The 144,179-nt window shown below is 46.4% G+C and overlaps 1 protein-coding gene across 1 annotated transcript in view; it reads left to right on the top strand.

Moving 5' to 3' along the window:
* Nucleotides 1-142,022: 142,022 nt before the first annotated feature.
* FNDC3A (fibronectin type III domain containing 3A) overlaps nt 142,023-144,179 on the top strand; it is a 1,040,529-nt gene continuing 1,038,372 nt past the window's right edge. The window contains 1 exon segment of the mRNA XM_029602861.1: nt 142,023-142,194. The gene's annotated coding sequence lies outside the window, so the exon portion shown is untranslated.

Below are 144,179 nucleotides of genomic sequence, written 5' to 3'. Positions count from 1 at the left end.
TAGCTTAGCCTCTGCATTGATGATCCTTAGCCAGAGATGGAGTGGCCATCTGCAGCAATGTCATAAGGAACAGTTTAATCCAGTCCTGGGGTTTCCCTATTGCATGCATGTTATTAAACATATCCAGTTAACTTAGCCTATGTATTCAGCAGCTATCTTAAACTTATCCGGCTAACTCAGCTCCTCCCAGTTATGCCCCCAGAACCCCCTAATATGGCCAAATTTTAGCCAGATAAAAGGTTATCCAGCTAGAATGTAGCCGGATAAGTGCCCAAATCTTCATTTAACTGGATAACTTCTGGATATGGTCCTGCTAGTCTATTAATTTTCAAAATAAAATTATGTGCAAATTTTCACTTTGAATATTACCTATTCGCACACACATGCATGTGCTAATTTATGTAGGTAGTTTTCCCAAATAAATTGAAAAGTATGCACATAAGTGCAAACTGCTTCCCAACTTTATCCCCGGGAATGCCTCCCCCCTACTACAGGAAAAGTTCTGCATGTAGCATCACTACAAGCTTAAGTTTACCTGCATACCGGGAGGGCAATTTCTTAAATGCCCTTTTTTGCGTGTAAAGCACAGTTTTACCCACAGACAGGGGTGTTGCTAGAGACTTCAAAGATCAGGACATGGGCCCATAAGTTTTTTCCTTCTTTCCTACCCCCACTCATAAGAACATAAGATTTGCCATACTGGGTCAGATCAACGATCCATGATGCCCAGTATCCTATTTCCAACAGTATCCAAACCAGGTCACAAGTACCTAGCAGGATTCCAAAAGGTCAATAGATTCCATGCTGCCTATCCCAGGGATAAGCAGTGGATTTCCCCAAGTCCACCTTTTTTTAAAATCCAGCTACACTAACAGCTTTCACCGCATCCTCTGGCAACGAATTCCAGAGTTTAATTATGCATTGTGTAAAAAAATATTTTCTTCTATTTATCCTAAATGTATCACCTAGTAACTTTATTTATATCCCCTAGTCTTTGTACTTTTTGAAAAAGTAAACAACCAATTCGCATTTACCCATTTCACTCCACTCATTATTTTATAGACCTCTATCATATCTCCCCTCAGCCATCTCTTCTTGAAGCTGAAGAGCCCTAATCTCTTTAAGCAACGTTGCCAACTTTTCCATAGACCAGCACTGGACTCTTGAGGACAGGGGAAGGAGAGACACCTGACCTTCACTTAATTTACATAAGTTTGCATAAATGTGCCTCCACTGCTCTTTCCTTCTCTCTTTCATCCCTCTGTACCTTCTAGTCTAGCATCCCCAGGTCACTGGCAATGGACAATTTATCAATAGGGCTCTCAGTGATGAATGATGCACTCATGTATCTCTTTGAAACATTATAAAAATGACAGAGCACAATCTGCATAGATGCATGTATTCCATTAATCATTTTCCCAATGTTATGGAAATATTATGAGTGCATCAATCATCCATATTTTCAAGGTTCATGGGGTTTAAACATACAACCCTGGGACTTTCAGGCCGTGAATCTACCATAAGTGTTATGATTCTGCTTGTAATGCAGCCTCCTATCCACCAGAGGTCCTCCAGGAGCTGTGCCTACCCTCTTTTCAGTTTTAATTTCAGTGACCTCATGACTCGGCAGATCCCTGCCTATTTAGCTTTGCCTCCGTCTACACTCAGCACCTTGTCATTCAGACTGCTCGGCTCCTTGCTTGGCCCAGTCTCTGTATACCTTGTGGCTCTCCGTAGCCTTCTGCCTTGTGGCTTTTCTAAGCCTTCTCATCTCTGTATACCTTGTGGCTCTCCACAGCCTTCTGCCTTATGGCTTCCCTAAGCCTTCCTGATTCCAAGCTTGCCTTGTGGCTTCCCTAAGCCTTCCTGTTTCCAAGCTTGCCTTGTGGATTCCCTAAACCATCCTATGTCTTAGCTTGCTTGGTGGATACCCTAAGCCTTCTTGTTTCCAAGCTTGCTCTGTGGCTTCCCTATCCCTTCCTGTCCCAAGTTTGCTCTGTGGCTCCCAAGCCTCCTGTCTCGAGCTTTCTCCCTGGCTCCCAAACCTCCTGTCTCAAGCTTCCTCCCTGGCTCCCAAACCTCCTGTCTCGAGCATCCTCCCTGGCTCCTAAGCCTCTGTCTCAAGCTTGCTCTCTGTCTTCTAAGTCTCTGTCTCAAGCTGGCTCTGTGGCTCTCTAGACTTCTGTCCCATATAGAAACATAGAAATGATGGCAGAAAAGGACCAAACAGTCCATCCAGTCTGCCCAGCAAGCTCATGGAAGCACCAAAAGAATCAGGCTTATTGGTCAAGGGCATCAACAGCCGCATCAGCAAGTTACCCCCACTCTTACTTGTTTTCCCCAACCCCCAAATCCAGTGTCCTCATTGGCTGCTGTCTAAGTCTGATTCCCCCCACCACTTTCCCCCCCCCTACTGTTAAAGCAAAGAGCAATATTGGAGCTGCACCAACAGCATGAAGGCGACCAAGGTGATAAATGGGATGGAGCGGCTCCCCTATGAGGAAAGGCTGAAGAGGTTAGGGCTGTTCAGCTTGGAGAAGAGACAGCTGAAGGGGGATATGATAGAGGTCTTTAAAATAATAAGAGGTCTTGAACGAGTAGATGTGAATCGTTTATTTACACTTTCTAAAAATAGAAGGACTAGGGGGCACTCCATGAAGTTAGCAAGTAGCACATTTAAGACTAATTGGAGAAAATTCTTTTTCACTCAACACACTATTAAGCTCTGGAATTTGTTGCCAGAGGATGTGGTTAGTGTAGCTGGGTTTAAAAAAGGTTTGGATAAGTTCTTGGAGGAGAAGTCCATTAACTGTTATAATCAATTTGATTTAGGTAATGGCCTCTACTATTACTGGCATCAGTTATATGGGATTTTCTTAATGTTTGGTTACTTGCCAGGTTCTTGTGGCCTGGTTTGGCCTCTGTTGGTAACAGGATGCTGGGCTTGATGGACCCTTGGTCTGACCCAGCATGGCAATTTCTTATGTTCTTATGTTCTAAGGGTAGCAACTGCCACACAGCAAGTTACCTCCATGAACTTTCCTCTTTATATCCATCCTTTTGTCCCTAGGGATCCACTGTGTTATCCCATGCCCCTTTGAAATCTTTCACTGTTTTTGTCTTCACCACCTCTTCTGGAAGGGCATTCCAGGCATCCACCACCCTCTCTGAGAAGGAATATTTCCTGATGTTGGTTCTGAGTCTTCCTCCCTGCAGTTTCATTTTGTGACCCCTAGTTCTACTAATTTCTTTCCAACGGAGAAGGTTTGTTGATTGTGCATCATTAAAACCTTTCAGGTATCTGAAGGTCTGTGGCATATCTCCCCTGCACCTCCTCTCCTCCATGGTATACATATTTAGGTCCTTCAATCTCTCCTCATAAGTTATTTGATGGAGGCCCCCCACCATTTTTGTAGCCCTTCTCTGGACAGCCTCCATCCTGTCTCTGTCCCTTTTGAGATATGGTCTACAGAACTGAACATAAAACTCCAGGTGAGGCCTCACCAAGGACTTACACAATGGCATTATCATCTCCTTTTTCTTACTGGTTATTCCTCTCTCTGTGCAGTCCAGCATTCTTCTGGCTTTAGCTATCGCCTAGTCACATTGCTTTGCCATCTTCAGATCACTAGACACTGTCACCCCAAGGTCCCTTTCTTGCTCCATGCACAAAAGCCTTTTACCCCCATCACATACATCTCTTTGGATTACCACACCCAGATGCATGACTCTGCACTTCGTGGCATTGAATCCCAGTTGCCATATCTTTGACCATCGTTCAAGCTTCCTTAAATCACATCTCATTCTCTCTACTCCTTCCAGCATGTCCACTCTGTTGCAGATCTTAGAATCATCTGCAAATAGACAAATTTTACCTTCTATGCCTTCCGCAATGTCGCTCACAAAAATATTGAACAGAACCAGTCCCAACACCAATATTTGTGGCCCTCCACTTAACACCATTCTCTCTTCAGAGTAGGTTCTACTTACCATCACACGCTGCCTTCTATCCATCGACCAGTTTATAATCCACTCCAACACCTTTGTGCTTACTCCCAAGCCTCTCATTTTATTCATAAGCCTCCTGTGCGGGACTGTATCAAAAGCTTTGTGGAAATCCAAGTAGATCACATCGAGCACTCTTCCTTGATCAATTCTTTAGTCACCCAATCAAAAACAATCAATCTGTATCGCTCCATGATGAGACCACACCTTGAGTACTGTGTATAATTCTGGTCGCTGCATCTCAAAAAAGGTATAGTAGTCCTGGAGAAGGTACAGAGAAGGGTGACCAAAATGATAAAGGGAATGGAATGACTCCCCTATAAGGAAAGGCTAAAGAGGTTAGGGTTGTTCAACTTGGAGAAGAAATGGCTGAGGTGAGATATGATAGAGGTCTTTAAAATCATGAGAGGTCTAGAACGGGTAAATGTGAATCGATTAATTACTCTTTTGGAAAATAGACATACTAGGGGGCACTCCTTGAAGTTAGCAAGTAGCACATTTAAAACTAATCAGAGGAAATTCTTTTTCACTCAACGCACAATTAAGCTCTGGAATTTGTTGCCAGAGGATGTGGTTAGTGCAGTTGATGTTGTTGGGTTTAAAAAAGGTTTCGATAATTTCTTGGAGGAGAAGTCCATTAACTGCTATTAATCAAGTTGACTTAGGGAATAGCCACTGCTATTACTGGCATCAGTAGCATGGGATCTACTTAGTTTTTGGGTAATTGCCAGGTACTTGTAGTCTGGATTGGACACTGTTTTAGACCTCTCACAGCAGGGGGGAATGAAGAAAAGGGGATCTATACAGACAACAACCAAGGACTGAATTACATATTCTGGGTAAACAAATAAGCATGGGTGTAGCTTGCTTATTGTGGCGGTTAATACCCCTAACTAATTAAGCTATTTCACTTAGATACAGTTCCAACACTGCTCTCTATATTAATGGCGGGGGTGGAAGGAAAATAGAACCAAAAGGTTACTAAGGGCCAAGAGTAACAGATAAGTATGAGAAGAGAAAAAAAAAGTGCGAAAGCTTGCTGGGCAGACTGGATGGGCCGTTTGGTCTTCTTCTGCCATCATTTCTATGTTTCTATGTTGGAAATGGGGTGCTGGTCTTGATGGACCCTTGGTCTGAACTAGTTTGGCAATTTTTTTTATGTTTTTATGTTCTTATTACCATTAATTAACTGTTGATTTATCTTTTATTTATGCAATTTATAGAACAAAGCATGTTAACAACTTTGTTATGGAAATAGATGGATATACATAAAAATAGGAAAAAAACCCCATATCTCCAAAGACAAATCCAGAGACATTTTACAATTACAAGCATATAAACATATCTTGGTAATTAGAATAATGTTAGCCACTTTATACTGAATACTGAAGAGAACAATAGAGATGGGGGATGAAATTTAAGGGACAAAAAAGGAAATGAACTAACATGGAAAATGCTGTAGCAGGGAGGACCCCGTACAATCTATATGCAGATCCATATTATAACACTAAAAGAATCCTTGGGAAGTGGATAGGATGTAATTATCTTTCTAGCGTTCAGGAAGGATTGTAACTGGTCTGGGGCAAAGAAGACAAAGGTCTCAGATCAAAATCTCACCAAGTATTTACAAGGATAGCATAATAAAAAAGAAGCACCCAACTCAAGACTATCCTTCCTGAGAGTAAAGAAGTCTTTACACCATTGCTGAGTTAACCTAGACATATCTGGAAAAATTCTAAGGTTCTGCCTGTGGAAAGGAGAATTCAATTTTTGGAAATATTATGACATCACTTTAGACAGATCTATATCAAACAAAAGAAATTAACAAAGTAACTCTATCTATGATTTCTGATCCTGATGATTCCAAAAAATCAGTGAGATTCAAAAGAGGAACCTGTCTAGAAAAAACACCATCAGGTAATTGAGAAGATGAAGATAAAGAAGTAATTTTACAAATTGAAGGAAGTGCACCTGGGGGTATCCCAAGAACTTGTAGGAAATAATTTTTGAAAATTATCTCAGGGCGTTCACCCAAAATTTTAGGAAAGTTTAAAATCTGAAAATTCAAACAGCGAGAAAAGTTTTACGATTCAAGCCTCCAAGAACGCACTCTGCAGTCTCGTGCAAACGTTGATTGAACCTCCTGAATTTTAACAATATCTTGGTGAATTGCAGATAACTGTCTTGAATGTTCAATTAAGGTATTTTCATGTTGTTCCACAAGAGGATTCAATTTTGAAACCACAACATCCACTTTGGAAACAGAAAGGGACAAAATCTTAGAAAAGTTTTCCATGAGTTCCCACAAAAATTCCAGAGTTATAATCACCAATTTCTTGGGTATCTCAAAGGAGTCTGACAAAATGGAAGCAGCCGAAGAAGCAATTTCTTGATTTAAAGTCCCCAACCCTCTTATCAAAGTACCTCTGTCAGAGGGAAGAGGAAAGGCAACAGCTCCCGAATCTTCAGACACTACCAAGGGTGTTAGAAGAGATGCTACATCTTCAGTGATTCCCGCTGGCATGGACACTAGCACCAGGGTTTCTGTCAGCATCCCTGCAACCGCACTGTGAGGAGGATGCCTTTCCTGCGGCAGAGTGATCGGAGCTCAAGGATTGAGGGAAGCCTTGTTGCCTGGAAGCCCCGATGCTCCCTCACCGGCAGCTCCAACAAAGAACTAACCCCCGAGGAGAACAGGGTTGACAGGAGCTGCATAGGAGATAATATTCTGCTGGCCAGGTAACATCGGGGGTTTGGCAGGGAACACTCTAGTTTTCTCTTTCCTTTTGGGAGCCATGATAGTAAGAGGAAAACCAAATAAGGAAATTTTTGGAGCCCAGCAGAAATGTGGCTACTGACTGGTGGCCATTTTGCCCCCATCCTCTTTTCCTAACTGTTGAATTTTATCTTCTATATTCAGCATATGCAATAAACCAAATATACTTATTCTTTTGTAGTGTCTTCTTCTTTAGGCACAGAAACAGGTCCTATGAAATGGCAGGAGCAATGCTTATGCCTCTGTGTTGTTCCAGCTATTTTTCCTTTTTTGTTTTCTTTTTCTCTTTTCTGCTGTTTCTTTCTCGCTGCTATTTTCTTTCTCAGCTGCTGCTTTGCTTCTGCCCAAAGCACATATAGCCAGACCCTTTTTTGTGACATGGGGTACTCATCCTTTGCTGGTAATGTCAGAGTAAATAGAGCCTCAGGGGTAACATTTACAATTAAATGATACTTTCCTTTTCCCCTTCTTACAGTAGCCAGCAGAAATAATAATTTTTTATACTGTCTAAATCATTGAAATAACTTTCACTAACCTTAATTAAACTGAAGCACTGCAGGAGCTAGTGCATTCTTCCACTGGCCTCTTTACTGCATTTTCTCAAGTGGAGAATACCTCATGGAATTTCTAATTACTGGCAAGTTGCCAAGCCAAAACTCAGGAGGGAAATCACAGTGAAATCCTGAACTGGATTCTTGCCATTCAGCAGCTCAGAGTCACAATATTCAGTAAAAGTACACATTAATACTAGTTTCCACCCAAATCACATTCAATACTTTATTTTAAGAGTCCCTTTGCCTGCTTTAGGTAGTTTTTCAGTTTTTAATCATTTTTAATGCACTTTATTTTTAATCATGGTGTTGTATCTGTGGACCCTTGGACCAAGGCAGGAATGGATCTACCTGCAGGGAGGAGCCCTGTCATCAGGTGTACCCACTGAGGCAGAGACCTGTCAGGACATTCACCTATACCAGTCCTTGTTCCCCTTGGGTTGAGCCTTTGGATGCCAGGTCCAGCAGGACTTAGGTGGGGGTCTCTGCTGGTTTCTGAAGTGGAGGTCCGTGGCTAGCTAGGATCATGGGCAGGTGGCAGTCAGGTGGGTGCAAGGTCTAGGCAGTGGTCAAAGGCATGCAGCAGTCAGAGGTATCCAAGGTCCAGGCAGTGGTCAAAGGCAGGCAGCGGTCAGGGGTATCCAAGGTCCAGGCAGAAGTCAGAAGTGGGCAGCAGTCAGTTGTATCCAATATCCAAGTTGAGGTCAATACCAGGTATCTGTCTGAAAAAGGAGACAAGAAATGGATAGGCAGGCAGGCAGGGAGGCAAGGATAAGAACAGTAAGAATAAGCTGGAGACAAATGATATATGAAGATTTTGGTTCAGGCCTTTGGCTCACTCAGCTTGTCCCAGAGTCCTTTACTGTCTGCCTTAACTGAACCTGCTGGTATACAGTGAACCTTTCACTGACCTCAGACTCAAGAATTTGGAAGATATCTGGAAGACCTGTAGGCTCTGCAAAGCCTATAATTAAAGGTCAGGAGGTTATCGATGGCAGATGGCTGAAACTGCATTCTTTTGCTTATCTGGCTCCAAGAGATTCCAACTGAAATCAGAGTTTCTCCCTGCCCCTTGGAGATGAAATGATTGATCTATCGACAGAATAAAGAAATTCAGAAGAAACAGAGCACATCAAAGCAATGCTAAACAAAGGAACTTTTAGGGTGGGAGGAGATTTCTCAGGCTAGAGAAGGTCAGCTTATTGCACTGTCATATTGCTTAAGTGATCCTCGTCACAAGCATTTAGCAGTTTGAATCTATATAATAACAGCTCTTACAAGATACTGAGAGACACAGGCTGTAGGGCTCCTGATTTGAAGGTTTTGCAGTCTGTATCTTCCAAGGATATGCAATAAAAAATTTATATTTGCCTCAATTAAATTCCTTGTGGTATCCTTGTATGTCCTGTAGCAGAGAAGCGCCATTTGCACAGTCAGGTAATATATATACACAAACTGACTAGGACAAGCTGGACCCGAACTGAAGACTGAACAAGTAAGTGAAGACAAGACTGGACGAGGAACTGAAGACAAGGCTGGAATGAAGGCAAGACCCTGAGAAGCAACACACACTACTAGGTAGTAGTTGGACCTGTTGCTGAGGCAAGTTGAGTCTGGAGCGTTGCCCTTTTATAGGGCTGAGGTGCTGACATCATCAGTAGGGACCGTGGGGATTTTCCTGTCATGGTCCCTTTAAATGCGGGGCAGTTTTGCCCGCGTGAGCCTAAGGAGAGGCACAGCGCATGTTTGCCAGCAGCATCCTGTCACATGGGTTCAGGAGCAGCACTAGTGGTGTCCTGCTACTGTTGAGGAGCAGCATGACTGGCCTAGAGTCCTGCCTTGTCGCAGGCACCAAACCAGGAGGGTGAGTGTGACGGCTCACAGGAGTAGCCTAGTGGTTAGAGCAGTGGGCTATGAACCACGAGACCAGGGTTCAAGTCCCACAGTTGCTCCTTGTGACCTTGGGCAAGTCACTTTACCCTCCATTGCCTCAGGTACAAAACTTAGATTGTAAGCCCTCTGGGGATAGGGAAATGCCTACAGTACCTGAATGTAAATCAATGTGATATCTCAGATCGAATATCGGTATATAAAAAATAATAAATAAACATCAATCGTAGCACATGGAAAAGCCTGCCTCCCAGGAAAGGATGTGACATCATCAGCCCTCTCTCTGCAGCAGGAGATTTTCCTGAACCAGTTGCTGGCTCTGTTGCGAAGGTAGACCCGAGATGGTATTGACGCTACCTGTGGAGGAGACCCTCACAGGTCCCCACCATTGGGAGGCGACACCAGACGGGAAGCGGAGGCCTGCTGGAGCTTCGCCAATACCAGCCCTCGTTCCCTGCAGGTTGAGCCCTTGGGGGCCAGGGCCAGCTGGATTTAGGTTGGCCTCTGCGTAGATGATCCCAAAGGGTTGGCCAGAGGGTGGTACCACAGAGGACAGCAGCTGTCAGAAAGTTCCAGCAAAGGTCTGAGGCAGGCGGCAAGGCTCGTAGTCAGGTCCAGGCAAACGGTCAGGGGCAGGTGGTCAGGACCAAGTCCAGGACAAAGCCAAGAAGATTTGTCCAAAAGGAAGAGGAAAGCTAGGTCAAAGGAGAAAGAGCAGGAACTGGAATGGGAATACAGGCAACACAGCAAGGCAGCATTGAGACCTGTTGCCAAGGCAGGTTCTGATTGCCAGAACCTGCCTTAAATAGCAGGGTTTGCCGATGTCATCAGCAGGGGCCGCGGGTGGTTTCCCGCTGCGGCCCCTTTAAGTCCTGCAAAGACGTGCGCACTCGCGCCTAGGGCCGTCGGGCCTGAAGGAAGGCGGTGATGGCGTCTCCCCATGCGGCAGAAGAGGAGGCATGGCTGAACCCAGGGGAACTACTTGCTGTGTTGGGAGGCCCGGAAGGCGTCGGAGCAGTGTGGGTGCGGAGACGGCTACCCACCGCCGCCAGAGAGGATGGACCCGCTCTAGCAGCCCAGCTTCGGGGGTGAGTGAACCTGGCTGCGGGCCTGCAGCGGCCGGGAAGTGCAACAGGAACTAGCCTCCTGAATGCAAACTCCAGTTCACAGAGCTGCTGCTGCCAAAGTGAAAGTAAACAGTACAGCTTCTGCTCAGTCCCTCAATCCTTCTACCTGTAATTGATTTCTGGCTCTCCAACTGCACTGGGTCTGCAAACTGCTGACAGCATAAAAACACATAGCATGCTGCCTTCCTCTGATCAGCTCAGAACTGCTTTCTTCAGCACAGCTACTGTGGTTACAGTCCAGCAAGGTAACTTATAATTTAATGTTCTCTTTTTATTTTTAACCCCCCTGGTTACTTTAGGTCAGAAATTATTGTAACTTCTGCTCAAGGCTGTGCCATGTGTCTTAATCAGAGACCCAGCTTCTAGCAGATTAGAAATGCAGTTAGGAAATACATTAGAATCTTTTTAATAGAGATGTAATCTGTATCTGATAAGGATCTTTAGCTGAAAAGAAATGGGCATAGATACGCCAAGCAATATATTCTTAGCTATAGGCAATTTGCAAGCTTTGGAAAGTCCCAGGTTGTCCAAAGCACTGAGGCTGTCAGAGACGGAGAAGTGTTGCCGATGTCATAAGCAATGGATAGAAGGTGCACCTAAACCTTTCCACTCCCATAGTCATCACCTATTTTTAGGGCTAGGGGTCACTTGCACCTGCAAAAGGGTGGAAAGTCCCCCTCTGCCTATGATGTCCTTCTGTGGGTTATGTACCACTCTGGGATTAGGGCCGACCTTTAATCATGTGCTTCCCGTTTCTGACTGCCTTGCTTCGCTAGGCACATACACCTGTAAATCCCCAAGAACCCATGTGAATCTCATGTTCCACCACTGTACTGTTTTCTAGAGAAACCCTGTACTAAGCGCTAAGCCTCAGATAACCTTTGGTCACCTCCACTTGCATAAGTGTCTGTGCTATTACAGCAATAAAAACCTTATTATAACTCCTGAGTGTGTGATCCTTTTCTCGCACCCAGGCTGGGGGAAAACCATCCAGTAGTCCCGGACCCTGAGGTAGGCCAGTTCACTACAACAACAGATAAAAGATTTGTTTGGCCAACCGGATGTCACTCAGTCTTGTAATACTGATCGCAAGTACAGTTCATTGTTCCTGAAGCCAGATCATTTATTCAATTCAGTCTTGCCTTTTCAAAAAAATCTGGAATCTTTACTTATCCAAATAGGAATAAATAGAACCAAAATCAACATGTTCCCCAGCAACAGACTGGCATAAAGAAGCTTCTCTTTTTGCAGCAGAAACAATTGGCTAATTGAAGAAACGGGGCTGACCCACTGCGGTGGCGTAGGGAATCTGGGTTCAGATCCTCCCTCTACTGGGGCTGACCAGGTCTGGACATGCTGTGGAATAGTTAAGCGCAGGTCCTAGGATGGAAATGTGGCAGATTATAAAGAAACATTTCACGTCTGTTTTCTGCTGAAATTTTCCTTATTTCTAATTGTGAGTGAATTCTCTTTGGGTGCACTTTCTGCAACCTGCAGAGGAGTAAGGGGTTTTATTTGCATGAACAGTCAGATGTCCTTAACTTCTTTTGTACAGTTCTATTTCAAAATATGAAAGTTATCATAATGTGAGCACCATATTATTTTGATGTTTTAAATCACTTTTGAGCATGAGTGATTTGGTGGGGAATATCCTTCTCCCCCCTCTGTGCTTGCCTCTTCTTTCTCATTCCCCTTCCTAAAGCTGCCTGTGTCAGAGGTCATTAAGTAAGCTTTTTCTAACTTCTGATCAGGTAAGATAAGAAAACAGAGAAATGAATTAACATAAGTATAAAGAACACTAGAAATGGAGTTTACTCCAGCTAGCCTGCTTGCATTTAGTTGGGGAGGTACTCAAGTTGCTCAGGATACAGTTGTCACAGAGTGTGAGCCCTTGCACTGAGATGAGATTGGCACTACCCAACTGGTAACCCAGCTGGGCTCCCACCATCAGTAGGCAGAAAAGCTGGAATAGGGACCAGGTAGGGGCTTCACCTATATCATCCTCCTCCACTGCAGGTTGAGCCCTTGGATCTGGAGGCCAGCAGGACTTAGGCCAGGGTCCCATGGATACCAGACAGACATAGTCAAGAAACAAGCCCAAGGTCAGGGCAGGTGGAAGATAGCAGTGTCGAGGTCCAGACAATGGTCGGGGCAGGCAGAGATCAGGTGGTGTCCGGTTCCAGGCAGTGGTCATGGCAAGCAGATAACAAGCAGCATCAGGTCCAAGCAAAGGTCGGGGCATGGGAGGTCATTCCAAAGAAGAGCAGGAGAGGACTGGGACAAGGTAAGTCTGAGGCAAAGCAAGGGCAGAGCAAAAAGAAGGAGGACAGGAATGAGGCAAAGCAGGAAGACAAGACTGGGCAGACTGGACAAGGCAGGGCAGACAGGCAAGGCAGGCTGGACAAGGCAGTAAAGAAGTGAGAACAGGGCAACATGCATTGCATAGCAAGGCAGAAGACCTGTTGCTGAGGCATTAACTTGTAGACAGATGAAAAAAAAAAGAATAAAAAAATTTAAATTATAAATTACCTGCCTGCTGGGAGGGACTGTGACGTTGTATCAGAGGTTCTAAGATATGTGATTCTGGTCGCCGCATCTCAAAAAAGGTATAGTTGCAATGGAGAAGGTACAGAGAAAAGCAACCAAAATGATAAAGGTGATGGAACAGCTCCCCTATGAGGAAAGGCTGAAGAGGTTAGGGCGGTTCAGCTTGGAGAAGAGATGGCTGAAGGGGGATATGATAGAGGTCTTCAAGATAATGAGAGATCTTGAACGAGAAGATGTGAATCGGTTATTTACACTTTCAGATAATAGAAGGACTAGGGGGAATTCCATGAAGTTAGCAAGTAGCACATTTAAAACTAATCGGAGAAAATTCTTTTTCACTCAACGTACAATTAAGCTCTAGAATTTGTTGCCAGAGGATGTGGTTAGTGCAGTTAGTGTAGCTGGGTTCAAAAAAGGTTTGGATAAGTTCTTGGAGGAGAAGTCCATTAACTGCTATTAATCAAGTTTACTTAGGGAATAGCCACTACTAATAATTGCATCAGTATCATGGGATCTTCTTGGTGTTTGGGTAATTGCCAGGTTCTTGTGGCCTGGTTTGGGCTCTGTTGGAAACAGGATGCTGGGCTTGATGGACCCTTGGTCTGATCCAGCATGGCAATTTCTTATGTTCTTGTGTTCTTATGTCATCGATGATGTCCATGGGTGGCTAGAAAAGTGCCTGTAGTAAAAAAAAAATAGAAATGGACAATTATTGGGGTAGATTTTATAAACGTACGCACGGGCGTACTTTTGTTCGTGCACCAGGCACGAACAAAAGTACGCTGGATTTTATAAGATACGCGCGTAGCCGCGCGTATCTTATAAAATCCGGGGTCGGCGCACGCAAGGGGGTGCACATTTGTGCAACCTGCGCGCGCCGAGCCCAGCGCGCGCTGCTGTTCCCTCCGAGGCCGCTCCGAAATCGGAGCGGCCTCGGAGGGAACTTTCCTTCCGCCTCCCCTCACCTTCCCCTCCCTTCCCCTACCTAACCCCCCCCCCCCCCCCGGCCCTATCTAAACCCCCCCCCCTACCTTTGTTGGCAGATTTACGCCTGCAGAAAGCAGGCGTAAATCTGCACGCGCGTACCCCTTTGAAAATCTACCCCTTTATGTTTATAAACATAGCTTTTTTGGTGGCAGGCACAAGGAGAGGCTGCCACATTAATTTTGTAGTTCAGCAAACACCCTAAAATCCCAGTTGCTCAGGACCTTAAAAAGCCTATACATTTCAATAAAAATGATATGTTTGTTGGTGGTAGTCATGAAATGGAGGACCAGTGTTTTTAAGCTGGATTTTTGTCTCAATATATTCAAAGCTCCTTCACCTCATTAGAATGGAATGGAATGTCTCAATAAAGTAAGGAAATCACCAAGGAAACCACAGAAGAAAATAAAGGAGCACCCTGAAGTTTATTTTTGACAAAATTATTATTAAAAAAAAATAGAATATTGACACAGGGAAACACGAGGGGATTTTTATTAACAGATGACCCTAGAGTATGTGTGAGTGAGAATAAATGGTTTCAGAGTGATTGTAATTATTTTGGGTAAGAAATATATATTTAAGGATTTTAGTTATATATTATTTTAAACTTCAAGGCTGGGACCAGTAAAAATGAGGTCCAACAGCTGATGAGGTATAGCAATGGATATCCAGGGAAGCCGTTTCCTGGGAATCATCCTAGCAATGGAACGCTGGTTACCTGCTCATCTTTGAAGAGGCTTAAGAGTAATTATACTTATTTTAGACAAAGCACAATTTTGTTTTGATAAACTTAAATATTTGAATAAAAATTTCAACTAATAATTCTTCCCTTCCCTAATTAACTGAGCCAAGGGATTTTTATTGGAATCCTTGAAACTGCATGAGTTGTCCCAGGTGGGACAGGTACTTTTCTATTTGATGAAATCAATGAAGCAGTAATATTCTAACCAGTGTTCCTGTCAGTGACAGTTAAGCAGAGAGAATTGCAGTGCTGGAAAAGGTGACAGAGAAGAACTGCACTGCTGAGCTCTGTTACCAGAGTGAAAAACACACTAGAAATAATTAGTAAACACTAAGGGCCGGATTTTAAAAGGGTTACGCGCGTAAGGTACACGCGTAACCCTTTTAAAACACCCCTGCTTGTGCTGAGCCTATTTTGCATAGGCTTCCGGTGCGCGCAAAGGCCCGGGACACGCGTAAGTCCCGGGGCTTTCCTGGAGGGGCGTGTCAGGGGGCGTGTCAGGATCCGTGCATCATTGGGGGCGTGTCGGGGGGAATGACGTGGCCACCGCGTACTCTGGGGGCGGTGCCGCAGGCGTGTTTTCGGCCCGGGGGCATTCTGGGGGCGTGGCTGCGGCCCCCGGACCAGAACATGGTGCGCGGCAGCCAGCCCGGCAGGCGTAACTTTCGCGACAGAGGTGGGGGGGGGTTTAGATAGGGCTGGGGGGGTGGGTTAGGTAGGGGAAGGGAGGGGAAGGTGTGGGGAGGTGGAGGGAATGGGCAGCGCTCACAGGGCTCGGCGCGTGCAAGTTGCATTAATGTGCACCCCCTTGCATGCGCCGACCCCAGATTTTATAAGATACGCGCGGTCTTATAAAATCCGGCGTACTTTTGTTCGTGCGCGCGCTGTGTTTTAAAATGTACCCCTAATTGAGAGTGAATGAAAATTGTTATTAATGCTTTAATACTGACAAAGATAAGGAAATTATTTTAGTCAGCTTAAATGTAAAGACCAGCTGAACCAGGGAAATTCTTCAGCTTTTGAAGTTAGCTGAATGTGATAAATTTGGTATGATGTTAAAAGATCTATACAAAAAAATAAAATTCAGTTACACCTAAGCTAAGAAAATTCTAATAGCCATTATACACCTGGGAAAGGTTTAAATACACAATCTATAGATAACGTTGCTGTTATTACCCCTAGAGTAAAGGATAATTGAATTTGATGTGTGAAAAACTGGCCTTTAAGACTTTCATTTCAAGGAAGTTTCATCTCATCTCACAGAATATAATTTCTCCGAAAGATATGAAATACTGTCTAATAAGTATCTGAGTTGTGTCAGTTAGAGAGAGCAGAAAGTGTTTGATTGGAAAGGTAATGTTTGCTTGCTCTCTGTTGTGCATCAAAGTAGGTTTGATTTGTATTCTCATTCCTATTCCCAATTAATTTTTTCCGAACTTAGTTAAGGAGAACATAATTATCCTATATTTTTTAAATTTATTAAGAAAACAAGTATACTAAGACGATGAAGAGATGACATGCAGGGCAACATATTAGTCTGTGGAAGCTTGGCAGTCTTAGGAAGCTAGTTTTTTTTTGATAATTTGTTTAAGATAACGTAGTAGGAAAAACAACTGTTCCCAGAGATGACAAAGTCAAGAAAAGAAATACAAACTTCCTTTTCAAGCCAACAAACAACGTACGCAAGCCTCGCTAGCCAGCAACCAAAGCAACCCATCATCATTGGGTACCGGTGCCACGCTCGCTATCGATACTCCAAGCTTCTACCTCTAGTAGCTTCATAGCTAAGTGCATCAACATCTTGTGTGAGGAATACAAAATACCTTTGTTAATTGCAAACACAATTTAATTCATTAAGACAAAGAAAACCAGACTCAGTAGTAAAGGGTTAGACAAGAAACATAAACCATATATACTTACCTAGAAAATATTGAAATTCTTGAAGTATCTTAGTGATGACCTGAAATAAGAAAAATTCACAAAGAATCAATTCTTATAATTTCAGTTTGAATAGTGTAACAATTTACGTTAAATATAGGGAAAAAAGACATTGGAATTGTACTTATCTGAAGTTAGTCTGTTAGAAACCAATTTGAAACCTGGTATCAGAGTTTACATTAGTATACTTGTGTTCTTAAAATCTTATTGATGAAATAAACAGATTATTTTTAGTAAACGAGAAACACGACTTCCCACCTGCCCGTTTAATAAACTTAATTTTACTGATACAGAAGTGTTTTCTTTTTTTTATGGTGAAACTTCTCTGAGAGAGCTTGTAAACTGTTACAATTTAACAACTTGTAAGAAAGGAAACCTCTGTAGCCTAAACCACCCAACTACCCAAATGACAGTGCAGAAAAAGTTTACACACCCTTAGGTGGTTTACAGACCTGTAGTGTGGCTAGGGCCTTCATAGGTTGGCATGCGGCATGTGCACCTAGGAGGAGCATCAATGGACTAACAGGAGGGAAGAAATGGTGGCATTTACCACTGCAGTTGTATCTGAGACATCTGGTGGTTAGTGCAGCTGGTCACGGGACCATCTCGCAGCCGGCCAAACATGACTGTATTCCTGTGAGGATGGCTGAGCAAAGCATCTGGCCTGGAGCAGTAAATCACATAAGAACATAAGAAATTGCCATGCTGGGTCAGACCAAGGGTCCATCAAGCCCAGCATCCTGTTTCCAATAGAGGCCAAACCAGGCCACAAAAACCTGGCAACTACCCAAACACTAAGAAGGTTCCATGCTACTGATGCAATTAATAGCAGTGGCTATCCCCTAAGTAAACTTGATTAATAGCCATTAATGGACTTCTCCTCCAAGAACTTATCCAAACCTTTTTTGAACCCAGCTATACTAACTGTACTAACCCCATCCTTTGGCAACAAATTCCAGAGCTTTATTGTGCGTGAGTGAAAAAGAATTTTCTCCAATTAGTCTTAAATGTGCTACTTGCTAACTTCATGAAATGCCCCCTAGTCCTTCTATTATTCGAAAGTGTAAATAACCGATTCACACTGACTCCAGCCTTTGTAATGCAATATTCACTTTTATTCAGATAATCATCAATATTACAGTGGACTGCCTGCCTTAGCAGTATTCAGCTTACACACAGGATTGTAGACTGTCTTCCCTCTGGACAGTGTACATTCCATCCTTTCTGGTTTGGTCACAACATTTTTACACGAGCTGCCTCTCCTAGTTATATAGGGGCCTCCTGATCCCAGCTGGGCTCACAAACGTATCCTGCCCTAGCTGGTCCTGACCTCAGGATTCTCCCTGCCCAGCAGAGTCCCGCCCACAGAGCTCTCTCCGTCTGTGGGCAAGAACCTGCCTGGTCCTGCATAGGTTTAAAGGGGAAATTAGGGGCACTCTGCACAACATCCCCTTCTAAGCCCCCTCCCAGGGCTCTGAGTTTGGGCTTATATGGGAAGAGATGATGGAACTCTCAGGTGAGATGAGGAGCCTGGATATTGGAAGCAGGTTCCTAAGTATTCTCTTCAGGACCAAATTCCTTCCATGATATGAAATAAAATAGCTTGCCTCTGATGATCTTAGAGTATACTTTGGATGAGAAACACCATTCTTTAGTTTGCATATACCGAGCCTCTGGTTGAGTACTCTGGTATGTTATAAAAAAAAAGATTAAAAAGAGAAAATAGGAGATGAGAAGGATGGAAAAACTACTCTCTCAAGGAACGAAAAAAGGACTCCTTTATGGTCCTTAAATGAGTAAAAGCTCTCTGCCTCCTCTTGAACCCAGGGAATTATTAGAAAGGGAATGGTGAATAAAACGGAAAATGTCATAATGCCTCTGTATCACTCCATGGTGAGACCGCACCTTGAATACTGTGTACAATTCTGGTCGCCGCATCTCAAAAAAGATATAATTGCGATGGAGAAGGTACAGAGAAGGGCTACCAAAATGATAAGGGGAATGGAACAGTTCCCCTATGAGGAAAGAGCAAAGAGGTTAGGACTTTTCAGCTTGGAGAAGAGACGGCTGAGGGGGGATATGATAGAGGTGTTTAAAATCATGAGAGGTCTAGAACGGGTAGATGTGAATCGGTTATTTACTCTTTCGGATAATAGAAAGACTAGTGGGCACTCCATGAAGTTAGCATGTGGCACATTTAAAACTAATTGGAGAAAGTTCTTTTGCACTCAATGCACAATTAAACTCTGGAATTTGTTGCCAGAGGATGTGGTTAGTGCAGTTAGTATAGCTGTGTTTAAAAAAGGATTGGATAACTTCTTGGAGGAGAAGTCCATTAACTGCTATTAATCAAGTTGACTTAGGGAATGGCCTCTGCTATTACTGGCATCAGTAGCATGGGATAGACTTAGTTTTTGGGTACTTGCCAGGTTCTTATGGCCTGGATTGGCCACTGTTGGAAACAAGTTGCTGGGCTTGATGGACCCTTGGTCTGACCCAGTATGGCATGTTCTTATGTTCTTATGTCACTCTTAGAATCCCAAGAGGCCTTCCTTCTTAACAATAAGCAAAAACCAGAGCACAGCCATGGACATCCTATCCCTGGAAGAGTCAACTTAAGATTTCACACCTTAAGATTTCACACCTTAAGATTTCACACCCTAACATGGAATGTCCAGGGCCAGGCAAGGTTCAGAGGCAGATGGCAAACAAAGAATGTCAAGGTCCAGGCAAGGGGTCTGAGGCAGGCGACAACAAGAATGGTTAGAATCCAGGCAAGCGTTCAGTGGCAGATGACAATCAAGAATGATCATTAGCCAAGCAAAGTGTAAGATTCAAGAGTCAGTCCGTAGTAAAGACGAGAGGTGAGAGAGACTGATACCAGAGGACAGGCTGGGATGCTGGATACAACAAAGCAGGGCAAGGCTGGTGAGTTGAACAGGAATGCAAGCAAGGCTGTGAGATCCAGAGAGCCCTTATATAGGGCAGGGTGGCTGATGTCATTTGGAGCACCATGGAGTTATTCCCACCATAAGCCCTTTAAGAGGCACCATGCACACACACTTTGGGGGAGACATTGGAGCAATGGTATGACACTGTTGTAAGGCTGGCATCTAGGCCATAAGAACTTACCAGCAGCATTGGAGTGAGTAAGGCAGCTCACAGGATCCTCCTATAAGTCACCAAATGGAACCCTTATGTTCAGTTCTGAAGTCAACAACTTAAACTTGACCTTCTGCTTTATCAGATTTTTATATTCCACTTTTTAGCACTTTAAAGTGTACATCAAAGCAGATTACATTCAAGTACTATAAGCATTTCCCTATCCCCACAGGGCTTATAACTTAATTTTGTACCTGAGGCAACAGAGGTTAAAGAAGCTATAGTGGGATTTGAACCCTGGTTTCTCTGAACATAGCTTGCTGCTCTAACCACTTGGCTACTCCTCCAATGCAGTTTTACTAAATGTTTTAGCTAATGATTTGTGTCATCTTATCGGGCCTGTGGGCCATCTCACTGGGACTTTGTTATGTTCTTAATACTTGGAACTTTGCTATTATTTCAAGCTTGTATAGCCTACATTTACAAGTGATGGTATTTTTATAAGCATAATATCAAAAAACATTTTAAAAAGTGTATAGGATGTTCGGTATGTGAAAACGTGCTTGTTTTATGTACATTTAGGGGTAGATTTTCAAACCGCACGAATTGGCGTACTTTTGCTGGCGCGTAGCCGCGCGTATCCGCTAAATCCTGGATCGGCGCGTGCAAGGCTATCGATTCTGTATAGCCGGCGCGCGCTGAGCCGCGCAGCCTACCCCCGTTCCCTCTGAGGCCGCTCCAAAATCGGAGCGGCCTCGGAGGGAACTTTCTTTTGCCCTCCCCTCACCTTCCCCTCCCTTCCCCTACCTAACCCACCCGCCCGGCCCTGTCTAAACCCCCCCCTTACTTTGTCGGGGGATTTACGCCTCCCAAAGGGAGACGTAAATCCCCGCGCGCCAGCGGGCCGCTAGCGCGCCGGGACGCAACCTGGGGGCGGGTACGGAGGGCGCGGCCACGCCCCCGGACCGCCCCGGGCCGTGGCCACGCCCCCGGACCCGCCCCCAAAATGCTGCCGACACGCCCCCAAAACGCCGCGCCGACCGGGCCCGCCCCCGACACGCCCCCCTTGCCAAACCCCGGGACTTACGCGAGTCCCGGGGTCTGCACGCGCCAGTAGGCCTATTGAACATAGGCGCAGGGCCCTGCTCGCCTAAATCCGCCCGGATTTAGGCGGATTTAGGCGAGCAGGGCTCTGAAAATCCGCCCCTTAGTCATCCTCAGGTAAAATATCCATTCAACTTATTTGGCCGATATACATGCCGATCAATTGGCTTTGTATATGCTATCGTATGTCCATGTAACTTGATTTATATAGGACATACAAAATGAGAGATCAGACTAAGGAATAATTGAACATAAGAACTCTCTGGGGCAGATTTTATAAAACTACGCGCGTGCATACTTTTGTTTGCGCACCAGGCACAAACAAAAGTATGCCGGATTTCAATAGATACGCGCATAGCCGCGCGTATCTGTTAAAATCCGGGGTTGGCTTGCGTGCCGAGCCGAGCCGAGCCGCACAGCCTGCCTCCATTCCCTCCGAGGCCACTTCGAAATCGAAGCGGCCTCGGAGGGAACTTTCCTTCCACCCCCCACACCTTCCCCTCCCTTCCCCTACCTAACCCACCTCCCCAGCCCTATCTAAACCCCCCTACCTTTGTTGCACAAGTTACGCCTGCCCAAGGCAGGCGTAACTTGCGCGCACCGGACCGGACGCCGGCGCGCCATGGTCCGGCCTGGGGGCTGGTTTATACATACATATATATATATATATATATATATATATATATATGTATAAACAAAAAATTAGGCAATATGTAGAGCTAACTAGTGCTTGTCATATATACCAAAAAAACTCCAATCTATAGCTAACCTGAGCTGGGCAAACTCGTTTGAAAAACATAAAGTCAAGTCAAATGAATACAGAATGAAAGATTACACTCAATAATAACATTCTAACAAAACATCTCATGTACTAATAAATGTAACCAAAAACGTGTTTGGATACTTAATTGTTGGATTATAGGGAGCTCTTAGAAGCATTATGGCTATGTAGTTTGTTTATGTTGTGCGAGGCATTCAACAATACATTAGCCACATGCAGTCTTTAATGTAGCCTGGAAGCAGGGATTATTGTGGTGTTCTTATGAGCAACCATTGGGTTGCTGATCATAAATTGGTTTATCTAGCTGTGCAGCAATTTCAAACCCAGTTACATTTCTATCTCCTCCCAAGGTGACAAGGTGGGAGTGAGATAAGTTATCCATTGCAGTAATCATTCTTGGGTGTTCAATTCGTTGCTGATTGTTTCCTCTGAGAGTTCCCCTGAGGAAGCCGGATTGGTGAAACAAGGGCCTTGTTGGGACATCATATCATCTGGGCATTACAGCTTAACATCCATAGGAATCCTGAGGGACTCTATAACATCAGGATATTACAGCTCAACACCCATAGGAATATCGATATTCAAATATTGTTTTTGGTTACATTTAATACATGAGATGTTTTGTTAGAATGTTATTATTGAGTGTGATCTTTCATTCTATATTCATTTGACTTGATTTTATGTTTTTCAAACGGGTTTGCCCAGTTCAGTTAAGCTATAGATTAGCAGCAGTTTAGATGTGAGGGTCTACTTTTGTTAGATCTGTATTCAATATAATTATGAATGGGAAATATGTGTCCAATGTGTTTTAAGGGATAAGTATTCTAGGGAAAATTCAATGATAAGTGTGTGTATTTTGTTCTAATGTGGTTATCTTTGAATAAAGGATTGTTTTAAAAGTGTACTTTTTGATTTTGTAGAATTGTTGATGTGCTTTTTTCCTTCTCCCATTGGAGTTTTTTTGGTATATATATATATATTCTTTTTTAATAAAGCTGCGGCCTTTTTTATTCAAGATCTGTGTTTGTTGTTATGCCATTGTATTAAAGAATGTATTCATGTATGGCTAGGGGTCAATTAAAGGCGATGGGGGAGGTAGGAATCTGGGAAGTGGAAGGGATGTAGATGGGACAACACTACAGTAATGTACATTGTAACAAATTATTTTCTGTTGATGATTCAGTAAAATTTTATGTTGGAACACCATCAAGGAGTCTTAACTATTTGGCACACAAAGAATAAAGACACATTTGGTATCTTAGCCTATAAACTCTTGAGGGACCCTGGTGAATGTCCTTATTCACTCTCAGGTATCTTTGTAATTTGGTAGAGGGCTGACCCTAGTGAACATCCCCACGTTATACCAAATACGACTTATACAAATACAACTAAAACCGCACTAACAGGCACAGAAAGATAAAGAATGCATCCAAGCATTATTATGGAAAACTTTCTCTCTATGCTTCCTGCTGGTTTAGAGCACAGCGGCAACTGTTTGAATCTTAATATAAAACTTGTCATACACAAAGATTACAATTTATAGTCTATTTTGTTTGCTTTAGTTTCTTTTAACTAACATTTACATACTGATCTGCAATAGGTACTTAGTTTATCGCATTTTCATCTTTTATCATTTATAATAATACATTGTTTTTTTTAACCATTCTCCTGTTTAATCATTCAGAAATAAACAAATGCATTTAGCAATCAGGAAGTCTATTCCAAGCATACAGTGCAGTAAGGTAGAAAGCTAAGTTAGGGCAGAGATAAGAGTGCCTTGCCTGATGAGCAGAGTTCACAAGGAGGGCTGTAGGGAGAGATAAAAGAGAAAAGGTAGAGAGAAACTGCAGATTGAAGGCTCTTGCAATAATAGGCATAGCCCAAGCGTTCATTTTGTTAACTACAAAATATTTTAGCACAATAGAGATGTAAAATATTGCAGAAAGCAATGTAAAATTTTTTGTTTTTTTCTTTTCATTTGGAAATCAGTACTGAGATGGTAACATATGAGATCATTATTCAAAACCCCAGTCAGGTTTTCTTATCAATGATTCCTGTTTGGAGAATAAGAGATACTAATAGTGCTGAGGCAGACTGAAAACCTGAGAAGAATACGTCTGTTGGAAACAGAGATTTCGTCTGCGTTAGCAGAGCATGACTCATTCAAACTCTCAAATAGCTGCAGTGAATTAATGACTCAGAGCTCCAGAAAGAGAATGAAAGAATACTCATTCCTCCTTTTCTGCAAACATATCTCATCCAAATGCTTGCTGCTCTAATTCAGGTTATTTCAGTGAAGAAAACAGTGTGCTTCAATAGCAAATCCAATCATCAACAGCAAAAATATAAGAAATAAAGGGTTCCATGACCTACTGTACAGAACAAAGCTTTAATTTGCAATGAGGGATTGTGTAAAAAAGATTATGAGACCAAGATCTGTGCAAGTTGTAAAGGGCTTCACTGAGGGTGATCTATGCAGCTAGGGGATGCTAAAAAATGTTATCTTCAGCTTCATACTTTCTCTGCTACACAATGGGCAGAGCCGGTGCTACCTGTTTGGCTGTCCTGTGTGAACCTATCCTGGGCTGCCTCCCTCTGATGGTAGTGGTGGCCAGCAGAAGCAGTCATGGAGCGAAGGCTCTGTGAGCCAGCGCGTGATCCCAGGGCACTTATACTGACCTTGTCGCCCCCATTGGGTTTCCTTAAAGAGCATGTGCTGGCTTACACTTCCCAGGTGCTAACGTCTGCCATCCTTTGCAGGTAAGGAGAAAAAGGAGTGGGATAAATTGATGGTGGCCTACTATGTGAAGGAAGAAAGAAAAAGGAGGGAAGAGTCTGAGAGTGAGGGATGGCCAACTATTCCCCACTGAAAAATAATTTTGAGCCTCCTGCTCAAATGAGAAAGGACAAAATACTTCTGTCTCCTCTCCCAGACTTAACCTATGTCTTCCTCTCCTCTCATCACATACTCTCCTCTCCTTTCATTTTCATTCACACCTTTACCACCTTTCCTCCCATCTCTCCTTACTTACCTTGTCCCTCTCCAAAGTCACCTTTTCTCCACTTACTTAAGGGCCACCACTGTACAGGCCATGGCTATTGTTCTCTCAGGATCTCATCAGACCACTTTCTGCTTCCCTTCACCCCATCAGGGACGGATCAGTCTGGCACCTTCTTATCTCCCTTCAAAAAGCCCTGATCCTGCCATTGTCTCCGATTTCCCCAAATCCCTGATTTGCAGCATCAGAGACATTGAAGCACATATTCAGCTGCCGCCCAGCTCTGCTGGTTAGCCGGTTAAGTACAAGTGAGTACAATCAATGCTGTATATTCAGCAGCGCAGCCACCGCTGAATTTACCCAGCTAACTTTAGGCAGCCCTTTGGCCAGACCAGAGTTAGCTGGATAAATCAGCCAGCTACCTCTGAATATCGAGTTAGCCAGTTGATGTATCCAACCAACTCGACTCCTCCCCAATCCACCCATTCCCCACCCCAGCAGGCTAAGTGGCTGTTACATAAGGCCTCGAAAGGCCTTGCATTCTGTTGTGTAATGGGGTGTTTTGGTGTGCCCTTGGGCCTCAGCCCGACCCCAGAGGATCCAGGACCGAACCGAGGGTTGACGGCGTGTTCCACCATGGCAGACAGTCTTACCCTCCGCCAGGCCTGCAAGCTCCCATAGCCAACAACAGGATGATGTTGGAATGTGAATGGTCCTCCGACCATTCCGAGCCCTTTTGGACCCGCTGCATGGAACAGCAAATAGGCATGGGGGCCTTTACAGTGAACAGTAATGTATGGAGATATAAATTAAAAAATAAACAAAAAGTATTAGGAGAATGGGGGGGTAAAAATCAAAATTGGGGGTAGAAAAAGGAGGAAGGGGGAGAAACGTTTAAATACCGAAATAAAGTAAAGCAGCAGGCTATGTACAAATTTATTTATTTTTTTTTTTTTTACAAGATAGTCGAAGTGGTTGATGTGGTTGTTAGGCTTTTAGGGTGGAAGAAGTGACATTGCATGGAAGGTCAGAAGTGCAGCTTATTGATTTAAGAAGAAGTGATATCAGGTTGGTTTCTGTACAAGAATGATGGGACAGTTAAAGGGAATGGTAAAAGTTTTAGGATTGCTAATTGATGCTTTTAAGAGACACAGTGGAGTGAGGGTTTTTAGCAATTGGTCGCAGGGGGTGTGGGAGAGGGGGAAGTGGATAGGGAGGGGTAGGCTTGTAGAAAGAGCCAGGTTTTAAGTTTCTTTTTAAATTTGGGCGTAGATGTTTCCGTGCGTATATCAGCGGGCATGGAGTTCCACAGGGAGGGGCCAGCAAGTGAGAAAGCTCTGTTTATTGTGGAGATGAGTCTGGTGGATTTGATGGTCGGAGTGGAGAGGGTTCCTTGGTGAGATGTGCGTGTTGGTCTGGTAGAGGTGCGAGGGAGGAATGGGGGATTTATCCAATGGTGTTGGTCATCCGAGGGACTACCGACCTACAGGACCAGAAGGCTCAGGAGCATTGACAAAACAGCAAAGGGCAGGACATCGAGGAACCAGGAACAACAGGAAGCGGAGAATCAAGATGAGACACCAGGACACCTGGACGAGGACCTCAGGCATGAAGACGTAACTTGACATGGCGTGACGTGACAACAAGAACTCCATGGAGAAGACGAAAAAGACCTGACGGAGCTCTGGTAGGCAGGAGCCTCCAGAGTGAAGCAACTCCGATGCAAGGCGAAGGCTGAATGACGGCGCAGCCCTTTTATAGGGCTGGGCAGGAAGTCCACTCCCTAGGTGGGGTCAGCCACACTTCCTGTGGCTGGCCCTTTAAATCTTGAAGAGAGGTGAGCGCCGGCGCCTAAGAGAGAGCAGGAAGCTGTGCAGGACCGCGGACAGCGGCCTGCCCCGATGCCCAACGTAGGAAGAGGCAGGGCTAGCCTAAGACGCAGGCCCGACATAGGCAGCGGCTCCAGCCACTGCAGGAGACCCCGGGGGTGGCTCCTGCAGCTAATACAGCCCGGGGATGCGGCCTCCTGGCCACGAAGATGTCATTAACGCTGGTGGCGGCTCTAGCCGCGAAGATGGAAGGAAGTCCGCGGCTCCAGCCACGGCGAAGAGGGATATCCAGGGCGGCCTCCGGGTCGCGTGGGAAAACACAAGTCCGCGGCTCCAGCTGCGCAGGCAGGACCGACGGCGGTGTCCTGCCGCGTCGGTGAAGCAGCGGCAGCATAGGGTGAGTGAAGCCTGCTCGCGGGGGGACCTGCGGGCAGATTCATAACAGTGGCACCTGCTGGCCTTAGCTGGATATTCAGCGGTGCCACTTAGCCGGCTAAGTGCTGTTTAGAATATCGAGCTCAGTATTTATGTCTGAATGTAACACACAGCCTCTTTCTGCCCCAACTCTCCTCTCTTATTTCACCTTGTCTTAATTTAATTGTATTCACCCCCTCACATTGTCTCATCCCTTCCAGTCTGACTCCTTCACCCCATTTTTCGAAGCCCCGGGACATACGCGGTCCCGGGGCTTGCGCACGCCGCCGAGCCTATGCAAGATAAGCTCGGCGTGTGCAGGGGGAGGCAGGGGTAGGTTTTCGGGGGTTGCGCAAACCTTTGAAAATCTACCCCTATAAATATAACCTCTTTCTCTTAAATTTAATTATTTAAATTATTGGTTTAAACTATTTGAATTGATTCTTTGTGTTAAATCTTTTTCAGATTCTTTTCATTCTTTGGAAACTATCTTCCTCAGGTAAGTATAACTTCACTAATTCTATTTTGCGTTGTGTATTTCTCACTTTCTTATGTCTGTCTTCTCTGTTCTATTCCTTGCTCTATATTTTCCTGTTTTTATATACTTCTAACTTTTTCTAGACTTTTTTCTTTTTCTCTCTCTGTGTATATTTGTCATGTTTCTTGGGATTTTAAATGTGTAGTTTGTTATTATTTGTCCATGTGCACAATAACGTACCTTTTTTACAGTGTTGACAGAGCTGTAATTGTATTTTTTTCTTGTAAGCTTAGCTGCTTTAGAGGCTAGCTTTCGAAGCTTGTGAGTGTTGTTGGCTAGCGATGGTAGGATCCTCTTGATCCCATAGACTTCTTTGCTTCTTCTTCCTACTAACCTAACTTTAAATTACAAAGGAAAGACTATCTCCTCATCCCCAACAAATCTTCCATCAGCTAATAAAAATCAAGTTGCCTAGTGAATGTCATGATATCTTGTTGTACTATGTCAGCTAAACTGGTAAAACAAAAGGTTAATTAATAACCCCTATCTTAATATATGTACTGGGATGAGACCATGGGATGTGATTTACAAAAAATTGAGATAATGAGAATAATAAAATTAGAGAGTGAAGAAATGAGAAAGAAACACTCTATCACTTACTTTCCACACTCAACCATTTATTTAGAATGAAGTTCTTTTTAGGTTCTTTACTAAGATTAATAGAACTTTGTCTTCAAAAGATAAACTACCCTGTTTCTAATATAATAGCTCCTATGCTGTTTTTAACTTCCATGACAGAGGTTCCAAAATATGTCCTGGAGGATCCCCATCCAGTCAGGTTTTCAGGCTATGACTATGACTGAGATAAAATGTACATGCTGGGGTTCTCCAGGACAGGTTTGGGAACCTCTGTTCTATGATAATACTTAAACTTTTCTCTTCAAATATTCTAAAGGATATTTAAGCTAAAAAAAATTATCCCACTTACCATAAACTACAGTTTGGGGTTTGTTATTCACTACTCCATATATAATTTTAATTCTCTGGCATAAGCTATTAAAGATTAGACTATTCTTGAAAAAAATGGAAGGTTACAATTAATACCTTTCTTGGAATGGATTATAAATAATTACTCTATTATTTATAAATGAGCACGAGACTATGGTTTTATTAAGCACAGAACCATCACTGTTAGGGTTTTAATAAACTAGTGTTTATTATGACTCTGAACTTACTTTTAATTTTGTCCATTGCACTTTCCTTTCTTTCAGACAAAAACTAAATAAACTGACTTAAAACACCATCAGGCCGATTCAACAATCCCACTGACATCGTTAGTGATGTCAGTGTCATAGCCTGCACACTACTATTGCACCGGGGGCTTTCCCAAGACCCCTGATACCTCGGCTTGCTTCCAAACTGCAGTGGCAGCTTTCCCAATGTTGCCACTGCCAAGTCCAGCCAAACCTGCAGCGGCACATAACTTTTAAATTCACCACCGCAACCGGGACCCATGCTATGAGCACAGCAGTAACCTAGTGCTGCTTTGCTTGCTCCAGCCCTGACCTTCTTGCTGTCCTCATAAGTGCTGTGAGGAAACCCAGCTCCTGCAGTTCCTCTTCAATGCGTCACACAGCTGTTGCACAATACAGCACAATCACTGCTTTTCCACCCAGGCTGCCTCCTATATGCCATGGGTAGTTTCTTATGCTTCTTTGGCTCATCAACCATCTAGGCCTCATTTGGGACAAACAAAACTCCATGGCTCTCTAGGCCTCACTAGACCCACCACAACAGGCTCTCTCTCCTAGCCTCCCAGGACAGAAAACACTGGGATCTCAACACCCCATAGAGCCCAGGGATGCCCAGGGACCAGGTAGGTAAATGTAATTAATTTTTTAATTTTTTTCACAACCATGCACATTACAAAAGCATTAACCAATAATTTTAAATCTTGTGTTTCTAATAAAGGGGGCAGTGGATGGATATAGTGCAAGACAAAGAAAAATGATTTTTAAACAATAGACAAAATATATGGAGCCTTAGTGAGTTTTAAATCAATCTGAACCCCAAGGGTTGTAACAGCTTCTTTGATTGGTATAATTGTATTGAGTATGACTGGTGAGACAGCTTGGATGGTGTCCCAATTGCTACTGATTTAGCAGGGTAGACCTTTAATTTGTGGTCAAATACCAACCTGCAATTTAGTCTAAACAGTTATTAAAGGCTGTAAGGGAAAATGAGGTCCTTAAATCTACAAAGGTGTTAATTTGAATGTCGTTTGCATAAAAAGACAGACAAAACTCACATCTCTGGATTAAGTTAGGAAGTGGGGAGAAAAAGATATTAAAGAAAAGCAGGTACAAATGGACCCCTGAGGGACACCTGTTATAATCTGCTATGCTGATGGGAGGAGCAAGCAAATGGGAGTTAGCAATCTGTTAGGTTTGGCTCCTCCAGAGGGGAGGAGTTAGCAATCTATTGTAATCTGCTGCTGGATACTCCTGTAGTGGGAGGAGTAGCAATCTGTTATGAGTCACCATGCAGAGTTGCAATCTGTTAGGGACTGGCTCCCGTGGAAGGAGGAGTTTAGCAATCTGATATGCTCCGTAGGCGGAACTAGCAATCTTGTTACAATATAGACTGCTGAGTTGGCAATCTGTACCAGTGGAGTGCTAGAGAGGGTACTCAGCTGGAAAGGAATGTAAATAGGTGAATCCTTGGGACGATGGCAGTTGACAGCGCCCCCAGGAGGATATCCTGAGAGGGACCACTGGCTAGGCTTCGGTATGGAGACAGACACAGATAGTTCATTTATTAGACAGGTTAGTAGAACCACCAGAGGTGGCAGTAGTGAGCTGATATGCCCGGCAGGGCTGAAGTCCCTCAGATACTGGAACTGCAATCCCAGGGTTGCTGAGCTGTAGAAAGACTATAGATAGTGAGTAGACAGGGTATGCTGTATACATAGCCAGTAGTAGATGACAATCTCACATATGTTCTTAAGGAGGCTCAGTAGCTGGAAAGAGTTAGGCCCTCGAGGAGTGAGTACCTGGTTCCAGGGAAAGCTCTGGGAGAGCGGTGGTAACTCATGAATGTCTGTATCTGCAATAGCTTCCAGGCAGTAGCGAATCTTCAGAGTATTCAGGAACCTGGGCCCTCGAGGAGCGAGTACCGGTTCCTATCTGCAATCTGAAACAGAGAAAAGAGAGCGAGGCCCCCGAGGAGTGGGTACCTCTGGTAAGTCTGATGAGGCAGAGTAGCTTGGACAAATCCGTAACCGAATCGTAGTCCGTCCGTCCATCCGTCCTTGCTAACTCAAATCGTAAGCGAAAGTGAAGACCTTTTATGTTGGAAGCGGATGACATCAATACAGGGGGACGCCCCTGAGGTTCGCGCCCTTGCTGGTACATACTTCGGAACGCACGTGCGCGCGCGCCCTACGTCATCAGGAACATGGCGGATCCGCAGCTTCGAGCCGGTCCGGATACGCCGGAGAGAGGCAGCATGGAGATGCCGCGGCAGGAAGCTGACCATCAGACCCGGAGGGAGTCGCCACAGAGGTAGAGAGGGTGGAGTGAGGGCATAGAGCAACCACAAACGCAACAGTACCCCCCTTCAAAGGGCGATCTCCTCTTCGGGTACCAGGTTTAGGTTTCAAAGGATGCGCGAGGTGGAACTGATGAAGCATCTCTTTATCCAAGATATTGGTCTGAGGCTCCCAAGTGATCAAATCAGGGTCGAAGCCTTCCCAAACCAGAAGGTATTCAAAATTCTTGCCTCTGTTACGAACATCCAGAATCTCTTTGATCTTGAGTTCAACTTCGTCTTCTGCAAAGATGACAGATGGATCTTGAGATTTGGAAGAATCTTGCAGAGTGTTATTGATGATATCAGCAGCAATGAATGGAGCTGCTGTGGACATCACTGAGGGACACAGTGGAAGTGGTGATGTTGAAGAATGTCCAAAATCCACGTCTACAAATGACTCTCCAGTAGATGATGCTGGATGAGAGATGGTAGTGTCACCAGCGGAAACGGATTGGCTGGTTGCTAGAGATATCTTCCTTGGATCTATTATGTGCTGTGGTTCATCAGGCACATCTTCTGAATGAAACGAACGAGACAGCGTGTCTGCTCTGGTGTTTCAATCTCCAGGTCGATACTTAAGCACAAAATCAAAACGGTTGAAGAATAAAGACCACCTGGCCTGTCTGTAATTCAAACGTTGTGCGTGACGGAGATACTCAAGGTTTTTGTGATCCGAGAAGATGGTTATTTGATGTTGAGCGCCTTCAAGCCATGGCCGCCACTCCTCAAATGCAAGCTTTATAGCTAGGAGCTCCTTGTCACCGATTCCGTAGTTCTTCTCGACTGGAGAAAATCTTCATGAAAAGAATGAACAAGGTCGTAAGGTCTTAGAGTCTCCCGCTTGGCTCAACACAGCCCCTACCCCCACATCTGAAGTGACAACTTCGACAATAAAGAGTCTGTTGGGGTCTAGATGCCGCAAGCATGGTTCAGTAGAGAAGGCAGTCTTCAATTTCTCGAACGCAGAAATGGCCTCCGTAGACCATTTTGAAGTGTTGGCACCCTTATGGGTCATCACAGTCAAGGGTACAGTCAAAAAAGAATATTCTTAATAAAGCTGCAATAATAATTAGTGAACCCCAAGAGTCTCCTCAAGGCTTTCAGGCTGGTGGGTTGAGACCAATTCTTGATACTTTCAAGTTTGTGAAGGTCCATTTGAAAACCTTCTTTCGATACTATGTAGCCTAGAAAAGGCACAGAGTCTTTGTGAAATTCACACTTGGAGAGTTTGGCGTACAGCCGGTGTTCGCAGAGATGGTGGAGTACTTGCTTGATATCTGCAATGTGGGTGTCCAAATCCTGGGAGAAGATTAATATGTCATCCAGGTAGACCACAACATTCTTGTATAGCAGGTCCCACAAGATGTCATTCATCATATTTAGGAATGTAGCGGGTGCATTGCACAACCCGAACGGCATTACAAGGTACTCGAAATGTCCGTCTCGCATATTGAAGGCTGTTTTCCACTCATCGCCACTTCGAATGCGGATGAGGTTGTAGCCCCCTTCAAGTCAAGTTTTGAAAATATCTTGGCCTCTTGCAGCCTAGCAAACAACGTCCTGGTGTTCCTGCCTTACATGATGTTCTTTCCTACGCCATGCCTCGTCTTCGCTCTCAAGTCTTCTGGTCCAGTAGGCTGGGGGTCCCTCAGATGCAGTACTCCTGGGTGGACTAGCCTGCCGGTGGACGGTCGTCCTGTGCTCCTGAGCCGTCATGTCCTGGATGTGTGTTCCTGTGCTGTCCCGCTTCCGTCGTGGTCCGTGACCAGCCTTTGGGGCTGTGTAGGGCGCGTAACAGACAGGGTGGTCCGCGACTCAGTCCCGCGGGTGGCCTGAGTAGGGTGCCCTGAGAGACAGTGCCAATGTCCATGCCTCGTGTTGCCTTGGTGGATGTCAAGAGTCTCGTCCCTGGATGCCGTTGCATCAGCCATGTGTCTTCGCCCCTGGATGCCGTTGCATCAGCCATGTGTCTTCGTCCCTGGATGCCGTTGCATCAGCCATGGATGCCGTTGCATCAGCCACGTGTCTTCGTCCCTGGATGCCATTGCATCAGCCATGTGTCTTCATCTGGATGCCATCGCATCACTCCATAGTCATGTCTTTATGTCAAGGCCCGTCTGCCCTCAACCTCAGACCAGGCCTGCTGCTCCATGCTGCTCGCAGCAGGTCCGAAAGGGCCTGGAATGGTCGGAGGACCATTCAACTTCCATCATCCTCGGATGTTGGCCATGGGAGCTTGCCGGCCTGGCCGAGGGCAGATTGTTCAGCCACACGGGGCCACCGTCAACCCTTGGCGCGGCCCTGAAGGTCTGGGTCGGGCTGAGGTCCATGGGCACACTAAACCACCTGAACACAACAACACTCCCATGCTAACTAGTCTAAAGTGATAGGAACAGTTAGCCTGGGGAATTTCATCACCTCTAATAAGATCAGCCCCAATCTCATACCCCATAACTTCAATATCCCCCACATTAAGCCCCAATCCGCTCACACATGAATCCCACACATGAGCCCCAGCTCTTCTTCAGAATTAATCTCTTACCATTCCAGAGGGTCCTGTTTTTCAGTGGCAGCAGGGACATAACAGCATGTCTGCTTCACAAAGTCCTAGATGTCAAGGAAGAAAGAATATAAATGGAGGAAGCCTCATTTTTCTTCTACATTGAATCAGCTGAAGGATCAGTGCATCCACAACACTGAACTATAGTGATTCTCAATGTCGTGTTGTGTGAAATGGAAGTAGACTTGGGTGTTGTTTTCATTATTATCACACAACATTGTTCAAAGTTACAACCATTAAATATGACTGTAGCAGCAGAAAAATGTAATATGCTTAACTGGATGTGCCAAATGTGGAATGCTATTGACGTACAGGATGTTGGTTATAGAAAGAAGGTTGGGGAGAAACTTTTGGATGGAGAGGGGAGGAAGAGGAGGGGCAAATGACTGCTTTTATTTTCTAAATTGGCTGATTTTTCTGTTTTTAAACATTGGCAACTATATGCATATTTGAGTTTGACCCTGGCATCTGTTAAACAACATCACTTGGTGAGGACAGGTGTTTGGTATTTTGCTTTAGTATGTAAATGTTCACCCCAGTGACTGGGAGGCAACCGAGTGCATTTTAAACAACAGAGCACTATTACATGTTTACACCTACTGCAGCAGCTCTGTATATCCCCTGTGTCTGTGTAAGCAACATGTGCAGGCCCTTGAGCTGCAGAATAAACCCTTTGCTGTATCAACTGCTGCCTCTCTCTACTCACTCTGAGCGAAGGCACAATCTGCCATTAAAAAGCACCTGTTTTAAGTTAAAGTGCTTTAGCCTGTGTGCAGGACAGCTACCTCCTTTAACCTGCAGTGCAGAATTCCAGCCTGAATACAGAACAGTGAGATGATAATTCAGGGCAGAGTTGGTATATCAGAGTCATTTAAAATTAGTGATGGCAACTGAAAATGAAGGTATTGCCTCTTTTTTAAAGATAACATTTTTCCATAACAGGTAAGCAATGAGATTAATAATGGAACAATTCTGAAGGGAAAGAGCAAAAGGTTGCTCGGAAAGATCCAGCAGGAATCTTATCCTGCGTGGGTGACAACCCTGTATGTAACAAGGCTGCAAAATTAGAGTGCACAGAAAACCAATTTACAGAACAAAAATAATCTGGTTACGTTACTTGATCATGGCAGACTTCAGAGGCAGCCAGCATGAATACTGAAAGTAAAGATCACCCACCGAATGTTGCATTTGTTTCAGTCTTTTCACAACTTAAAAATAGCTGCCTCAAAGCATGGTCCTGGAGCCTTGAGACTGGGCTGGCAAACTTCCAGATACAGTTTACCGTAAAATATCTTTCTCTAACCTGAAAAGATGGGAGCGTTCCAAAGCAGGTGTATGTGTTCATTTCACTCAAATTATTTTTGTCTAGAAGGGACAAAATAGTGGCAGACATTTGGAGTTTGCCAGGTATCAAATGTCATAATATTAGGTGTCTGAGGGTAAGAAAAAATATTTGTTACAGTAACATAGTAGATGACAGCAGATTCAGACTATTTGGCCCATCCAGCCTGCTCACTTATTCCAGCCTACACTGCAAGGATAAATCCCAGCTGCCAGACACAGAGTATGACTGCTTGTAACTTCTCACTCCTTATTCATCAGTTGGTTTGTTTCTCTCTTTGGTTCTCTATGATTTTGCATAGATGAGCGCACGAGTTTCCATCCTTAGTAGAAATCTGCTGCTATCGAAAACAAAATGTCCTATTTTGTTTTCTTTCATTTTTAAAATGAAGAGAAAGAAACATAAATCAAATGTTATTCATTTGCATTTCACTTTAAAATGTAAGCCCTGCGTTCGCTGTAGGCGCTGGGATTGAGCTCACTCCGACGCTACTGGACCTACATACCTCGTTGAGCCCCAGAGTGCCCATGACGCCTGAACTGCCTCATCTCGCGATATCCCTGGTTTCGGGAGAGGGAGTTTCCCCAGGAGAATCCGGGAGCACCGGAACCCATCGGGGTGAAAAACGGGGAAAGAGGAGCGAGACCGAAGGTTGATGGAGTAAAGGGAACAGCTGAGAGCCCGCTGGAAGGAGAAGGGGAAAGTAGAGCTCAAAATCAGGGTGCAAATATCTTTGACCACTCGCGCATACTCAGAAAAGGCATCAGCATCAGGGACTCCTCTAAACCTCAGATTCCCCCTTCTAGACCTGTTTTCCAGGTCCTCCAGCCATTCTTGGAACATTACATTATCAGCTTGCAATTTCTTCATCTCCTGTTGTGTGCTATGATCACTCTCCTTTTATAAAAATTGATGGGAGCTTTCAGATGATTCTCCTCTCACATAACCAAGCTTGTAATCCTCAGCTCATCTCTCCTTCCACCTCTGTTACTCTTCACACTCCCCTCACATCATCTGTAGCACCTCTGGATGAAGCACAAGCTGTTTCTCCAAACACGGTAATTGACATGGATCTTCCAGAGCCTCCTTCCTGACTCCTTCCTCAGATGACTAGCATTTTCACACAGGAAACACTCCTTTTTATACTACTGAAATACTCTCTGTCATTGGCTCACAGTCAAATTGCCGCTCAAACTACTGACACACTCTTATTTGGGCTGTGTTTAGTGTTGCAGGGTCAACTTAGAGATCATGTATCTCCACTGTTGAAAAAACTACACTGGTTACTAGTTGAACATAGGATTAAGTTTAAATTGTAGCTTTGATTTTAAAGTATATTAAGGAGAATGGTCCATCTTATTTATCTGGTTTATTGAAATTATATAAACTTTATCGATCATTACGTTCTCAAGATGACGTGCTCCTTGTCATCTCTCCTCCAAAGCCTACACATTATATTGACAGAGTATTTTCAGTTATTGGATCCCCAACTGTGGAGTACTCTTCTCCAGAATCTGAGATTGATCCCAGATACAGGGCTGATGCTTCCATAAGGCAAACTAGGCAATCACGTTAGAGCGCCAGCATTTTCAGGGGCAGCAAAATCCTGTGAGCAAGAGGTCCAGGGGGATGTTGTACCAGATTCAATACCACCAAAGTTAGGAGCACTGTGCTGGAGCTGCCACCAATAGGTAAGTTGAGAAGGGGGTGAGCACATGACCAATGATTTGCCTATGGTACCAAATATTCTTGCACCAGCCCTGCCCAGATTTAAAATGATTTCACAAGCAATTGAAAGCATTTTTATTCAACAAAGCTTTTATGACTATTTAACTTATGTTTATTTTTATTTGTTTATTTTTGCTTTGTTATATTCATTTGATGATTTATGATTTTGTTGTACACTCTAATTTATTTGTAATTTGTGGTTTACAAATTTTTTCAAATAAATAAATAAAATAAACTTTTTACCCCTTGAACAATTTGCACAAGAAATCCTCTTTATGGGAAGGGGCATCCTGATCCTCTATCTAATTAACCATCCCCTTCTTGTCCTTTTCTTGAACTTGCCCAGGCAACATGTATACAGTGACACATACAGCCACTGTGCCATCTAGTGACCCCTTTGGGTTACAGTGGTTTCTGCTGACAAGCAAACAAAATGCACAGTTTGCTTGTCAAGAGTCTGAGGCACCAAACAGTTCAGAAAAATAAAGTCCATAAGCACAAAAAAATTTCACTTTCTCACAGTAGCAAAGAACTGAACACACTTAGCAGGTAAGCTCTCGGAGGCAGTAACCCTCTTCCCTGGGATCTCCCCTGGCACCTATTCTGGTTGCAGCTTCCTTCTCTGTCACCATTTCTCTTATAATCTCTCATCAGATGAGTCTCTGGCTGGTTCCTTTTTTCAGTGAGCAACTTTTCAGTACCTTCCTCAGCTGGGCAGTTTTTTTCTCTGAACCCCCACTAAACACAATTCTCTTTTTTCCCCCAAACTTCTTCAAGTACTGTTTTTGGACAGATGAGGAATATTGTTTTAAACCTTTCTTCTTTAAGACTGCTTCTTAAACTCACATAACCTCTCAGGAATTCATCCTCTGGAACCCCAAAACGTCTTCCCACTCCTGGAGACCCTGGGCACTCCAATCTTGGAACCCAGCCACCTACTCAGGACTGGAACACTTCATCTTGGCACTCCTCTGTTGAGAGAGAGCCCACTCCTCAACCTCTCTAAACACACTTACTCTACACTGACATCATTCACAGGGGCAGGGTCTGTAGACACTCCTGACTTTGTACTAGCAGGGAGCAATTACTCTAATAAGGAGTAAATATGGGGGTCCCCTACATTTGCAATATAAATCTCCAGGCTTTTTTTTGCCACATTTGTATTTACATTCTAAAGTGCATATACCTTTCACATCCAGCTGCTCCCCTGCATATCCATATAGCTTGTGACTGGTGGCTTTCATTGGTACTGAAAACTCTGTCTGCTAAAACATGTTTAAAGGTATCACATTTACTTACGCCCTTTGTCCAGCTTAAATTTTATTTGCTTTAGGTTTTTCCCTACTGCTAGCTCCACAAAGACTTGGTCAGGTTGTTCCTTTTCAACAGTATTTACGAAGTTAGCATGCCTGCTGGTAATAACCATTTCTATTGATGTCACCTGAATTCTGTGAATCCACATCAATATCCTGCACACCTGTTGTTCTGTACATCTTAGCAAAATGATTGTTCCTTTTACATTTGTGACACATCTGTCCATTTGCAGGGCAGTTTTGTCATGCATGTTTGTTCCCACACCTGCCACATGTCTTTTGTGAGCTTTTTTATTTTGTCTGTGTCTTTGTGGTATGGTATTTGCCTTAGGGCTGTGTGCGCTTTACTTATTTAATGTGCATTATCTGATGCGGTCATTAACCTTAACTGTGCTTCTGCTGCTTCATGAATTCTTGCAATGTCAAATGCTTTGTTTAGATTGAGACCAGCACCTTGATGTCTTATTTTCTCTTGCAACTTTGGAGAATTTGTACTAAATACAGTTCTGACATGGATCTGTTGCATCCGTCGGGGTCAGACGGCTTCGTCCCTTATGCCTCACCTTTTTCTCAGCTCTCCCCGCTAGCCTTGGGAAGATGGCTACCGCCGCATCTGCAAGCCACACTCTCTGACGTCCCCGGAACAGCTATGGCATTGCCTTCCACCATGTTTCTTCCAAAAGCCTCCTAGGGTGCGCGCGTGCGCACTACCCACGTATTTATTCCAGCTATGGCGAGAACCTCGGGGGCGTCCCCCTCAAGTGACGTCACGCCATCCGGGTATTTAGCCTATGCTTGTTTGCTAGCTCATTGAGTTAGCAAGGATTGGACTCGTCTGGTCTAAGCTACTGTGCCGCTTCCGTGCTGCCGCTGGAAGCTCTCTCTCTGCCCTTTGGGGTATTGTCTAAACTGGGTACCCGCTCTTCAGGGCCCTCTGCTTTATTTCAGATGCCTTACTGGGATCAGGTACTCGCTCCTCGAGGGCCTGCTCTCCCTGCCTCGGTGCCTGTACCATCTACTTCAGCCTGGTGGAGTCACCAACCTACAGCTACCATCTAGTGAATAATCTAACTCTCAGTCTGCTCATCTGCAGCATTGCCTTGCCTGGGAAAGCTACACTGGAATCCCCTATACCAACGTGGTGAGACGGTTCCCTCTGCCGAGGGTCCCGGGCTACTACCTCTGGATCACCTCACTACTGCCACCTCTGGTGGTACACATCAAGCTGTACAATAAAAGAGCTAATTCTGTGTTTGTGTGTCCTGAGTCTAGCCCAGTACTGTGGCTCCCCATGGGGCTCCTCCCATTGGGACAATTCTTCAGAGTAAGGAGGATTTGTTCAGATGTATCATCTTTCAAAACACATGCAAAAGATTTGCGAGATAGATTTAGTGTACGGGGTTACCCTAAGCGTGTGGTTAATCAGGCTTATAAAAGAGCTCGGTATATCAATAGGGATCTTTTACTAAATCCGAAGAAAAAACAGGAATCACCATCATTGGTGTGTGTATTACCCTATTCAAATAGGGTAGGAGATTTAGTTCAAGTGATCAAGAATCATTGGCATCTTGTCAGTGGTTTTGAGGGTATGAAGGATCCCCCAATGTTTTCATTTAAAAGATCAAAGAATCTTAGGGATACTTTGGTGCACTCGGATTTAGGTGATAGAAAGAAGAAGGATGACAGAATTGGTGGACATTACCCTTGCACAAAATGCAGTGTGTGTAAATTTTGTTTGTCGGTTGAATATTTTACCCATCCAGTTTCTGGGAAAAAATTTTTTTTGAGAAATGTTACAACGTGTCAAACATATTCAGTAGTGTATATTGTGCAATGTCCATGTGGACTTTTCTATGTGGGGAAGACATCAAGGAAGATTAAAACCCGGATATTGGAACACTGTAGTAGACTCCGGAATGAGGTAGAAACTGCTCCACTTGTGAAGCACTGGCGTGAATATAAGCACACAGTGGAAGAACTCAGTTTTTTTGTGATACAGGAGGTACACAATAGACGTGGAGGGAATGTGAATAAAGCATTGCTGCGAATGGAGCAGAGATGGATTTTTTCATTGGGAACGCTGTGGCCCAGGGGGCTAAATGATAAAATTGATTGGGCAGCGTGTCTTTAAATTTTGTTTCTATGCGGTCCCTAGGAGTTTAAATGACTGAATAGATTGGTTCGTGATTCTCAGAAAGTTTTTTGAATTTTGTGCAAGGGTGTAACCATATGGAAGAATTGGTGGTGAAAGACAGCTCTCTAGATGAACGGGAGAATAAAAATAAGAAAGAAAGAAAGAACAGCTTGGTTTGAGGTGTTTTAGTGAAAAGTATGACTCAGTTAAAATTTTGGCAGGGAGTGGAAAAGGGGAGGAGATATTCTGAGTAAGCTTTTTTGATTGGTGTAGAGGAATTTAAAAGGACGGGGAGAAGTAGATGAGGCACTTCCGCTGATTTGCTCGATGGCGGCGGTTCTTTGAGCCGCGAAGGTGGCGTTTTTGCTGAAAAGTAAAAAAAGGTGAGGTTTCCTTTTGTTTATCACGCAGGTTAAAAGTTTTTTAACTAAATGAAGATGGAAGGTTTTCTAGTTGTTACCTTGATTCCATTTGCTTTAGGTATATAATGTATAAGATGAGGCGTTTTATATAATCGTGTGGGAAAGATGCTGTGAAGTAAGAGTTGGGGTTATACCTGGCTGTACGTCCGAAGAAAGTCTTTTGGGGACGTTCAGGTACAGAGAATGTGAATCATTTGAAAGTAAAAATTGAAGGGTGCTGGGGGGTTGATATATTTTGAAAAGCATTAATTTAAATTTATGAAATGTTGTAGATGAAAAACCCGTTGGATATATGTTGAGGATATATGAGCAGTAGGAGATTCCTTAGAAGTTCTCCTGAAGAAGCCTGTGGGAAGGCGAAACATGTCGAGAGAAGATGAAGAAAGATGAAAAGATTTTCGTTCCTTGAGCGAAGAAAAATTTGTGCAATAGAATTTTCTCTGCTTATAAAACAAATTGTATTTAAATTGTTTATATAGTAGGTGAAAAGGTTTACATTTGTGTCTAAATTGTGAAAGGATTTTAATATGAGTAGGATGTGTGAGTGGGTTGTAGAATGAATGTGATGCGAATGGGCATGATTAAAAGTGTGGGATATAGAAATGTGTGGGTTAGTGGGTATTTTTAAATGATTTTTCCTCGGGGTAATGTGGTAAAACTCTTTTGAGTTCTGTATTGTGGAATTATGCAATAAATAAATATTGATATGATATATATGTCACTATATGTTAATGAGTATTGATTAGGGTGTGATATATGATTAAATTGCCAGAAGAATTATTTCTTTTACTGGGACATTTCTTATTACTTAAAAGATAGTTAATTTTCTGCATTAACTGCAAACTATTGGATTACAAACCAAAGTTAGGGGGTCATTTATCAAAATGCGGTAAGGGTGTTTTTGCATGCGTTAAGGGCTTATCGCATGCGAAAAAGCCCTGTTTTCACATGTGATAGGCCTTTTAGACATGCGAAAACATGTTTACTGCATGCGATCACACCATAAGGCTGAGTTCAGACAATTGAAAGGTGAGTGAGTGAGTGAGTGAGAGAGAGAGAGAGAGAGAGAGAGAGAGACTGGCCATGATAGCATGTCCCATGCATAAGTTTTTATATCCCTAGGATAGGCCCACCTAGTAACTCGAGGTGGGGATTAGATAAGGGTGTAGGGGGTTAGGGGCCACTGTCACATTCTACATGAGACGTACGAACAGAACAGTGGTCTCTTGTGAAGATTAGCTGGCCTTCGGAGTGAGGAAACTCCCTCCAAGATGAGATTTGGCCAAGGGTCTCTCAGCCTAGCTTGATGTTACCCAGGTAGAGAGTCCATCAAGGTAGGTTGAGAGACCCTTGCCCAAATCCCATCTTGGAGGGAGTTTCCTCACTCCGAAGGCCAGCTAATCTTCACAAGAGACCACTGTTCTGTTCGTACGTCTCATGTAGAATGTGACAGTGGCCCCTAACCCCCTACACCCTTAAGTACTGCAGTGCATCTCTAGGGAAAGAAAGAGGGATAAATGGATTTGCTTATAGGTGACTAATACTTGGCCTGGTAAATGATAGTGATATACCCTCAAGGGATAAAATGAGCTCACTTATAATTGAAGGGTATACAAGGCCTTGGTACCAGTAAACATAAAAAAACACTATTCGTGAATAAGTATTCTAAGAATAAAAGGGGTTGTAGTATAACTTTTGTACTGCTTATGGAGATGGTCATGTTACCAGTAAACCCTGGGTAATTCATATGTTAGTTAGTGTCAGTGGGTAAGGGGAGGCACCATTTTCTACAGCCCCTCCCTTTGAGAGTGCTGGAATGGAATGGCCATCCCCTTTGAGAGGTTTTATAGCAGCTCTCCACTGTGAGCTCTGGGGACAGTGTGAGTTGATTCTGAGGAGAAAATGTGTGGACATTTTCCTGAGTTGATATTTTAGCCATCTTTGACTGACTCCATCAATCCTGCTGGAAGTCTGTGAGCTACATCGGGGTTCTGTCCTGCCTATGAAACCAGGCAAGACCCTGCACACTAGCTGGACTCAGGAAATAGGGAACCCAGTTTCTGGGCTGTGTATGTTAGGGAAGACCTTCTCCTCTGTGCTTTCAACGAGGACGGAGGAAGATGGTGACCCAGTGCCAGGACCTTCCGGTGTTTGCATCATTTTTGGGAAGAAGAATTTTGTTAAAAGATCTGGTGAAGGATATGGGGTGTGTGCGCCCTTAATGCTGTGGTGCAGTTTATGCAGCCTCGAGAGTGAGCCCTCAAGGCCTACACTGGCAGCTGATGAATGTGCCCTGGTTTGGGACAGCTAGAGCTTTACCTTTACCAGCCGCCTCCTCCACAGGTTGAGCCCTTAGATTCTGGCAGCCAGCAGGACTTGGTGAGTCCCTAGGGCAAGGGTGGTAGTTAGAGTCCAGAAATAACCCAGAAGCAGAGTGAACAGCAGGCTTACGGAAAAGCCAATGTAAGGGTGGGCAGCGAGCAAGGATAGTCAGATCCAGAAAAGGGGTCAGGTCTAGGTAGCAGGCAATCATAGTCGGGTTCAGGCAAGAGGTCAGGTCAAGGTGGCAGGCAATTCTAGTCGGGTCAAAGCAAGAGGTCAGATCCAGAGCAACATGCCAAGGGTGGACATGAACACACAGGAGGCATTGACGATGACACAAGAAAGACAGGCTGGACAGGCTGGGCTGGAAGACAAAGCAAGTCTGGACGAGGCTGGACTTGCAGGCATGGCAAGACTAGTCGAGGCTGGATTGGAAGGCAAGGCAAGGAGGGACAAGAAACAGGAAACAGAAACCAGGAGAGCAGAGAAGGAACACATACTGCACAGGATGCCTGAGACCTGTTGCTGAGGCATCTTCTGCTCCTTAGAGGGATCCTAATATAGGAAGCAGGCAATGATGTCATCAGGAGGCACCGAGGCAACTTTCTTGCCGTGGGCCCTATATCCTGTGGTAAGTCAGGCGTGCGCCTAGGAGGAGGAGGAGCCCGGAGCACTGGGACATGATGGCCTTCTGTGCCGCGCTCACAGGAGAGTGTTGGTGATGTAGGAATGAGTCTGGCAGCTCACAGAGCCTTCTCACAAGCCGCTGTTCTTAACAATCTGGGAGGAAGTTTTGGCTGCCCCTACCCATTAGCAGAACCATTGTAGCTATTTGATTCCAGCATGGATCACTCCCATCATTTCATTTCATTTATTAAAATGTATTTATCACTTAACACAAATGGCCTAAGCAATGTACAAAATAATAAAACATTCATAATAAAAACTTATAAAATATATTTAAAAAATGACATCATGAGATCTCAAGCAACCACAATACATGGGAAGGTCAATACCGAAGTTCTTAATCAAATGCCTGTTTTAACAAAAAACCTTTTCGAAGGAGTGAAAACTTTTTTATACATTCCAGCATTCTGAGTTCCAAGGTAAGGAGTTCTAGAATAGAGGCACTGTGACCGAAAAGGCAGGCTCCTTTGTTATCATAAGGTGAGAAAGTCTGACAGAAAGCACATCAAGCAGTCCTCGTTGAGAAGATCTCAGTTGATGAGATGGCTCATAAATTTTGTAGTAAAGCATTGGACCATGGATCCGAAGAGAAAGAAGAGTAGAGAATCAACTAACTGTGAGTAAAGAGACATTTAAGATCACTGAGGACACCCATCTGGAGTCTTCACCCTAGGGAGAGAGAGGTTTCTGCTCTCTGGGAAGAGACAGTGAATATCCAGTTTGCCATTTTGGAAGGGGTCTTCCTGCCCACCTGGGAACTCTATTTTTTCCAAGCCCGTTTGAGGAAGGAGACTGTAACAAAAAAGGAAAAATGTCGTGATGCTGAGGACTAAGTTAATTGTGCCACTTTCATCAGACTTTTCTATCAATAAAGCATTTAATTTTGTACAGAATTACTGGCTCCAGTGTGATTATTGGCACGTATGGCACACACAGGTAAGAGAAAGAAACCCCTCTCCCAAGGGAAGAAAATTAAAAGTAAAGTCACCCTTAGCACTCCGGGCCCAGAAAGTCAATCCCCGCCCCCCCCCCCCCCCCCCCCCCCCCCCCCCCCCCCCCCCACTACCACCAACAAAGGATCTCAACCCTGGGGGAAGCTAGCTGGAATGGTTCCAACCCCAAAGAAACTAACAAATTATTTTATGGCTCCAGCAGGTTGTAGTCTCCACTCGGGGACTGGGTTACACCTTGTTTTTGAATGTTAGTACTGCTTGAATGTTTACTTTTTTATGCACAATTTGATGCAGCTCTGCTACGTGTAATAATAAAAGCAGTGTTTTATTTCATTGCATGTTTGCTGGCTTACAGGGACATTCTCTCAGAAGTGTATTCAGTTCTGCTCAGGCCATATCCTTGGATGGGGCTACCTATAACTTATGTAAAGAACAAAACCAAATAATAAGATTCGAACTAGGGATTCCCACTCTAAATCTGCTTCCCTTGCAAACTTCTCTTACAAACAGTTCTTCTAACCTGGTAGGATTTCACCAGTGGTTCACTCCATATTGATGGGTGTTATATGTAAACATTTGGAAGCATATGCTTGATTATGGCAGTTTTCTTTTTAAGGTAGAATGCAAATATTTGTGTTCATTTGAATCAGTAAATATCTGTGAAGGAAGCTGGCGAACGTGCCCTTTAGCAGGACAGTCTTGGCTTCACCTATATCAGCCGCCTCCCCTGCAGGTTGAGCCCTTTTGTTCTGGCAGCCGGCAGGACTTAGGCAGGTCCCTAGGGTGGTGACAATAGCAAGAGTCCAATGGCACATCAGGGTCAGGGCAGGCAGTAGACTAACGGAGTTGGAGACAGGCCAAGGTTGGGGCAGGTGGCAGACAAGGGTGGTCAGGTCCAGGCAAGAGGTCAGGATCTGGAAAGTCAGGCCAAGGAGAGACGAAGACACACAGAAGAGGTTGGATGAGATGTCAAGACAAGGCAAGCTGGATAAGGAAGGCTGAACAAGTCGACAGGAAGAGACGAGCTGGGCAAGAAAGGCAGGACAGTGCTGGATGAGGCTGGCAGGATGAGGAAGGCAGGACAAGGCGAGACCCAAGAAACAGGAATGGAGAACAACGCTGAGGCAATATGCACTACAGGAGCATAGGGGACTCATTGCTGAAGCACCGAGGCTGGGCGCTGTATTGGGCGCAGGTGATGTCATTGGTAGGTGCTGGCTTCCCGTGTTGGGCCCTTTAAAGGTAGGTGCATGCTGTGCGTGTCCGCGCCTAGAGCAAGAGTTGGAGAAAGTGGGAGCTCGATGGGGCCTGGGACACCATGTTAGCATGCGAGCCAGGTAGACTGTGGAGGTGTTCCTGCCACACAAAGCTTGAGGCAGTACTAGGGCTAAAGAGAGATGGCTCACGGGACCTCCCCGAGAGCCGTACATCGTAACAATATCTTTCAGCTGGAAATTTTTACAAATACCTGTTTCTGGGTTAATGAAGACCTCAACAAGCAACTATGTAACTGTACAAACTGTAATTTACCATGTTTAGTGCTGTGCATACTGCAGAACTATGTAATTATTAGAATCACAGCCAAAATGCAGCCTTTGGCGAGTCAAACTACAACCTCAGTTTTACTGGGGGTGGGCATACTGTAATCCCTTATATCTTCATTCACTACTATTAATTATCATATACATATAGAATTATTATACAGAAATTGTCCAAATTGACACGAAAACCTAAAATTATTTCCTACTTTTGTTCCAATTACATTAGGCTACAACATGGATATTTAATCTTTTAATTGCATTGTCCGCTTGGGTGCATATTTAAAGATTGCATTTCTATGCAGAAATCTGAACCCCATTCATCACGTTTCACAGCCCCTTCCTGGCTCTGCATTAGCAAGTACTGAGTCATATTCCCATGTGCTGTTCCTCTGATTGTAATTACACAATGCATACTGAGTGAGTATTATTAGTAAATTGTATTTTTTTCTACAATCAGCAGGGGAATGAGCAATTAGTGAAACATTGTGGCTGTTGCCTATATAAAAAAAAAAAGTGATTATTCAATGTGAAGAAGAGAATGCTTCCAACACAATTCTGAAAAAATCTAATGGCAAATTTGATACTGCTCACGGTGCTTACTGACCTATGGGTCATATTTTCCCTTTGAAAAATATGGGTAGTACAGATACTGGAGGTAATTTTCAAAGGAGTTACATATGTAAAAGTAGCATATATTGTAGCAATTTTCAAAAGCCCATTTACATGCATAAAGTGCATTTACATGCAAAAAACATTTTGACAATTCAGCCCTATGAATTTTCAAAAGAGTTAGCATGCATAAAAATAGCAATTTTCAAAAGTGCATTTAGGCACATAAAACCTTTTGAAAATTACCTCTAGTGTGGATACTTTTGTACCCACGTATTTTGTATTTGCATTGAAGCAGGTGCAAATAATACCCAGTTGGTATGCACAGCGATTTGAAAATGAAATCTCTGCAGGTACTTTCCCTTCCTCAACCCAACCCTGCTCACTTTTGCAGATAAAAGTACACGTGCTTTGAAACATCACATGTGTATTTACCCAAATACAAGGTGAAATTTTCACAGCACATCTTTACCCCAAAACAAAGAATGAAAGATGTAAGAACAATTTTCATACTCCCTGCTGTGCTTGTAAGCCAATTTTCAAAGGAAAACTCCTTTTTCCTTTTGAAAGTCCTGCGGTGGGCTAGGGCCATGGGGATTTTTACCCTGAGCTTTTTGCACCTGTAAAGTTTGCAGGGTAAAGAACATGCTGCGGTATAATAGTTAAATCTATGTGTATTGTACTAGGCGTGCCCTAACCTTGGCATCACCCCTTTTATCTGCATAGAGAGGGGTGCATTTGTCAAAAGAATTATTTCTGTGGGTAAACACTCTTATACACATAGAAATTCCTTTGCAAATTGCCCTCTTAAGCACATAAAACCAGAGACAGAGAGTAAGAGAGAACCCTAGAGGTAGACTGCATGTGGAAAAAGGAGAGACAGAGAGATGAAAGGGTTGATATATATCCAAAGGATCCTAAGCCATAAAAAAAAAAAAAGACTATGGCACCCAGCACTATATTTAATTATGTGATTATAGAACAGTTCTGGCTCCCAAAATTGAATTGTTATCATTTGTATATGAATGTAGCATACATTTATAAGATTGTCTTTCCAAAATAATTAAAATACATAAAATACTGCTATCCACTGCTGCCATAAATTAAAGATTAAAGGTGTAGATTAGGACTATCGGCATCACAAATATATATAGTTCTCAGTTCCTAACGCTGGCCAAAAATATACAGCAGTCTGATAAGGAATGTCAGGATTAATTGAGGTTACCAGCACATAATGCAAATCTAGATCCCAATCAGCAATATTGGCTGAGCAAGAAACAATTTCTACTGCAGGGGAGGCCAACCGTTCATGAACCAAGAGTCAAGGGATCCGAATGCACAATATCAAAAGGTCTCACGTTTTCAAAAGAGGAGGGGAGCCCCTCTTTCCCAAAACATATCTCTCTCAATTCGCTCATGCTGTTCCCAGCAGTCTCTCTCAATCCCCTCATCAGTCTCTCTCACTCTTTCTCAGTTCAACAGCCCTGTCTTCACCAGTCTCTCTTTCTCTCAGTCCTATCCTGAACCAACCAGTCTCAATCCCTCCAGCCTGACTCCATCAGTCTCTCAATTCCCCCACCATGTCCCCACAAGTCTCTCTGTCTCCCATCTTGTTCATAAGAACATAAGAAATTGCCATGTTGGGTCAGACCAAGGGTCCATCAAGCCCAGCATCCTGTTTCCAACAGAGGCTAAACCAGGCCACAAGAACCTGGCAAGTACCCAAACACTAAGACAGTGATGGCCAACCTTTTGAGCTCAGTGTGTCAAAATTCATTAAAAAAACCGAGCATAACTTGGGTGGTGTGTCACTTCTAGAAAAATCCATAATTTTGTGATATTTGTAGCTCTAATTAATAACAAAAAGTTATAATTTTAATATATGTACTGTATTTATTAATAAAGCAAAAACAAATAATTCTTTACCTTACCTGCTTAGTGACTTTTTTGTTGCTGAATTTCATTGGCTAAATCTTCAATTGAAGGTTGGTATTTCGTACACTTCAAGCCCAAGCAAGCATTACAAACTTCATCTGTTAGTCGGTTTCTTTTATTGGCTCCTATTCATTTTCACACCACTTCCTCCCCATCCCCCAGGCATGCACGCATTCATTCTCACACACACACAGAGACCCCCAGGCAGGCACCCATGCATTCACACACATACACCCCCAGGCAGAGTCCCATTCATAGACATGCACACACTAAAGGCAGACCCTCCTCTCTTTTGCCAGCAACTTCGGAACCTCTCTCATTCCTCTGCTGCCACTGTCACTGCTGCCACATGGCTATTGGGGAGGTGCCGATTGCTGCTTCTGACACTGAAGCCCATTCTGCTGCCTCCTCTGTGCAGGCCCCGTGGGCTTCCACTTTCTCCATGCTGATCTCGTATATTGTGAGATCCATAGAGAAAGTGCTATTCTTGCACATTCCCAAAGATTACATGTGCCAATCACTAAAAAGTAATTTTTTTTGCCTTTGCTGTCTGATCTTAGTTTTCTAATTGGTTGGTCACAGGCTTTTTTTTTTCCACCTTCCCTTTCTTATTTTTTTTGCCAATTCCTTTTATATTGTCTTTTTTTCTGTTTCTTTTCGCTCCATCTTCTTCCCTCAAACACACAGTCAGGTTCTTATTCTCACATGCATTTCTCTCTCTCACACACACAGGCCCTCACTGTCACATGCTCTCTCATATAAAATCATTCATACACACAGTCTCTCATTGGCACATGCTGTCTGACTCTCATACACCCAGGCTCTCTCTCACTCCCACATGCTGTCTTGCTCAAGCACAGGCTCTCACTGTCACATGCTCTCTCTCATACAATCATTCATACACACACACACACACACACAGGCTCTCACTGTCACATGCTGTCTCTCTCACACACAAAGAGGCTCTCACATGCTATCTCTGCAAATATTCAGGTCTTCACTCTCACACACAATCTCTCAACTCATCTCATACACGCACACACTCACACCCTCTACAGACCCTCAGCCTCTCTCTCACCTCTGGGCCTCCTCTTCGCGGGTCACCACAGGATGGGCTCTGCAGCGGCCCTGATCTTCTCGGGCCACGGCGGCCCTGCTACCGGGCCTCTTCCTCTTCTCGAGCTGCTGCGACTTGGAATTCGCGGAGGCCCGTAAGCGCAAATGCTGCTTCTCTTCTGCACGCGCTGATGCTTCTCCTCCTTCCTGCCCACGCGGCTCCGGCAGCGTTTACTTTCGGGGCAGCACAGGCAGGAAGGAGGAGGAGCATCAGCGCATTTAAATGTGACCTTTTTCTTCAGGCCATGGTGATGTGAGCCTCACTATGGCCCTGCCTATCGCTGCGCCGCATGAGCCTCCCTGCGCCCAGGGGCATTGGGGGGTGGAGGGGTCCAGAGGGGTCTGGAGGGTGGGGGGATACTAAAAAACAAATTTTAAAGGGTCGGCGCAGCTGAAAAAAAAATGCTTGGCACAGCCAATAAAAAAAAAAAAATTCCCGATAGTCCATGAAACACTGCGCGTGTCAGCAAAAATATCTCGGCGTGTCACCTCTGACACGCGTGTCATAGGTTAGCCATCACTGCACTAAGAAGATCCCATGCCACTGATGCAATTAATAGCAGTGGCTATTCCCTAAGTAAATTTGATTAATAGCCATTAATGGACTTCTTCAAGAACCTATCCATACCTTTTTTGAACCCAGCTACACTAACTGCACAAACCACATCCTCTGGCAACAAATTCCAGAGCTTCATTGCGTGTCGAGTGAAAAAGAACTTTCTCCGATTAGTCTCAAATGTGCCACCTGCTAACCCCATGAAATGCCCCCTAATCCCGCTACTACTCGAAAGTGTAAATAACTGAGTCACATCTACTCGTTCAAGACATCTCATGATCTCAAAGACATCCATCATATCCCCCCTCAGCCGTCTCTTCTCCAAGCCGAACAGCCCTAACCTCTTCAGCCTTTCCTCATAGGGGAGCTTCTCCATCCCCTCAATCATTCTGGCTGCCCCTCTCTATAACCCCCCCCCCACACACACACACACACACACCACAACTACATCCCTCCTGAGATGCGGCGACCAGAACTGCACACAGCATTCCAGGTGCGGTCTCACCATGGAGCGACACAGAGGCACCACGACATTTTCCATTCTATTAACCATTCCCTTCCCAACAATTCCCAACATTCTGTTTGCCCTTTTGACTGCCGCAGCACACTGAGCCGACGATTTCAAAGTATTAACCACTATGATGCCTAGATCTTTTTCCTGGGAGGTAGCTCCTAATATGGAACCCAACATCGTCTAACTACAACAAGGGTTATTTTTCCCTATATGCAACACCTTGCACTTGTCCACATCAAATTTCATCTGCCATTTGGATGCTCAATCTTCCAGTGCCGCAAGGTCCCCCTGCAGTGTATCACAATCTGCCTGTGATTTAACTACTCTGATTTGACCGGACAAAAGGGAGGTTTGGATGAACAATGTGGTGTCTTTGGTTATATGAATTGGTTGTTATAATTTGAATAGTAGGAATTCTTGCAAGATATCATTGTACAAACTGACTTCCTTGTTATAGTGTACTGCTGTAAGGCTACATTATGTGGTTGTTAACTGAAAAATTGAATACATAAAAACAAAAAAAAAATAGCATTACAAGTTTCCATGTCACATTATTTTTTACCTGTAGTCAGCAGGTATGGACAAGCTTTCTTTTTGTCAAAATAAGGATTTCTTACAAGTCTGCAGCTGCACAGAAGCTTCTTGGTCACCCATTCACCAGTCTCTCTCTCAATTCTCACATCAGTCTCTCTTAATCCTCTCACCTGATCCCCACGAGCATCTGTGACCTCCCACCCTGTCCCCACCTGATTCTGACCAGCATCTCCCTCTCTCTTTCATCCCATGCTCTGCCCATTGTCTGTCTTTCTTTCTTTCTCTTGTCTCCATCAGTCTCTTTCTCAATCTCCCCCCCCCCTGTCACTACCAAGCTCTGCCTTGGCAGCCCCAGCATAATATTCCCCAGCCCCCATAAGAACGACAGGAGCTCAGTGACTTCAACATTAACACCTCCTGCCTTGTGCTACTTTGCCTCCCATCCATCCTCATCCCTTACCCAGAACAAGTATCTCCTTTGACCTCCACCCTCTAATCCCTCCACTCAAATGCCTTCTCTGGCTTCCTCACATACACCCTCTGCCATCGCCCCTTCTGGCTCTCACATCCCCACCCCCGCTCCACCAACATTCACATTTTTTCAGATCACTTCTCCCAGAAGCATTCACCCCCCCCTTGTCTCTTATGCACTCCCTCCTACTCACATACATGCTCTCTCTCAAGCACTAGCACCCTCTCTCTTCTACTCACAAATATGGCACTCTCTCATGCACTCCCTTCTCTCTTATACACACACACATGCTACCTCACACACACACACTCACTTCAGGGTCTCTCTCTCACCTTCCTTCTGCTACCAGCTGGATGAGCTATCAGTCCTCTCTTTCTCTCCCTCCTTCCTTACTTTCGCTGTAATAGTCCCTCCAGGCCTCTCCCTCTCTTCTATCACTGCTGCTGTGTGCCCCCAGTAATACCAGGCCTAATTCTGTCTTTCCTACTCACCTACACCCTCTTTCCCTTTCCTACCCCCCCCCCCCCCCCACTCATCCCATGTTTTTCCTCTTCCTAGGTTGTCTGTCTGCTGGGGAGAGGAGAGAGCCCCGCTGGCGCACGGATCTTCTTTATGTTCTCTCTCGCCACTCAACCCTCACAATCCCTCCCTCACATTCACTCCCTTCCTACCTTCCCTCTCATTTTCTCCCCTCCTTTCATTTAGGCCTCATATTCCATTCCTTCTGCCTTCTTTTCCCTTCCTCATTCACTCCACTCTTCAACATTCTCCCAACCTTCTCATTCACTCCCTTCATCTCACTTCCTTACTTTCTCTCTCATCTGGTCGTGGTTCTCTCCCTTGGGTCTTTTTTTTTGCTGGTGGGGCCTGGCCTTTCTGCCAACGGCTCTTCTCCGGGGCGAGCCTGGCCTGGCCTTCCCACTAGTGGCTCTTCTCCTGGCTGGGCCTAATGTTTTTCTTTCGCTGGTGGGGCCTAGCCTCCCTGTCAGCGGTTCTTCTTTGGAACACCCCAACACCAGAGGCACTCAGCACTGGTGGGGAGGCCAGGACCCACCAGACAAATGAGCATCGGGGCCGATTTTGGAGCACTGGCAGGACCTGGCCTCCCCACCAGCGCTGAGTACCTCTGGTGTGGGATACACTCTTTCTGCCCCAGTGGCATACCCATGAATTGTGCCTCATTTCTTGGGGGGGGGGGGGGGGGGGAGGGCATTGCTGCTGTATAGCTATCCTGCTCGAGCTGCAGGGTTTGTCACCACGACACAGTCATGCAGTGAACTCAATGTGAGCAGGAGCAGAGGAGATCATGTGATCAGCTAGACCAGCCCACCGGGGGAAGCCTGATCCCCCGATAGGCCAATTCGCCCCTGACCATGACGCTGGCATGCCTGCAGGAACTTGGAATGAAGATTTGGACTGGCACTCTAGAGATGAAGACTAGGATTCTGGAAACAAGGAACAGAACTCCAAAGACTTGGAAGACTTGGCTCCAGGACTTGGGCAGTGATGCAACCTACACAGCTCGCCATGGGCTGGTCAGGTGCAGGGCTCTGAGGGCTTGGAGTGCTTGGACACAGGAATATGGCAGAGACTCAGGAAACTTGGAAGACCAGGATCATCCAACGAAGAACAAGGAGACCAGGAACATCCAACGAAGAATAAGGAGACCAGGAACATGAAGTCCATCAAAACAGGAGCATGACCATGGCAGACCCTGAAGGATGAAGAGCAACATGGATAACCATGAAGGTCCTTGCAAAGGCCAGGCATGAAGACTGAAGAGCCCTTTTATAGGGCTGGCTGGACCTCGAGGCGAAGACATCATCAGAAAGGGCCAAGGGGCTTTTCCCGCCGCAGGCCCTTTAAATTGGGAACAAAGGCAAGCGCTCACATGCCTAGGGACACTGAAGCAAGAAAACACTAGTGGCGCTGCAGGCCACAATGAAGCAGAAGTGGCATCGGGTGAGAGGGACCGTAAAGGAAGCATGGCTCAGCAGAGCCAGACGCATCCAGGAAGGTAAGAGACAGGTGGATGCCATGTTCGGTCACATTGGCGGTGGCTGGGGAGAGTGGTGCTTCAAGCCGCGACAGCAACAAGCAGCATCGGGGAGTGAGCGAACCATTCTCGGGCCTTTCCCGTGAGTGGTAAATGCAACAGATGAGGCTGCAAAACTGTGTTCTCTGAACTGTCTAGTCTGATTGGCTTGTGCATCCTTTTTAGGGAGAGATGGTTTAAACTGGTGTAAGTGTGAGGAAAGGATGTGCTTGACCTGTAACCTTAGGGTGAGGATCAATACTTTTTGCTTTACTCTTTTCAGTTTTATTTATGGGAAGCTAAAACTTACCCAGATAAAAAAAAAAAAAAAAGGGAGACATTTTGGATGCAGAGCTTAAACTTAGCCAGGTAGCACCAAATATCAGGTTTAGTCATGTAAGTCTGGTTGTGGTCCAGTGCATGTCTAAAGTTATATGGGTATGTATACCTGCATAACTAGACCTAACCAACTATATTCAAATATAGCTGATTAAGTCCAAAAAAAAGCTGCTATCAGGCCTGATTACCTATACTCATAACCCCCAAAGTAATTAAAAAAAACCACAACATTTCAGCACCTGTTATTCATTCACTCACCTCAATCTCCAACATAATTAAAGCCTGTTGCAGGCTATAATGGCCCAAGACCACTCCACTTCATATTAAATTCAAAGTCCTGGCTCCGTTAAAGCATGATGCAGGCCATAACTGCTCTTGCACCCTACCCTGAAACCCTCCAGATCCCCAAGTCGGCATTCAGGGTTGCCTTGGCAGCAAAACTGGTAAAGTACGCTGCCAACTTTGCTCTGAGAATCTTACCTGATAGCACAGGTGATAGCGTGCACTATCAGCACTGCTATCAGAGCAGCTCTGGATGCAGTAAGATTCTACCACCTCCTGCCTTGGCCTTAGGGAGGGGCTCCAGATGGGGTGGGAGGATGGCAAGGGGACAGGAAGGGAGCCTAAACCCAGCCACTTGAATTTAATATTGCATGGGGGGTGGGGCTACTATTGCCTGCAGTGTGCTTTAATTATTTTGGGGGATGGAGGATTGGGTGCTAGGTGCGAACATGGCATTTTATTATTTTGAGGTGTATGGGTGGGGATGGGGAATTGGGCCTGCTTGACAAAGGGTTGTTTTTCTGTTTTTTTTTTTTTTACTTAATTGGCTATATTTGAATATAGGTTGTCAGGTTTAAAGTTATCTGGGTAAACTTACCTGGCTAGCTTTACCCATTCAGCAGGAAGCTCAAGTTATCCAGTGGAAGACTTGTCCTTGCTCAGTATTCAGCTAAGGTTATCTGAGTAACTTCACCCAGATAACTTTGCCACTCACTGGCTACTGAATATGGATCTTCTAGACTGCAGTTTCAGATTAAAGTTTCATTTTTCATTAATTTTACTGCGTTGTTTTCTTTGTTACTGAACATTTTCTTTCTTTTTTTATTTTTTGGGCCCAGCAGTTTTCTCCTGCTTCATTGGGCTTCCATCTCAATCAAATGAAATAGGAGAATCTGGTGCCAGGAGCTTTCATTCACCACTGCCTGAAGAACTTTTCCCTTATGTTCTATTCCCTCCCAACTTACTTTTGTCCAGTCATTGCAGCGTTATCAGAGGGCACCAAACATTAGGGCTCCTACTGGCCCCTAGATACCGCCATTGTATGATGGTATAACCCCTGGGGTTAAAAATTGAATGGGGTGGGGAGAGGTAAAGTTTTTATTTTAAAAGACAAGGACCTTGAGAGAGAGAGAGGATAAATAAAAATCTGAAATTACCTGACTGAGGAGGAGGAGGAGGAAGGAGGCTGACAGAGCTGAGAGGGATTGTGGAGCCAGCCTTGGAGGCTGTTATGGCCCAGCTTACAAGTGGCAGCTGCTTGCAGAGGCCCATGCTGTGGGGAAACAGTCATGGGGCATCACGGACTTTTGCTGCAGCTGTTGGTAAGACAAGGAAGGGCTGTCAGGACTGCTGGGGATAATCATGGGTATCTCCTGTGGTCCCAAGAGAAAGAGGCAGCCGTTATCTGTCTAGTGTAGCCGTGAGAGGTTTCCTACCCTGCGGCTGTAAAGCGAAGCCGGTCATCATCTGTTTGTGCCCAGCAGGGTGAGACTGTCCCGGGGAAGGAGGCAACAGCTGTCGAGGACAGCTTCAAGGGTTCTCTGCCTTGTGGCTCCAGAAGAAGACAAACCGGCAGCATTTGCTTTTCCCCAAGCTGCAAGTGATTGATAGGAGGGGCGGGGCATGAATCACGATCAACGCAGTCATGCCAGGCTGCCTGAGGCCCTGTCAGTACCGCAAGGGCAGCAGCATTGGGAATGTTCACACTGCCTCCAGCAGGCAGATTTCAGCATCAGGGACGCCTAGGAAAGTGCTTGGCGCCAGTGCACATGCAGGCCACACCAGAAGTGACTGGTGAAGCTACTTCCAGTTTGTGGTTGGCATGGGGCAAATTTCAAATTAAAATAAAAATAAAACAAAGCAGCAAAAATTTAAAACAAATTGCAATTCTGGGTGGGGGGACATTACCCCCCCCCTCATAATTGTGGGAGCTCTGGGTGAAAGTCACCTGACCTGACCCAAAAAGTGCCCAAAATTCTTTTAAAAATTAAAAATATGGCAAACCAAAAGTTGTGTACAGGTCAGGGTAATTCCTGAGGTGGACTCTATGCTTTTTAGGGCCCTGAATTAACTTTGAGGATCCAAAGGAAAAATGGGTGTCCTATCACTTTAAATTTCCAAAATTAGTATCAATGGATGGTAGTGGTCAAGTGAGGACAAGCTGTTTACTCCCAAGGTCACCTTGGATGAGATTTAAAAGGGCTTAAATAGGCTCAAATTATAGTTGTTAAAACAAGGGGGAAAAGAGTGCTCCAAAACTGTTTGGACAAGGAAAAATTCTCTGAGGATCACCTGAGAAAGGTTAAGAGACCCTTAAATAATTATTTATTTCAGAAAAAAACATATGGGGAAAAGTTTAATTTTATTGTATTGTCCGTTAATTTCCATTTTGCCTGTGATTGGAATCTGTGGATCTAGGAAAGGTTGTGAATCACTTTAAATAAACAAAAAGGACCAACTGAGAAAAGAAAATTGATATGAGTCAGAATTTTTGAGGAATAATTGGACCCCAGTCAAGTAAAACCTCTACGACAGTTCAGAGTTTTGACGAAGCGGACTCCATTTCATGACAGGGCTGTTGAAAATCCCGTCAGTGTATATGCAAATTAGCTAGGCCACACCATTTCGCAAGAAGCTGATGAGGGAGAACAGTGAAGCGGTCTCTGCGACAGTTCAGACTACCCAGTTAATTAATTAATCTGCCTGTCTACATATTAATACATATGCCCAAATCTTTCTAACAGAGTCCAACAAAATATCAATAAAGAAAGGGGGGTGTCCATAAAAAAAGATGTATTAAAACTCTCTACAAAGCATAGCTACAGGCTATCTGTGCTGACGTCTTCATTAGTGTACTGATCTTGTTGAAGTCTGACAGTTGAGAAGTCAGTCAGTCTGGTGATTGAACAAGTGAGAGACAAAAGGTGTCAGACCTTATCTCCTCAGAGACTGCTCTAAAGTACCAGAAAACATAAAAATAAGCACAGAGAGGACAGTGAGAGATAGTGTGAATATGAGTGGGTTTAGAAAAAGTGTTTTAGTGATTTGAACCAAAGGTAAGGAACAGGTTCAGGATAGTTCGGTTAATTTTTAAATTGTGGTTGATACTTGGGATTTGAAGAGAGTGTTGTGTAGACGTGGACCCTTTGACGAGGTGGAGTTGGCACAACCTGCAGAGAGGAGCCCTGCAGGTCCCCACTGTCACTTGTTGGAGCTGGCTGTGACAGAGGCCCAACTGGAGCTTCACCTATACCAGCCCATGTTCCCCTTAGGCTGAGCCCTCTGGTGCCAGTGCCGGCAGGACTTAGGTGCAAGCCTCTGATGATGAGGTGATGGTCGTTAGTCGAGTCACAAGCCAGGCTCCGGGGCAAATTGAATGCGGGCGGAATCAGAGGCATGCAGCGGTCAGGGCAGGCGGTGTTCAGGCTGGTCAGAGTCAGGCAGTTGTCAAGGCAGGCGGTGTTCAATCATAGTCAATACAGGCAGTGGTCAGTGGCCAGCGGAGTTCTATCATAGACAAGAAACAGGCAGTGGTTATTAGCAGAGTCATAATCAGGCAAGCTGAAGACTGACCACAGGACTAAATGATAGAACTAGGGAATGAGGACCAGAGCTGACAAGATGAAGACCAGGAACCAGGGCAGCAGGAGCACACAGAGGCAACTTGCCAAGGCCTCAAGTGCTGGGAGCAAGGTTCTCCTAAGGGCTGAAGATTAGAGACATCATAGATGGGCGCCGCGGGGATTTCCCGCCACAGGCCCTTTAAATTTAGACAAACAGCATGCATGCTCGTCTAAAGAGGACGTGCCTCAGCGGAGTGTCAGCAGCGTTGCAGCCACATAGGGTAGTAGTGTGCGGCTGCAAGGCAAGATGGCCTCCTCGTTGGACCGGAGGGAAGGTGAGAGTGGTGGTCTGTGGAGCTAGCCTCAGACCGCCAATCGTAACATCATCCAACAATATTATTGCATATAAACTTTGAAGACCATATACGTACAGCACATCTAAAGGAAGGAAAGCTAATTTGCATCACTATCTTTGGATAATTCTTAAGCTGTTTCAAAAGGTATTAAATCCTGTAAAGAATCCACTCTTTTTTTTTTTAATATTTGCTAACTGCCTCCCATGTGTTGTAGATAATAAAATACTCCAGAAATCATCAGAAGAAAATATATCTTAAATTGAGCTGAAAGTATATAGAGGTTTGGCAAGATGAAATATATGTCACTTCTGTTCTTGCCTGAATGTATTAACCTATGATACTTTTGGGAAAACACTATTGGCTTTACAGGAATAATTAAACATGAACAGCAATTCAAACTTGAGTAGAATCATCTCCAGCAGTTTGAGCCTCCACTTCTTGAATGGCAGTAGATTTTGATGTTTTGCTGGAATAAATGGGTTTATTTAGGGGATATGACAGTTAATATGATAACAAAAGGCAAGTGTTCAATACGAATTGGACCACCAACATAGTGACACAGGTGGTAATGGTTTGAGTGCCCTGAAGTCAAAGTGTGTTAGTATATTTGCAGCCACCATCACCAGTGCTCTCTTCTTCTGCTCCCATCCCGATCCCTAGTCTTTTCCCTGTCTCCCTGTCCCCCTCAGTCTCTGGTACTTCTCCTCCAGTCAGCAGGAGGCAGTTACCTCTGGAATCCAGGATCTCTTCTCAGCAGCATCCCAATCACTCATGAACCTATCAGGGAGCTGCATGCTCCCAATGGAGATCTCCAATACAGTCAGGTAAAAGTTAGAGAATGACCAAGAAAGCCCCAAATCATGTACAAAAATATCTTTTGAGATATACATCTCAAAGAGAAAATAAAAAACATTACTGCCATACAGTACTTGGACATTTGATCAAACTGAAATGCTTCTTTAAAATCTTTTTGAAATGTTTAAATCAAATTTATAAATCTTGTAGCTATGGTTGGCTCAATAGCTCAGTGGCAATAGCTCAGACAGCCTTATCCTTTTCCCAGGCCAGCTAGGGTAGCATTCACAGCACTTGGTGCAGGGAAAAGAAATCTCAGGCATTGCTTAATAATGACAGCTATTGGCCCATCTTAACATGTAGGTGTATTGGGCTCAGGAAGGAACCATGATCCATGGCCTCTGGCAAAGGCCCATCATTGAAATGGCAGGGGAGATTTATAACAATAAGGGAAAACATCCAGGGAGATGCAAATGATAGCTCACCGTACCATAGCCCAGTAGAGTTTGATTCTATTTCAGCTGGAAGTCCAAAGGAGTAGGAGGAAACTACTGGACCAAAATAAAAAACAAATAATTTACACTATTTAATTGTAAGTTAAAAATCTAAAGCTCAATACCAAACTTCCATGCAGAAGAGCCTAACAGCATTATTTTGACATTTGACTGATGTGCAGGAAGGCTCCATCCCTCCCTTTTGTGTGGGAATGTTTACGGCAATCAGTGAAATATAATTGGGTATTGTAATAATATGAGGATCACATCATACTGTGGTGTCACATCTTCTACATTTATTAAGGCACTAATCTCATAATCAAAAATCAGTGATGATGGGAAATGACTTTCTGAGCCAACTTGATCACACCAGGAAACATCTTCCGCCAATTCCCTTATTGTACCTGAATTCTAATAATGCCGTAATCTGCTTTGAGCATCATTTGGAAAGGTGGGATAAAAATTCAGATCTACTATATATAAAGAGGAAAGCTGCCCTGCACCCACATCAGAAGTATGCAAATGAGCCCCAATGCCCTCTGCCCCCTGAAACGGTTCCCACCCCTGTGTCACCGTGATTGGCAGCAGGAGGGAGGAGAGCAGCCCCTGCAGCAGTTGGACCTGTGGCAGTTCAGTGTAGGATGTGCCAGAGTGTTGCAGAGAAGAGAGAGGCTGGCGGTTGTGCTGGAGAGGCCTAGGTGCCAGTGGGGCCCTGTCTCCCTCCGCTGGCAGAGAACGACAGACCCGTGGTGGCGCTGGAGAGGCTGGAATGCCAGTGGGGTCCCCCACCCCAGACCGGCAGGGGAGTCAGAAAGACCTGCAGCGGCGCTGGAGAGGTCAGAGTCCCGAGGGGGGGGGGGGAATCCATTTTCCCACAGGTGGAAGGGAGCGAGATCAGCGGATGATCAAGAGAGAACTGCCAGGTATGGGGAGGAAAGAGGAGGGAGATGAGAGGACACAATAGGAAAGTGGATGTGAAAGAAGGGAGGGTGAGATAAACCAGAAGGGAAGCATAGAGGCAAGGGGATTTTTATTTTATTTTATTTTTTTATTTTGTTCTGGTCAATTTACAGCATATTCACAATAAATATCATACACATAAAATGGTAAACTATAAAAATATCTACAATTCACACAGTGTGATGGTAAATGGAACCTTCTCTGAAGAGAGAGCGGTTTTAAGTGGTGTACCACAAGGATCGGTGTTGGGACCGGTCCTGTTCAATATCTTTGTGAGCGACATTGCGGACGGGATAGAAGGTAAGGTTTGTCTTTTTGCGGATGACACTAAGATCTGCAACAGAGTGGACACGCCGGAAGGAGTGGAGAGAATGAGACGAGATCTAAGGAAACTGGAAGAGTGGTCGAAGATATGGCAGCTGAGATTCAATGCCAAGAAGTGCAAAGTCATGCATATGGGGGGTGGAAATCCGAATGAACTGTATTCGATGGGGGGGGGAAAGACTGATGTGCACGGAGCAGGAGAGGGACCTTGGGGTGATAGTGTCTAATGATCTGAAGTCGGCGAAACAATGTGACAAGGCGATAGCTAAAGCCAGAAGAATGCTGGGCTGCATAGAGAGAGGAATATCGAGTAAGAAAAGGGAAGTGATTATTCCCTTGTACAGGTCCTTGGTGAGGCCTCACCTGGAGTACTGTGTTCAGTTCTGGAGACCGTATCTTCAAAAGACAAAGACAAGATGGAGGCGGTACAGAGAAGGGCGACCAGGAAGGTGGAGGATCTTCATCGGATGACGTACGAGGAGAGATTGAAGAATCTAAATATGTACACCCTGGAAGAAAGGAGGAGCAGAGGTGATATGATACAGACTTTCAGATACTTGAAAGGTGTTAATGATCCAAAGACAACGACAAACCTTTTCCATAGGAAAAAAATCAGCAGAACCAGGGGTCACGATTTGAAGCTCCAGGGAGGAAGATTCAGAACCAATGTCAGGAAGTATTTCTTCACGGAGAGGGTGGTGGATGCCTGGAATGCCCTTCCGGAGGATGTGGTGAAGACCAGAACTGTGAAGGACTTCAAAGGGGCGTGGGATAAACACTGTGGATCCATAAAGTCAAGAGGCCGCCAATGAAGAGTGGGTGACTCGCCAGAATGATAGCTACTGCCTGGAGACAATACCCTTATTAAATAAACATACACATGCTTACTGTGACTCCAACATCGCTCTAAGCTTCAGCAGGAAGAGGAAATGTGGAAAAAAGGATTCACACTCACAAAGAGGGTAGTAGCTGGCTTGTTACGGCGGTTACTACCCCAAATCAAATAAGCCTGATACTTCACTTTCAATGCATATACAGCATAGTTCTCTGCTTCAACGGCAGGGGAGAAGAAAAGAGGGTTCGCACTCACAAAGCGGGGAGTAGCTGGCTTGTTACGGCGGTTACTACCCGAAACCAAAAGTGCCTGATACTTCACTTTCGATGCATATCCAGCATGGCTCTCTGCTTCAACAGCATGGGAGAAGACTGATACTTCACGCATATCCAGCATAGCTCTCTGCTTCAACGGCAGGGGAGAAAAAAAGAAAACGGATACTTCACGCATATCCAGCATAGCTCCCTGCTTCAACGGCAGGGGAGAAGAAAAACAACCAATAAGGGCTGTATAACATAGTCTGGGTAAAACAAATAAGCATGGGTGTAGCTTGCTTATTGGCAGGGGAGAAGCTTGCTTATTGGCAGGGGAGAAGAAAAACAACCGATAAGGGCTGTACAACATAGTCTGGGTAAAACAAATAAGCATGGGTGTAGCTTGCTTATTGCGGCGGCTACTACCCCTAACTAATCAAGCTAGATATTTCACTTGGATGCAGCTCCATCACTGCTCTCTACATTAAAGGTGGGGGTGGAAGGGAAATAGAACCAAGAGCTAAGAGAAACAGATAAGTATGAGAGAAAAAATGTGTGAAGCTTGCTGGGCAGACTGGATGGGCCATTTGGTCTTCTTCTGCCGTCATTTCTGTTTCTATATATATTAAAAGTTATAAAAGCCATACAGGGATGACCCCTATATTATATTCAATCACTCCCTGCCCCCCAAAAATCTGGTAGCTACTGGTTTGTCCTTGGATGGGTTTAAGTACTAGTTATTAATATAATTATTTTTCCACTTCTGTAAGGCAAAAAAAAAAAAAATCTGTGAAATGTCTTCTAGTTTATTCTAAGATATAAGCCTCAAATTTCCAGCCTAAACATGACATTTTCAGTTTCTTCTACTTGACATTTATTCATATATATTCTGTCTCCATCTCAGCAAATGTTTTCTCCAATAAAACAGAAATAGGTAGAAAAAAAGAGCAGCGAACAGGTTAATAATGGTACTTTTTATGCTTTCCAACTTAAGGAATGTTGGAAAGAATTATGTAAAATGGATCAACATATATTTCTCTGTCTGCAGGCACAATAATTCAAGGGATGGAAATTCACTAAATTTGGCATGCAGAAAGAAAATATGAATATCTTGGACAAATTAAAAAACAGAAATATCAGCTCGGTATTTTCAGAGAATCAATCCTCAAAAAAGATCCCCAATGCTTTTTATGGGAAACTGTTAGAATGCTGACCTGCGTTCCATTCCAACGGACTCCCCTCCATTGCACACACACATGCACACACCCCTCACACTCACACCAGCTCTTTGTCATAGTACACATACACACACCACCCCCACACTAACTCTGCACACACACATCTCTAGAGCCACTACCACACACTCCCCACTCCTATACCCCAACACACACACACCCTCACATGCACCCACAAACACACAATTCCCCACACTCCCACTCATACTGATATCACCCACACACACATCCCACATATTTCTACACACTCACAGGCACCCATCTCACATACAAACACACAACCCCCCCCACACATACACACACACACGCCACCCCACACTCCCATACCCTTTACACAACCCACAGACACATCCTGCACATTCCTACACTCCCACATAATGCACACACACACTTGTCCCAACCAAACCCCAGCCTACACATGCACAGCCATACCCCCAAATAAACATACCCCTCAATTCACCATGCACACACAGCCCTGCCAAGATTACCCCTGCATACACACAAACCTACCCAAACACCTCCAACCCCAACACCTATACATATCTTCTTACACCCCACATGCATATACATACACCTCTATACTCACTAGACAAACTGATGCACATAACCCCTCTACACACACCTGACTTACACACAGCCTCCACATACATTCCCTCACTGTTATATCTGCTACTTACAAACACACAGCCAAACCACAAAAAACACACTCCACAATCTCATGCACATGCAACCCCCTAGCCAAACAAAAAAAAAGCACACATCCCACACTTTCAAGCCCCATATGCCCTGCACTCTAATCATGACCCTATACTCCCCTTCACACACACCTGCGTTACCTTCACCCACTCATCTGCCCACACACATTCCTACCCAACCCCCCCACACACACACTCCCCTTACACACCCACACCTTATTTCTCCTCCAAATATGCCACCACCACACATCCACACACACCCCCCTTCTACAAATCTGTGTTGCAAAGAATTCCCAAAACATGCCTCTGCCTGCTTTTCCTTCTTGTTCACTGAACAATTGGAGGTCAATATTTAGTGGGCTGGTGAGGCAAAAAATGATACAAGAAATGTAACCTGATAACTTTACCTGGATTTTTAACAGAATAAACCCAGATAAAGTTATCCAGTCACTTTAGGACAGGTATTTCTCTAACCAACTGTACCTGGCTAACTTTATCCAGGTAGCACTGACTAAAAGCTCTGACCAGCTAAAATTTAACCACTCTCCTGGAATGCCAGTGTAGATAGTGAGATTCCCAGACAAAATTTAGCTGGAGAGCAGGGGAAAATATTCATACCTAGGGTTTTGTCCCGTAACTAAAAAAGTTACTAGGGCAAACCCTTTGAATATCGACCTCTTGACTTTTATTTCCAGCTTTTTAAATGGACTAACATGGTAACCATATTACTGTTCCTAGTAAGAGTAAATTCTCAACTTAGTTCACTAATATAATTAAGAAAATATTGAGCAAAGATCATTATGCTAATGTCCAAAAATGAATTGTATAGAAATATAAAAACATGACAGCAGAAAGACCATATGGCTTATTTATTCTGCCCATCTACACCAATTGCTCAGCTCTACAGTTCCTACTGCTCCCTTAAATATCCCCTGTCTCATGCTTTCTTGAACTGGGATACTGTCCTTTGCTCCATCACCTCCACTAGGAGGCTGTTCCAAGCATCTACCACCCTTTCTGTAGAGAAATCTTTTCTTAGATTATTCCTGAGTCCATCCCTTTTACCCTCATCCCATGACCCCTCATTCCTTTCTGTTGAAAGAGGCCTATCCCCTGTACATTAATTAATATCTTGGAGGTATTTAAATATCTCTGTCTCTCCTATACCACCTTTCCTCTAGGGCAGGGGTGGGCAATTCTGGTCCTCGAGGGCTGCAAACCAGTCGGGTTTTCAGGATATCTTTAATGAATATGCATAAGAGAGACCTGCATACACACTGCCTCAGTTGTATGCAAATCTATTTCATGCATATTCATTAGGGGTATCCTGAAAACCCAACTGGTTTGCAGCCCTCGAGGACCGGACTTGCTCACCCCTGCTCTAGGGTATACATATTTAAGTCTTTCCCCATATGCTTTATAACAGTGGTTCTCAACCCTGTCCTGGGGACCCCCCCAGCCAGTCGGGTTTTCAGGATATCCACAATGAATATGCATGAGAGAAAATTTGCATGTCATGGAGGCAGTGTATGCAAATTTTCTCTCATGCATATTCATTGTGGATATCCTGAAAACCCAACTGGCTGGGGGGGTCCCCACGACAGGGTTGAGAACCACTGCTTTATAATGAAGACCACTGATCATTTTAGTAGCCACCCTCTAGACCAGTGATGGCAAACTCCAGTCCTCATGTGTCACAAACAAGTCAAGTTTTCAGGGTGTCCACAATGAATATGCATGAGATAGATTTGCATACAATGGAGACAGTGCATGCAAATCTCTCTCATGCATATTCATACTAGATATCCTGAAAACCTGGCCTGTTTGTGGCACCCAAGGACTTGAGTTTGCCATCACTGCTCTAGAGTAACTCCATCTGTTTTATATCCTTTTGAAAGTGCAGTCTCTAGAATTGTGCAAAGTATTCCATGAGGTCTCACAAGTCATCGCTGCAAAGAGCAGGGAGGCAATAGAGGAGCAGCTTTGCTTTGGGCAGGAGAGGGGGCAGAGGACAGTGTCAGCCTGATGGGAGCTGGAAGAGGTATCCTAAAGCAAACTGGGTATTAAGCTGAAGGAGGGAGGAAGGGGGCAGGGAGCAAACTGGGCAGAGCATTGAGCTTGGAGAGGGAATGGGCATGGGGCAGAGAGAAAACTGGGCAAAACATTAAGGGAGGGAGGGAACAGAGCAAACAGGGCAGAGCATTGAGCAGAGGGATGAGGCATGGGGCAGGGCATTTTGCAGAGAGGGAGGGGGCAGGGAGCAAGGCAAACTGGGAAGGTCATTGAGCAGAGGGAGAGGGCACGGGGCAGAAAACAAACTGGGCAAGATATTAAGGGAGGAAGACAGCAAAGCAAACTGGGCAGAGCATTGAGCAGAGGGATGAGGCTTGGGGCAGGGCATTTTGCAGAGGGAGGGAGGTGGCAGGGAGCAAACTGAGCAGGCCATTGAGCTAAGGGATGGAGGAGCACAGGACAGGGACCAAACTGAGCAGGCCATAGAGCTAAAGGATGGAAGGACACAGGGTAGGGAGCAAATTGGGCAGGGCATTGAGCGGAGGGAAGGAGAGAGGGGGCAGGGAACAAACTGGGCAGGGCATTTTGCAGAAGTAGGGAGGGGGCAGGGTATTGAGCAGAAGGAGAGGGTATGGGGCAGGGAACAAACTGGGCAGGGCATTAAGGGAGGGAGGAAGCAAAGCAAACTGAGCAGGGCATTGAGCGGAGTGAAGCAGCATTGGGAAGGGAGCAAACTGGGCAGGGCATTGAGTGGAGGGAGGGGGCATGGGGTAGGGAACAAATTGGGCATTGAGCCAAGAGAGGGGTTGAGCCTGGGAATGGGGGGGGGGGGGGAGGGGAGTAAGCTGGGAGTCAGGGCATGGGAGGAAGAGTAACCTGGGTTTGATTCTGGGGAGAAGAAATGTTGGGAGGGTTGTTGGGTTTTTCAAACAGGTCCAAATTTAAAATTATGGCGCCCATAGCTGGAGAACCAGGGGTGGGAGACTTTTTCCCAGAAATCAGACAGCAGCAGGGGGAGTCCCAGTTTGTAGGTATCTTCAGAATTTGGTGCGCAAGGCGAGTGCCTATGTTACTGTGCCTAAATCCAGCCCTGGCTTCAAGCCTGATATCATTTTACAGTGCTCATGAAGGCTTTCTGCATCTTTGAGTAGTAATTCAAATGTAATACAAAGCATGAATTATTACTCAGAGGGAATGATTGTATCATGCTTTGATTTTAAAATATTGATTGTGCACTGAATGTGCTGGAAGCTAGCTGTTTGGCTGTGAGGAGGTAACAATTTTAATTTGTGGTCAGCTATTCTGTATTCGGTGATGGTCTCTCTGTGTTCTGCAAGCATGATCGAGGCAAGTTGATGTCTGTAGCAGTCTTGTTCGTTGTGTTTTCCCAACAGGAGGTGTATTTTTGTTGTACAACCTGATGTAATCTTTGCAGTGCTGTCTTTTCACAGGTAGGGTTGATTTTATGTATACCCTGGAAGAAAGGAGGAGCAGGGGTGATATGACTCAGACTTTCAGATACTTGAAAGGTTTTAATGATCCAAAGTCAACGACAAATCTTTTCCATTGGAAAAATATCAACAGAACCAGGGGTCACGATTTAAAACTCCAGGGAAGAAGACTCAGAACCAATGTCAGGAAGTATTTCTTCACGGAGAGGGTGGTAGATGCCTGGAACACCCTTCCAGAGGAAGTGGTGAGGACCAAAACTGTGAAGATTTCAAAGGGGCATGGGATAAACACTGTGGATCCATAAAGTCTTCAGGATGTGAATGAAGAATAGAGGCATGGGGGTGGCTTGCGGGAATGACGGCTACTACCTGATGATTAATAACCTTATTCAATAAACATACACACGGTTAACACAACTCCAACATTGCTCTATGCTTCAACGGCAAGAGGAAATGTGGGACAAAGGATTTGCATTCAAAATAAGCGTGGGAGTAGCTTGCTTGTTGCGGTGGTTACTACCCCAAACCAAATTAGCCTGCTACTTCACTTTCAATGCATTTCCAAGTAGCTCTCTGCTTCAATGACAAGGGGGGAAATGAAGAAAAGAGGATTTATATTCAGACAACAATCAACAAGGCGAAATTGCCCAGGCTGGGTAAACAAATAAGCATGGGAGTAGCTTGCTTGTTATGGCGGTTACTACCCTGAACCAATCAAGCCTGATACTTAACTTTGAATACATATACAGCGCAGCCCACTGCTTCAACGGCAGGGGGGAATGAAGAAAGGATTTATATTCAGACAACAACCAACAAGGATTAAGTTGCACAGGCTAGGAAAACAAATAAGCATGGGAGTAGCTTGCTTATTGCGGCGATTACTACCCCTAACCAATTAGGCTTGATACTTCACTTTGATGCAGCTCTAGCACTGCTCTCTACAACAAAGGCGGGGGCGGAAGAAAATTAGAACCAAAAAGTTACCAATAAGGACCCTGACCTCAGTGGTCAGAGTAACAGATAAGTATGAGAAAAATAAATGTGAAAGCTTGCTGGGCAGACTGGATGGGCCACTTGGTCTTCTTCTGCCGTCATTTCTATGTTTCTGTGTGAATCCTGAAAGTTAGTATTGCTATGGTATGACAGGTTTGAGGTTTGCTACCTATGTCATCCTGAGTGTGTTTCTTCTTTTTGCAGGATTTTATATTATTTCACAATGTGCCTGGTAGTTACTGTTACTTAGATGACACCAGAATTTGAATACTTTCTTCGTATGGTGAGGTGTATGGGGAAATATCCTGCACTGCCCCCTGCTGGAGGTGTGGAGAGGGGGAGGAGGGGTCTGCGTATCTATTTACTGAACTGGAGGTGCAGGATTTATATTGGGTTTGTCTTGCCCATACATTGACAAGAAGGAACCTCACACATAAGCCAGGGTACAGTATGGTGGGTTATGATCTTAATCACTCATATTTACTGCTAGTGCTTTTATTAATTCTTGCATTGTGCTTTTTCCGATTTGTATTAAATCTGCTCCTTGTTAGGTTCATGGAGTTTCTCCTAGTCTTAGTTCTGTTTGAAAGAGTAAATGGATATTCCTTGTTTACCTGTTCCACCCCACTCATGATTTTATGTAAACAAGAGAAGGAGAGAGAGAGGGGAGTTGTTGGGGGGTGGGGGAGTTGGGGGATGGGAGGACGCCTCTGGAGTTTTCCAGTTGTAATGTCTGTTATATCTTACAGCATGGTATGTAACAGGAAAAATTATGTAATATCCTATTGCAGTTTGATTCTAAGTTCTTTCTATAAAACAGATTTTTCTTAAAAAAATGTGATGATCTCTTGTTTATTATTTTTTGTTTCTACAGTATGTTGGATGGGAGGGGGGCAGCACAAATGTTTGCACAGCGTAACAAAAAGCCTAGCACTGGTCCTACCTGCAGCACTGCAGCTGAGCTACAGGCCCAGCACAAAATTTAATATCTTTTATCTCAAGGATGAATAAAACTAGCCTAGCTAAACTAAATATCAAAATTTAAATCTATTTATTGAATAAAGATGATGACAAATTGAGAGCTTCAGATACTTTAGACAATAGATTTTTCTGTTGCCAACTGAATGTGATATTATTAAGGCATGCTCAGGCCCAGCCCTTCCATTAAGTGAACTGGTGGTAACCTAGATCACAAATCATGAGCGGGTAGCAAAGAGCAGCCACTTTGGGCCATGAGTGGAACACCATCCAATTTGCGCGTACCGCGGCACACGCTCCATTCGCGGTGAAGAGGAAGGCCCGGCACGCCGTTCGCAGTGAAAAGGGAAGGCCCCCATGTGCTGCGATTGACGTACCTGGGCCTTCCTCTTTGCCGCGAACGGAGCGTGTGCCACGGGACACGCTCCGTTCGCGGCATGCCAGGGTCTCCGCTGCTACTTTCTGCTCAAGGCGAAAATGGAAGGCCCCCGTGTGCCGCATACAGCGTGCCAGGCCTTCATCTTCGCCGTGAACAGCGTGCCGGGCCTTTATCGTCGCTGCGAATGGCGCGGGTCCCGCGGCATGCCGGTGAGAGACAATGTGTGACGGGGAGGGGAGTGTTACGAGCACGCGCGGGCGCGGTCGTCTCGGGCGGATGGTGAGCCCTTGGGCCACGGCAGGACCCCAGGAGGAGCCCAAGGCCACACCGTGGGAGGTGAGCTGAGCAGGCATGGTGAGCCAGGCAGGCAGGAACAGAAGCAGGGAGTCCGACCCTCAGCCGGACCTGCATGCCCATGGTAGCCAACACGGGGAAGTTGACTAATGAACGGTCCTCCGACTGTTCCCGGCCCTTTCGGACCTGCCGCAGGGAACGGCAATGGGCAGCAGGCCGGACAGAGGCGAGGGCAGACAGAGTCCTTAAACAGAAGACATCAAACGGGGCAGAAGCAGGCTGAAGCAAGACGGAGACATCAGGACAAGGGCTGCAGCGAGACACAGGGAGGATCCAGGCGAGCAGGAACTCCGATGCTGGGATACTCACATCCGAAGCCCCCTCGGCTGGCAGAAGCTCAAGAGCCCATGGGACGAATCCCTCCTGTTGGCCACTCCAGGGCCCAACAGGACAGAAGGCTCAGGAACCAGGTCAAGGCAGAGACAGGAAGACATCCGGGCAAGGGCTGAAGCAGACACTGAAGACAAGGCTGGACGGGAACATTGCACTGTCCATCAGGGCGCCCTACTCAGCCCACCCGTGGGACTGAGTCGCGGACCACCCTGTCCCAGACGCGCCCTACACAGCCTAGGAAGGCTGGTCGCGGACCACGCTGAGAAGGAGGGTGCAGGGAAACTCCAGGCAAACAGGAACTCCGATGCTGGGATACTCACATCCGAAGTCCTTACGGCTGGCAGGCACAGGAACAAACATCAGGCAGAGACACTGGGCAGGGATCCATCAAAGCATAAGTGATCACGGAAGACCTGGATCAGCAAGGATACAGACGACTGTAGGACCTGATCCGAAGGCCGAAGACAAGCAGGAGTCGGAGTCACGGACCGGAGTCAAGGCAGGCTGAAGACAAGCAGGAGTCGGAGTCACGGACCGGAGTCAAGGCAGGCTGAAGCCAAGCAGGAGTCGGAGTCACGGACCGGAGTCAAGGCAGGCTGAAGACAAGCAGGAGTCGGAGTCACGGACCGGAGTCAAGGCAGGCTGAAGACAAGCAGGAGTCGGAGTCACGGACCGGAGTCAAGGCAGGCTGACGACAAGCAGGAGTCGTAGTCACGGAGGACCTGGATCGGGAGAGGCCACAGGCAACTGTGTAACCCAATCCGAAGGCCGAAGACAAGCAGGAGTCGGAGTCACGGACCGGAGTCAAGGCAGGCTAAAGACAAGCAGGAGTCGGAGTCACGGACCGGAGTCAAGGCAGGCTGAAGACAAGCAGGAGTCGGAGTCACGGACCGGAGTCAAGGCAGGCTGAAGACAAGCAGGAGTCGGAGTCACGGACCGGAGTCAAGGCAGGCTGAAGACAAGCAGGAGTCGGAGTCACGGACCGGAGTCAAGGCAGGCTGAAGACAAGCAGGAGTCGGAGTCACGGACCGGAATCAAGGCAGGCTGAAGACAAGCAGGAGTCGGAGTCACGGACCGGAGTCAAGGCAGGCTGACGACAAGCAGGAGTCGTAGTCACGGAGGACCTGGATCAGGAGAGGCCACAGGCAACTGTGTAACCCAATCCGAAGGCACGGTGCAAGTGAACAGACAGTCCTTAAGTACTGGAGGTAGAAGGCAACTCCCTGGGAGGAGCTTGCCAGGACCGCCCACCGCTGGTCCTATAACTAGGGTAGAGAGCTGCGGGCCAGCCCCTAGGGAAGGGCGTCGCCCAACAGGAAGTCCAAACACTGAGGCTGCAAGCCACCGGCATGCCTCAGGAGCAGCTAGGCCTCTCAGGCCCTGGAGCAAGTCCTGGATGATGCGCAGGCGAGGCCCTGGCTTCAGAGCGGCCTCTGGAGGAAGGTAAGAGACCTCCTGCAGCGCAGCAGCAGGGGGGATCGCAACAGGGAGGGTGGGAGAGAGCAGGAGGGTGTGAGAGAGAGCATTGGGGGGGGGGGATGCCGGTGAGAGAGAATGTGTGTGAGAGAGGTGGGGTGACAGAGAGCATGGTTGGTAAGAGGGGGCTGGGGAGGGTGTGAGAGAGAGCATGGGAGGTAAGAGAGGGTGGGTGGGGGGATGCTTGAGTGTGGGTTTCAGAGAGAGGGAGCCTATATGAGGGGAGGGGGATGCTGGTGAGAGAGAATGTGTGTGTGAGAGAGGAGAAGGGGTGTAGGGGAGTGCGAGAGACAGCTTGGTTGGTAAGAGGGGGAGTGCGGGGGGTGCTCGAGTGTGGGTTTCAGAGAGGGAGCCTATATGAGGAGATGTGTGTGTGTGTGAGAGAGTGAGTGTTATAATTAGTGAGGTTTGGGTGGACCCTTGGACACTGTGGCAGCTGACCACGCCCATGGGGGGAAGTCCCGTGAGGGGCCACAGGTCAGGCTCAACTTAGGACACACAAACGCAGTGATTGATCTTTTATTAGACAATGTGGTGGAGCCACCAGAGGTGGCAGTAGTGAGCAGCAGAAGTAGCCCGGCTGGGCTAGTATCCCTCAGGCACTGGAACAGCGACTCCTCCGGTAGCAGTGCTGTAGTGGAAAGAACTGAGAATAATGAGTACAGTGGAATATGCACAAAGCCCCAGTATGGAGAACCACAGGATAGGGAGAGCAGGCCCTTGAGGAGCGAGTACCTGATCCCTGAGAGCTGAGAGGCTTGAAGGTAATGTACGCACACAACGGTTCCACGTAGAAGATGGCACTAGGGCTGGAATGGAGGCAGGCTCTCGAGGAGCGAGTACCTGGTTCCAGGGAACAGCTCTGAGGTGAAGATGGTAGCACTCACTGGTGTTGAAGATAGCGAATCCTTCCAGGCAGAAGAGAAGGTAGGAGCAGGCAGCGAGTCAGGGAACATGGGCCCTCAAGGAGCGAGTACCGGTTTCCTGATAGCGACCTGAAAAGCAAGTGAGGCCTCCGAGGAGCGGGTACCCCGTTAGCGTTAAGAGTCCAATGGAAGATTGGAGAGGCAAAGTAGCTGGGTACGGAGAGCGAATCCCATCCATAGAATACCCCTTGCTAACTCAAAGGCTAGCAAACATCGTAGGCTTTAAATATCCAGGCAGTGTGACATCATCACAGGGGGACGCCCCTGAGGTTCACGCCAAGTAGGAAATAGGAGTGAGGGCCGCATGGCGTGCGTGCCCTAAGGTACCAGCCCTAAGGTACCAGCATCCCTCGACCCAAACCGGTCGAGGGATGCTGGAGAGGACGGCAGGCAGATGCCGCGGCAGCCAGGCGTCCATCTATAGCGAGAGGAGGTGCAAAGAAAGAAAGGTAGGCGGAGTGAAGCTGTCAGGGACTGTTGCAACAGTGAGGGAGCCTGTATGAGGGTGTGTGTATGTGGAAGGGACACTCTTACAGTGAATTTCTAGGGAAATTCTGCTCAAAATATTTTAAATTCTGCAACTTTAAGTAATAACTTTTTTCTTTAATAATTTAAAATTCAATTACTTAAGAGCATATGTGCCAATAAAAAGGCTCGCCGCCCAGGCATAGAACAAGTACAGTTATAAATACAAAATTTGAACTTGTGTGGATGGGCCGGGGATGGGGGGAGGAGGTTAGGGCTGGGGTTGGGGCTGTGGATGGAGCCAGTAAACGCAAGGCAGAAGGTTCGCCTAGAGTGCCTGGTACCTTCCACTGGCCCTGTGCATGCTAGACTAGAAGTATATCCTGATTTAAGAGCATTCTATCTATTACTGAGCTGTCCCTTTAAACAAGATTCCATGTATGCACTGTTGGACATGTTTCTGGATTGATGATCTGTTTTCTGTGACTACCAGCTGTTAGCCTCCCTTATCTCATAAGCTTTCCATCAACATGCATGATAACTGGAAATGAACTTCTGAACAGGAAAGTCTTATCAGTGGGTCTTGTTTGCACTCTATCCAGCTGTTTCAATAGAAGTTTGGGTTGAACATGCCACTGAGCACTTGCAAAGCAATCTCATTATTGGTTAAGTGTGTATACAGTAGGTGTTGTGGTTACATTATCTAACATTACAGTTTAGTGATCAGTCTAGTTAAATATATACACTGTAAGGAATAGCACCACTCTACTTTAAATGAAGCTAAATGTAAGATGAAAAGCTTTGAGAGAAAGAGAACAACAGCAGGGAAAGCTAGAAAAAGGGAATCTAAAGCAGCAATCCTTGCAAACATCTTCTGTATTTTTTGTGCTTAGCATGGTGCTTTAAATAACATTTTAAGAACTGAATTCAAACAACATGAAAGCCAGTATTCAAAGGCATTTAGCCAGATAACTTGTAAGTTAAATGTTGACTTTTCATTATTGCAGGCACTGGCTAAATTTTTAGTTGGATAAATTAGGAGAATTTCGGGGGAATTCCAGGACAGGGATGAATTAGCTGGGAAACCTATTTGGCTAATTCCTAATACTGGAGTTAGCCAGATACGTTTTTCAGCTAACTAGCCAGTGTCATGGAGGTTTCCCTCCAGGGAGAGAAAGGAATGAGTCTAGAGGAGGTCAGGTGCCTTAGTAAGCAGTGGTTAGGAACAGAAGCCCTATCATTGAAGGTGGCCCGCTAGGCAAGGCACCCGGGCACGATCTTAATCTGACTCCATGGCCATTCCCTGTGGGTTGATCCTAATAGATGCAGGCCATAGCCGGGAGTTGGTGATCCAAGAGAATACCTGAAAAGTCAGGCAGGCCAAGGGCTTTGGGGCCTTAACAAGAATCAGGAATCAGGGTTAGTCGAGCAGCATTTCCACAGGTAAAGACCTCAGGAGACTGTTTTGACCAGCAAAGGGGTGTCAGGCAAGAGTTCCTTACATCCAGCCTTCTATGTGGGGACACACCCAAGATTGGTCCAATCAGGAGCTTCCAAGGGTGTGGGCCTTCCCTGCCAAGTAGACTAGATAGTTGCTACTGAGATGTGCTGAGATCAGCCAGTTGTGACTAATCCTGAAGGTCTGTTCAAGGTCCAGCATTACCAACAGCTGGCCCCAGGAGCAAGTCTAAAGTTATCCAGGAGCATGTTCCTGGATAACTTTAAGCTTAATTAGCTATATTCAAAAGAATATAGCCGGTTAAGTGTCAATCTTTTCTAAAACAGAAAAAATCAGATTCTGTGACTCTCACCCAATGCAGTGGCGTGGCGAGGGGTGGGCGGGGTGGACGGCCGCCCCGGGCGCCGGGTCTAAGGGGGCGCCAAAAAGCTATTTAAATAAAAAAAGAAATTAGTATTTTAAGCCCAGATGTAAGTGTTGTTGAATACTGGCAGATTGTCTTTTTTTTTGTTTTGTTTTGTTATGAGAGATTTATAGTAATGGTCAGGGGCGGATTGACCTATCGGGGGATCGGGCATCCCCCGGTGGGCCGGTCTACCTGGTCACGTGGTCTCGACCGCGTGGCTCTTCTTCAGCCCAGCCTCAACGCCTTCGCCAAGCCGGCAGGGGCCGAAGAAATACAAATCGAGGCCGGCGGGGGCCGAAGAAAAGGAGATCAGCCAGGTGAGCCAGCGGCGCGCGGGCCGAAGAAATGAAGATGGGAACCTCCCAGCCAGCCCCCGCTGGAGAAATTAAAATCGAGGCCGGCGGCGGCCGAAGAAAAGAAGATGGGCGCCTCCCAGCCAGCCTCAAGCGGGGGCTGGCTGGGAGGCACCCATCTTCTTTTCTTCGGCCTCCGCCGGCTTTGATTTTAATTTCTTCGGCCTCCGCCGGCCTTCGGGGGCCGGCTGTCTTCGGCGGAGGCCGAATAAATTAAAATCGAGGCCGGCGGCGGCGGAGGCCGAAGCAAAGAAGATGGGCGCCTCCCAGGCAGCCTCAAGTGGGGGCCGACTGGGCGGCGCCCATCTTCTTTTCTTCGGCCCCCGCCGGCCTCGATTTTAATGTCTTCGGCCCCCGCCGGAGACCAAGAGAGCCGAAGACATTAAAATCGAGGCTGGCGGGGGCCGAAGAAGTGAACACCGGTCTTCTAACCGCCGCCGGAGACCAGCTGTTCAACCTTGGATCAGAAGGGTGCTTCTGTGTGTATGTGAGAAAGGAGCGGTGTGTGTGTATGAGAAAGGAATGGTGCTTCTGTATATGTATATACGGTATGTATGTGAGAGAGGAATCTGCCAGTTTAAAAAAAAAAATTTGTGCTGGTAGTGCAACTTTTGAAAAGTTGGATGAAAGATTAAATTACTGAATGTTAAGCATCCCTCTTCTAGAAAATAAAATTTAGCAAAGTGGGTAGAGACAAATACTAAAGCAAAAAAAATTAAACTATTTAAAATGTTCATCTCAGCAAAATCACAAATTTAAGATACTGATGCCAGGTTTTGGTTTTTTTTAGCATAATTTAAGCATGAAGACTACAATAGTTCCAATCTGAAATGGTTTTGCTATTTTTTTTAAGCCTTTAGAAAATGTATATTTTTAAATGACTAAGACTGGAATCTTGATGGAGGGAGGGGGCGCCGAAGAAGTCTCTTGCCCCGGGCGCCAAATTGTCTAGCTACGCCACTGACCCAATGTCAGAAAAATGGCCCGTTTGGCCTGAGCCTCCCAACCCCTACAGATAAACTTTACAATTGGAAAAGGACTGGGTCCGATTGCCTGCTCCCTTCTCTGGTTTGACAAATTTATAGTGCAGAGGTTCCCTCTTCTTCCTTCTGGCATCTTACCAAACCCCTTTTCGCTACCAGGATCTCAGTATATTCTATTGTTCCTGGTAGCTTCCAGCAAGGCAACAGATAGGCTCTGTGTTATGGATGTGAGTCCTTGGGCTGTGGCATGGTTGACGCAGCCTAGCAGATGAACCTGCTAGGCACATGACGACAGCTGGTGGACTTGCTATACTGGGAGTGGAGCTAGAACTTCACCAATACCAGCTCCGTTTCCCGCAGGTTGAGCCCTTGGGTTCCATGGGTCGGCAGGCCTTAGATGAAAGTCCATAAGGAGCGGTCAAATGAAGTCAAAATTTGGGCAGTGGTCAGGACTGGCGGGGAACAGACAATATTTGGGTCCATGCCTAGGTCAGGGCAGGCAGCAAGCAGACTGAGTCCGGGTACAAGCTGGAGTCAGGGCAGGTGGCAATCCCGAAGCATAGTCAATATCCGAAGCAGTGATCAAAACCAGGAATCAGGCCAAGATAGATGGGATGAGGCAAGACAAGACACTGAGGACCAAGACAAAGGAGAAACCAGTGGGGTAAGGCACGGCAGGGACAAGGAAGGCACAGGCAAGGTCAGGATACCCATGAGCAGGACAGGCACAAGAACAAGGCAAGGCAGACAAGGAAACAGGGCACGGCAGACAATGCAACAAGGCAAAGGTGATTAGGAAAAGCAACACACACTGCAAGGCTGCAGGAGGAACTATTGCTGAGCATGGGACAGCTGGGCTTAAGTGGAAAGCCTCCCATGATATCATCAGGCAGCACCATAGGGCTTTTCCTGCTGCAGGGCCTATTTCAGTGGAGAGAGTACGTGTGCCTGCACCTATGGGCATTCGCAGTAGCGGCAGCAACCAAGCCGCAAAGATGAGGGCTTGGCCTCAGGTGGGTCAGTGGCTTTGTGGAGTAAGTGCAGCCAATCATGAGGTCATCCTGTGACTGGTCAAACATTACACTCTGTGTGGGTTTTTATACAGCCCACACTTTCCAGCACAGAATACATTTTGTCTTCATTACAATAGGCATGAGACATTATCCATTTCCAGACCTGCAAAGTCACCATCCTTATGTCACCAACATCTGGAATAGGAAGTGTAGTGGAAGTATGCTCAAGGTGTGATGTCAGTAGAATCTAAGAGCAAGAAGACAAAAATACTTTCATACACTTCAGGTACCATGTTGTCTCATTTAAATATCTTCTAAAATACTTGTGGCCCCTACTGTTCAGGAAACAATGGAAAAAAAACAAACTGCTGAATGAAAACAAGCAGAAAACTTGCAAGCTCGCTTCAGAAAATGAGCTCCTATGTCTTAGGAAGTTACTCTGCATGAAAAACTGCAATATGGAACACTAATGTATCAACCACAATAACAAATGGTATAGCACTAACAGTTAGCGGATCCTTATACTGGACTAATCAAAAAATGAAGCAAAAAAGATGTTAGATTTAATGTTTCCACCTTTATTCATGAATAGTTGAGAGAAGGTTTCGTTCCCCCAACACGGACCGTGTTTCGCCAGATGGGCTGCGTCGGGAGGGACAGAGGCCCAAGAAATCAGCTTATAATGACAGCAATGAGTATCCAATACATGAAACAGAAATAAAATCCATATACAGTCGGAGGAAACGTCTGTTTCAAGCAGGGCCTCCTAGAGCATGGAAATTAAGAAACAGACTAACCTGTGTTAACTTTAGGTGTAAACAACCACAGTTTCTCACTAACAAACTTTTATTGTCATAAGTTTTCAAATGTCAATGAAGACCATCATACTAGGCACTCTTGGTTATAAACCTTCATTTACCTTTTCAATAATCATATGGTCATAGGTTTGGATAAGTTCTTGGAGAAGAAGTCCATTAACGGCTATTAATCAAGTTTACTTAAGGAATATCCGCTGCTATTAATTGCATCAGTAGCATGGGATCTTCTTAGTGTTTGGATAATTGCCAGGTTCTTGTGGCTTGGTTTGGCCTCTGTTGTAGACAGGATGCTGGGCTTGATGGACCCTTGGTCTGACCCAGCATGGCAATTTCTTCTTATGTTTCTTAATGATTCCTTAGCTCAAACCCTGGGTGCTATCACATCTTTGAAATACCATCAAAAGAAGGTCACAGTAGTCCAGAAATGGATGTTTCCTAAAGTAAGGAAACATAGGTAAGCTTTAAGGAAAGCTAAGCATACCTGGAGAAAAGTCAGATCGTCTGAATTACTGACTTCCTAAAAGATACTACTAAATCAATATAAAAACCAGATTGAAAAAGTGAAGCATCAGGTTTTAATTCCTTGACTGAAGATTGTGGAAAAAATGTTTCAGTACTTTTTGGGATCATTCACAATGTGACTGCTAATAATAACGGAAGACCTGCTAAAGAATCTGACTGTCCCAAATCATTTACGAGTAATGATTTTATGCATTACTTGGATTCTAAAATGAAGACTCTAGCTGACGCTTTTGAAAACAACCCACAATGGTAGGAGCCAATACCTAATGATTTTGAGGTTAAATGGGATTCATTCCAAAAAGTCTATACCCTTGATATCACAATGATTATTCATAAAATGAATCTGACATTTTGCCCATTAAATTTATGTAGTGTTGCTTTGTTAAAAACAATAAGGTATCAGTCCATATTTAGCCTCATTAGCAAATTGTTTTCTTACAGAAGGCCATTTTCCAGATGAGCTAAAAAGGGCTTCCTTGCGACCGCTGTTAAAAAATCCAAATCTGGACATATGCTCTCTGGCAAACTATAAATCTATTTCATTGATTGGTTTTTATTACCAAACTAATCAAAGCCATGGTCCTGAAACAACTATCTGAATTTACAGAGGGACATAATATACTTGATCAATTCCAGTCTGGATTCCAGTGCTCAGTGAGCACCAAGATTTTGTTACTCTCTCTCTCTTTGATGCAATAAAGAGAGAACTGGAATCTGATTCAGGGCATGTCCTCGTGATGCTGGACATCTCATCGGCATTCAATGCTGTAGATCACAAGATACTGCTATACAGGCTAAGGGAGATTGAGGTATCTGGATCTGTATGGAATTGGTTTAAATCTTATCTAACAAATAGGCAACAGCAAGCAACATTAATGATGCTGCTTCGGACTGGTTACCAGGGCGAGTGGGAGCATTAGGCGGACTAGGCAGCCGCCTAGGGTGTTGGAAGTGTGCGGGGTGCCGAGGTGAGATGTGAGGGTGGCATTTTTGAAAGCAGTGAATGAGGGTGGAGAGGCATGGAGCTGGGATAGGTTGCGGTGTGTGAACGGAGCTTGGGAGGATCATGGTGTGCAATCTGTGGGGTTCAAGTTAGTGCGGGAGGAGAGAGAAAGAGAGATAGAGATATCACGTGATACCATTTCGTTATCGCTGCCTAGGTCGGCTGCAGACCCTTGCTGTTTTGTCCGTCGGTCGCAGATGGCTGCGACTGCTCTGCCTTACCTCTTTTTCTCCCCTTTCCCTCTCTTTGGGCAAGACAGCTGTCTCCGGTGCCAAGTGCCGCGGGCCTCAGCGTTCTCAGACCAGCATGGGCATCCCCATCCGCCATGCTCACTCCCCTGGCCTTCTAGGGCGCAAGCGCTCACATCTCATGGCGGGAACCTTGGGGGCGGCACCACCACATGACATCAGTACCTCCGGGTATAACTAGCCTCTGCTTCCGCTACCAAATTGAGTTAGCAAAGACTTTGCTTCGCTACTCTGCCTGCTCTAAGCTGCTAGCTTAGACGCCTCCTTTCGCAAAGGGCCTTGTTCCAGCAGAAGCTCTAGACACCCGTTCCTCGGGGGTCTCTCACTTCCAACTTCCCTTCAGGGTCCTCACTAACCTAGACAACCGCTCATCGGGGTCTTTTCTCTTATTCATTTCCAGGATATTGGACTATTGGGTACTCGCTTCTCGAGGGCCTATTCTCTTCATATCCTGCACCCCGGACCTTCGGTCCCACCATTCTACCATCGGGAAGACGCCTTCACTCTGTGAGTACCTCTATGAACTGGCACTCCAACTCTACCCACCAGCCGCGGCGTTACCCGCACGGCGAGCTCCTGCCTATCGTGAATATCTGGGTGAGACTACACTTCTGAGCCTGTTGAGCGTATTGGCACCTTGTGGATCAGTGCCTTACCTTCCTGCTTTACCATCTATTTACAACAGTACAATAAAGACTCTATCCATTCTGTGTCTGCTAACTGTCGGGCCGCAGGAGAGCGGGCAATACAGTAAAAAAAGGTATTTAAAATAGGCCCGGCGGTAAAAAGAGGCGCTAGGGACACTGTTAGCGCATTGTTAGCCTGCTCTTGGACGCGTGTTTATTCAGTAAGGGGAGGAAAACGCGCGTCCAACCCGCGGCACCTAATAGCGCCCTCAACATGCAAATTAGGTATGCGCGCGGGATACAGTAAGTAAAATGTGCAGCCAAGCCGCACATTTTACTCTAAGAAATTAGCGCCTACCCAAACGTAGTGCTAGTTTCTGCCGGCACAGGGAAAGTGCACAGAAAAGCAGTAAAAGCTTTTCTGTGCACCCTCCGACTTAATATCATAGTGATATTAAGTCGGAGGTCCCAAAGGGTAAAAAAAAGTAAAAAAAAAAAAAAGAAGAAAAAATTTTAAATTGGCCGGCTCAATTTTGCCGGCGTCCGGTTTCCGAGCCCGTGGCCACTACCGTGCTCAGTCCAGCTACCCTTCTACACTCCGGAGTAAGTACCATCACCTACTTCGCTCTTCTGACCTTCTGCACCTCTCTGGACTTCTACCTGCTGATCCTCGGCATACCCCGCACTGCGGGTCACTACCAGATCCCTCCAGAGAGTTACCATCAGGAGAAGATTTCCCTGGCATACCCCGCTCTGCGGGCCACTACCGGGGATATCTGCATTGAGCTGCTTTACTACTTTGGACAGTGTCATCTCTCCATGCTGTGGGTATTTCCCACGATTCCAGTACAATAAAGTCTGTCTCATCTGTGTCCGTCTCTACTGAGGCCACACCTACCACAGTGAGTCCCCACAGGGCTCCTCCCTGTGGGTGGAACCAACTCTCACTACGGTACAGGGTCCACAACCACACCAGATTATAACACTTTCTTTCATGTCCAAATGTTTGTTCTCCTTCTGTACTATCTTCCCACAGCTTGTAGGAAGACATTGATCATCTCTTATCAATGTCTGCACTTTCCTTTGTAGTTGGTTTCCACACAGACCACACATATATTGTATGTGAGCCACCCCCATGTCCTTCTCTTCTCGTTGACTTAGGCCCATATCCTGCATCTGCTTTCCTTACAACACGTATTTGACATATGCTAGCACAAACTTAGTAGGACCTAGCTCAGCAGTTCAGCAGTCAGAATTATACAAAGGTTAAAGAAATTAGGGCTGTTCAAGAAGAGACAGCTGAGAAGGGATCTGATAGAGGTCTATGAAATCATGAGAGGACTAGAATGGGTAAATGTCTTATTTATTCTGTCAGATAATACAAAGGCTAAGGTGCACTCCATGAAGTTAGCTAGTAGCACATTTAAAATAAATCAGAGAAAATTCTTTTTCACTCAATGCACAATTAAGCTCTGGAATTCACTGCCAGACAATGTGGTTAAGGCAGTTAATGTAACTGGGTTTAAAAAGGTTTGACAATTTCCTGGAGGAGAAGTTCATAAACTTCTATTAATCGAGTTGACTTAGGGAATAGCCACTACTTACTACTAATACTTAACATTTCTGTAGTGCTACACGACATATGCAATGTTATCCAAACATACAAAAGGCAGGCCCTACTCAATATAGCTTGCAATCTAATAAGACAAACATACGAGTCTTGGGGTATTTCATAAAGCAAGACAATGGTTAAAAAGAAAAAAAAAGAAAGTTAGTTAACAAGACTAAAAGCAGACAATCAGACATAAGATTTAAAAGTGGTTTAAAAAAGGTGGGTCTTTAGATGGGATTTAAATAGGCAAAGAGAGGGAGCATAATGCACCAGTTCAGGAAGACTATTCCATGCACACGGCACAGCCAGAAAGAAAGCACAGAGTTGGGAATTGGCGGTAGAGGAGAAGGGTACAGATAGGAATGACTTGTCGAGCAGTGTGCACGAAATGGGGTATAGAGAGAGGTAAGAAAGGAAAGGTAATGAGGTACTGCAGTGTGAAGGCATTTATAGGTGAGAATGAGGAGCTTGAACTGTATACGGGAATACATAAGGATCCAATGCAGTGACTTCAGAAGAGGGGTTATGTGAGCATAGCAACTTTGGTGAAAGATAAGTCATGCAGCTGAAATTAGGACAGACTGCAGTGGAGAGAGATGGCTTGCCAGGAGACCTATGAAGAGCAGGTTGCAATAGTCTAAGTGGGAGGAGATGAAAGAGTGGATAAGAGTTCTGGTAGTATGTTCAGAAAGGAAAGGATGGAATTTGGTAATGTTATAATGAAAGAAACGGTATGTTTTAGAAAAGTTTGGGATATGCATAGAGAAGGAGAGAGAGGAGTCAAAGAGAACTCCAAGTTTACTGGCTGATGGGACCAGGATGATGACTATGCTATCCACAGATAAAAGAATGGAGCAAGAGGGGAAGTGGGCTTGGGGGAAAAGATGAGGAGCTCTGTCTTGGCCATGTTGAGTTTAAGCTGACAGCAAGACATCCAGCCAGCAATGTCAGTCAAGCAGGCTGAGATCCTGGACTGGATTTCTGGTAAAATTTCTGGTGTAGTAAGATAGATCTAGAGTCATCAGCATACAAATGGTATTGAAAACTATGAGGAAGTCAGAGCACCAAGGGAATTAGTATTTAGTGAGAAGAGGAGAGGGTCCAGAACAGAACCCTGAGGCACACCAATTGATAATGGAATGGCAGTAGAGGAGGAACCACCAGAGGAAAAAGTGCAATGGGAAAGGTAAGATGAGAACTAAGACAGGGCAGAGTTCTGAAATACAAGTGAGGACAGAGTATCAAGGAATAGGTGGTGATCAACAGTGTCAAAAGCAGCAGATAGATCAAGGAAAATAAGGACAGAGGAAAGACCTTTGGCTTTAGCCATAAACAGGTCACTGGAAATGTGTCTAAGGACTATTTCAATTGAATGTAGAGGGCGAAAACCAGACTGGAGTGAATCAAGAATAGACTGAGATGTAAAAAGTTAAGACAGTGGCATTGAACAGCACATTCAAGTAGTTTTGAAGCAAAAGGGAGAAGGGAGATGGGACGATCGTTGGCCGGACAGGTAGGATCCAATGAGGATTTTTTAAGGAGTGGTATGATTACAGCACATTTGAAGGCAGTAGGAACAATAGCAGTGGAGAGTGATAGATTGAGATTATGACAGATGGAAGGGATGACTGCAATAGAGATAGAGCTGAGGAATTGAGTGGGGACAAAGTCAGAGGAACAAGTAGTGAGTTTGGAGAAAAAGAGAAATGAGCATTTTTCTCCACTGTGACTTCAGGAAAAGAGGAGAGAGTGGCAGAAGCTAGGGGAAGGATAGAGGAAAGAAGTGTTATGGTTATTGATGTTTGGGTGGATCCTTGGACACTGTGGCAGCTGACCACGCCCATGGGGACAGTCCCATGAGGGACCACAGTGTCAAGCTAGACTCTGGACACACAAACACAGATTGAATCTTTATTTAAACAGTTTTGGAAACCACCAGAGTTGGCAGTAGTGAGTAGTAGATGTTGAGCATGGCTGGGCGAGTATCCCACAGGACGCTGGAACAGCGAATCCTCTGCTTGGCTGTGCTGTAATGGAAAGAGACTGAGAGTTATGAGTACACAGTGAGAAACATACAGAGTCCCATGTAGAAAAGGAGAAGCTCCGAGACAGGGAGAGCAGGCCCTCGAGGAGCGAGTACCTGATCCCTTAGAGCAGAGAGACTCAGTGGTATTGTACTCGCACAGCGATTCCACTAGACGAGAGGTCTGGCACTGGAACAGAGGGCAGGCCCTCAAGGAGCGAGTACCTGGTTCCAGGGAAGCAGTACTGTGGAATAGATGGTAGTTGTACTCACAGATGGAAACTGTTAGTGAAGTCTTCCAAGTAGAAAGGGTGGTAGATGCAGGCAGCGAGTAAGGGAACATGGACACTTGAGGAGCGAGTACAGGTTTCCTGATAGCACCCTGACAACCTGAAAGAAGCAGAAGAGGCCCCCGAGGAGCGGGTACCCCATTAGCAATAAGAGTTCATGATAATGCTGGAGTGGCAGAGTAGCTTAGGTATAGAGAGCGAATCCCATCCATAGTATTCCGGGTGCTAACTCGATTAGCTAGCAAAAGTTGTAGGCTTAAATATCCGGGCAGCATGACGTCATCTCAGGGGGACGCCCCTGAGGTTCACGCCAACGAGGAAATAAAGATGAGGGCGGCGTACACGCGCGCGCCCTATGGTACCTTGGAGGAGCGTGGTGGGAAGCAGCACCAAAGCAGGTCCAGGGACGCTGGAGAGGACGGCAGACAGATGCCTCGGCAGCCAGTAGTCCAAGGTGAGCGGGAGGAGCCGCAAGAAGAGTAAGGTAGGCGGGGAGAAGCCGTCGCAGACCAATGGTCACAACAGTACCCCCCTTCAAAGGGCGGACTCCAACTCTTGTACCAGGTCTTGGTTTCCGAGGATGCATCTGGTGAAACTGATGAAGCATCTCTTTATCTAGGATACTAGCCATCGGCTCCCAAGAATTTTCTTCGGGGCCGTAATCTTCCCAAGACAGAAGGTATTCCCAAGTCTTGCCACGTCTTCTTACATCTAGAATGACTTCAACCTTGTATTCTAGGTCTTCTTCTGCATTGATAGAAGAAGGCTCAGGAGACTTGGATGAGAACTCACTGAGAATGAGTGGTTTCAGAAGTGAAACGTGGAATGCGTTGTGGATTTTCAATCCAGGCAGTAGCTTCAGACTGTATGTAATGTTGCCAAGATGTCGGAGGATTGGAAACGGTCCAATGTAGCGAGGAGCAAATCAAGTGGAGGGTAACTTTAGTTTCAGATGCTTAGTGGATAGCCAGACTTTGTCACCAAGTTGAAACACAGGCGCTTTAGAATGGTGAACGTTGTAGGACTTCTTAGCTCGATCACCCGCTTTAATTAGCATTTCTTTAGTCTGAGTCCATAGTTGATGGATATCATCAGCAATGGATTGAGCTGCTGGGGATGACACTGAGAGCTTCAGTGGAAGTGGCGGGGAAGGTAAATGTCCATATACCACTTCAAATGGTGTTGATCCAGTGGATGATGCTGGATGTGAATTAATGGCGAATTCAGCCCATGGTAACAGCTCGGCCCAGTTATTCTGACGGCAACTCACATAGGCCCGAATGAACTGTTTCAGGGTCCTATTCATCCTTTCAGTTTGGGCATTAGATTGTGGATGATAGGCAGATATATAATCCAGAGAGATGTCAAATAGCTTGCACAAAGCCTTCCAGAATCTTGCTGTGAATTGAGATCCTCTATCCGAGACTATGTGCTTCGGTAGGCCGTGAAGGCGAAAGATATGTGCGATGAAGAGCTTCGCAAGCTCCAAGGCTGAGGGTAAGCCAGGCAGCGCCACGGAATGAACCATCTTGCTGAAACGGTCAACTATAACCCAGATGGTATTCATTCCTCCAGAAAGAGGTAGATCAACTACAAAGTCAGTAGTGATGTGAGTCCATGGCTGTTCCGGAGCTGGCAGCGGTTGTAGCAATCCCCAAGGCTGACCAGAAGTAGGCTTATGTTTGGCACAGTTGGAGCATGACGCTACATAGGAGTATGTGTCTTCCTTGATAGTAGGCCACCACTAGTACTTCTGTAATTTCAACAGGGTATGGAGTTGACCAGGATGGCCAGCCAGCTTGGAATCATGAGCCCAGTATAGAAGTTTCTTTCTGAGGTGCTTTGGCACAATTGTTTTACCGGCAGGCACAGAATGGGTAGCCGCCAAGATGACTTTCTTCGGGTCAATGATGTGCTGAGGCTCTTCAGGAACATCCTCAGAGAGGAAAGAGCGTGACAGGGCATCAGCTCTGGTATTCTTGTCTCCGGGGCAATATTTGAGCACGAAGTCAAAACGATTAAAAAACAAGGACCATCTGGCTTGTCTGTGGTTAAGACGTTGCGCATGATGGAGATACTCTAGATTCTTGTGGTCCGTGAATACGGTAATTTGATGTTGGGCGCCTTCGAGCCAAGGCAACCATTCCTCGAATGCCAGTTTAATAGCCAGGAGCTCTTTATCTCTGATCCCATAGTTATTCTCTGCAGGAGAAAAGCGTCTCGAGAAGAAAGGGCAGGGATGTAAGGCCTTAGAATCTCCGGTTTGGCATAACACGGCCCCTACTCCAACATCTGAAGCGTCAACCTCCATGATGAAGGGTTTATTGGGGTCCGGATGACGTAGACATGGCTCAGTGGAAAAGGCAGTCTTTAATTCCTCGAACGCAGAAATGGCCTCTGCAGACCATTTAGAAGCATTGGCCCCTTTCCGTGTCATTGCAGTTAAGGGCACAGTTAAAGAAGAGTAGTTCTTTATAAAGCTTCTATAGTAATTTGTGAACCCCAAAAATTGTCTCAGGGCCTTCAGACTGGTAGGTTGAGACCAGTTCTTGATACTATCTAATTTTTGGGGATCCATCCAGAAGCCTTGTTTAGATACGATATAACCAAGGAAAGGCACAGAATCTTTATGAAATTCACACTTTGTTTTCATCCAAACTATCTCTTTTCGCTGATGATATTTTGTTTTTGGTTACTGAGCCTACCTCTTCTTTGCCAGAGATTGTGGTGGAAATCTCCAGATTTAGCTCAGTATCTGGCTTCAAAATCAATTGGGACAAATCTGAGATCCTAAATATTACTGTTCCCACATCTCAGGCGAATGACTTACGGGCGGCTTATAAGTTTAAGTGGCCCTCTCAGAAGATAAAATATTTAGGGGTTTATTTGTGTAAGGTAGATGCTTTATTTCATTTGAATTATGTCCCCCTCTTAACAAAAATTTACAAAGAATTGGAGGAGTGGGATCGGTACCACAACTCATGGTTGGGCAAAATAGCTGTATTAAAGATGAATACTGCCGCGTCTACTATATCTCTTTCAAACATTGCCTATTGCCCTTCCTAGGGTAGTACTTGACAAATGGCAACGCTGTTTACTGAGGTTTTTTTGGAGGGGCAAACCTCCCCGGGTTGCGAAGAAAATCTTGTTTCTCTTTAAAGGACAGGGGGGTTTAGGGGTACCCAATTTACATTGGTACCATGCAGCGGCTCACTTACGGGCTATTCTAGACTGGCACAAGACCCTGGTGGTTAAAATATGGATACAAATGGAACAGGCAATGGTGGGGTCTATGCCCTTACAAGGGTTGCTTTGGCAGCCTGAATGGCTTTGGCCTCAGTTGCAGAGCGTCTCTTCTCCACTTCAAGCAACTCTGTGGGTTTGGGAACAATGGCGAACACGATTGCTGGGCAATAAATTATACTCCCCATTAACTTACCTTTTTCATAATACAGCATTTGCACCTGGCAGGCCTCCTAATGCCTTCCTTGAGTGGAAGAAGAGGGGCATAATACAGGTAGAACATCTTTGGGGTTTACAGGGGATTTTGGCCTATGACGAGCTCTGTGCCAAATTCCAGTCTCCTACTCTTCCTTTTTACCAGTACATACAACTTAGACATTATCTTACCACGCACCCGGTATCGGACGACCTACAGTTAGGAGTGACATTTTTTGAAGGGCTCTGCAGGGGGACCAATAAAGTTGCAAAAGTTATTTCTAAACCATATGGTGTTTTGAATGCTGACATTCCTGATAAACCACACTTTGTTGCAGCCTGGGAGGGTGACTTGAGCGTGGAGCTCGATATTGCGGATTGGAAAGCAGTGTATCAAGCTATTGGTAGAGGTCTTATAGCATCCTCTCTTATCGAAAATAGCTATAAATTGCTCTACTGTTGGCATTATTGCCTGGAATGCTTAAGTAAAATTTACCCGCTGTCTTCCGGTGTCTGCTGGAAGGGCTGTCAACAGAAAGGTACTTATTTTCATGCTTGGTGGGCCTGCCCTTATATCCAAACATACTGGCAACAGGTTCTCACCTGGGTGGCACTTTTATATAAAACAGGATCTGAGTACACTGCTGCTCAGGTACTATTAAATGTAACCAGACCTTTGGAGGCTTTGCAGGTATCCAAACTAGCATACTATATTTTCATGGCTGCGAGATGTGTTCTTGCGAAGTACTGGCGGTCTTCCACAATTGCTTGAAGTACAGCGGAAGGTCTCTACCATCTATTGGATGGGGAAGATCACTGCATGCAAAAATAAGACTCTCCCTATGTTTCAGAAGATGTGGGCATCGTATGATTTATGGCTATTATCCGAGTGAGGGGAGGTCACCCCTATCTGTACCACATTATGTGTACGGAGGAACACGGTTGTGTAGAGACACTGATTTCAGCTGAAATGATTCATGACTAACTATGACTTTAGATTTTATAGCGAGAGGGAGTGGGGAGAGGCGGGGTGGGTTAAACTGTGGGAGTTACTGATGTAAACCATCGCTGCCCGACGTCTCCACCCCACCCACCTTACCTCTTTGGCGACTTCCTCTTTGGTTGATGGAGGTTTGGCTGCCGTGGCGTCATTTTGCCGACCTCCTCCGGCGTTCCCGGACCGGCTGGACGCTACCTTCCGCCATGTTCTCCTGAGGCCTAAGGGCGCGCGCGCATCGCAGCCCCGACTCAAGTACTAGCTGTGGCGCGAACCTTAGGGGCGTCCCCCTGAGATGACGTCATCATTGCCAGATATTTAAGGTCTCTTGTTTTGCTAGCTAATCAAGTTAGCAAAGGGTTTCCTACCTAGCTGCATCCAGGTATCGCTGCGGATGGGATTCGCTCTCCGCTTACCTTGCTATTCTGCCTCCTTGGACTTTACCAGAGGTACCCGCTCCTCGGGGGCCTCATTCTCTCTCTTGCTTTTCAGGTCGCAGTCTGGAACCGGTACTTGCTCCTCAAGGGCTCACGTTCCCGGACCTGCTACTGAATATACCTTCTGCCAGGAAGTCACCGCTACCTACAACACCAGTGAGTTACCATCTCTCTCTCAGAACTTTCCCTAGAACCAGGTACTCGCTCCTCAAGGGCCTACTTCATTCCAGCTCCTGGGCTGTTCCAAGAGACTATTGTGTGAGTGTTACCATCAAGGTTCTGTTCCTGAACTCTGCATACTCTGCCTACTCACTAACTCAGTTTCTCTACAGCTCAGCCATCCTGGGATCGCTGTTCCAGTGCTTGAGGGACTACAGCCCAGCCGGGCTCTTCCAGCTCACTACTGCCACCTCTGGTGGTTCTCTAAAACAGTTTAATAAAAGAACTAAGTGTGTGTCTGTTTCCCAACTCTGAGCCTGACCGGTGGTCCCTCTCGGGATCTTCCCCCGTGGGCGTGGTCATCTGCCACCGGCCCAAGGATCCACCCACATCACAAATAATAACAGTTACTGATCATTGAGAGTCGACTCCAACCTGGGATAAGTTCAATGTTTTCTTTAAATGTTTATTAAGCTGGTTACTTGCTTGTATCCAGCTTTGCACCTTACTATGGTTGGCCATGATTTTTCACTTATTTACTGATTGGAATTTGATTTAGTTGTATATTTGACTATGCTATTGTTTATTCTGATTACTCTACTCCTAATAAACAGTCAAATGGAAAAAAAAAAAGAAATTCGCACTTTGACAGCTTGGCGTAGAGGCGGTGTTCTCGAAGTCTCAGTAATACTTGCTTGACATCTGCTAGATGAGTAGGCATATCCTGTGAGAATATCAGGATGTCATCTAGGTAAACAACGACACTTTTATACAACAGGTCCCACAGAATGTCGTTCATCATGTTCTGAAACACAGCGGGAGCGTTGCACAGGCCGAAGGCCATTACCAAATATTCCAAATGGCCATCTTGAGTGTTGAAGGCTGTTTTCCACTCGTCACCGTTGTGGATGTGAACCAAGTTATAGGCTCCCTTTAGGTCAAGTTTCGAGAATATCTTGTCTCCTTGAAGTCGATCAAACAGCTCTGAGATCAGAGGTAAGGGGTATCGGTCTTTAATCGTGATCTCGTTCAGACCTCGATAGTCGATACAAGGACGCAGAGTACTGTCCTTCTTCCCCACGAAGAAGAAGCCTGGGCCCACAGGAGACTTAGACGGTCTAATGAAACCTTTTTGCAAGTTTTCCTCAATGTACTCGGACATGGCCTTGTTCTCTACCACTGACAGTGGGTAGACACGTCCCTTAGGAGGTTCAGCATTAGGTTTCAGTCTTATGGCACAGTCATAAGATCTATGTGGCGGAAGGATGTCAGCAGCTTCTTTGGAGAAAACATCATGGAATGATGCGTACTGAGGCGACAGCCCTGGCATCACTGGAGTTGTAGGCATGCATAGAATAGGAGAGACCTCCTTTAGGCATTTGCCATGGCATTCTGGGCCCCAACGGGAGAGTTCCAATGTAGCCCAGTTGAATTGTGGCATGTGCAGCTGCAACCAGGGTAACCCCAGAACAATAGGGTGCATGGCCTTCTCTAACACAAAGAAGGAAATTGACTCAGTATGGAGGGCTTCGGTGCGGAGGACTACCAGTTCGGTACAACTGGTAACATCACCTGGTAACGGCTCTCTGTGAATAGATGATAAGAGTAGTGGAATCTTCAAAGTGATGAGGGGGATCCTCAAATGTTCCACAAGTCGTCATAGAATAAAATTACCTCCTGCCCCTGAGTCCACCAGAGCAAGGGTTTGGAATTCCAACGGTCCGCAGATCAGAGAGACAGGGAGAGAGAGCGGAGGAGAGGGCGTAGTAAGGCCTAAGAAAAGTCCTTCCGCAGGACTTAGGCCCGTCCGTTTCTCGGACAGATGGGGCATGTTTAGACTGCATGACCAGCTTGTCCACAATACATGCACAAGCCATTCCTCTTCCGAAGTCTTCTCTCTTTGGATGTCAGGTGACTGCGACCAAGTTGCATCGGCTCTTCACCACTGGCAACAGGCATTATAGGAACCATCCTGAGTTCAAGCTTAGCACAAACTTCTTTATGTATAGGTCCTTTACCAGGCTTGAGTTCTTGCATCTTATCATGAAGCCGGTGATCAATTCTAGTAGCTAAGGCCACCAGCTCATCCAGCGAGTCAGGTGTCTCACGAGCGGCAGTTAGCATACAAACATTTCAAAGTTTGTTTTTAGTTTGTATTTTCATTCTGCTTTTTAATTGATAGGGATAATTTAGAATTTTTTTAGCTCAGGTGAGTTTTTAGTTACAGGCACTTGGACTACTTTTCTTATTATTGGAACCTCACTGTCGGGATGCCCTAATTCTAATGCATCATTAGTATCCTTTGAAGATACCTCTCTCCGAACCATGCACTGCTGAGTGACTGTCGGCTCTACCCTTTGTTCTAGTTTAAAAGCTGCTCTATCTCCTTTTTAAAGGTTAGAGCCAGCAGTCTGGTTCCACCCTGGTTAAGGTATAGCCCATCCCTTTGGAAAAGACTCCCCCTTCCCCAAAAGGTTCCCCAATTCCTGTTATATCTACTGTTATCTGGACTGCGGAGTTAGCAATCTTGTTAGAATCGGTGTTGCTGGCTCCCGAAGGAGGGAGGAGCTAGCAATCTGTTAGTGTCTCAGATATCATCTTGCTAAGGAATAGCAATCTGTAATGAATCTGACATAGTAGTAAGTGGATCCCTGGGCTGGTGGCAGATGACCACGCCTCTGGGAGGATATCCCGAGAGGGACCACCGGCTAGGCTTGAATATAGAGACAGACACACATTAGTTCTTTTATTAAACAGTTTTTGAAACCACCAGAGGTGGCAGTAGTGAGCTGCTATGCCCGGCAGGGCTGTAGTCCCTCAGGTACTGGAACAGCGATCCAGGATGACTGAGCTGTTGAGAAAACTGTAGAAAGTGAGTAGGCAGAGTAGGCAGAGTTCATGAACAGAACTAGATGACAACAACTCACATAAGGTCTCAAGGAGCTGGAAAGGTTTAGGCCCTTGAGGAGCGAGTACCTGGTTCCAGAGAAGGCTCTGAGAGAGCTATGGTAACTCACGATTGTTTATAGCAGCGATAGCTTCCAGGCAGAAGAGAATCTAAAGAGTGTCCAGGAACATGGGTCCTCGAGGAGCGAGTACCGGTTCCTATCTGTAATTAGAAATAAAGAAAGAGAGCGAGGCCCCCGAGGAGCGGGTACCTCTGGTAAGTCCGAGGAGGCAGAGTAGCTTGGATAGCCTTTGGACCCTCTACCTGGGTAACATCAAACTAGGTGGAGAGAACATTGCCCAAATCTCATCCTGGAGTGAGTTTCCTCACTCCGAAGGCCATCAAATCTCACAAGAAACCACTGTTCTGTTCGTATGTCTCACTTTGAATGTCAAAGTAGCCCCTAACCCCCTACTCTAATACCTAAACCTCACCTCAAGTTACTAGGTGGGTCTACCATAAGGATACAAATACCTATCTAGGGAGATGACTTTATGGCCAGTCTCTCTCTCTCTCTCTCCCCTCCCAGTGGTTGTATGCAGGAAATGCAACAGGTCTGGCACCTATCACAAGGTCTGATAATGTTATTGCAATTTGAACTAACTTAGCTCTTCGCATAGGTAATTAGCGCAAATTGCAATAAACTGAATATTTGCATAAACCATGCCCCTTTTGCTATCGCATGCGGTACTTACCGCATTTTTTATAAATCTAGGCCTCAGTTTGTTAGCGATAACAGAGACCTTTAAATATTGGAAGCAGATGACGTCATCTCAGGGGAACGCCCCTGAGGTTCGCGCCCTTGCTGGTACATCAATCAGAGCGCGCGCGCGCCCTAGGTCTTCAGGCAACATGGCAGATCTGGAACATCGAGCCGGTCCAGGGACGCCGGAGGGAGATGGCATGGAGACGCCACGGCAGCCAGCCGTCCATCAGACCTGGAGGGAGTCGCCACAGAGGTAAAGAGGGCAGAGTGAGGGCGTCGAGCAGCGATGGTCGCAACAGTGATGGTCTGAGATTGGAAGAAACAAGGTGGAGAAGTCTGAGAGACAGCAGTTGGAAGCAAAGACTAGGTCAAGGCCTGGTGAGTACAGGTGGTAGAGTTGGAGATCAAACGACAATGTTAAAGAAAGGAGTTTTGAGACATAAGAGTTGGAGGGGTCATCAACATGGAGGTTAAAGTTACCAAGGTAAGGGAAGAGGAAGATGGGTCAATGAAGAAGGAAAGCCAGGAATCAAAGTCAGAGAAAAAGGAGGAGGGAGATTTTTCAGGGTGTCCATAGATGACAGAGATGTTTAAAATTATGAGAGGTCTAGAACGGGTAGATGTGAATCGGTTATTTACTCTTTCAGATAGTAGAAAGACTAGGGGGCACTCCATGAAGTTAGCATGGGGCACATTTAAAACTAATCGGAGAAAGTTCTTTTTTACTCAACGCACAATTAAACTCTGGAATTTGTTGCCAGAGGATGTGGTTAGTGCAGTTAGTATAGCGGTGTTTAAAAAAGGATTGGATAAGTTCTTGGAGGAGAAGTCCATTACCTGCTATTAAGTTCACTTAAGGGTAGATTTTAAAAAATTGCGCGATCGCGTACTTTTGTTTGCGCACCAGGCGCAAACAAAAGTACGCTGGATTTTATAAGATAAGCGCGTAGCCGCGCTTATCTTATAAAATCCGGGGTCGGCGCGCACAAGGGGGTGCACATTTGTGCAACCTGCGTGCGCCGAGCCCAGCGCGCGCTGCCTGTTCCCTCCGAGGCCGCTCCGATTTTGGAGCGACCTCGGAAGGAACTTTCCTTCGCCCTCCCCCCATCTTCCCCTCCCTTCCCCTACCTAACCCACCCCCCGACCCTATCTAAACCCCCCCTTACCTTTTTTCCACGATTTACGCCTGCGAAAAGCAGACGTAAATCTGCGCGCATTGGCCGGCTGCCCCGCTCCTTGTTCCGGTCCCGGGGGCTGGTCCGAAGGCTGCGGCTACGCCCCCGGAACGCCCCCGGGCCGAAACCACGCCCGCGTCGCCGTCCCCAAAATGCCGCGTCACGCCCCGAAACACCGCGTCATTCGGCCACGCCCCCGCCACGCCCCCTCCCGCCCCTTTAAAAAAACCCCGGGACTTACTCGCGTCCCGGGGCTCTGCGCGCGCCGGCGGCCTATGCAAAATAGGTGCGCCGGCGCGCGAGGGCCCTGTGCGCGTAAACCCGCCCGGATTTACGCGCGCAGGGCATTTAAAATCCGCCCCTTAGAGAATAGCCACTGCCATTAGCAATGTTAACATGGAATAGACTTAGTTTTTGGGTACTTGCCAGGTTCTTATGGCCTGGATTGGCCACTGTTGGAAACAGGATGCTGGGCTTGATGGACCCTTGGTCTGACCCAGTATGGCATTTTCTTATGTTCTTATGTTCTTACAGTTACTTGGAGAGGTATGAAGGGAATACACAGATGGAATCGGCTTCAAAGGAAGAAAGAGTGGGATTGAGGTGGGAGAAGTGATTGAAATCTACAGAAGAGGGAGAGTAATAGTTCAACACCACTGCCTCCGTGGCCTACTGGACGAGGTGTATGGGAGAAAAGATAACCTCCAAGACAGAGAGCAGCAACTGAAGCAGTATCCTAAGGGGGAAAACCAGGTCTCCGTTAAGGCAAGGAAATGAAGAGAATGAGAGGTAAAAAGGTCATGAATAAAGGCAAGTTTCTGGAGATAGAGTTTACATTCCACGGGGAGCACAAGAAAGGAAGAGAAGAGGGGGGGAGAAGGGGAATAGTGGTAAGATTGGAGGGGTGATGGCTTGATATGGGACAATGGAGTGAAAATTGCCCTGAAGGGACAGGATTGGGATTGATATTCTCAGTTGAAAGTAAAAGGAGGAGCAGAAGAATATGAAGAAGATAGGCAGAGGTGTACTGATATCGACAACAATGAAATGGTGTTAGGGAAAATGGAAATGGCAGGATGAGGGGAAGAAATCTTTGAAGTCGAAGAGCATTGGACAGTGTAGATGACAGAATGGCAGGCGAGATAGAGAATGTAGGGATAGGGGAGGGTGGACTTGATAGTGGTTGTGGTTTGTAGCAGGGAAAAAGATTAGAGAGGATTAGAATCAGGAATAGAAAATATATTGGAGACATGGAGAATAAGAAGAGGACTGCAATCACTTCAGAACCTGAGGGTGGTGTTCTAACTGGAAAATGTCAATTATAGTTGATGAATCTAATTTAGATTAATTATATGATTATTATATGTTAGCAATTAAAGAAAGTAAACCCAGGGGTGGGAAGGACTAAAGACCCAGAGACAGCAGGAGTATAAGGGCTGGATTGCCTCATTTTATTTGCTCACTCCTGTTAAAAGACAGAGCACATAGCTGCACTCCCACGCCCACAGAGACTCCCACAGTTCAGCTGCCTTTCAGAAAGACTATTGAGCAGTGTTATAAGCCTGCTTATTTTCAAAATTTGGTCCTGCCCTGGTAAAAGGCCAACCAATAGCTCACCCTGTTTGGACTGTTCAGCTTGGAGTGCTTCTATTCAGCTGTGCAGAGACTAAAGACTCAGAGACAGCATGAGTAAAAGATAAACAAGGGCCGGATTGCTCTTTTTCTTTGCTCACTCCTGTTAAAAGACAGAGTACACAGCTGCACTCCCGCTCCCACAGAGACTCCCACTACTTATTATCGTCATTAGTAGCATGGGATTTATTTGCTGTTTGGGTACTTGCTAGGGATGTGAATCGTGTCCTCGATCGTCTTAACGATCGATTTCGGCTGGGAGGGGGAGGGAATCGTATTGTTGCCGTTTGGGGGGGTAAAATATCGTGAAAAATCGTGAAAATCGTTAAAAAATCGAAAAATCGAAAAATCGGCACATTAAAACCCCCTAAAACCCACCCCCGACCCTTTAAATTAAATCCCCCACCCCCAAATAACTTAAATAACCTGCGGGTCCAGCGGCGGTCCGGAACGGCAGCGGTCCGGAACGGGCTCCTGCTCCTGCATCTTGTCGTCTTCGGCCGGCGCCATTTTCCAAAATGGCGCCGAAAAATGGCGGCGGCCATAGACGAAAAAGATTGGACGGCAGGAGGTCCTTCCGGACCCCCGCTGGACTTTTGGCAAGTCTCGTGGGGGTCAGGAGGCCCCCCACAAGCTGGCCAAAAGTTCCTGGAGGTCCAGCGGGGGTCAGGGAGCGATTTCCCGCCGCGAATCGTTTTCGTACGGAAAATGGCGCCGGCAGGAGATCGACTGCAGGAGGTCGTTCAGCGAGGGTTCCGGCGCCTCGCTGAACGACCTCCTGCAGTCGATCTCCTGCCGGCGCCATTTTCCGTACGAAAACGATTCGCGGCGGGAAATCGCTCCCTGACCCCCGCTGGACCTCCAGGAACTTTTGGCCAGCTTGTGGGGGGCCTCCTGACCCCCACGAGACTTGCCAAAAGTCCAGCGGGGGTCCGGAAGGACCTCCTGCCGTCCAATCTTTTTCGTCTATGGCCGCCGCCATTTTTCGGCGCCATTTTGGAAAATGGCGCCGGCCGAAGACGACAAGATGCAGGAGCAGGAGCCCGTTCCGGACCGCTGCCGTTCCGGACCGCCGCTGGACCCGCAGGTTATTTAAGTTATTTGGGGGGGGTTCGGGAGGGTGGGGGATTTAATTTAAAGGGTCGGGGGTGGGTTTTAGGGGGTTTTAGTGTGCCGGCTCACGATTCTAACGATTTATAACGATAAATCGTTAGAATCTGTATTGTATTGTGTTCCATAACGGTTTAAGACGATATTAAAATTATCGGACGATAATTTTAATCGTCCTAAAACGATTCACATCCCTAGTACTTGCCAGCTAATTGTGGCCTGGATTGGCCACTGTTGGAACCGTGATGCTAGACTTGATGGACCCTCGTTCTGACCCAGTATGGCAATTTATTATGTTCATACGTTCAGTTTGCTCAGTCAATCTCTAGGTCATCAAGACCCCCTCTGGTTCTTCAGCCTGCAATCTCCCCAGTTTACCCAGACCCCTGCTCAGTCAGTTCTTAGCTATATAGAATTCTATTCTAGCAGACAGATGGAGGAATGGAATCAACAGTCGGTGCAGCAACAGATAGCAACAATCACCTACAAACACATCATGAAATCAAATAGTAACTTTACTTTCCTCTAACATTACGCATAATACGCAATGACTTCATTTCTGCCACACCTAACACACATGCAGTTATACAGGGTGCTCTGTTTTAATAGATGGGCATTATGGCAGGACCCCGAAAGCTTGCCTATAACATCAGTTACCTGCAAATTCAGACTGTAATAGTGGTTATGGTTCTGACAGATGGTTTTCTGGTCTCTTAGAGGACCCAAACCTATGTGAATATAATTGTTAGCTCACTTTCACAATTTGTTTAGGTCTATCTCATAAAGGGATGAATTCTCAAAGACTTATATGGGATTTGTGCACTGTGGCACTGTGAGTAGTCTTAGAGTAGGCAGAAGTCAGATTTAGGCTGGGCTCTGGCAGAAATCTTGCATAAACTTCTTTATTAGTGACAAGAAAAAACAAACAAAAGCAGCTCTACTAGTCTTTGCAGTTCAACAACAGAAATGTAATAGCATAACTCACATTAAGCAGTATTTCTCTTTCTCTAGGCCTCCTCCTTTCCCCTTCGCCTCTGCAAGGACCAGGATTTCCTACTGTCTTAGGCTTAAGGTGAACCTCTGGATCTCTGAATCCAGTCCTTTAAAGTGTTTTGGAATTTTCTGCTGTATAGTTCTTCACATGCACATAAAATTGGCATATATTTGTGCAAGCAGCTTTTGTGCTGGTCAAGCAAATTCTCAGATGGTCGCAAGTATGTGGGTACTTGGCGTTGCCGCCCAGGAAAAGCATACGCAGAGAAATAGCATGTGGCAACAGTATTCCAAGCAGGGTTAGAAAGTATACTCACCTTCACATATTTTGTAAGCAGAGTACACATATATGTCATCAAATGTGCACACGTACTTTTACATCTGCTAATCAAGTCATGGAAATTAAATCAGAATTTTCTTTTGTCTGCAATTTATGGGTGGGAGGCCTGGGTGAAGTGAAGGAGGTCTCAGCGAACTGATGCTTTGGAGTACATGTACAAGTACTTTCATAAGCAAGATATGCACATACATCAGCCACTTTTATAAAATATCTGCCTCTGCACATAAATTGAGGGTTATTAAGTACACATGCTACAATTATTTTGCATACTGTTATAAAAAAAAGTATGGAAACTATATGGATCCCTGGCTAAAAAAAACCATGCACATATTGAAACATACATGCAGACTTTTGGGGCAGAGATATGTGGCATTTTATGAACTGTATGGCATCTGTTGCTTAAAATATAAAATACAGGCATAACTGTATTTATTTATTTAGATTTTTTTATATTCCGCTTTTCTGCACTTCAAAGTGTACATCAAAGCGGATTACATTCAGGTACTATAGGTATTTCCCTATCCCCACAGGTCTTACAATCCAATTTTGTACCTGAGGCAACGGAGGGTAAAGTGACTTTAAAGGTCCCTTTGGGCCTATCCCCTGCCTGCTTGAATTTTGTCACTTTAGATACACCTGCTTAGGAATGTATGTGCTGAGTTATGCACACTATGGAAAATTACCCTCAAAAGGATAATTGAGTATGAAGTATAACAAAGAATAAATTCTGCTTGTCTTTTCTGGTTCAGTACCTTACTTACAAACGATGTAGCAGGGACTAGCTTCTTAGACTTCCAGCACATTTACAAGCATGTACATAGGCACAGTCCCTGTTGCTTTGTGTTATGGCTCTGGTTCAGGTGGAGCATAGGGAACATCACATCCGAAGTGGCGCAGGATGACAAGGCGAAACTGGAGCAAAGCTTGGACAGTCTGGCAAGGCTGGAGCAAAGCTTGGACAGTCTGGCAAGGCTGGAGCAAAGCTTGGACGGTTTGGTACAGAGTGTAGAGTACAAGACAGTCCCCCAGAACAAGGCAGAGAGAGGCCACAGAAGGAAGCAAGGCCTGGATAGGCCAAAGGTAAGGAATAGGCCTAGAAGGCAGTAGAGCAAGGAAGGCTTAGATAGGCCAGAGCGCAAGAAGGCCGGATGGGCCACAAGACAAGGCAAGGCATGGCAAAGCTAAGAGCGGAAGGCTCAAGGGCCACAACACAAGGCAAGGCAATACTTAGGTCAGAAGGCCTGAAGGCCATGAGGAAAGCCTGGGTAGGCCACAAGGCAAAGGTAGTTAAGGCAGGGAGCCAAGAGAGACTCAATGCAAGGCATCAAAGCAAGGAACAGATATGGTTAAATAGAGCTGGAGTCTGGGTGTGGTGCAGGAGAAAGGAGGAGCTTGGCCAGCCTGTCGTGTATGTTCACTGGGATCCCCTGTTGGAGGGGAGGCTGCACAGCAGCCAAAACCGTAACAGTTTTAGCAGTTTTATCCCTGGCTTTAGGGCCCAGTGTTCCCTCTCCCTTTTTGTAGGGGTATGCAGGTGTGCATTACTGTAGCTTTACAAGTGTGTGGGTGGATGGTATCTTATGTTGTTTCTAGCAAAGCACCATTACCTACTGCTATCACCAGGGTCCCAAATTCCCTGTCTTTCTCTTCCTTTCTCCCTTATTCTTTGACTCATCTCACTTCTGTCCATTTTTCTCTTCTCATTGTCCATCTTGCTTCTCTTCATTGCCATTTCTTCTCATCTCACTTCTCTGTAGCTTTTCTCAAATCTTTCAGTTCCCTCACTTACCTCTCCACTCCATTTTCCTTTATTCTATTTCTTTGCATTGTCTCCCATTGCTTCCATCTTCTTCTCTTGTTCCTTCTTCGCCGCATCATTCCTCATTCCTATTATTCCCCCTTTCTCGTTCATCTACATTTCTTATTTCTTACCTTCACCAACACTCTCCATGTGCTCCCTGATTTGTCCTCCTTCCCCTGCATCTGCTCCCCAGGCTGCTCAGAGCTGGTGAAGCTATAGAGATAGTGCTCACAGCATCCAGGAGAAGGGAGACCCAGCCATTCTAACCCCCCACATCTGGTGTTGATTGACTCTCCTGCTTTCGGTGGCTAAGATGGGCAATTACTTGTAATGGGATTTCCGATGTTAGTTGGTTGAGTTACCAATACACTTCAAAGGAAAGAGCAGAAGAAATAAAACTCTCCTTTCAGCTGGGTCTCCTTTTAGGGGCTCTGAACCCACCCAGACAGTCATCTAGTGATAGAGAGGAAAGGCAGAATTACACATTTCAGATAAAGTCAAAATGTGATCAATACTTTGGCAAAAACAAAACTTTATTTAACACCACAGTTGTGCTTCATTGGCAAGTAGGAGAATAACCCACACAGTTTGAGTAAACAGCAATTACAATCTTTTCATGTATTTCTTATAGATTTTCCCTAAATTATACCCAGACATGGCTCTCAGAAGACCCCAATCAGATAAGTATCTATAACGATATAATAAGTTACAGTATATTATGCCGATTTTTTAATTTTGCTAGATACTAGCAATAAACTGTATTATTAAAGAATTTGATTCTTTGTGGGTTTATTTCTTTTCCAGCAATCCCCAGCTGATGAAAGAAAACTAAGGAAATAAGTATGAGTTTTCTTGTTTATGTTTCTTGGCTCTATAAACTCTTTTTCTCCTTTCTCTCCTTTTGGATTTACTCTTTGTATTTCTGTCCTCTTTAAATGCTGCGTCCTCTTTATTATAAAAAGACGTCTCTTAAATGTATGAACAATGTTTCTGTGTTCTCTCTCTTTGTTACTTGTTTTTTCAGTTACTATATGTTTGTGCAATTACTGTTAGAGGTGTCTAACGCTGACTTGATGTTCATTGTGTTGGTGCATGCACTTAGCTATTTCCTGTGATGTTTGCTCTCTGTTGCTATCTTCACCCCTCTGGCGTATCTGGCATGGCTGGAGATCGCAGCCTGAGTGGCCAGAAGGACTTTGACTATCAGTTACTATGGAACTGTATCTGGACTGGATTGAGAGTGTCGTTTTCTGGTGCAGACTGAATTACCTCACTATACTTTAATTAAAATAATAGAATGTCGTCTCTTGGCGCAGAGTTTGAAGGCAGTTAGAGCACAGACCCTAGTAGCTAAGATTAAGGACTCACAGGATTCTGTGGAAACTTCCTCAGAGGGTATTCGCAAATGCTTTTCTGCATTTTATGCTAGCCTGTACTCCCCAGATACGTCAATCTTAGATTCCACGATTCATGCCTATTTAGATTCCATGGTGTTACTGGAACTCTCTCCGGCACAACAGCTCTATCTTGATGTTCCAATTACTGTTGGGGAAGTCCACCTGGCCATAAAGAACCTAAAACCAAATAAGGCCCCCGGGCTAGATGGATTTAGTGGGGATTATTATCAGAAATTTGTATCCGTTATTAGGGATGTGAATAGTGTGATCGATCGTCTTAACGATCGATTTTGGCTGGGGGAGGAGGGAAATCTGATCGTCATGGTTTTTTTTGTTAAACAATCGTCAGATCGTAAATCGGCGGGAAAACCGGCACACCAAAACAACCCTAAAACCCACCCCGACCCGTATGACATAGTGAGGGCAAAAGTAGCGCCGGCACCATTTTGAATATTGGCAATACGGCCCGAGTGCAGGAGGTCACTGCCGGACCCCCACTGGACTTTTGGCAAGTCTTGTGGGGGTCAGGAGGCCCCCCCAAGCTGGCCAAAAGTCCCTGGGGGTCCAGTGGGGGTCCGGGAGCAATCTCCTGCGCCGGCGCTACTTTTGCCCTGTCATATGGTAAGGGCAAAGGGCCACCGGCGCCATTTCTATTAACGCAGCCGTGGCCCGAGAGCAGGAGATCGCGCCGGCCCCCCCCCCACTGGACCTCAGGTAATTTAAAACATTTTGGGGGGGTTCGGGAGGGTGGGGGATTTGTTTTAAAGGGTCGGGGTGGGTTTTAGGGTTGTTTTGGTGTGCCGGTTTTCCCACCCTCCCCCTCCCCCGATTTACGATTTTTTGACGATAAATCGGGGGAATTGCTATTGTATCGTGGCTCTAACGATTTTTGACAATTTAAAATATATCTGACGATTGTTTTAAATCGTCAAAAAACGATTCACATCCCTATCCGTTATTACAGAGCCACTCATGGCTATGTTTAATGCTTTGAGGGAGTCTGAGGTAATCTCCGACGAAACCAATACTGCAGGAATTTCTGTTATTGCAAAATCTGGTAGGGACCCAACGCAGTGTGGTTCCTACAGGTCTATTTCGTTAATCAATCTGGACCTAAAGATTTTAGCTAGAATTTTAGCGGCAAGACTGAATAGGGTTTTACCTAATTTAGTCCACCCAGATCAAGTAGGCTTTGTCCCAGGCCGGCTAGCAGCAGATAATGTCCGTAGAATAGTAGATATCTTGGGCCTGGTACAACATTATCATATTCCCTCAGTCCTGTTATCATTAGATGCTGAGAAAGCCTTTGACCTCGTTCACTGGCCCTTTTTCTTCTAGACTTTAGCCCATATGGGATTTGGTACTTTTTTTGTAACATAGCTTAAGACGTTATATGCTCAGCCACTGGCCAGGGTAAAAATAAATGGTAGTTATGGGGGTCGTTCCCCATAGGTCGTGACACTCGTCAGGGTTGCCCTCTTTCACCCCTGTTATTTGCCTTATTCCTTGAACCTTTCACGACGCGTATAAGAGCAGCTCCCTCTATTGTGGGTATCTGAAGAGGGCCACACCATTTTAAAATCTCATTTGCAGATAGAAACATAGAAACATAGAAATGACGGCAGAAGAAGACCAAACGGCCCATCCAGTCTGCCCAGCAAGCTTCACACATTTTTCTCATATTTATCTGTTTCTCTTAGCTCTTTGGTTCTATTTCCCTTCCACCCCCACCATTAATGTAGAGAGCAGTGATGGAGCTGCATTCAAGTGAAATATCTAGCTTGATTAGTTAGGGGTAGTAACCGCCGCAATAAGCAAGCTACACCCATGCTTATTTGTTTTACCCAGAATATGTTATTCAGCCCTTGATATTATGCTCACCGTATCCAACCCACTCTGTTCCCTGTGGGGGGTAATGACTGAATTAAACTCTTTCAGTGCTGTTTCGGGGTTAAAAGTCAATTTTGATAAATCTGAAATTTTGAATCTCAATCTTTTTCAGATGGCATTGGCAGCTTTACAGGCAAGTCTCCCTTTCAAAACAGCCAAAACAGCATTGAAATATTTGGGGGTGCGTCTTGGATCTAAAGTTAGTCAGTTGTTCACCTTGAATTATACAAACCATTTTAGGGCACACGCCTATCTCCGCTCTCCCTTGGCAGCCTAGGGCTACGTGGGAAGTGATTCCCTATATGCCCTTTGCATTAGACACCACACTATGGATTTGGTACAAATGGAAGCCCTTTCTGACAGGACGGGACACATACACTCCATTGACGCATCTATTTGAAAATGCCATTTTTCCTCGTTCCACAAATTCTAGTGCATCCCGTCACTGGCTCAATGCTGGCATTAAATACATTGATCATATCCACATCCAGGGTACTCTAATGACACTAGAGGAGATTAGCTCCTCTTACAATTTGGCAACGGTGGATTTCCTATTATATGCAAAACTTTGCCACTTCTTTAGAGGGGCCATAAGAAATGGTTCAATGCGCCTGACTATGACTTTATTTGAGCATTATTGTTTAAATGTCCAGAAGAAGAAGGGTCTTATTTCCAAAATATATACCCTATTACTGGGGGATAAGGCAGGACAGACTAAACAGCAGAAGGCTTGGTTGGTGGATTTTGGACACGAGTTGGCGGAGGAAGACTGGGCACAAATATATATATCAGCTTATAAATGCTCCATCTCAGCGAATCTTCAGGGAAATTGCTATAAGATGTTGTATTGTTGGCACTACACTCCTTCCCTATTACATTGCTGTATACCCTCTATCTCTGAGGCCTGTTGGAGGAAGTGCGGGGAGATTGGATCTTATTATCACATTTGGTGGCAATGTGGGAAAATCAGCAGTTTTTGGGCAGAAATAAATAAGTGGTTATCCACTATCACTCAGTCACATCTCGTGGTAGAACCATGGCATGCATTACTAACTTTACCTATAACCTCACTCAATAAACACATGCAGCGATTCACACAACAGGTATTTATTGTCACCAGAATAGAGATTGCAGTTCATTGGAAACAGAGTAATGTACCTAGTATTGCTAAAGTTTTACAGAGGATACACAGTATTTACCAGTTGGAACGCTTAACTGCAGTTCATCATGAGTGCCTGAAACCATTTCAAGCAATTTGGGGTCCTTATACCAATGGATTGAGGCACAAGCTTAGGAGATTCAGCAGGTTCGTAGTTGTAGTCTTACCAGAGGATATGATTGGTGTTCTTATTCCCTTGTTTATGTTTTACTTATTTATCAGTATCTTCATTATGCTTCCCTTTGTAACACTAAGCAGCTGATCATAGGTACTCACTTTTCTTAACATGCTCTGCCTTATTTAGGTGTTTGACTGAAAGCCATTTGCCCTATAGTTGTATACACGTTGTTGCCGGGGAGGGGTGGTGGGTGGTTGGGGAGATTCAGTTATTTAATGTATGGAAAATCTGTTGTGATTTGCTGATTTATCTCTCAACAGTTCCGTTTTTTTTACTTTGTTTAATGTACTGTGGGTGACTGTTGTACATGTTTCTGTTATTGAAATCACTTAATAAAAATGTTTAAATACAAAAAAAAAAATAATAGTGTTCCTCCAATACTCTATCCCCTCTTCTCTTCTGAGAGTGTACTAAATAGATTCCCCTAATTGTTTGTCCATGAGGTCTTGTTGAAACTTTACTAGCTATTGGTATAAAAGAAATAATAATTAGATGTTCCTACCCTAGCTAGAGCACAGGGGAATTAAATGAATTGATGTGAGAGGAAAAAAAAATCTCTCTTACACATACTTTCCTTTCTGGTCTGGGCCAAGGGTCCATAATCTCTAACATGGTCACAATGTCTGACACATTCACTCACTTCGCCTTAACTGCTGAAGTAGATGATTATATGAAGACATAGACCCCTAGATTCATCAAAATGTGTTATTAACACTTGCAATGAGAAAGAAAGAGACTATCTACAAGACCCTCATAGTAGTGAAGTATTTGTATCCCTATAGGAAGGCCATCTAATAGGTCGAGTGAGGGGTTGGTGGTGGTTTAGGATTTAGGGGTCAGTTTCTCATGTAGAGTAAGATGGACGAACAGCACAGTGCACCTTGGTGAAGATTTGACATCATTGGAGTGAGGAAAGTCTCACAACAATGCCATTTCTACTTTGTTTTCTCATCCTAGCTTTATGGACTCTATAACGGGATACTTTCCTCATTCCAAATGATATAAATAGTTGCACACTGTGAAGGCCTCCCCAGAGGCTCTCTCTCTCTCCCCCCCCCCCCCCCCCCCCCCAAGCCCAGAAATGGCCAAAATGCAATTCTAAAAATTTATCGCAAATTGCATTATGGCCATTTCTGACATATCGCACATCCTAATGCCATAGAAAGGTGTAGTTATTGCCGGCGTTAAAAGCATTTGATAGCATGCATTATGCTATTGCACGGTGCGATATTGCCCCTCATTTTCCTAAATCTCGCCCAAATTCCTCCCTGATCCCACCCCTTCCAAAAGTTTGCATTCGCACCACGCGCTAGCATTATTATCACATGCATTATGATGTTAACGCATGCGTTAACGCGTTATTGCGTGTGTTAAAGCCATAACACATTTTAATGAATGACCCAGAGAGTTTGTAAGTGTTCTGTTTGGATACTCTGTTAGTAACAGAACTCTGCTGCCAGCTTTCTTATGCTGAATTTGCTCTCACTTTAATGCAACAGTATGTAAGAATTGTAAGCACAGTCAGAATTCTATTCTTTTTTCTACCAGCTGTGTCTTCTATTTTCTTTTGCTAAGGATTATTCTCAGGTAAAGGATTATTCTCAGATTCACCCTATAACTTATTACCAGATATACTCTAAATCGGGTAATTCTGTAAGATGGTACCATCCGATATCAGCTCAAATTGAAAAAATTATGCAGGATACTTCTGAGGTAAATCAGATTCTAGGTTTGAATTCTAGTTATTATACCTTATCAGATATCTTGTTCTTACACTGGGTATTGTGATATCAGTTCCCAATTACCATTAGGTATTAACCTGATTTTCTAATCATCTGTGTTACAGAATCAATTCTTTGAAAACTGTGATTACCTTCACAGAATTGTTCCCTTTATTATTTTTCTTTTTCAGGGAAAATGTTTAATTTGACGCTTGCAAGCTGTTAGGTATTTAAACAAGGTTTACAACTCAGTTCCACTATAGATGATTCTGACGGTTGTTCAGTAAGGAGGACAATTATCAAAGCAATTCATGAAGATAAAACGTGTTTTACTCCTATTAATCTGCTGTCTGAAAACTGTCCTACCCCAATGTAGCTAAAAGTTTGCGTGTTCTTCTACAACATGTGCACTTTTAACAGTACTGAGAGAAGGCGTTCCCAGAGATGTGTTTAGGTTGGCAGAGAAAAAGTACACGCATAGAGGAAAACTTTGAAGCAACTTTGCGAGGTCCCAAATACATTAATATATGGGTCCGCGCAGATTTAATATATGATTTTAGAATCTGCACAGATGCATCTGTACAACTTCTAAAATATGTGTATTTGTGGCTCCAAAAATTCATGCGTATGCTTTATATTTGTGCACAAATACACGTGTATGGTGAAACTTGTATGAATGTGTTTTAATACGCACACAAATGCATTTCCTGTTTTGCTGGGGCATGTTCATTCCAGGATGCTCCCCCCCTCGGCAAGGCAGACAAATTTCACCCCCAGGGTCATGTCAAAGCAAGCATCCCTGGTGTGGAGGAATGAGTACTTGCTCTTCCCAATCGGGGGGGGGGGGGGGGGGGGGGGGAGGGCGAAGTAATAATAAAAACCTTTGCCAGGCCTGCAGGAGTTTTTAAATCATGGAGCTTTCTACTCCCAGAAAGCAAGAAAATTGTGGGAACTAAGGGCTGTGAGGAGTGAGGGGGGATAGGTTTGTCATGGTCTGGAATCAGGGAACAGACCCAGAGAAGTGATACAGGACAACAAGGCAGGATTAGGGCTGGTCTTCTGCCTAACCACTAGGGATGTGAATCGGTACCGGACTCGTTTCCAGTATCGATTTCGGGTAAAAACCGCGGGAAATCTTCGTTCCCGCGATTCTTAGCGTTTTAATCGGTAGGAGCACTGGATGGCGGGTTCGGGGGCCCCCCGAATTCTGTCGAGTTTGATGGCGTGGGCCATCCAGTGCTCCTACCATGTGACAGGGACCGGCCAATGGCACGGATTCCCTGTCACATGCTAAGGGCAAAAGGCCATTGACGCCATTTTGATTAGTGGCAGCCGACGGCCCAAGCACGGGAGATTGCTTCCGGGACCCCCTCTGGACTACCAGGTACTTAAAAAATTTGGGGGGTGGGGGATGCGAAAGGATTAAATTAAGAGTCGGGGTTGGTTTGGGGTTTATTTTTAAGTGCCCTTTCTTCCCACCCCCCCAAAATGATAAGAGAACACCACAAAAAATTTCATGGGGTTTTCCTATCGGGTTTGGGGGCCCCCGAATTCTGACGAGTTTGAAAATATCTTCCGATTATTTTTAATCGTCAGAAAAATGATTCACATCCCTACTAACCAGCCCTCTCTCCCACAGGTTATTGGGGACTCGTAGGACTTGCCTTCTGCAGGACATCATAGCTGGTGCTAGTACAGGCTGGGATCTGGATACAGGCGCAGGCTAGGAGCTAGATACAGGCACCAGCTAGGGACTAGGCAAAAGCTGGAGGTCGGATACAGGCATAGGCTGGGAGCTGGGTACAGATACAGGCTGGGGCTAGAACTAGGTAGAGGCTGGGAGCTGGAAGTAGGTACAGACTGGGAGCTGGAGACAAGACTGGAAATAAGGGTAGGCTTGGACCAGAGGCAAGGCCTGGGATAGTATACATGGGACTGGGCAGGGCAGAGCAAGACAAGGACAGGACTATACAAAGACTGGACAAGGATAGGAATAAACAAGAATAGGACAAGGACAAGACAAGGATATGTAACAATAAACCAGAAAGCTCAACAGGGCATGAGACAGGGCTAGTAGGCTTGAAAGCAGCAAGGCAGGACAGATAGGCCCAGAAGGCTACTGAGCAATGTAGGAGAGCCTAGAAGGACCCAGGTCAAGGCAGGAAGCCAAGGTAGGCTACAGAACAAAGCAGGAGGCCAAGGTAGGCCAGAAGGCAAGGCAGGAGGCATGGGTAGGCCAGAAGGCAAGGCAGAAGGCCTGAGTGGGCCTCAAGGCAAGGCAGAATAACAAGGCAAAGCTGGCCAGGTCAGAGAGCAAAGGTGACTTAATGAAGAGGCATTGAGGAACTGGACACACTGGGTTAAGTATGGCTGTGGCTGAGGGATCAAGTAACCAGCGAGGAGGTAACTTGCGGAACTGTGAGCAAGGCTCACTGAGGAGCCTTGCCCCCTTTAAGAGCCCCTCCTCCTGGGTTCTATTTGCCATGGGGGCTGTGGCCAGTAAGTTGGTTTTTTAAGGCGGAGGCAGAGGTTTTAAATGTCTGGTCATCAGGTACTGGGTCAGAGCTCTTCAAAGCTGAGGTACTGGGATAGAGTCTCTCCAAAGCTGAGGTTGGGACAGAGTCTTTCTGAGGCTGGACTACTGGATCAGAGTACTTCTGAAGCTGTGCGCCTGGATCAGAGTCCCTCTGAGGCAGTGATTGCAGGTATGGAAGTGCAGAGTCACAGTATCTCTGGCACTGGGTGGCTGGGACTGCATCTCTCTGGTGCTGGGCGGCTAGGACCGCATCTCTTTGGTGTTGGATGGCTGTGCCGGTGTCTTTTTGAGACTGGGTTGCTGGATTAGAATCTCTCCGAGACTGGGCTGCTACTCTGAAGCAGAGCTGTGGCAGGGAGCTCCTCATGGAATGGAGCGGATTTACTTGCCAAGACTGCTCCTCGTGGAGCGGATCAACTGGCTTGGATTACTCCTCCTAGAGCAGATTGGCTGGCCTGGACTGCTCCTCCTGGAATGGATCAGCTGGCCCAGACAGCTCCTCCTGGAGCGAAGTGGGTGGAATGGACTTCTCCTGGAGGTGAGGTACAGAAGAGACCAGCAGAGCTTGTAATGCGGTTATTACTGACACAGTTCCCTCAGGACGGAGAGACAACATAGCATGATCAGAGAGCACCACACGTGTTTTCACATTGCTTAATGGTTGAACCAAGGTCCTGGGTTTCTCAGGAGACAGAACTGCAGATGCTGTAAGAACAGCAGTCTGCAATGGACTCAGTGTAGCTCTACTGGAACTAATTTCTGAGCTTTGTTCAATCAGGTGGGATCCAGAAAAGACAGGTATGGGGAAGGTGCACACTACCTTCCTAGGAATCTGAGCTGACCTTGTTAAAGGTTTGCTACCAGCAGCTGATTGCAGCTGTATCCCAGAATTAACTAGCTCCTTTTGTCTCAAAAAATCCTGCTGTCTGACATAGGGGCAGGAGAACAGAAGGAGTGCTGCAGAGTGAAACAGTATTTGCCCTTGCAGATAAGGAATTTAACATAATTTGGCAAGTTGTGGTTGTATCAACTGTGCTTTTTAAGGAGGCTGTGCTGGTTATTTTACCAGAGGTAAATCTCCTATTATCAGAGTCTAGAATTTATAGCCTGAATCTCAATTTGTGTGTATTGCACCTAAGACAATCCTCTACATACACTGGGTTCACCACTTTGCACTCTCCACTTGGTGCATTCAAGGAATGGTAGTGAGTTCCAGCAGTGACACAATTTACAAAAATAGCCAGAGGAAACAAACTTTTGTGTTTCTCACCATGCTGGCAGGGAGTCCTGTACCCTCTCTTGTGGAGGTTGTTTGGCTTCTTCATTCTATCATGGTCTGGCAAGCTGGAATTAGGATGATCCCCGCAGATGTGGCCCAGGACTGCAAGCCTGGACTAAGACTGGTCTTCTGCCTAACCAGCCCCCTCCCCCACAGGTTGAACCCTTAGGTTCTGGGGAATAGTAGTACTTACCTTCTGCAGAACATCATGGCTGGTGCTGGTATAGGCTGGGAGCTGGATACAGGCACAAGCTGGGGGCTGGAAACAGGCACAGGTTGGGAGCTGGGTACAGGCACAGGCAGAGGCTAGAACAAAGTACAGGCTGGGAAATGCTACTAGGTATAGGCTGGGAGCTGGAGACAAGACTGGAAATAAGGGCCAGCTTGGACCAGAGGCAAGAGCAAGGCCTGGGATATTATATGAGGGACTTGACTGGACAGGGCAAGAGAAATTCAGGACTATACAAGGACAGAACTGGACAAGAACACGTAACAGTAAACCAGAAAGCCCAACGGGGCACGAGACAGGGCTAGGTAACCCTAGTAGGCTCTAAGGATGCAAGATAGAATAGGTAGTCTCATAAGGTCATTGACTAATGCAAGAGGCCAGAATAGGCCATAGAGCAAGGCAAAAGGCCAGGATAGGCCATGAAGCAAGGCAGGAAATCAAAGTAGGATGCAGAGCAAAGCACAAGACCTGGGAAGGCCAGAAGGCAAGGCAGAAAGCCTGGGCATGCCACAAGGCAAGGCAGGGCTGGCCAGGTCAGAGAGCTGAGGTGACTCAATGAAGAGACACTGAGGAAATGGATAGGCTGGGTTAAGCAGGGCTGGGGCTGAGGCGTCAGGTGACTAGCAAGGGGGTAACTTGTGGGAACTGGGCTCATGGGAACCTCTGGTGAAGGGGAGGCTTGGGGGATTTTTAGGTCATTTGGGGGATGGGCTTGCAGCTTTTGGAGGATGGGAGTGGGGGCCAGAGGCAATAGGCATACATTGATGTGGAAACTGATTCATATTATGTAATTGACATGACCAATGTAAATGTGTTACTAAAGTGTTATACTGAAAGGATTAAATAAAAGAGTAGGGTAAAAAGGGACAAATTTAGAAAAAGGTTATAAGTAAAAGTCCAGGTAAGGGAAAGAACATCCTCAGGGACATGTTTCTGGTTTTGTTGCTGGCCCCTACTTAGAGCTGGCCAGGGTCCCAGGTCTAGGAGGGAGAAAACTGAGCCAGTCTTACTTATAAATTTATCCCCCAAAACTATGTTGTATCTGATTCTTCCCTTTGAAATCAGTGTGTAATGGAGATGGGGACTGTGAGCTCTTAGTGTTGTGGCATAGTTGATGCAACCTTGAGGACAAGCCTCTGAGCCTTACACTGGCAGCTGGTGAACATGCCCTGAAATGGGACAGTCTGGAGCTTCCCCTTTACCAGTTGCCTCCTCTACAGGTTGAGCCTTTGGATTCTGATGGCCGGCAGGACTTAGGTGAATCCCTAGGGTAGAGGTGGTAGTTAAGAGTCCAGAGATGCACCAGAGGCAAGGTAGACAGCAGGCTTATAGAAGTCAGAGGAGAGCCAAGGTTGGGGTAGGCAGTGAGCAAGAATAGTCAGGGGTAGGCAGTGAGCAATAGGGGTCAGGTCCAGGCAGCAGGCAATCGTAGTCAGGTTCAGACAATAGTCCATATCCGGAGGAGCAAGCCGAGGGAGACATGGATACATAAGAGACATTGACGATGAGAACAAGGAAGGTAAGCCAGACAGGCTGGGCCGGAGGATAAGACTGGATGAGGCTGGAACTGGAAGATGAGGCAAGGCTGGACTGGAAGATGAGGCAAGGTTGGGCTGGAAACATTGGCAACACACACTGCAAGGAAAGCAGGAAACCCCTTGCTGAGGTAAGGAGAGGAAGTCCAGAGAGCCCTTAATTAGGGCTAAGGTCTCTGACATCATCCATGAGTGCTGCAGCCTTTTTCCCACCGCAGGCCCTTTAAAGAAGATGCTGTCGGGCACATGTGCACCTATGGAGATCAGATGGAGATAGCAGTCCTGGTGGCATCCTGCTGTGTGTGTGAGGCTTGGTGGCATCCCTCAATGGGAGGAAACTCAGCTGCTATGGTGTCATGGATGAGTGTGGCGGCCTGCGGTGATGGCCCTCAGGCTTCCAAACATAACATTACCCCCTCCAAAGTCCCCTCCCCAGTCTTCTAGGCTTGGGTTTTTTAGGAAATCTTCTGTGGAAGTCCTGGACTAGTTGGGGAGTCTGAATATTAGAAGCTGGCTCTCATGAGTTTTCTTCAGGGCCGTAATTTTTCCAGGTAATAAGATACTGCAACTGGTTATGAACTCTTCGAGAAGCTAAGATTTCCTGGACTTTGAATTGAGTGTCTTCCTCTGCCTCAACATCAGTGGTCTGGAGGGGCAGTTTGCCTGGCCAAAAGAGAATAGCAGGTTTTAACAATGAGATGTGGAATACTTTGTGGACCCTTAAGGATGGTAGGAGTTTGAGTTTGTATGCTATGGGACCCAGTTGATGATCAATAACAAAAGGTCTGATAAACCATGAAGCAAATCTCATAGAGGGCATCTTGAATCACAGGCTCCTGGTACTAAGCCAGACTAAATTTTCTGGGTGCAGCCGAGGTGTCGGATGGCATTTTTTGTCGGCTTGCTTCTTAGAACGTTCGGCCGCCTTGACCAGCAGAAGGTGAATGTTAGTCTAAAGTTCTTGAAGCTCTTGTCCCATCAGGGTGGCTGCTGGTCAGTTGTCTAAGATAAGAAGCAATCTGGGTACTCGAGGGTGGCATCCAAAGACTACATAAAATGGTGAGGATCCTGTGGAACTACTTACAAGATTGTTATGAGCAAACTTGATCCATTGGAGGAGAGAGGCCCAGTTATCTTGATGTAGATTCACGTAAGCCCGCTAGAAGGCCTTAAGACTTTGATTTGCCTGTTTGGTTTCGCTGTTGCTCTGAGGGTGGTACATGGAAGTAAAGACCAATGTGATTCCAAATTTTTGGCAGAGGCCTTTCCAGTATTGGGCGGTGAACTGAACTCCTTGATTTGAGAAAATGTGAAGTAGTATCTCATGCAGGCGGAAGATGTGTTGCACAAAGAGTAGCTAATTCAGGTGCAGATGAGAGTCCAGGATGGGGAATGAAATGTGCCATTTTAGAGAATCTGCCCATAATTACCCATATGGTGGTACTGCCACTAGAAAGGAGAAAGTCACAAAGTCTGTGGAATCATGGGTCCAGGGTTCCGTGGGGGCCGGCGATGGCTGTAACAAGCCCCATGATCGTGGTCTGACACTTTTATGCATGGTGCATGTAGGGCAGGATCCTACATAATACTGAACTTAAGTCTTCATCTTCGGCCACCAATAGTGTCACATGATTAGGTTCCAATGTCCTAGTAATGCCAGGATGACCAGATAGCCAAGAGTCATGCGACCACTCGTGAACCTTCTGATGCAGGTGTCAGGGTACCACAGTTTTTCGGGAAAAACTGTGAATGTGGTGGCAACCACAATTTTGGTTGGGTCAGTAATGTGCTGGGGGGTGGGTTGGATTTCCAGGTTCACCTCTGTATCAAATGAGCAAGAGAGAAAATCTGCTAGACAGTTCTTGTCTGCTGGTCAGTACTGCAATTCAAAGTCAAATCGATTGAAGAATAAAGACCAGCGAGCTTGCCTGGGATTCAGCCTTTGAGCCTGTGCCAAATGTTCAGGTTCTTGTGATCCATATAAATGGTTATTTGGTGCTGTTATGACCGTTGGCCGCGGGCAGCCGTGACCAATCCAACTCACACCATGTATTGCCCTGTTCTCCTCTCCGGGTGAACTCACGGCTGTGGCTAGCCGCTACCACTGCATATCTCCGGGCTCTCAAGACTCCTCCTGGCGGCTGGGATGCCGCCGACCCTCACGCCAACTCCGGGCCTTCCTAGGCACGTGCATGAGCCACCGGGCCTCCCTTTAAAGGATCAATGGCGGGAACCTCAGGGGCGTCCCTGACTGACATCACAAAGTTGGGATTTATAAGCACCTCCCTTAGCCTACACTAACCGAATTGGCAACAAGTTCCTTCGTCTCACTGGTGCTTGTTCCTGTCTCCTCGGGGAAGACTACGTCACTACATCAGAGACTTGACTCTGCACTTCCCCGCTCCTCGGGGCAGCCCCTACATCATCCCACCAGAGACTCTGTTGCTATGCCCTCTCGCCCCTCGGGACAGTCTCTGCATCACTCCTCCAGAAGTTCCTGTCTTCACGCTCCCTGCTCCTCGGGGCCTGCCTAGCACTCCTCTGTCTTGGAGGTTCCTGCTCTGGTACATTGTCTCTTCAGTCCTGCCTAAGTACTGTGACTCCTTTGAACTGTGCCTCTTTGCCCCGCTCCTCGGGACGCCTCACAGTATATATCAGTGCAGGTACCTGCAATCATGTGGCAGTGACACAGGACACTCTCACTCTACTGAACTACAGTCGTGTCCCCTGCTGCAGCTGACCTCGCCTTCCGACGGTGAGGACCTGTGGGGCTCCACCCCTCAGGTAGTATCAACCTCCACCTCGGGCCAAGGATAAATGAAACCCATGAATCCTAACAGGTGCTGGGCCACCTCCAACAGATGCCGCCACTCTTCCAAGGTTAGTTTGACTGCTAGCATCTTTCAGTTTTTTTATACATGTATTCACATGCCTTTTACACACAAATTCATATGAATAAGGGCAAGTATCATTGCCAGTCTTCTTAATGACACAATGTCTGGAAGAAGTAGAGCCCTGAATAGGAAACCTAACTTCCAGCCATGAGAGGTGGACATTCTGATGAACGAGGTAATGAAGATCCAGAACATCTTCATTACCTCATTCTTATATGGGAAGGAGTCATGGAGAATGGGAACCTTCTGGAAAGAGTGGACGTGGGAGATAATCTGCCACTGACTCAATGCTGTCTTCCACAATAACAAGAGCGTGCAAGACCTTAGTCGCAAGTGTTGAGACCTTCAACACCAACCAAGAAGAAACAGGCCAGGTTAAGAGGGGCATGCAAGCCAAAATATGTTCACCGAAGCAGAACAGATGGTCTTCAGCACCATTTTTGAGGCTGCTATGAGCAGTGTGGGTGATTTGGACACCTTGAGATCCATATTCAGAAGCATTTAGTCGGATAGTTTTAGAAGTTGTCCAGCCAAATTAAGATTTTGGCTAAATTCTAGCTGGATAATAAGTTAGCCTGTGTATGTGTGTGTATGGGAACTGTATGTATATGTGTATATATGCCTGTGTGACAGGGCTTTGCAGACAGAGCATACTGAGCCCAATATTAAAAAAAAAACTTAGCTGTGTGAGTGGGTGTGTATAAACAAGTGTGTCTGATGTAAATCTGCTAGGAGTTAACAGTCTGTTATATTCCGCTATCTGATGGGAGGAGCAATCAGATAGGAGTTACAAATCTATTAGGAAAGCTCTGTGATGGAGCTGTGAGGTAGCAATATGATGTAATGGCTCCTAAATAGGGATGTGAATCGTTTTTTGACGATTTAAAATATCGTCCGATATATTTTAAATCGTCAAAAATCGTTAGGGCCACGATACAATACCAATTTCCCCGATTTATCGTCAAAAAATCATAAATCGGGGGAAGGGGGAGGGCAGGAAAACCGGCACACTAAAACCCCCTAAAACCCACCCCCGACCCTTTTAATTAAATCCCCCACCCTCCCGAACCCCCCCCCAAATGCCTTAAATTACCTGGGGGTCCAGCGGCGGTCCGGAACGGCAGCGGTCCGGAACGGCCTCCTGCAATTGAATCGTGTTGTCTTCAGCCGGCGCCATTTTTCAAAATGGCGGCGCAAAATGGCGGCGGCCATAGACCAACACGATTCGACTGCAGGAGGTCGTTCCGGACCCCCGCTGGACTTTTGGCAAGTCTTGTGGGGGTCAGGAGGCCCCCCCAAGCTGGCCAAAAGTCCCTGGGGGTCCAGCAGGGGTCCGGAAAACGATCTCCTGCCGCAAATCGTTTTCCGTACGGAGATCGACTGCAGGAGGTCATTCAGCGGGGGTCCGGAACCCCCGCTGAACGACCTCCTGCAGTCGATCTACTGCCGGCGCCATTTTCCGTACCGAAAATGATTCGCGGCAGGAGATCGTTTTCCAGCTTGGGGGGGCCTCCTGACCCCCACAAGACTTGCCAAAAATCCAGCGGGGGTCCGGAACGACCTCCTGCAGTCGAATCGTGTTGGTCTATGGCCGCCGCCATTTTGAAAAATGGCGCCGGCTGAAGACAACACGATTCAATTGCAGGAGGCCATTCCGGACCGCCGCTGGACCCCCAGGTAATTTAAGGCATTTGGGGGGGGGGTTCGGGAGGGGGGGGGATTTAATTTAAAGAGTCGGGGGTGGGTTTTAGGGGGTTTTAGTGTGCCGGCTCACGATTTTCACGATACTTTAAACACCCAAACGGCAACAATACGATTCCCTCCCCCTCCCAGCCGAAATCGATCGTTAAGATGATCGAGGACACGATTCACATCTCTACTCCTAAAGGAGGAGGAGTTAGCAATCTTGTTGTGTCTCAGATATCGTCTTGCTAAGGAGTAGCAATCTGTAAAGAATCTGATATAGTTGTAGGTGGGTCCCTGGGCCGGTGGCAGATGACCACGCCCCCAGGAGGATATCCCGAGAGGGACCACCGGCTAGGCTTCAGTATGGAGACAGACACACATTAGTAGGGATGTGAATCGTTTTTTGACGATTTAAAACAATCGTCAGATATATTTTAAATCGTCAAAAATCGTTAGAGCCGCGATACAATAACAATTCTCCCGATTTATCGTCAAAAAATCGTAAATCGGGGGAGGGGGAGGGGGAGGGCAGGAAAACCGGCACACCAAAACAACCCTAAAACCCACCCTGACCCTTTAAAACAAATCCCCCACCCTCCCGAACCCCCCCAAAATGTTTTAAATTACCTGGGATCCAGTGGGGGGGGGGGGGTGTCCCGGCACGATCTCCTGCTCTCGGGCCACGGCTGCGTTAATAGAAATGGCGCCAGTGGCCCTTTGCCCTTACCATATGACAGGGCAAAGGGCCACCCTTACCATAGCGCCGGCGCCATTTTGGTTCCTGTCACCCGACGTCACGAGTGCAGGAGATCGCTCCCGGACCCCCGCTGGACCCTCAGGGACTTTTGGCCAGCTTGGGGGGGCCTCCTGACCCCCACAAGACTTGCCAAAAGTCCAGCGGGGGTCCGGGAGCGACCTCCTGCACTCGGGCCGTATTGCCAATATTCAAAATGGCGCCGGCGCTACTTTTGCCCTCACTATGTCTTACGACCCGCCGATTTACGATTTGACGATTTTTTAACAAAAAAAACCCATGACGATCAGATTTCCCTCCCCCCCCAGCCAAAATCGATCGTTAAGACTATCAATCACACGATTCACATCCCTACACATTAGTTCTTTTATTAAACAGGTTTTAGAAACCACCAGAGGTGGCAGTAGTGAGCTGATATCAGTGGCGTAGCTAGACAATTTGGCACCCGGGGCAAGAGACTTCTTCGGCGCCCCCTCCCTCCATCAATGATTTGCATTGAAATCGGTGCTATTTTTCTGCAGAGCCAGGCGTTTTGGCGCCCCCTTAGACCCGGCACATATGCTCAGTGTGCATGGAGTTTATACGGTGTCTAATTAGCATACATGGCTGTTATTACATCCCGTACTTCCACAAGTTTTTGCAGGATGCGCACAAAATAAATCCACGCAGAAAAATCAGTCTTATTACATTGGCCTGTCAGATAGCAGCATCACCCCGCCCCCATTAGACCTTCTGAAAGATAAGAGAAACATGATAGTGGCGCATGTGATCACCATGGAAGTCTCCAAGATCCCAGTCCAGCTCAGTTCACAGATATACTGATTTCCCCGCTGCCGGCGGCTAACACACAACATTCAGTGTCTGACCTGCACTCAGTACGAGGTGCTGCAGGGGCCCTCCACGGCCACACGCCTTCTTCCCCTTTCCTTTTGGCAGCTACAAAGAGGAGTGCAGTTCTACAACAACGCTGCTGGACTCCTCTCGTTTGACTAACAGGGAAAGCTCCCAAAAGAAAGGCGGCGCCACCACCGCCTCAGTCAAAACAGAAACCAAGCTCGAATGAGTTTCCGCCCGCCGCGGTCTACTCCAAGCAAGTCCACTCGCCGTCTCCCGGGAAACACCTCTGACTGCCGGCCGTCTCTGCCAATCAGAGGGCAGCAGCAGCGAAGACAGATGAGAGACTGCCGCCAATAGGGGACACGCGCGAGCGAGGTTGGGGAGGCTTCGCTGCCAGTTTCTCGGCTACAGTCTGTGCATGCCGGCGACGGGAATGATTGGGGTTCCTTCCAGTTGTGCGCGACGAGCTATGGTAAACTGCTGCCACGAGGCGGTGCGCGTGGGAATGGAAAAAACTTGGTCGGAGAGCGTAACAGGAGCTTTGTGATTCCTAGAGCATATCCCTCACGCGTTTTGGCGCCCCCTTAGACCCGGCGCCCGGGGCGGCCGCCCACTCCTCGCTACGCCACTGGCTGATATGCCCGGCAGGGCTGTAGTTCCTCAGGTACTGGAACAGCGATCCAGAATGGCTGAGCTGTTGAGAAACTGTAGAAAGTGAGTAGGCAGAGTAGGCAGAGTTCAAGAACAGAACTAGATGACAAAACTCACATAAGGTCTCAAGGAAGCTCAGGAGCTGGAAAGGTTTAGGCCCTCGAGGAGCGAGTACCTGGTTCCAGGGAAAGCTTTGAGAGAGCGATGGTAACTCACAATTGTTTGTAGCAGTGATAGCTTCCATGCAGTAGCGAATCTTCAGAGTGTCCAGGAACATGGGCCCTCGAGGAGCGAGTACCGGTTCCTATCTGTAATCTGAAAGAAAGAAAAAGAGCGAGGCCCCTGAGGAGCGGGTACCTTTGGTAAGTCCAAGGAGGCAGAGTAGCTTGGGAGGTGTAGCCAAAGCAATCCCCAAGGCAGAGTAGCTTGGACAGCCAAAGCCAGTCCTTGCTAACTCAGTTTGTTAGCGAAATAGAGACCTTTAAATATTGGAAGCAGATGACGTCATCTCAGGGGGACGCCCCTGAGGTTTGCGCTCTTGCTGGTTCTTCAATCAGAGTGCGCACGCGCGTGCCCTAGGTCATCAGGCAACATGGCTGATCTGCAACGTCGAGCCGGTCCAGGGACGCCGGAGGGAGACGGCAAGGAGACGCCGCGGCAGTCAGCCGTCCATCAGACCCGGAGGGAGTCACCACAGAGGTAAAGAGGGCGGAGTGAGGGCATCGAGCAGCGACGGTCGCAACAGTGTCCTCTGGAATGGTGCTACAGTAATCATTTGTTACTACCGGCTTTTGGGGTAAGCTATCTATAGCTGAATTTAAAGACTATTCTGTCAATACGTCCTGAACATTTAGACTGGGAGACATCCAGGAATCTTTAAAATTTAATTTGTGATCAGTTTTGGTGTATTGCGTGCTATTTTTTCTTTATTGTGTAAGGTTTAATAGTATGGGTTAATATCACTACACTAAAACACTCTCCCATAAAGTGCAAGAAATTATTAGACATGTTTAAAAGGCTAAAATATCACATTGTTCTGATACATCTTTCAGATGAAGAGCATGCTACATTGAAAAGGGAATGGCTTGGACAATGTTGTTGTTCCTCATTCTCTACATGGCAAAATAAGATCTGAAATGCTGAAATTAGACTACCACTGTTAAATTAGCCCAAACTAAACAGGACAGCTTATCAGAAATGCATGGCATTGGATCAGGTCCGAACAGTTTTGAATTATTTCAGAGGACTAGGTAATCACTACATTTTTTTAAATATAAATTATATAAATATGGGAAGAAAACTAGTAAGTGTGAGGAGTAGGAGGTGTGTGAGCCCCTTGTGCTATGGCATAGTTGACACAGCCTCGGGGGAGAATCCCCCAAGGTCTATGTCAGCAGTTGGCGAATGCGCCCTGTAGCCGGGTAGTCTGGAAATTCACCTTTACCAGCCTCCTCTCCCACAGGTTGAGCCCTTGGGATCTAACAGGCGGCAGGACTTAGGCGGGTCCCTAGGAAGGATGTGATAAGAGTCCAAAAGCACACCGGGGTCAGGGCAGGCAGCAGATTTAAAGGAGTCAGAGGCAGGCCAACGTCAGGGCAGGCAGCTAGGAAGAATGGTCAGGTCCAGGCAAGTGGTCAGATTCAGGTGGCAGGCAATCATGGTCAGGTCCAAGCAAGAGGTCAAGAGGCGAGCTAAGGATAGATGAAGACACATACCGCAGGTAACGCAGGAAACACAAGTAACTCAGGACACACAGGGCAAGAAATGGGTAAAGCAGGGAGAGCGGGAGACGACAAGATGGGAGAAGACAAGACTGGAAGGCAAGGCTAGATGACAAGAACCAGGAAGTAGCAACACATACTGCAAGCAGGAGACCCATTGCTGAGGCATCTGTTGTTCCTCGGAAGGCTCCTTATATACAGAGGAGCCTGTTATGTAATCCTGCCACTGGCCCTTTAATGCTGGGAAACGTGCACTCTTAAGGAAATGTCGGTTCATGACATCATGGTGGCAGATGAAGCTAGAGCTGGTGGCATTCTTGCAGCACTGAGACAAAGCATCGGAACTGAAGGAAGGAGCAAGACGGCATGAAAGGCTGACTAATGGAGGTGTTCCTATCACACCAAGGCTGAGCTGTGACAGCCAAATGCCATGGCTCGTGCGGGCTACCTGTGAACCGTGAATCCTAACATTAAACTGTCAGCGAACTTGGTGAAAGTAAAGGAACAACGTTCTGTCAATATGGGAGTTAGCATAATTAGGTAGGCCAAAATTATCCCTAAGAAAGGCATTGAAAACGTTTGATATACTTTCAGATGTTTTATGATAAATAGCAAGAAAATTCTGAGATCAAAGGTTGGTTAGGGATTTTAGATGGCCACAGCTTACTGGGGAACAACTGTGTAGGCTTAATTTGCCTATTAAGGTTTGCTCTATTATTCAAAGGCTTAAATTAGGTAAGGCATCTGGGTTGCCAAGGCTCAGGTCAGAATTTTATAAGATTTTTAAGTTTCCTGTGTTATCATCCTTGACGAAATTTTACAACATTTTAACACATGGCACTGTTTCTTCTGAGATGACTCAATCAATAGTAGTCTTGCCAAAGAAGAATAAATATCGTTATGATATAAGAACATAAGAAATTGCCATGCTGGGTCAGACCAAGGGTCCATCAAGCCCAGCATCCTGTTTCCAACAGAGGCCAAAACCAGGCCACAAGAACCTGGCAATTACCCAAACACTAAGAAGATCCCATGCTACTGATGCAATTAATAGCAGTGGCTATATACATTCATATAGCTACATTTCTTTAATAAATGTAGATGTAAAAAACTGGGCAGCAGTTCTAGCATATAGAATAAATGCCATATTCCTGGATTTAGTGGCCTCTGATCAAACAAGTTTTGTTTGAGGCAGATATGAGGTTAAAAATGTTAGAAAGTTGATAGCTGCCTTAAATAAAAAGGCTAATAGTCAGGCACTGATGCTCAGCCTGGATACAGAAGAAGCTTTTGATTCTTTATCCTGGGATTATAAATATTGGGCATTTGAACATTTTGGTTTCTATGGTAATATTCTGGATTGGCTGAGGATTCTACCTAGCACATGGCTGCTTATCAATGGCTCTGCTGGTTTTGATTTGCACATGGAGTACATCAGGGCTACCCTCTTTTCCCTCTCTTATATATGTTTTGGTGGTAGAGCCTTGGTAATAAAGCTGTGGGCATCCCAAGCTTTTCAGGGTATCAAGGTGGGGCTCCACACTGTCAAAATGTCAGACCCAATATTCAGTGCAGGCCGGTTAAGTAACTTAGGCGGATATGACTTATCTGGCTATGTTATGATGTATATTTAGTGGCAAGGCAAAGCCACTGAATATACACATATATGTGCGCACTCAGCTGGATAAGTATACCTGGTTACATTTAGACCTGCTCTATGGGGCATATAAACTTAGACGTAAACTTATGCAGCTAATTACGAATGACTAGCTCCACCTCTGAACCACCTAGTACACGCCTTTTTGTGTGTGTAACTTTTAGCCATATAAGGGACTTATATGGCTAACTGGCAGCCATTGATCGTAGACGTCTATTCAGTGGCCGCTACTTAGCCATATAAGTCCCACCTATTTATTTATTTATCGAGTTTTATATACCGTCGTTCGGTTTCGCCATCACAACGGTTTACAAAGTATCGATTCTCAGTAATTAAACATTATCATCAATTAAACATTTGTTAGAATGACTTTTCGGTCAAACTAGTAAATAGTCTTTCTTGGGGTCATTTTGATATAGTCTGGTGTCTTCTAGTGAAGTCATTTTGGTATAGTGTCATTAAGAGTTTTGGTAGGCTTTTGTAAACAACCAGGTTCTTAGCTCTTTTTTGAAAGTTTTTAAGTTTTGTTGCGTTCTTAATTCAGTTGGAAGGGAGTTCCACAGTTCAGGGCTTCCTAGGGATATGGCTCTTTTCCTAATTGTTATGAGTTTGTGACGGGTTAGTGGGATTTTTAGGCCTTTGTTCGTTGATCGGAGATTTCTATTTGGAGAGTGGAGTTTTATGGAAGCACTGAGCCAATTTGTTTGTTTTTCATATATTATTTTGTGAATTATTGATAATATTTTGTAGTCAACCCTGTATTTTATTGGGAGCCAGTGTAAAGAAATGAGGGTTGGAGTAATATGATCAAATTTTCTTGTTCCTGTGAGTATTCTGGCGGCCGTATTTTGTAGGATTTGTAGCGGTCGGATGGTGGCGAGAGGTAAGTTGAACCGCAGTGAGTTGCAGTAGTCTAGGTTGGAGAAGATGAGTAGTTGGAGTACTGTTCTGAAATCATTGGGTGACAGGAATGGTTTTAGGTGTCGTAATGTTAGGAGTTTGTGATATCAGTCTTTGATTTTTGCAGAGATGTGGTACTTGAAGGATAGCTCCTTATCGATTATGACTCCAAGGTTGTGTGTATGGGTGACAGGGGAGATTGCTGTGTTATAATTCATTACGTTGAGAGATGGCATGTGAGTGGGATTGTTTTTTCTATCCAGCATGATTATTTGGGTCTTGTCAATGTTTAGGATGAGTCTCATGTTATTTAGCAATTGCTTTATTTTTGTGAGGTAGTTAGCAGTTTTTTGTAGGTTTCTTCCAGGGAGTTTTGTATTGGGATGAGTATTTGGATGTCATCAGCGTAAATTAAGTGATTCAGTTTAAGATTTGAGAGGTGGTGGCATATCGGTAGAAGATAAATGCTGAATAATGTTGCAGATAGTGCAGATCCTTAGGGAACTCCAGTGTCAAGGTTTATTTTCTTTGATAGGGTGTCGTTGATTGATACCTGGTATGTCCTTTGGGATAGATATGATGAGAAACATTGCAGAGATTTTTCCTTTAATCCTATTTCGGTGAGATGGTCTATCAGTATTGAGTGGTTTACTGTGTCGAAGGCTGCTGATAGGTCTAGTAGGATTAGAATGTAGTTGTGGCCGCTATCGAAACCTTTGAGGACGGTGTCATTTAATGCTGGGAGTAAGGATTCGGTGTTTAGTTCTTTCCTGAAACCGAATTGCGTAGCATGTAGGATATTGTTCATTTCCAGATGGTCACTGAGTTGTGAGTGGATGATTTTTTCGATGATTTGGCGATGAATGGAAGGTTTGATATTGGACGGTAGTTTAGGGGGTTTTCTGGATCAAGGTTGGTGTTTTTTAGGATGGGTTTGATAATTGTTGACTTTAGGAAGTCGGGATAGCTTCCTTCTGTGAGTGATAGGTTCACAATGTCGATTAATGTTTGTTATTGATGGTTCAATTGCTTTGATAATCTGTATGGTATGCTGTCGATGGGGTGCTTGGCCGGGTTCATTTTTTTAATGTTTTCTACTTCTAATAATGATGTTGGGTCAAAGTTGGTCCAGCTTGATGTTTGGTTGATTAATATTTTCGAGTCTTGCATGCTGTTAAGGTTGTTGTTAATAAATAAATAAATGAGGTTTTTTATTTTATCATTGAAGAAGTCTGCAAGGTCATTGCTTGATAGTTTGGAGACTGGTGTTTTCTGTTCATTGGTTGATTTGGTTAGGCCATGTATGATATTAAATAACATTCTTGGGTTGTGTTGGAATTCGTTTATTTTTTTTGTGTAGAAATATTTTTTTGCATTGTGGATTTTGTTTTGTAGTGTGCTAATTGTGCTCGGTATGCATTCAGTTGTGTAGATGTTTTGTTGATCCTCCAGGTTTTTTCTTTTTTCCTGAGTTCGCATTTGGCTGATCTGATGTTTTCATTGTACCATTGGTTCTGGTGTTTTGGGTTTCTTATAGTTTTCTTTATCATGGGGTTTATCTTATCCGCTATTGATTTAAGACTAAGAATTTGCCTGCTGTTTTTTGTACTTTGAACTCTCCTATCTGTGTATATAGTTGGTTTACTCATATTGAGTTATATTTATAGCTAGTTTTCACCCCCCTGTTTAATGTACTCTATTGGTTATATGTAAGGGCCCCGCCCAAAAGTTAATCTTGTTCCGCTGTTATATGTAAGGGCTCTGCCCAAATGTTTTTGTTTTTTGTAAACCGATGCGATGTGTCAACGGATGTCGGTATAAAAGAGACCTTAAATAAATAAATAAATAAATTTAGTAATGCTGAGCCAGGATGATGTGGTGTTTTCTGCATTAGATGGTCTAGGTTTGTTAGTTCTGTTTGTAGATTTTCTTGAAGTGTCTCTGTGTTGAAGGGTGGTCTGTAGGAGAAGGAGTTTGGTGTGTTTTTTTCCGGTGTTGGTATATGGTTCGAAGAAAGGCTGGTATATATAAGCGAGTGGTCTGACCAAGGTATATTAGTTGTGTTTGTGTGATAATTATTCCATAAGTCTGTATTGATGAAGACGAGGTCTAGTGTGTGCCCTGCTTTGTGTGTTGGGCTTTTGATGATTTGCTTAAGACCAAGTGTTATCTGGCTAGATAGCACTGAACATGCTTTGAATATTGGACCCGTCTTTATTTGTAGACAATATTTTACTTTTGTTGGTGTTCCTTCTGGTGGTATACCAGTCATATAATATTTGTTTTTACAATTTCAGTCCTTTGCAGGGCTAAAAATTAATGATGATAAATCTGAGGCTTTTCATCTGGATGCAGATCTAAAAATGAAGTGGCAAGGTAATTTCCCCTTTAAGTAGGCTGAAGACAAACTGAAATATTTGGGAGTTTGGATACCACAAGATCTCATTTTATTATATAATCTCAACAGATTTGGAGTATAAACAAATCTTCCAAGATTTGAAGAAGTTTGAGTTAAAACATATTTTGGGTACCTATATGAGGAGGACAAACATATTTGTCAGTCTGTTTTGTTACTCCAGTCCAGGTATGTCCTACTTAATTCCCACTTCTTTCCATTTTTACAAGTGAGATTATTTAGGCTCTCTAAAATTGACCGAGAATGATGTCAGAAAAGAGTATAACTTTGCAACGGCAGCAGGGCCGGTTCAAGGGTATTAGGCGCCCTAGGCGAAACGTCAGCTATGCCGCCCCCCCCCCCCCCCGCCTCCACACACAATTAACTTACATTGTGCATTAATGAAAATAACGAAGTCTGTATTTATAACAGAACACTTATTTGACATTTTTATGCCATGTAAACCATTGAGATGATTTGTCTTATCGACGGTATAGAAACTCTTTTATAAATAAATAAAATAAACATAAACCAAAGCTATACTTGTTGCTCAAACAAAAAAAGCAGACATCACATAATATTAAATAATTAAAATGGCAGTCAATCAAGAAAAATAAACTTAAAAAGCCATCTTTACTTACCCCCTCCAGCAGCTCTCTTACTCCTCTTCCATGCAGGCTGTAGTACACACCAGAAGCAGCAGTAGTGGCTAAGCTCTATACTCATGGTCCTCTTCCTTAGGGCCCATGTCTCTCACACACACACCATATCAGTCATGCCCCCATGACCAGTTTCTGTCTCTCACACACCAATCACCTCCCAAACAGTCTTTGACAAACACACCAGTCACCTTCCTGAACAGTTTCTCTCATGCCATACACACACAGGCTTCCCACGCCCGTGTTCCACTTACATATATGGACTTCTCACTCTCATAATCACTTTCTCTCTCTCACACACACTCACCAGTCTCTCACTCCCATGCTTGTTCTCTCCACATGCACAGGCTTCTCATTCCCATAATCACTTTCTCTTTCTCACACACATACCCAGAGTTCTCACTTCCATGCTTTTTCTCTCTTTCACACACACACACACACACACACACACACACACACAGTCACATCCCTGACTGTCTCACACTCTCACACATCAGTCATCTCTCTGAGCAGTCACTTTCATTGTCTCTCACATATACACATACATCAGCTCTCTGACCAGTTTCTCTCAATCACACACACATGCTCTCAATCAAATACATTCTCTCACTTACACACAGGCTCTCAATCACACACAGGCTAGCTGGCTGCTTCTCTCTCTCTTTCTCTCACTCACTCCCCCCCCCCCCCCGAGAACAAATGGTAGCTGCCGCAGCCTCCTCCAGCCCCCACAGGCCAAGAAGGAAGAATCCCATCGGCCGCAGGAGGCTCGTGCTGCTGACTCCTTTCCCGATTACCGGCTGCTTCAATTGCTCAGGGGCCGATGCTGCTGTCGCCGCTATTTTTTTCATGCGGCACGGCTCTTTCTCCTTCCCGCCAGTGGCGTAGCCAGAATTGATTTTTTGGGTGGGCGCAAGGTTAACATGGGTGGGCTGTAGGCATGCAGGTCTACTAGTTGTTTTTTTACTGATAAATAATGCCAAATTATGCAGCATAGCATTCACATCTACGCCTAAGTATGAGGTTTACTTAATGATACAAACATAATTCACGGTGATTTGTGGTACTTTAGCCTTCTTATTATTACGATTTTATACACGGCTCCTACCTGTCCATAAATTTTGAGAGAGCGGTTGTGTTGCTTATATTTAAATTGCTAACATCTCAAAATATAGATATATATTTTTACCTTTGTTGTCTGATCTTTGTATTTTTCTAATCAGTTGGTCCTGGTCTCTTTTTCCCATTTTTTCCCTTATAGCTCATTTCCTAATTCCTTTTCAGTGTCTTTCTTCTATTACTGTCTTCTTCCCTTCCACACACACACACACACACACACACACTACACGCTTTCTCTCACAGACTCCCTCTCACACACTCAAGCTGTCACTCTCATATGCTTTCCCCCCCCCCCCCCCACAAGCTCACATTCAAGTTCTCACTTTCTCACCCCTCCCCAGGCTTATATTCTTATGCACACACAGACGCACATCCAGGCACCCACTCTCACCCACAAACCCATGCTCCCAGTCTCACCCTCACATATTCAAGCTCCCATTCTCATCCATACATATACACATTTAAGGTACTATTCTCACGCACACATTCAAGCACCCATTCTTATCCACATATTCAAGCTTCCATTCTCACCCACCCACACAAACCCAGGCTCTCATTCTCACCCATATATACACACATTCAAGCTCCCATTCTCACCCACCCACAAACCCAGGCTCCCATTCTCAACCACACATACACACATTTGAGCTCCCATTCACCCACATATTCAAGCTTCCATTCTCACCCACATACACACCCAGGCTCCAGTTTTCACCCACACACACTCCCATTCTCATCCACACATACACATTCAAGCACGTGCACAGCTTCCGCTTTCTCCCCCAGAGCAGGAAGATCAGCTGCCTCTCCTGCTGCCACCGGCCTCCTGCTATCTTCGGGCGTCGGGCCGTACTGCCCGCCGAACTTCCTGTCGGGGGGGGGGGGGGAGCGGAAGCGCAGCGCACAACGTCCGCTTCCTCCCTCCCCCAAGCAGGAAGATCGGCCCGACGCCCGAAGATAGCAGGAGGCCGGTGGCAGTAGGAGAGGCAGCTGATCTTCCTGCTTTGGGGGAGAAAGCGGAAGCTGTGCGCGGCGCTTCCGCTCCCCCAAACAGGAAGTTCGGCGGGCCGTTTGGGCCGAAGATAGCAGGAGAACGGGTGGCAGCAGGAGAGGCAGCTGATCTCCCTGCATTGGGGGGAGGAAGCGGAAGCTGCGCGCGGCGCTTCCGCACCCCCCCCCCTCAACAGGAAGACCGGTTGGCCATAGGGCCGCAGCAGCGCTTCCCCATGTGTGCCGTGATGGCGCGCGAGGCGTGGGTTCTCTTGTTCGCTGTCGCGGGGATGGGATCCCGCGACAGCCTTGCAGTTCCGGTGCCAGTTGGGTGGGCCTGGGTCTAAGTTGGGTGGGCACCTGCCCACCCAGGCCCACCCATGGCTACGCCACTGCTTCCCACGCATCACTTCCTGTTCCGGGTCAGGGGGGGCGGGAAGAAGAAAAGGGCAGCCGCGGATGCAACAGCTTTTTTTTTTTTTTTTTGCACCGCGGGGCAGGGGCGGGCTGCCGGCAGCGGCTCTTATTTTTATCGGGGGGGGGGGGGGGGGGGGGGGCGGCGGCTTAATGCAGCTCTTTTATTTTTACCGGGGCAGGCTACGGCTCTCTTAATTTTACCGGGGCAGTGCCGCCCCCGGGAAGCTGGCGCCCTAGGCGACCGCCTAGTGCTTCCGCCGGCCCTGAACGGCAGTACAGAGCACGGGAGAACAGAAGAATTCCATATCACAATGGCACATGCTTTGTAAACAACAGCTTTCACATGCAGTTGTGGATTCCTTGAGTATATACTGGAGTAGGATACAGATGTTTCAATGACACTGCAAAGGTACTGTAAATCTTTGCATAAGGTGTTGCGACTCCGGAAGATGGACTCCTTGCTCGAGGTGGAGTTGGCACCCCCACAGGTCCCACCAACGGTAGGCAAGGCCGGGATGGAGCAGAGACCCTGCTGGAGCTTCACCAGTACCAGCTCGCGTTTCCCTCAGGTTGAGCCCTTGGGTACCGAGGCCGGCTGGACTTATGTGGGGTCTCTGGCAGAAGAGGAGATGGCGCTGGATGGAGACTGGGACCAGGTCTGGAAGCCGGCATGAAGACTCGAGAGTAGAGTAGTAGGCAAGAGTCAGGGCAGGCGGCAGTTCTTGTAGTCGTAGTTCCAGGTGAGAGTCAGGACAGGCGGCAATTCTCGTAGTTGTGGTTATAGGCAAGAGTCAGGGCAGGTGGCAGTTCTCATAGTTTTGGTTCCAGGTGAGGGTCGAATTCCAGACGAAAGTCAAATAGATCAGGAACGAAGGAGAGATCCTCTGGGGAGGAAGAGGACACAGGACCTAGAAAGCCAGACCTTGCCTTAAATAGGAAAAGGAAAGGTGGAGCAGAAAGGAGGGGCAGTGGCAATTTCCTGCCGCGGTCCCTTTAAATTTAGAGCAGAGACGCGTGCGCGGGCCTAGAGAGGCCCAGAGGGGGAGTTGCCCGCACTGAGGACGGCCGCGCGTCAGAGAAGGCCCTGGCAGAGAGGCCTACTGGCGCACTGGAGGAGAGGCCTGCGAGAGAGCACACCGGGAGCGGCTGGCTGCTGTAGCCAGCTGTTGCGACCGTCGTCTACACTGCCCGACGTCTACACTCCACCCACCTTACCTCTTTGGTGACTCCCTCTTTGGTTGATGGAGGTTTGGCTGCCGTGGCGTCATTTTGCTGACCTTCTCCGGCGTTCCCGGACCGGCTAGATGCTGCCTTCCGCCATGTTCTCCTGAGGCCTAAGGGCACACGCGCGGCGCAGCCCCAACTCAAGTACCAGCTGTGGCGCGAACCTCAGGCATGAACATCATCCCCTGAGATGACGTCATCATCACCAGATATTTAAGGTCTCTTGTTTTGCTAGCTAATCGAGTTAGCAAAGGGTTTTCTACCTAGCTGCCTCCAGGTATTGCTGCTGATGGGATTCGCTCTCCGCTTACCTTGCTTCTCTGCCTCCTCGGACTTTACCAGGGGTACCCGCTCCTCGGGGGCCTCGCTCTCTCTCTTGCTTTTCAGGTCGCAGTCTGGAACCGGTACTCGCTCCTCAAGGACCCACGTTCCCGGACCTGCTACTGAATATAACTTCTTCCAGGAAGTCACCACTGCCTACAACACCAGTGAGTTACCATCTCTCTCTCAGAGCTTTCCCTGGAACCAGGTACTCACTCCGAGGGCCTACTTCATTCCAGCTCCTGGGCTGTTCCAAGAGACTATTGTGTGAGTGTTACCATCAAGGTTCTGTTCCTGAACTCTGCATACTCTGCCTACTCACTATCTTAGTTTCTCTACAGCTCAGCCATCCTGGGATCGCTGTTCCAGTGCCTGAGGGACTACAGCCCAGCCTGGCTCTTCCAGCTCATTACTGCCACCTCTGGTGGTTCTCTAAAACAATTTAATAAAAGAACTAGTGTGGTCTGTCTCCCAAATCTGAGCCTGACCGGTGGTCCCTCTCGGGATCTTCCCCCGTGGGCGTGGTCATCTGCAACCAGCCCAAGGATCCACCCACAATTATCACAAATAATAAAAGATTGCTAACTCCATGGATCTGGTACAGCTCAATGCCTTGCAGGCCATACCAGGCCTGGCCTTGAGCATTTCGGAGCAGCAAGACGCCTTGGAGAAACTTACTTCAGCGTTCCATCAGCTACACACACAGAAGGGTCAAGGCACAGCTTCCAACCATGAAGGTCAGTTACAGGAGGTAACTTTAAAGACTGCTGTACCACTGGCGACTCCAATCCGTTTTTCCGGAGAAATCCAGAAGACCCGGGGCTTTTTAAACCAGTGCTGCATGCATTTTACCTTACAGCCATCTTTATTTCCTACGGCTCTCTTCACAACTACCTACATCCTTTCCTACCTCGATGGTAGGGCCTTGTCTTGGGCATCTACCTTGTGGGAACGCAAGGACCCCATTTTGCAGGACATAAAAGGATTTATGGACTTATTTAAATCCGTTTTTGATGACCCTGCCCAAACTGCTGTCACCGGTTCTGCTTTGGTTGAATTGAAGCAAGGCAACAGATCATTGGCTGAATTTGCCATAGAGTTCAAAACTCTTGCGGCAGAACTCTGCTGGGACCCCAAATGTCTCAAGACTCTTCAGAGGCCTGGATAACCGTTTAAAGGACGAGCTAGCTGCTCGCAAAACACCTGACTCGCTGGACGAATTAGTAGCTTTGGCCACTCGGATTGATCACCGGCTCCGGGACAAGGTGAAGGAACTCCGGCCTAAGGTGTTACCTGGGTTGAAACAGGCTAGTGCTATATCTCCACCTCGGATGGTTCCAGTAAACCCTGCTGCTGATAAAGATGAACCGATGCAACTTGGTCATGAACGTTTGACTTCCAAAGAGAGAAGACTTTGGAAGAGGCGCGGCTTTTGCATGTACTGTGGTCAGGCCGGCCATGACGTCTCTACATGCTCCATTCGTCAGGAAAACAGATGGGCCTAAGTCCTGCAGGAGGACCGTTCTTAGGCCTCACTACGCCCTCTCCTCCGCTCTCTCTCCCAGTCTCCTTGACCTACGGACCAGTCACGGTTCAGACTCCTGCCCTGGTGGATTCAGGGGCAGGAGGCAACTTCATTCTCAGACGTCTCATGGAATACTTGAGGATTCCCCTCATCAAATTGAAAGATCCACTACTGTTATCCTCTATTCATGGAGAGTCCTTTCTGGGCGACGTGACTTGCCAAACCGTACCAGTTAGTTTCTGCACCAGAGCTCTCCATATGGAATCGCTCTCCTTCTTTGTATTGGAAAGGGCCATGCACCCTATCATCCTGGGGTTACCCTGGTTGCAAGTGCACCAACCCCAATTTGACTGGGCATCCTTGGACCTCTCCCATTGGGGCCCAGAATGTCACGGGAGGTGCCTTAAGGAAATCTCGCCTATCATTTGCATGCTTAATACTCCACTGATGCCAGGACTGCCGCCCCAATATGCTTCCTTCGGGGATGTATTTTCCAAAGAAGCAGCTGATATTCTTCCTCCACACAGGCCCTATGACTGTGCCATAAGACTGAAGCCCAATGCTGAGCCACCTAAAGGACGGGTGTACCCTCTCTCAGCCATTGAGAATAAGGCAATGTCGGAATACATTGAAGAAAATCTCCAGAAGGGCTTTATCCGACCATCAAAGTTGCCAGCCGGCGCAGGCTTTTTCTTTGTGTGGAAGAAGGACGGTACCCTACATCCATGTATCGATTACCAAGTGTTACGTGACACGGGTTTTCGTGTGCCCTTGGGCCTCGGCCCGACCCCAGACGAATCCAGGACCGAACCAAGGGTTGGCAACGTGTCCCAGCATGGCAGAGACACGGTCTTACCCTCTGCCAGGCCTGCAAGCTCCCAAAGGCCAACAAGAAGATGTTGGAAGGTGAACAGTCCTCCAACCGTTCCAACCCTTTCGGACCTGCCGCTTAGGATCGGCATGGAGCAACAGGCCGGCCTGAGGATGAGGGCAGACGGAAGCCTTGACATGAAAACATGATGCTATGACTAGGGTAAAGACATCACAAATGAGGGCTGATGTGAAGACATGACACCAAGGCTGATGCGACGGCATCCCGGACAAGACGAGGAACTTGACAAAGTCCTGACGGGACGAGAAGCTGGGAATGTAGACATTGGCACTGTCTCAGGGCGCCCTACTCAGCCCACCTTCACGGGCGGACCCAATGGGCTGGTCGTGGACCACCCTGTCCTACTGCTCGCCCTACACAGCCCTAGGAGGCTGGTCACGGACCACGCGGAGAGCGGGACAAGTGCAGGAAGGAATCCAGCCGAGGTGGGACTTCGACGACGGAGCCGATGTTATCCGGAGCACCACAAAGGCTGACAGGACAGGACGGCTCAGGAGCACAGGACCAGAGTCCACTGCAGACATCTCCACAGACAGACGTGTCACCCAGAGATCCACGGCTGGCAGAACAGAAGGTTCAAGAGCACAGAAGCAAAACACCAAGGAGGGCAGGAACACCAGGAAGCGAGACATCAGGAGACCTGGATGAGGACCTCAGGCGACGAAGACATGACGAGAAGCAGATGAGATGAGATGAGGAGCTCCACGAAGAATACCAAAGACCTGTTGGAGCGCTGGCAGGCAGGAGCCTCCAGGACTGAAGTAACTCCAATGCAAGGTGAAGAGGGATTGCAGGAACAGCCCTTTTATAGGGCTAGCACAGGAAACAGTCCATAGGTGGGGCCCAGGGCATATCCGGCCGTGGGCCCTTTAAATCTTGTAGAGAGGCGCGGCCGCGCGCCTAGGGGCAGGAAGGAAGCTGTGCAGGACCGTGGACTTCAGCGACGCAGCAGCAGGGCTGGGCCTGGAAACAGGCCCCAATGACGGCAGCAGCTCCAGCCGCTGCAGGAGGCCCCAAAGGCGGCTCCAGCCACCAATCCAGCTCGGGGCTTGCGGCCTCCAGCCGCGAAGATGGCAGAGAAGTCGGCGGTGGCTCTAGCCGGGCAGAAGGAGAGGAGCGACAAGGGAGGAACGCGATGGGCGGCCTCCGGGCCGCGCGAGACAACTGAGTCCGCGGCTCCAGCCACGATACAGGCTCAACTTCGGCGGTGTCCGGCCGCATTGGGCAGCAGCAAGTCAGCAACGGTAAGGAGCCTGCTCGCGGGGGAACCCGCGGGTAGGGTTCATAACACCGAGGTCTAAATGAAATCACGATCAAAGACCGTTACCCCTTGCTGTTAATCTCAGAGCTGTTTGACTGGCTGCAAGGGGCAAAGATATTTTCAAAGCTTGACCTGAAGGGGGCCTACAACCTCATTCGCGTTCGGAGTGGCAATGAATAGAAAACAGCCTTCAACATGCGAGACGGCCACTTCGAGTATCTAGTAATGCCGTTCGGGTTGTGCAAGGCACCCGCCATTTTCCAAAATATGATGAACGACATCTTGCGGGACCTGCTGTACAAGAATGTTGTGGGTGGAGGAGGCCGGTTGCGGGGAGCTGTGGCCGGCAGACATAACATAAGGTTAATGTTGATATGAATTTGCGAGGAATGGCTTCACCATTCTTAGCTTCACGATGTTAAATATCATATGAAGCTTGATGGAATGCCTGAGATAGAACATGGAACCTTGATACATAGATTTTTTAAATGTCATACGGTGTCTTCATTTTGTGGTGATGTGTTAGTCTTATAGAGGTATACAGAGATCTTGTGTCCTCAGAGGGGTGAAGTACTACTACTGCAATACTTCTCTAGAGTTTCAGAGAGTCTTAAAGGTGTGAGCCAATTCTTGTATTTGGCCCTACAAATGGCTTGCAAGTGCCTATTGATTAAATGGCCTGAGGAAGCACCACCCACTATAATTTTGTGGCAAATTAAAATGTCTGAGATTATGCAGATGGAAAAGTTGGATGTGAAAATGTCCAAATACAAAGTAATTGAGTCTTACATAACAGCATGGAAGATGATTTTTTATCAGTTGTTGCCTATTTTGACACAAAACATAACTGATCTGGGATATTCTGGCTTGACTATTACATTAGCAGCGTTCCATATAGCTGGTTGCTATTTTTCTTTACTAGGTTTTTTTTTTTAGTTAATAAATAGTTTTCTCTCCATGAACTGTGCATGTATGTGTAAGCATATAGGTGAATGTATGGAGCACTGGTGAATGATATGGACGAGTCTGACCTGTATATGAATAGATGCATAGGGTCTGTGTAGTGTGCTTTTGAATATTCTAGACTGTATGCTCTGTTTTGTTTTGTTCTTTCATGCATACAGAAAACTGCAGTCTTGTGTAAGGTTTGTGGACTCTTGCTGCAGTGGCATGATTGGCACAACATAGGGGAAGCTACCCAGAGAAGAGACTGACTAGGGGTTTCACTTATACCAACCCCTTTCCCCTTGGATTCTGGGGTTCGGCAGGTCTTAGGCAAGAGTCTCTGTGGTTATAGCATAGGCATCTATCCAGGGCCAGACTAGGGTGTTATGACTCGGGCGGTGGACCCTTGGTCCGACGTAGTACTTCAAGACACTAACGTCGGAAGGTGAGGCTAACTCGGAAGATCTTGTGCGGTTTGCAGAGGAAAATCTGGATGCAGGTGCCTCCTGCCGGTCATGTGGTCCAGATAGCTGGCGCCTCCAGCACGTCGTAACTGCTCTGACTCACGCACACAGGTAGTCGGGAAAAGTCCAGGGGTGAAGAACCAAAGGGTAATCCTTAGCCAGTCCAGGGGTCAGGAACCAAAGGATACTCCACAGCCAGTCCAAGGATCAAGAGCCAAAGGATACTCCGCAGCCAGTCCAGGGATCAGGAACAAAACGAAGTCAGCAGCCAGTCCAGGAATCGAGCACGGAAGGACAATCAGCGGATCAGGAATGGAACACAAAAACAAACAAACCACAGGAGCCAAGAAGCCAAGGCAAGGTCTGAGGTGCAGGCCTTGCCTTAAATACTCCCTCACAGATGGAGCCAATCCCATTTCCTGTAGTGGCTCCTTTAAAAGATTAGCTTCTGCCGCACGCGTGGCTCTAGGGAGATCCAGTGGGGGGCGGAGCCAGATGCGAGCAGGAGGCCAGCCGACGCCACAGCCATGTTGGTTGAGCAGCAGGAACCGCCGCAGGACGAACCCGCTGATGCTGAGTGTGGTCACCGCGAGCGGGGCAGTCTGTCGTGCCGGTGAGTGGCTGGCCCCGGTCGCGGCTTGCCGCCACCGGTGGCCATAACATAGGGTCAACAGCAGGCGGCAACAAGAATAGTCAGTATCTGAACAAGGGTCAGAAGCAGACAGCAAGCTAGAATGGTCATTGTCCAGGCAAGGGTCAGAGTCAGGTGGAAAGTTAGAATGATCAGTGTCCAGGCAAGGGTCCGAGGCAGGTGGAAAGCTAGAATGGTCAATGTCCAGGCAAGGGTCAGAGGCAGGTGGCAGGCAAGAGTGATCAGAGTCCAGTCTAAAGTCAGATTCAGAAGTCAGACCAAGAAGGTCTGACTTCTTGGATACAAAGCAGGCTGGATCGTAGGAACAGGAGCAGCAACACATACTACTCTTCCCAGTGTAGACGACTCGTTGCTGAGGCAATGCTAGGGTGCACAGCTGGGCCTTAAGTACCCAGCTGTGTGACATCATCAGGAGGCGCCAGCAGCCCTGATTTCCGCCATGGGTCCCTTAAGAGGCAGCGCACCACGCGCGCATGTAACTAGAGGTAGCCCACAGGGGAGGGAAGAAGATGAGGCAATGGTAGCGATGGAGCTGTGGGTGCTGCTGGTCGCAGGAGCCATCTGCGACTAGCAAACGTAACATCTTGCATGTTGTAAATTGCTTTATTCTCTGTTACAACAATTGTACATCTTCCTAATTCACAGTGTTGTGATTTGCATGTTGTTTTTTTTAATATATAGTACCTCTATGGTATATTATTGTAATATGCATGTCTGCAGGATAAAAATTGTTTTAAAAAAATCATGAATTGAAATCCTTACTTTTCATATTTTTCAAAAAACATTTTCATGCCCTAGGCTTCAATTATGTGAAATCCCTACAATAATCTGTTTTAGTAGACAGAAATAGCAAATAAAAGTTTGACTGTCTAAGGGGGTGTTGGGGAGCGCTAGGAGAGTGATCCCACTCCTGGGTGATGTGTGTCCTTGGGCCACGGCTCGACCCCAGAGGGCTCTGAAGAGGTGCCGCGGGAGGCATGGCATGCCCGAGCATGGGCTGGACGGGAGCAGGGCTGGAGTGACATGGAAGACAGGCCCTCCTCCGGACCTGCACGCTTCGGAAGACCCAACAACGCAATGTTGGTCTTGTGAACAGTCCTCCGACCGTTCCTAGCCCTTTCGGACCTGCCGCAGGGTATGGCACAAAGCGGCAGGCCGGATGGAGGCCAGGGCAGCGAAGACTGGAACATGGATTCAGACGAGACTCAGGAACGACGTAGACTCAGGCATAGACGTGGACTCAGGCATAGATGCAGGATCCTTAGACGTGGACTCAGGAATGAGGTGTAGGATGCATAGACGTGGACAGGCACAGGCGTGGACTCAGGACTGGATGCACAGAGGTGGAATCAGGAATGAGGGCTGAAGGAAGACATGGGCACCGTCCCTCAGGGCGCCCTACTCAGACCACCCGCGGGACTGAGTCGCGGACCACCCTGCCTCATGCACGCCCTACTCAGCCCTGGAAGGCTGGTCGCAGACCACGCAGAGAGCGGGAGAGCACAGGAAAGAGGAAGCAGGTTCGCTGCACTCCTGGCAGCACAAGGCAAGGATACGCTGCACTCCTGGCAGCACAAGGCAGGTTAAAGCATCAGGATCAGGAACAAGGATTAAGACAGACCTCAGTGCTGGAACAAGGACAGCTGGAACAGCAGGAACAACAGAACTGGAACACAGATACTGGAACAGGAGACACACCTCAGGGCTGGTGTTATGTTATGAGTAAAGTCAATAGTGGACCCTTGGGCCGGCTGAGGTGGACAGCGTCCACAGGAGTTAATAAGCCGGGAGGCGGCACTCAGCTGGAGCAGACTGGTGGCGTCTTCACCCTGGAAACCCGAGACCCCCCCAGGAGGAGCCCGTAGGGGTCCGAGTCGCTGGGACTTAGGAGAATCGTGAAAGAGTCCAAGGTTCGAGGCTGGCAGAAGACAAAGGAGAATCGTGAAGAAGACCAAGGTTCGTGGCTGGCTGAAGACAAAGGAGAATCGTGAAGAAGACCAAGGTTCGTGGCTGGCTGAAGACAAAGGAGAATCGTGAAGAAGACCAAGGTTCGTGGCTGGCTGAAGACAAAGGAGAATCAGGAACCGGAGCTGGAGTCAGGATATGTAGACAGCAAGTGGAACCGGAGCTGGAAGCAAGGCACGGCTGGAACAAGCTGGAACCGGAGCTGGAAGCAAGGCACGGCTGGAACAAGCTGGAACCGGAGCTGGAAGCAAGGCACGGCTGGAACAAGCTGGAACCGGAGCTGGAAGCAAGGCACGGCTGGAACAAGCAGGAACCGGAGCTGGAAGCAAGGCACGGCTGGAACAAGCAGGAACCGGAGCTGGAAGCAAGGCACGGCTGGAACAAGCAGGAACCGGAGCTGGAAGCAAGGCACGGCTGGAACAAGCAGGAACCGGAGCTGGAAGCAAGGCACGGCTGGAACAAGCAGGAACCAAAGCTGAAAGCAACGCTGGGAAGCAACTAAGCACTCAGGAGAGCGACCTCGTTGCAAAGGCAAAGCAAGGAAGTCAGACGATGGTTTAAATAGCCAGCCAGCGTCTGACGTCAGGAACAGGGCGGTTCAGCACTTCCGGGTGCTGGACCTTTAAGAGCCCCCTGCTCACGCGCGCGCGTTGCCTGGCAGTGGGAGCAGTCAGAATCGTCCTTCGGCAGCGTCTCCACGTGGAGAGAGACGCTGCCATGCGGCCCTGCAGGCCCCAGGAGCAACGGATTGCAGCGAGACCGGGGGAGGCAGGAGAAAGGTAAGGACCCGGTCGCTAGCCTAGCGACCGGGACTGCAACAGCTGGAACATGGACATCTGAAACAGCAGGAACATCAGGACTGGAACACAAGTACTGGATCAAAAGACAGACCTTGGGACTGGAACATCAGGACTGGATGAGGAGCTCCGACAGGTAACAAGAAACACAGGACCTTGCAGAAGTGCTGTAACACGGATGACTTCCTGGAGCAAAGGATCTCAGGAGTGACCAACTCCTTGCGAAGGCAAAGACAGACTGAAAGCTGAGCCCTTTAGAAGGGCTGAGGTGGACAACGCCCAGGGAGGGGTCAGCAGGGGGCCACACCTGGCTGGCCCTTGAAGAAGAGCAGAGAGGCGCGCCCCCGCGCCCTAGGAAGCTGGAGAGAAGAGCTGGAAGCTGGTGGCGTCCTCAGCCACGTGGAGGGCCCAGGGAAGCAGTGGAGCAGCCCTGGACTGGAGCTGGGTGAAGGCAGGTCACTGGAGCAGCTCCCAGCTGCAAGGACTGAAGCAGGAAGAAGCAGAGAGAGGTAAGGCTGGCTGTAGGGGAAGCAGGGGGCTGTAGCAGGCTGCAGGCACCGTTCCACACAGCAAGGCTGAAGCAGGAAGGCAGAAGCGAGGTAAGCTGGCTGCAGGGAGAACAGAGAGACTGCAGGCAGAGTAGAGAGCTGTAGCAGGCTGCAGGCACGGCTTCCCTGCTGGGCAAGGACCCGGGCTGAAGCAGGCACTGGCAAGGACGGCCTCCCTGCTGGCTGAAAGGTCCCGGGATCGCAGCAGTACGTCGGGGGAAGGCAGGAACAGAGAAGCCGGCCACATGGGAACAGCTGCGGGGACAGCCCCAGCTGATTCAGGGAGAAAGCAAGCAACATCGTCAGCAGCCCGGCTGGCTGTCTGTGAGAAGGTAAGAGTCTGCCCACGCTTCTTGCGGGCAGGAGCATAACAGGGGGTGGTGAGAAAAATAGTACAACTGTCCTTGCGCAGGAAAAGAGAAATTTCTTCCACGGGAGATTTTCAAGAACAGGTTTCATAAACATTTGTCTGGGTCAAATGATTCTCTGTATGCAGGGCGAAATAACTACTAAATAACCAGAGACAGGGCAGTGTAAATGTGTATAGGAAATTCCTGGCCTTTCCTTGAAAATTTTGCTGGGGGCACTAGAAAAGTAGAAAGCTAGTTGGGATAAGGCACATTCAGAAACTTTAACTTGTTTATTAAGCTTTCACACAGCATTTAAAATAGATGACTGGAAACTAAAATAATTAATATAAGGATACTTTGCAGAAGTTGGATTTACTTCTTCTATAAAAGAGAACCCTAAAGAATGATTTGAAAGACAGAGTTGCAGCATGGACAATTTAAGTTGGACACCAGAAGAACTATCGGGCCGATACAGTAAGGAGCGGTAGGGAGAGCTGCGTTAGTGCCGGGCGCACCCGCGGTTGCTGCATGCACAGTCCAGCTCACCTACCGCTCGATACTGTATGTAAATAGCTTGCAAATGCAAGCTGCGTCTAAGAAGCGTCCGTGAAGCGATAGGCCCGCGCAACCCATTTTACTGTATAGAGTGCTATACAGTATCCTGGGTGCGCTGGCCTAACGCTTCACGGACACGCTGGTATCTGTCATTTCAAATGTCATTTGAAATGACAGGTACCAGGAAGTGGATGGTTCTCCTATGCTCGGGATTGCCAGTCCTCTCTCCTCTCCTCCAGAAGCAAGCAACGAAAGTGGAAAAAACGAAAAAAAAAAAAAAGCAAAAAAGCGAAAGGAAAAAAAGTAGCAAGAGAGAGAGGGGAGAGAGGACGGGCAATCCTACGCTCGGGATTGTCCATCCTCTCTCCCCTCCTCCCGAAGCAAGGCTCGAAAAGCAGCCTTGCTTTTCGGGAGGAGGGGAGAGAGGACTTGCAGTGAAAAGCAACGAAGTGACTTACTTTTTTTGCAGCCCCCCTCCGGAGACGGATCTCGGCGACGAGGGACCGCGGCTCCCCTCCCCTGCCTCCAGCTGCCCGCGAAGATAGACGCATCGCACGGGCGAAAGCGGCCCCTGTGCGTGCAATTGGCCGCTCAAGACGTGACGTCACATGCCGTGACGCCAAACGTCGTGATGTCACATCTTGAGCGGCCCAATTGCATGCACAGGGGCCGCTTTTGCCCGTGCGATGCGTCTATCTTCGCAGGCAGCTGGAGGCAGGGGAGGCGCGGTCCCTCGTCGCTGATGTCCGTCTCCGGAGTGGGGCTGCAAAAAAAGTAAGTCGCTTCGTTGCTTTTCACTGCCAGTCCTCTCTCCCCTCCTCCCGAAAAGCAAGGCTGCTTTTCGCGCCTTGCTTCGGGAGGAGGGGAGAGAGGACTGGCAATCTCGAGCGTAGGATTGCCCGTCCTCTCTCCCCTCTCTCTCTCTTGCAACTTTTTTTTTCCGCTTTCGTTGCTTCGGGAGGAGGGGAGAGGACTGGGGCTGCCCCGGAGACCAGCACCCATGGACGCGGCCAGGGCAGGTGAGTGGGGGCTGGGGGAAAGTTTGCCGCCTACCCTAACCCCTGCCTCTAAAGCAGGGGTAAGGGTAGGTGGTAAGTTAGCAGGTTAAACGCGTGGCAAAACGGCAGGGTATAAAAGCGATAGTCGGGGCGCGCATTACTGTATGGGAGGGAATAGCTAATTTGATCGTTTACATGTAATATACATGCCGCGGCCGGAAGGGGTTACCCGGTGATTTAAGGACGCGGTAAGAGTAGGTTAAAGGGGATTGTGTATCGCAGGAAGGGCTAACGTGGTCAAAATGTCGGTAGAAAGCGGGTTAGGAGCAGGGTAACCGTGGCCGCACTTTACTGTATTGACCTGTATGTATTTTTTAGTATAGTCAATCACTGGAGCACAACTGTCCTTGTGCAGTAAGAGAGAAAATTTTTCCACGAGAGATTTTCAAGAACAGGTTTCATAAACATTATCTGGGTCAAATGGTTCTCTGTATGCAAGGCGAAAGAACTACTAAATAACCTATTAAAGTGCTAACTACATCCCAGTTCTCCCACTTCATCACTTCCCCTCATTCCACCCAAAGCTGCTCTAAAGCAAGGTGCTCTTCCCTCGCCCATGCGCCCTACTGATTGACCACAGAGGCGCGCGCATCAGTGCGCATGCTCAGTTTGTAAAACTTCTCGGTCTGGCGTCGCGAAGTAAACATGGCGACCAGACGGTGGGTGGGAGAGGGGGAGGGAATTGAGCTCTGTGAGCGTGTCGCCGTTGGTGGGGAGCGGCTGTGAGATGCAGAGAGGAGGTTGGAAGGAAGCAAACAACTGCGGTCAGTCTCTGCAGTGTAGCCAGAGCCGGAAGGCGGCTTCTTCTCAGGTGAGATGGCCCGGGGGGCAGCTGTCACTGCCGGGCATTTGGGTTTTGGCGGCGCCTGCCTGTGTTGACGCTCTTCGCGGTTTCTTTTTATTTTTGTGGTGTTGGCCGCGGAGTGCCAGCGGCAGCAGGACCCAGCCACCAGCACCTGAGCTCCGGCCGCGTCAGGGGGAGGGTGCGCGGAGGAACCGTTAGGTGCGTTTCTCTGTCGCCGCTGCCTCTAGACTTCTTTTCTTACCCCGGCGGGTAGCTGCGGAGATGGCTAAAGGCGGGAAGCCAGGAGGACGCTCTTCCTCACCGCGTTCTCTCTTCCTCACTCACTCGCTGCGGGCGGCGGCTAGGCAGAGAACCTCTCAACCCGGCGCCGGGTCGCCCGACTTGCGGGGCAGTTGGTGGGTTTCATGTCATTAGGGGGGCCAGCGAGACCGCGGCTTTCCTGGAGCAAAGTGCAGAGGGAAACTTTGTCCAGTGTCACTCAATGCAGATTCCCTTGAAAGCGCTTCGCTTCGCGATGGTTTTTTTTTTTTTTTTTTTTTTTTAATATTTCCTTGCCAGCACTTCCAGCCGGAGCTGTATTTCATATCATAAAACATGGGGGGGGGGGGGGGGTCTCTGATCTTCCTGTGAACTTCAGGAGTTTGTAGTGTGATGTGTACCTTGAAACTCTAATTAAAATAGACATTTTTGTGGTAGAAATGCTGGCATACTAAACTTTTTTTTCCCCCCGACTTCCTGTCTTCTTTCCCGTCTGTCAATGGATCAGAATGCCTTTTAAAATGAGCACACGCATATCGCTTTGAGTGTTTAGGCCTTTATTCAGGAGAGACTTTCTGTAGGCATAGAATGGGCAAAACACCCATTTTTAAGTGAAGCTTTGAATGTACCGGTAATTAAACATTTAATAAGAACATTGTATACTTGCAGGTTTAGAGTTTTTGTGTAGGTTAAAACGTCTTACTTACAAGTGTTTTATAGCTATTGGAAGAGTAGGAGCGTGGAAAGTAATTGAATGGTGAAAGCTTACCCGATTTTAGACCACCAGGGACTGTTTTGTGGGGAGATGGTTTTAAAAAAGCAGAGTGAATTACAAGGAATTAAGATCTGACATTCATAACTTCTTAACTGTAAGTAATGTATATTATAGTACTTTATAAGGGATGTTCAGCCAATTAAATTGGTGGAATGCATGATACGCCCCCTACATGTATTTATTTATTTGAAAACTTTCTTATACCGATGTTAGTGGGGACATCATATCTGTTTACATCATAACTAAAGAGAGGAAAATACAATGAACAGGTGGGGGAACAGCAGTTGAGAACTGTAGAGAGGGATTTGCAGCTAAAATCAAAACTTGAAAGAACCTTCTTAGTAAGCTAGTTGATACTTTGAGAAAGGCAGGTACCCAGACTTTAAGGATCTCTGCTCTTGCTATGGTATAGTCAAGTGCAGGCTACTATGCTCCTTTATGGTATCAGTCAGTTATGCCAAGTATCTTTTGATCAACAAATCTTTGACTTCCAGTACTGGGCAGTATTGTCCCCGCTTCATCCTAAACATCTGGGCTGGGGGGTGATTATAACAGAGAGCTTCTGGCAGGCTATACTCTTGTTCAGGCCTGTTCTTATTCAATGATTCCCTTAATTCCAAGCAACATGTATTCCACTATGCTATTCCATATAGCTGTGTGGACTTCATTGCCAGAGGAAGTGGTCACAGCAGTTAGTGTAACTGGGTTTAAAAAAGGCTTGGATAAGTTCCTAGAGGAAAAATCCATAAACTGTTATTAAGCATTAGGGATGTGAATCGTTTTTTGTTGATTTAAAAAAAGTCAGATATTTTTTAAATCGTCAAAAGTCGTTAGAGTCGAGATACAATAGAAATTCCCCCGATTTATCATGAAAAATCGTAAATCGGGGGAGGGGGTGAGGGCGGGAAAACCGGCACACCAAAACAACCCCTAAACCCACCCCGACCCTTTAAAACAA

The sequence above is a fragment of the Rhinatrema bivittatum genome, chromosome 5, assembly GCF_901001135.1.
Source record: "Rhinatrema bivittatum chromosome 5, aRhiBiv1.1, whole genome shotgun sequence".
NCBI classification, from domain to species: Eukaryota; Metazoa; Chordata; class Amphibia; order Gymnophiona; family Rhinatrematidae; genus Rhinatrema; species Rhinatrema bivittatum.
Note: the sequence above shows the minus strand (reverse complement) of the source record. Positions and strands in the feature narration are given on the sequence as shown.